Source organism: Coffea arabica, chromosome 3e, assembly GCF_036785885.1.
Source record: "Coffea arabica cultivar ET-39 chromosome 3e, Coffea Arabica ET-39 HiFi, whole genome shotgun sequence".
Taxonomy (NCBI): Eukaryota; Viridiplantae; Streptophyta; class Magnoliopsida; order Gentianales; family Rubiaceae; genus Coffea; species Coffea arabica.
In genome coordinates, this window is record NC_092315.1 from 7,602,005 (window position 1) to 7,725,265 (window position 123,261).

General features: G+C 37.2%; 9 protein-coding genes and 1 long non-coding RNA gene across 17 annotated transcripts; 6 read left to right on the top strand and 4 right to left on the bottom strand.

The window, feature by feature from the left end:
* Positions 1-18,226: 18,226 nt before the first annotated feature.
* On the top strand, positions 18,227-38,746 carry LOC113736325 (protein NO VEIN). Of its 5 annotated transcripts, none has more exons than XM_072084634.1 (14): positions 18,227-18,876; positions 20,165-20,502; positions 22,271-22,985; positions 24,172-24,273; positions 25,067-25,244; positions 27,153-28,921; positions 30,103-30,315; positions 30,570-32,771; positions 33,644-33,753; positions 34,755-35,154; positions 35,243-35,560; positions 36,161-36,418; positions 36,801-37,458; positions 37,582-38,746. In XM_072084634.1, exons 1-14 carry the CDS (start codon positions 18,310-18,312, stop codon positions 38,046-38,048), a joined length of 8,295 nt encoding a protein of 2,764 aa, XP_071940735.1. In that variant the 5' UTR covers positions 18,227-18,309; the 3' UTR covers positions 38,049-38,746. The 5 variants fall into 5 exon arrangements, with proteins under 5 accessions (XP_071940735.1, XP_027119040.2, XP_071940734.1 ...); XM_072084635.1 differs by having other exon boundaries at positions 18,533-18,672; positions 18,761-18,876; positions 36,801-38,746; XM_027263239.2 differs by having other exon boundaries at positions 36,801-38,746.
* An 827-nt stretch (positions 38,747-39,573) lies between these two features.
* LOC113736892 (uncharacterized) lies at positions 39,574-43,538 on the top strand. Its single transcript, XM_027264089.2, has 2 exons — positions 39,574-40,098; positions 43,033-43,538. The coding sequence occupies exons 1-2, from the start codon at positions 39,679-39,681 to the stop codon at positions 43,201-43,203; spliced, it is 591 nt and encodes a 196-aa protein (XP_027119890.1). The 5' UTR covers positions 39,574-39,678; the 3' UTR covers positions 43,204-43,538.
* An 863-nt stretch (positions 43,539-44,401) lies between these two features.
* LOC113736326 (deoxypodophyllotoxin synthase) lies at positions 44,402-48,827 on the bottom strand. Of its 2 annotated transcripts, XM_027263242.2 has the most exons (4): positions 48,486-48,827; positions 48,323-48,404; positions 46,249-46,570; positions 44,402-44,862 (listed from the first exon to the last, which is right to left on the bottom strand). In XM_027263242.2, exons 1-4 carry the CDS (start codon positions 48,700-48,702, stop codon positions 44,620-44,622), a joined length of 864 nt encoding a protein of 287 aa, XP_027119043.1. In that variant the 5' UTR covers positions 48,703-48,827; the 3' UTR covers positions 44,402-44,619. The 2 variants fall into 2 exon arrangements, with proteins under 2 accessions (XP_027119043.1, XP_027119042.1); XM_027263241.2 differs by having other exon boundaries at positions 48,323-48,826.
* Positions 48,828-53,055: 4,228 nt separating this feature from the next.
* On the bottom strand, positions 53,056-56,158 carry LOC113736800 (probable 2-oxoglutarate-dependent dioxygenase AOP1). The gene is made up of 3 exons (XM_027263958.2): positions 55,753-56,158; positions 54,058-54,379; positions 53,056-53,458 (listed from the first exon to the last, which is right to left on the bottom strand). The coding sequence occupies exons 1-3, from the start codon at positions 56,124-56,126 to the stop codon at positions 53,195-53,197; spliced, it is 960 nt and encodes a 319-aa protein (XP_027119759.1). The 5' UTR covers positions 56,127-56,158; the 3' UTR covers positions 53,056-53,194.
* A 3,214-nt stretch (positions 56,159-59,372) lies between these two features.
* On the bottom strand, positions 59,373-63,535 carry LOC113736466 (uncharacterized). 2 transcript variants are annotated; one of them, XR_011842455.1, is made up of 4 exons: positions 62,926-63,535; positions 62,289-62,334; positions 60,879-62,191; positions 59,373-59,836 (listed from the first exon to the last, which is right to left on the bottom strand). It is a non-coding gene; the product is annotated as an uncharacterized lncRNA (long non-coding RNA). The 2 variants fall into 2 exon arrangements; XR_011842454.1 differs by having other exon boundaries at positions 60,879-62,334.
* An 18,472-nt stretch (positions 63,536-82,007) lies between these two features.
* Positions 82,008-83,786, top strand: LOC113737259 (F-box/FBD/LRR-repeat protein At5g56420-like). The gene has a single exon (XM_027264511.1). The coding sequence runs from the start codon at positions 82,008-82,010 to the stop codon at positions 83,784-83,786; it is 1,779 nt and encodes a 592-aa protein (XP_027120312.1).
* Positions 83,787-85,557: 1,771 nt separating this feature from the next.
* Positions 85,558-91,149, bottom strand: LOC113736329 (alkaline ceramidase-like). Of its 2 annotated transcripts, none has more exons than XM_072084639.1 (4): positions 90,923-91,149; positions 90,555-90,633; positions 88,353-88,676; positions 85,558-86,466 (listed from the first exon to the last, which is right to left on the bottom strand). In XM_072084639.1, the coding sequence occupies exons 3-4, from the start codon at positions 88,604-88,606 to the stop codon at positions 85,956-85,958; spliced, it is 765 nt and encodes a 254-aa protein (XP_071940740.1). In that variant the 5' UTR covers positions 88,607-88,676; positions 90,555-90,633; positions 90,923-91,149; the 3' UTR covers positions 85,558-85,955. The 2 variants fall into 2 exon arrangements, with proteins under 2 accessions (XP_071940740.1, XP_071940739.1); XM_072084638.1 differs by having other exon boundaries at positions 90,866-91,149.
* A 1,096-nt stretch (positions 91,150-92,245) lies between these two features.
* Positions 92,246-99,336, top strand: LOC113737260 (uncharacterized). Its single transcript, XM_027264512.2, has 9 exons — positions 92,246-92,414; positions 92,976-93,053; positions 93,172-93,372; positions 93,623-94,039; positions 94,188-94,568; positions 94,686-94,787; positions 94,903-95,814; positions 95,909-98,534; positions 98,625-99,336. The coding sequence occupies exons 1-9, from the start codon at positions 92,246-92,248 to the stop codon at positions 99,334-99,336; spliced, it is 5,598 nt and encodes a 1,865-aa protein (XP_027120313.2).
* Positions 99,337-99,470: 134 nt separating this feature from the next.
* On the top strand, positions 99,471-101,987 carry LOC113737261 (replication protein A 70 kDa DNA-binding subunit B-like). The gene is made up of 9 exons (XM_027264513.1): positions 99,471-99,614; positions 99,710-99,980; positions 100,238-100,384; positions 100,482-100,560; positions 100,647-100,776; positions 100,870-101,021; positions 101,120-101,240; positions 101,376-101,616; positions 101,845-101,987. The coding sequence occupies exons 1-9, from the start codon at positions 99,471-99,473 to the stop codon at positions 101,985-101,987; spliced, it is 1,428 nt and encodes a 475-aa protein (XP_027120314.1).
* A 5,867-nt stretch (positions 101,988-107,854) lies between these two features.
* LOC113736330 (probable methionine--tRNA ligase) lies at positions 107,855-115,568 on the top strand. The gene is made up of 17 exons (XM_027263244.2): positions 107,855-108,234; positions 108,803-108,947; positions 109,606-109,759; positions 109,901-110,050; positions 110,359-110,589; positions 110,734-110,877; positions 111,478-111,568; positions 111,728-111,834; positions 111,991-112,105; positions 112,228-112,346; positions 112,438-112,503; positions 112,687-112,815; positions 112,901-113,041; positions 113,158-113,284; positions 114,266-114,504; positions 114,614-114,715; positions 115,182-115,568. Exons 1-17 carry the CDS (start codon positions 108,096-108,098, stop codon positions 115,410-115,412), a joined length of 2,430 nt encoding a protein of 809 aa, XP_027119045.2. The 5' UTR covers positions 107,855-108,095; the 3' UTR covers positions 115,413-115,568.
* The last annotated feature ends 7,693 nt before the right edge of the window (positions 115,569-123,261 follow it).

Sequence of the window (123,261 nt, forward strand, 5' to 3'; positions counted from 1 at the left end):
TCGTTGTGTATGGTGATGTGACTGCATTTTGCATCATCTTATTCGTATATAACAATCTCTATTAGACATATCAAAATGTTTCTTCAGTTTCTTCTTCATTAAAATTCTTATCAAATATTGGCTTCACTTTTTGGATAATTGTTAACAAAGAAGCAAACAAGGACAAGGTAACGTGAAGAATTGATTGAGCACAATCATTATATCACTGCCAACTATCGGTTGCTAACTATGGGTAGCTATCTCTTAAAAGGGTGGTTTAGGATGCTCAGATGATGGCTTGTGTGGATGTCACTCTTTTTACAATTTTTTGTTGCCCAACTGTGTAATGTATGAGTGCTAATTATAGTACTGAAAATCTCAGAGGCACTAATCGAAATTGTTAGAAAACCTTGGGAGAGGTATTCAGAATTTTCTGTTAAACAAGTGAAAGCAAAGTCTGTTGATTCTCTACTCTCTGCTGTCTTCAACATTTTAGGAAGATTGACCTCAAGATGTCAACTAAGACGGTAGAGGCAAAATGACTCAAATTTAGACTTTCATAGCTGGATTTGGCTAACGAGTGCTTAGTAGGCGCTCGTTAAAAGAGATCTCAAATGTTAGCTTTTTTAGAAAAATATAATTAATTGGAAGGTCCAATAAATGTAATTGTGTGTATTCACATTACAAGTATGGTCTAATATAAGTGTGCTACCATTGTTCAGTTTAAAAAAAAAATTCCTTCATAGTTTTTTTTCTTTACTTTTAGTTATTACTCAACAGCTAAAACCTTCCTCTTCTTTTTTCTCTGTTTCTTAAATCTCATCCTCTCACTCCTCCCCTTGCTAGAAAAAAATTTTCAAAAAACAAATGACTTCGAAAAAAGACAAAAATAGAAAGTAAATTCTTTTGACTTCTCAAAAGTGAATGATATGGAATAGAAGGAAGAAATACAAGCTTATACCAAGAAAAATATGTTACTGGTTGCATATTTCCAATATATATTGATTACAGAAATATATACATTTCCATTATATTCACAGCACAACAATTTGCCCAAAAAACTCATTAGTCTTCAAACTCCAAATCAAAATGAATATCCTGACACAGATTAAACAAAACATGATAAAATCCCCAGGCTAAAATATCTGTATTTACAAAAAAAAAATTACAGTTCCCAATGATTTCCCCGCCTTTTGTAGCAACTGCAAAACCAAATAGAATAAAAAAGGAAAGAGTCTTAAACAAATCTCATACTAACGATGACAGGGCAACTAGAAATTAGCAAAAGAGTAAAAGATGAATGCTATAAATTTTTGTGTTGAAAACAAAATAAGAACTCCATCAAGTTAATTTTATAACATAATACATTGGTCTGTTATTTTATTTCATAAAAGAGGGAAAAATGATTAATGGTCTTGTGAAATAGTTTTAAATGTAATAGTTTTAAGGGCCACTCATATTGTAATAGTTTTAAATGTGGGTAGTTTAGTGCATCGTAATAAGTGTTTTATAGGTCTGTCTAACTTTTGCATTGTTGCCCCCAATAAAACAAACTTATTTTAATTTTTGTAATTTCTATTCCATCAAGCAACAAGTTGCAAAATGTACAAGAACATTGCTTGGTTTGCACTATATGTAGACGTTGTTTAAATTTTTGTATCATAGTTGTTGAATAAAGATATAATAGAATTAAAATTCTCATCGTCTTTTATAAGTTTTTGAAATATAAACCGTTTATTGTTATTCAATTGTAAGTACTAATCTTTAAGCTAAAGGATAGTCTTGTGCCAGTATGCAGTATTTCTTGGTGATTCTTTTAGATAATTTAGAATGCATACATTTCGTTCCATCTTGAAACTCTAAAAGTAACTATTGAAAACCTAAGACCCTCTCAATCTCGTCGAGGGCCTCTCTAGTTAAGTTATGTCTAGTTTTATCACCCAATATGGGTAAATTTATAAAGTTGTGTTACACTATTATACCAAATTTGCATGAATTTATGCTAGACAATGCAAAAATTACGTCAACAGAACAAAATTCACCTGTAGAGGCTTTAGATCTATCAATGCACGACTTTCTCCACAGATAATGCACCGAAAACTACCTCAAGGCACCCACGTTAATGAATCATATTCAAATTCTATCATCTTTCGTATAGGACATTATCTATTAACATGTTTATCTTCTTACATGATTTTGTCTATCTACATCCAACTCACATTTTTACATACTACTGTCTATTGAAATGTTTTACCACTAAATCTACAAAGGAACGGAAAATATTTTGAACAGATATTCTTTTTTTTATAACAACTTTCACCAAATATAAGATTAGCTATGGTAACAGAAGGGGTTGCCCGCTAGTGCCTGTCTCAGGGGGGGCAGGTGGGTGGAATTTTTCTCCCCCCTCATCAAATGTAGGGAGAAAAATTCCCCCCATCCCCGCCCCGTTAATACATATGTATGTTTTTATATGTATAGTATGAAATAAATGCTATATTATTGTTATTATATAAATATATTATATGAAATAAATAATATGTTATATTGTTATGATACAATGATGTATTATTGTTATTATATAAATATATTATATGAAATAAATAATATGTTATATTGTTATGATACAATGATGTAATTTTTTGCTAAAATTTCAAAAGAATGATTAATAAAACTTTTATTAGATCTATATAAATTAAAAAGTTAAATCAAATAACAAATAATAATGATAGTGGGATAGGGTGGATACACCTAGGGATGGCAATAGGGGTGGGTGTCCGCGGGGATAAAAATGGGGCGGGGCGGGGGCAAAATATTTTCCCCCGCCTTAAAACGGGGTGGAGGGGTGGGGCAACATACACCCGTCCCATCCCCTGCACAATTTAAAAAATATATATATATATATATATATATATATATATATATATATAACTCTAAATTTTCCAATCTGGCATCCTCATTTACAAAGGCCAAAGCTGGTCTCACCGTCTCTGTGCCAGCAGGCAACACCGCAACAGCCGCACCACACCACCGCAAGCAACAAGCAAACAACTGAAAGAATTGGATCAGTTCCCTGCCTCCACAGTCCACACTTCAACTTTCTCTTCAGTTTTTGTTTTTCCCTTTTGGTTTCCCCTCTACTTTTTATAGTCAGTTGGAAATGCATACTTCTTCTCATACGCATGTTTGTATATGTTTCTCGTATGTTAAGATTTCTTTTGGACAAATGTCTTTCATTTCATTGATTCTTTTCCTTGTTGGATTTTGTCCTTATATTTCTGCCATATGGACCTTCTTTATTTATGTTTTTCCCAACGACGGCAGGCTTGCATAGCTCAGTCTTCATGGAAAAGGAAAGACAACTACAGTCTAGTTCCATCAACGAGTCCAATTGATAAGCATTTCCAGAAGCTGCGAGTATTCATGATTTAAGTTGTTTAATTGAACATTTATGATAAGTCAATTTTTTTCCCACGGGGTAAACGGAGCGGGGGTGGGGGGTAGGGGGCAAGGGGCGGGGGTGGGCCACCCCTAGATACACCCATGGTTATAGTGAGGTGAAGCGGTATGGGGTTAAGAGAGCGGGGGACGGGAGACGGAAGAGTTTAGTAGAATGGGACTCTTCCCTACTCCAAAAACGCCTCGTTGCTATCTCCATATTAGATAGATGAAGAAGATGATTTTGGTGAAAAAATCAATCCACTTTTTTGTATTTAGTTGGCTTGATACTTATGGTCTCTACTACTTTCTTCCGATTCACTGATTTTTTTTTGAGCCAACTCGAGCAATATCAATCGAATTTGGACAAGTTTCTAACGTGATGAATGAATTACATCATTCAGTTTGGTTTCATATTGATAGGACCTGATCCGATTGTAAATTATTTGAGTTAACTCAGACTCGGACAATTTGACAAACTATGAATGGAGTGGGATAGGCAGCAGAAAAAAGAGTGTGGTTCGAGAAGGAAAGATAAAATAAAATTGGAAATTTTGGGTATCTCTTTATTAATTTAAAATTCATACATAAATTTTTCTTTACATGCACTTTTTGGTGTACATGTGTTAAATGAAAAGTCATCTAGATGCTTGCACGATATTAACATTGAGTTTATTCTAAGTGCAAATAAAATGTCATAATTGTTATTTAGATACTCCAATTTAATGTTAGAGCATAATTTCAACATTCAAATTTTAAAACTTAAAAAAAACAAACCTACTGAATAAAATCCAACATAAAAATTATAAAAAGCAAATGTATTAAAGTGCCTAAGCTTGCTGAATACAAAACAAAGGATAAGTTTAAGATTGCTAGAAAATTGATTTAGTAATTGTAACATAAATTATTAAAAAATAAGAGTAATCGAGTATATCAATAGAAGATTTTGACAAAAGATTATTGTACCGAGAAGGAAAGTGATAGAGAAATAATTGGGTGAACAACTAAAAAATAGGACTAATCACACTATCTCGAGAATTTGGCTAGATAAATTAATCCCCTTTAATGAAGGAATAAAATGGGCTAAAGTGATAAAGATATAATAGGGTGAATAATTTTAAAATGAGACTAATCAATTATCCTTGAGAATTTTGGCTTGACAAATGTATTTTATTTAATTAAGGAGTAAAAAGGACTTAAAGTATGAATAACAAACTATAAACGGTTTATGAAGGAGATAATGGGAAAGTTTTAAATTTTAAATTTGACTAGTGATAGGATTAGTTATAATCCATTATTTTAAAGTTTTTAATTAGATTTTATGTATTAAAATAAATATAAAAATTTAGAAAAAAAAATGGGAAGTTTGAAAGCCATTGAGAGGATCTTTGGTACCTACCTCAAGGGGATGGGGTGGGGGAATTTTTCTCCCTCTCATCAAACATAACAGGGGAAAGGAGAAAAATTCCCCCCACCCCCGTTAATATATATATATATATATATATATATATATATATATATATATGTATGTTTTTATATGTGATAGTGGGGCGAAGCAGGGATGGGAGGTTAAGTGAGCGGGGGATAGGGGGCGAGGGAGTTTTTGTAGAACGAGACCTTTCCCAGCTCCAAAATCGTCTTGTTGCTATCTCTATATCAGATAGATGAAGAAGATGATTTTGGTGAAAATATCAATCTACTTTTTTTGTATTTAGTTGGTTTAGTACTTATGGTCTCTACTACTTTATTCCAATTGATTTCTTAGTCGATTTAGTAAGACTCGAGCAAGGTTCACTAATTTTTTTTTTTTTACATTTTTTTGAGTCAACTCAAGCAATATCAATCGAATTTGGACGAGTTTCCGATTTGATGAATGAATTAGATCATTCGGTTTGGTTTCATATTGATATGACCCGATCTGGTTGTAAATAGTTTGAGTTAAATCGAACGATTTGAGAAACTATGAATGGAGCGGGATAGACACTAGAGAAAGGAGTGGGGTTCAAGAAGGAAAGATGACACAATTGAGAAATTTGGGTATCTTTTTATTCTAATTAGTGTAAAGTTATCGAATAAATCTAATTGGAACAATCTGGCACAAGTGCCTACAGTGAGGTAATAGATTGCAATAATCATTAATATTAGGCAAGTCGTAATTAAGCATAGTTTAGGGCACATTTTGCAATTAACCCAAATAATTATGTCAAATTAGCATGCCCTGCCCACCAATAAAGATAAACTACAATTTATTTACCCAGAATAAAAGAATGCAAACTATACCCTTGCAATTAGAAGTGACAGTTTATTGGTTAATCTATTAATTTGTTAAATGAAATTAGTCGAAATGGATGAGTGTAGGCTTCTACCGAAACTGAACTCTACATAGAGCTGTTAAACGAACCGAGCTGTTCGGTAGCTCGGTTCGTTTCGACTCGTTCGTGTTCGTGAAAGGCTCGATCGAAATCTTAAACGAACCGAATTCGAACGAATTTTTTTGTTCGATTAATAATCGAGCGAACACGAACATGTTCGCGAGTTTTAACGAACGTTTGCGAACATACTAAACGAACGTTCGCGAACACGAGTACGTTCGTGAGTTTTAACGAACGTTCGCGAACATGGACATAATTATCATTTGATAAATTTTAGGGTTAATTTTATGGCTGGACTTTTATATTTGGAGGACAAATTGCTTTGTTTTATTTGTTATTTTTATGTTAATGTTAGTTATATAGTTAATGAATAATAGAATTTAGTCACTTAGTGCTTTAATTGTTTTTGAGAATGGTTAATAATTTGCATGGCATATTTAAGGCTTAAAATAATTTGGATTCGAGCATTTCGAGCATGTTCGCGAACGGCTCATTTATGTTAAACGAGTCGAACACGAACTCGAACTCGAACACGAATTTTGCTTAACGAGCCGAACACGAACACAGGTTTGGAGTTCGAAAATTAACGAACGAACACGAACGTTGTTCGAACTGCTTAACGAACAGAGCTCAAACATGAGATACTCGGTTCGATTCGGTTCGTTTACAGCTCTAACTCTACATAAACCTCACCAACTTGAAATTAAGACTGTCAATAGGGTCGGACCAACCCGAGCCCTATCTGTTCAACCTGTTCGACCTAATAAAAAACCCAATGAGCCTACAATATCAATGAGTCAGGCTGAGGTTGGGCCTCAAAACTAGGTTCACATTAAATATAAGCCGAACTTGGGCTTAACTAGACTCAATTTCGATACAGGCCCCGCCCTATATATATAATAAATTAATATAATATAATATAGGTAATATTTATAATATTTATATTTTGGTTTTATAATTATATATATAGGTATTATATATAATATTTTTGTTTTGGTATTATGTTATATACAATTAATCAATTCTATATCCAATTCTATATCCAATTATATAATATTTTTGTTGAGAAATTTTTTTTATTCGTTGAGTAAATTTTTACGTTGACATAATATTGATTGATTTCTTTTTGTGTTGGCATGTTTGGATTCAAGTCACAAGGCTATGAAGAAGTTCCAATATTTGAAAATATATTGGTTTATGATCACATATTTTATTACTATTTTCTATGTACTTTAAACAAATTAGATATAAATATTGATGAAAAAAATCTTGGTTTATATACTTTTTAAGAGCTATTACTCGTTCATATTTAGTTTCAATATTGTAGTCATGTGAATATTAAATTAGTTTTACAACTTAATAGTTATAGCAATTATATTATGAAAATTGAATAATAAGTGAGTTTGGTCTAAACTCAAATAAAGCTCACAACCCGAATATTATGTGAGTTGGGTATGAATTTCACATTTATTAATCTGAAAGTTATAACCCGAAATCCGAAGGTGTTACAAATTAAATGAGTTGAGCTCGAGCTTATAAAAGCCGGACTCATTAGACCCGATTGACAGGCCTACTTGAAATAGAATTAAACTAAAATTGGTTTTGTTAATTGATTTCATCCATTTTCATATTTGGTATAGAAAGAAAGAAATCGATTTGATGTTAATCAAATGCTGAAATCTGTTTGGGGGAAGTAGATCTTGTCCATTGTCATGAATCAAGTTATATGTAAAATTATATCATGTAATTTATTAAGTTACTTTATACAAACATAAAGTCATTATTCGTAATGTCTAAAGTAGTACAATTATATGACCATTGTAACATATATTTATATGAGTTGTATGCGGTATATACTGAGCATGCTAACATACAATGTAACAAGAAATTAAGTATTAGGCATTACTACTACATTAATTATGTTACATTGAACTATATATATATATATTTTTATTTATGAGAAGGTAGTCACTTATCAATACAATGTATATTTGTCAATATATATCCATAATAAATTGTAACATAGATATAAGAATAAGCATGAGAATTTTTTTCAACCAAAAAAAAAAGCAATTGGTTGTCAGGTATCATCAAAATAGAAAATATGAAACTGTCACCGAATCGAATTACTAATTAGAATTTGATTTTTTAACCAAAATTTTTGCTCACCCTTACTTGCAAAATTATATCGCCAGTGTAATTAAGAGATAAAGATTTAGAACTTGATTAGCTACCTTATTATTCTGAATTCGGGTAGATTTTTATTTGAATATCTACCATATTAGTATGGAATATATACCTTAATAATTACTTTCCTTTGAAGAAGCATTTATACCTTAATAATTACTTTAATAATTACTTTCCTTCGAAGAAGCATTTATACCTCAATAATTACTTTCCTTTGATGCTGTATATATGGAACAATATCCTATAATAATATTTCAAGTGACTCCGTTTGGTAATTACTATATAAACGCAGCATCAAGAACTTAAAACGCATCACTAAACAAACAAGATGACTATCAGTTTCATAAAAAACTTTTTCTTGTTAGCTATCCTATTATTTTGCCTTCTGCAGGCCACACAAGTGCATGCTCAAAGACAAAAATACAAGATTGTCATAGCTAATGGTCTTCCTAGTGACTCCCCTCCATTGACAGCTCATTGTCGATCGAAGGATGACGATATTGGAAATCATACCCTTAAGGTGAATGAATTTTTCAGTTGGAGGTTTGCCATGAATTTCTGGGGAACCACTAGATTTTATTGTCGTTTTATATGGGGACGAAAAACTACATTTTTTGATGTTTTCAAAAAACATTTGGCCTTTGAGCATTGTGGTGCTAGTACTTCGTATGTAAACATATGTTACTGGCTGGTGAAGGAAGATGGTTTCTATCTTGCGAATACAGACTATCCAAAACCAAGTAAATTGATGTTTATGCATACATGGGACGGGAGGAGTTAAGGCAAAAGCTTTCGAAAATTGTTGTGTGGGCGAAAAGTGTGATTTAAAAAGGAGATTTTCAGCCCTCTCGTTCCATCCTTGTATATGGTGATGTGACTGCGTTTTGCATCATCTTATTCGTCTATAACAATCTCTATTATACATATCAAAATGTTTCTTCAGTTTCTTCTTCATCTAAATTCTTATCAAATATTGGCTTCACTTTTTGGATAATTGTTAACAAAGAAGCAAACAAGGACAAGATAAAGTGAAGAATTGATTGAGCACAATCATTATATCATTGCCAACTATTGGTTGCTAACTATGGGTAGCTATCTCTTAAAAGGGTGGTTTAGGATACTCAGATGAGGGCTTGTGTGGATGTCACTCTTTTTACAATTTTTTGTTGCCCAACTGTTTAATGTATGAGTGCTAATTATAGTACTGAAAATCTCAGAGGCACTAAGGGAAATTGTTAGAAAACCTTGGGGGAGGTATTCAGAATTTTTCGTTAAACAAGTGAAAGCAAAGTCTGTTGATTCTCTACTCTTTGCTGTCTTCAACATTTTAGGAAGATTGACCTTAAGATGTCAATTAAGACTGCAGAGGCAAAATAACTCAAATTTTGACTTTCATAGTTGGATTTGGATAACAAGTGCTCAGTAGAAACTCGTTAAAAGAGATTTCAAATGTTAGCTTTTTTAGAAAAATATAATTAATTTGAAAAAGTGTCTAAACATAGAAGATGCAATAATTGTACCTGTGTGTATTCATATTATAAGTAAAGTATAATTTAAATGTGCCACCACTGTTGAGTTAAAAAAAAAAAATCCTTCATACTTTCTTTCTTTCTTTACTTTTGGTCATTACCCAATGGCTGAAGCCTTCATGGGCCAAAGAAATCTTAGTCTAATGGCTGAAGTTAATGACAGATTCTAGGTTTTTATTTTTTTACTTCCTTTCTGCTTTTTAAATCTCATCCCTCGACTCCTATCCTTGCTAGAAAAAAATTTCAAAAAAATAAATGAATTTAAAAAAAGACAAATAGTAGAAAGTAAATTCTTATGACTTTTCGAAAGTGAATGATATCGAAGAGGAGGAAGAAACACAAGCTTATACCAAGAAAAATATGCTACCAAAGGTCTAAAACCCATATTTAGCATATGTTACAGGTTGCATATTTTCAACGTATATTGATTACAAAAATATATATATATTTCCATTATATTCACAGCACAACAATTTGCCCAAAAAACTAATTAGTCTTCAAAATCCAAATCAAAATGAATATCCTGACACAGATTAAACAAAACATGATAAAATCCCCAGGCTAAAATATCTGTATTTACAAAAAAAAAAAAAAAAAAATTACAGTTCCCAATGATTTCCCCGCCTTTTGTAGCCTCTACTGGTAAAACCTACCTGAGAAACTGCAAAACCAAATAGAATAAAAAAAAGGAAAGAGTCTTAAACAAATCTCATACTAACGATGACAAGGCGACTAGAAATTAACAAAAGAGTAAAAGATGAATGCTATAAATTTGTGTGTTGTAAACAAAATAAGAACTCCATTAAGTTAATTTTATACGATAATACATTGGTCTGTTATTTTATTTCATGAAAGAGGGAAAAATGATTAATGGTCTTGTGAAATGGTTAAATTTAAAAAATTCAACTTTTGGAGGCAGAGAAAAAAATTTGGTTCATCTTAGGCTGCTTTTTGGATTGGGTTGACTCATTTTCTTGGGCCATATGTTACAAGCCACATTTCTACAGAGCGCCAGAACAAATCTGGAATTATCTTTTTTCCTAAATTTTAAGAAAGGGGTAAATGACACCAGCAGTATTTCAATTTTTACCGATGATCTTGATCTCTTAACTTTTAGAAAGTGTCTTTGAGGTCTCTCATATCGTAATAGTTTTAAATGTGGGTAGTTTAGTGTATTGTAATAAGTGTTTTATAGGTCTATCTAACTCTTTCATAGATCAATATAAGAAAATGTAATTTACATGAAAAAAAGTATATAAATGCAAGATAGAAAAATAATTGTTAGGCTAAGAGCACTTATGATGAGAGAAAATTTTCATCGAAACATTTTCTTTAACTCAAATGCATTGCATAAGATCACTTCACTAATTACATAAAATCCCTACATACACGTCTGTGACTGTAGAAATTCACCAAATAAGAAAGCTAAATGCGAAAATCTTGACATTTTTACAGAAAGGCAGAGAAACTGCGTCGTTGTTTTGTTGCTTTTTTTTTTTTTTTTTTTTTTTTGCATTTTTAATAGTTGGTGATTGAGGTGAGGAGGAAGAGGAGGAGCTATTGGTAGTTGAAGACCAGATTAGATGCCTAAGGGAGAAAGTGAAAAAAATTACAACTAATTTATGTGAACTAAAATGAAATGACTGTTTCAAATGGCAGCAAAATTCAAGCTACAACTATTATAGCAAAATTCATGCAATAAGTTACTGTTAATTCCTTGTATAACGCTTCTATATATAGTAGATATGAGCATCAAGGAGTCGAAAAACACATCACATGAACAGGCAAGAAGATGACGAGCAGTTTCAAGAAAAACCTTTTCTGTGTAATTGTCCCTTTACTTTGCCTTGTTCAACCTATACAAGTGCATGCTAAACAAGAATATACGACTATCATAGCTAATGGTCTTCCCAGTGGTTCTGCTTTGTTGACAACTCATTGTCAATCTAAAGATGACAACATTGGATACCATACCCTAAATCCAAATCAATCTTTCAGTTGGAAGTTTGGCATGAACTTTTTTGCAACCACTAGATTTGATAGGGTGTTAATTGTTAGCAATTTTATTGTTAATTTTCCTTTTTATCCTTGCCAAATATTATTTTAATTATTAATATTTACTTATATTTGGTATTGGACCCAATTTCAGGGATTGAAGCAGAAAACTACAAAAAAGGAGGGACTTTTGGAGATAATTGAGACTTCAAATAAGCCACAGACTTGGCCCACATGGTGATATACGCGGACTGCATTTCTTCTGCTAATTGGGAGTGTCTTGAGTACTTAAGAGTCCTAAGAGCAATAAAAGACGAAAAAAGAGGAGGAGACATCAAGAGGCCTTGCCTTTTGTACTTTGATTTGGAATCTGCGGCGGGGACCACAGAAAAGCATTAGTCATTGGACTTTGGAAGGAAAGAAACGTAGGAAGCTTTGAGAGTTGTTTTTGTTTCTTATTTGTGGGGACCACTGGATGGATAGCTTGGGTCATCTTCCTTTTGGCTATAAAAAGACAATTGTAAGAAAGGCTACGGAGACAGTTTTTAGCATAGTTTTAGTTTTCTTTTCTTAGCTCTTTGGCATGGTTGTTCTCCATTAATGGAGGACTAACCTCTTAATTCTAGTCAAGGGGACAACTGAAGACTTGGTTCAACAATTACTGTGAGATCTAATTTATTTTAATTGCTTCCTTAATTTATTGGTATTTATATGTTTCCTGCTTTTAATTGCTATAGCTCGTGTGAGTGATTGAATAGATGCGCAATATTTAATTATTCACATAGGCTATTTTGCTAAATAGGGATAATTGAATCCGTAATTGTTCGTTATCTTTATCTCAGTAGCAACTGGCGTAATTGGGTTTATGTCAGGGGAACATACGATCTAACTTAAACAAACCCTCGTAGCGTGTTTGTTAGTTAGGATTGGGTCTTTCTAATTATTAATGCAATCTAGAAATTAAACCCTACGGTCGTACCTAGGGTTGTTTTTGGGTTAGAGAAATAGTTAACGGTCGTACCTTAACTATCGAGAAAGTAAGGAAAGGTTGGTTGTTTATCGCGTGCAGGGCAACTATAACTAATCTATTAATAAATTTGGAATTATCTGTGAATCAATGATCAGTGCCTGAACCATTTCTGAAGTGTACCCTTGGCTAGAGTTTTCCCTTAATTATTTCTTTTACTTAATTATTTTCTGCAGTTAATTTATTTAGTTAGCATTTAATCCAAAACCCCCCATATCTTGAACTCTAGAAGAAACGAATTATCCCCAGTCCCTGTGGATTCGACCCTACTTACCGCTATATACAAAATCTGTATTTTTCTTGAGTAGGTTTTTATTATTGTACAGGTTCGGCACCTGTCAAGATTCTATTGTAGCTTTACATGGGGACAAAAAGTTAGATCCTTTGATGTCTTCAATGCAAATTTGGCAAATAGGTATTGCGGTTCAAGCATTGAGGTTGAAAACATATGCTACTGGTTGGTGAAAGAAGATGGTTTCTACCTTTCTGCTAGAGATAATCCACAACCAAGTGATTTGCATCTGATCAATAAGTGGTGAAATGATTGTATTTTATATCATCTCATTATACAATAATAACCAAGATTATTCATATTAAAATTTTTGTGTAGTTTATTCTTCATTCAAATTCATTTTCAAATTTATTTTTAGTTTTTTTATGATGATCACTAAAGAAAAGAAAATAGGACAAGATAATGTAAAAATATGAAATATAAGTTACGATCATCACACTATTGTCAACTGTTCGCCGCTAAATTTAGGTAATAATAATTTTAAAAGGTTACTTTAAGATATCCATATAAAGCTTTGTATTGATGTCACCTCTGATTACAAGTTTTGTTGCCCCAGATATTGGTAACACCAAATATCGATATTAACATATACCAAACTTTGCCTTTTTTAGTTCTTGATAAACAAATCAAATTATTTTTTAGTGAAATTATTTTTCCTCCAACTGAATTTTTCGGATAAAGTCATTTGATCTTATGTGGCACAACTAAAAGAACAATATAACCCGCATTTTAATGATCATTCACATTGCACTTGATGCGTTTTTCTCATTTCATTTTAATTTTTGTAATTTCTTTTTCATCAAGAAACAAGTTGCAAACTGTCCAAGAACATTGTTGGTTTGCACTATATGTAGACGTTGTTTAAATTTTTGTATCATAGTTGTTGCATAAACATATAATAGAATTAAAATTCTCATCTTCTTTTAGAAGTTTTTGAAATATAAACCGTTTATTATTATTCAATTGTAAATACTAATCTTCAGGCTAAAGGATAGTCTTGTGCCAGAATGCGGTATTTCTTGGTGATTCTTTTAGATGATTTAGAATGCATATATCATGTACATAATTTTGATTTACATTTCGTTTCATTTTGAAACTCTAAAAGTAACTATTGAAAACCTAAGGCCCTTCTAATCTCGTCAAGGGCCACCCTAGTTAAGTTATGTCTAGTTTTATCACCCAATATGGGTGAACTTATACAGTTTTGTTACACTATTATACCAAATTTGTGTGAATTTATACTAGATAATGCAAAAATTATGTCAACAGGACAAAATTCACCTGTAGAGGCTTCAGGTCTATCAATGCACGACTTTCTCCACAGATAATGCACCAAAAACTACCTCAAGGCACCCACGTTAATGAATCATATTCAATTTCTATCATCTTTCGTATAGGACTTTATCTATTAACATGTTTATCTTCTTACATGACTTTGTCTATATCTACATCCAACTCACATTTTTACATACTATATTGTCTATTGAAATGTTCCACCACTAAATCTACAAAGGAACGGAAAATATTTTGAACAGATATTCTTTTTTTTATAACAACTTTTACCAAATATAAGATTAGGGATGATAACAGGAGTGGTTGCCCGCTGGTGCCCATCTCAGGGGGGTGGAATTTTTCTCCCCCCTTATCAAATGTAGCGAGGGGAGGGAGAAAAATTACCCCCTCCCCACTACCACCCCCGTTAATATATATGTATGTTTTTATATGTATAATATGAAATAAATGCTATGTTATTGTTATTATAGAAATATATTCTATGAAATAAAAATATGTTATGTTGTTATGATAAAATGATGTAATTTTTTGCTAAAATTTCAAAAGAATGATTAATAAAACTTTTATTAGATCTATATAAATTAAAAAGTTAAATCAAATAACAAATAATAATGATAGTGGGGTAGGATGGATGCACCCATGGTGATAGTGTAGGGCAGGGCGGGTATAGGGGTTAAGGGAGCAGGGGACGGGGACAGAAGAGTTTTAGTAGAATGGGACTCTCCCCTACTCCAAGACTGCCTCGTTGCTATCTCTATATTAGATAGATGAAGAAGATGATTTCGGTGAAAAAATCAATCCACTTTTTTGTATTTAGTTGGTTTGATACTTATGGTCTCTACTACTTTCTTCTGATTGATTTATGAGTCGATTTAGTATGACTCAAGCGAGTTTCACTAATTTTTTAAGTTTTTTGAACCAACTCGAGCAATATCAATCAAATTTGGACAAGTTTCTAATGTGATGAATGAATTACATCATTCGGTTTGGCTTCATATTGATAGGACCTGATCCGATTGTAAATTGTTTGAGTTAACTCAGACTCGGACGATTTGACAAACTATGAATGGAGTGGGATAGGCAGTAGAGAAAGGAGTGTGGTTTGAGGAGGAAAGATGATAGAATTGGAAAATTTGTGTATCCCTTTATTCCAATTAGGGTAAAGTTATCAAATAAATCTATTTGGAACAATCTAGCACAAGTGCATACGGTAAGGGGATGGATTGCAATAATCTTTAATGTTAGGCAAGTCGCAATTAAGCATAGTTTAGGGTGCATTTTGCAACTAACCCAAATAATTATATCAAAATGGAATTAAAATCGATTCATTTAACCAAATTGTTTGCTTGTCCTTACTTGCAAAATTATATTGCCAGTGTGATTAAGAGATAAAGATATGCAACTTGAACAGCTACCTGAATTTGAGTAGATTTTTATTTGAATATCTACTATATTAGTATGGAATAGATAGATTTTTGAAGAAGAATTTATACCTTAACAATTACTTTCCTTTGATGCTGTATATATGGAGCAATATCCTGTAATATACCAAATTTGTATGAATTTATACTAGATAATGCAAAAATTACGTCAATCGGATAAAATTCACCTATAGAGGCTTCAGATCCATCAATGCACGGCTTTCTCCACAGATACTGCACCAAAAACTACCTCAAGGCACCCACGTTAATGAATCATATTCAAATTCTATTATCTTTCGTAGAAGACTTTATCTACTAACATATTTATCTTCTTACATGACTTTGTCTATCTACATCCCACTCACATTTTTACTTACTACTATCTATTGAATTGTTCCACCGCTAAATCTACAAAGGAACGAGAAATATTTCAATTAGATATTATTTTTTCTATTAGTTATAAATGCTTGTATGTGCCTAAATCACTAGTCTAAATAACAAACACCCATAAAGCAATTTGAAGATGGGTGCTTGGACATTGGAGAGGATTCAGTGATAGGACGATCAAGGACAGTAGGCTAGGGCTGATATAGAAAATAAGACGAGACAAATGAAGTTGTGATTAGGGGTGGTATCTTAACAAATGAGTGCTCAATCGAGGGTGGCAAGAAAAGGGAATTCTAGAAAGTGCATGGGATGGATTTCAAGCTGCTCAATTCGATAGGGAAAGAATTATTGGGTGCCGTGGACTAGGTCGGGCGTTCAAGCTCCACCTAGTGGATTATAAAGAAGCATTGTGCTTTTTTTGTAAAAAAAAAAAATTCAGAGAGTGCAATAATGCACTTGCTGATTTGGCAATTCACCTTTCAACCATCATAGAAGTTTAGTTGAGTTCCCCCTCTTCATAGGATAGTAGTAATATAGATTATTGTTGTTAAACAAAAAAAAATGTTTTTGATGGGGTGAGGGACAATGTATTTGGTATTGGAAATAGTTGTGCAAAGAAAGTAAAATGGGCAAAAGGCAATACACATTGGTAATGCAGTTTTGTAAAGGGGTGGAAAAGAAGTCAAAAGTTGGGATGGTGCGGGCAAAGAAAGAAAGAAACTGGGGAGAGGAAAGAAAGGAGATACAGAAAATTTTGGTATCTCTTGACATCAATTAGAGAAAAGTTATCCAATACATCCAACTGGGCAATGTATAAAAAATTCGCATTCTTAATTATTGGGCCACAAATTCATATTCTTAGGTGGTAGTTGATTGCAACCATTTCATACCATGGAGCAAGGCACGCGTGACTTAGTAGTACATTTTGCGATCAAAGTAAGTTTGTCTATCATCAAAAATCAACTTCAATTTGTTTAACGAAAACAAAAGGACACAATGATATAAGTTTAAAGTAATTATTGATTGTTTCCTCTTTTTCAGTTGGTCCTTTGATTTCTCTATCTTGGTATTAATATCTTGCTAATTCTAGCCATGCAAACATACAATTTTTTGTTAGTACGTTAAAGAGATATAATATCAAATATCCGACTAGTTTTGTAATATGATAGTTATTAATAGGTTCCGTGATCGACCCCTCGTGTGCTACATTGTTGTGTATCCTTAGAATAAAATTCTATACGGCTTTAAGGGATTAGTCTAGCCGAAAGCTAGGATACTCCTAAATAAAAAAAAAAATCTCGAATATCTATCATATTGATTTGGAAGTGACTAGGCTTTCACTTAACTAGTATGTCTACTTGGGATAAGGTAGATGTACCATTCATGTACTTAGGTGTTCTTACCTTTGACTTGACTTTCTGAATTTTCTCTGAAACTTCATATCGGTTACATGGTTTGCTGTCATCAATATCGTACTTAAAGAACTAATATAATGAAAGTAATTACTAATCTCTAACATTTTCTAAAATTTGAGAAGGGACCATGTTTTACAATTAGTATAGTACATAAAATTTAGAGAATCATTTGTGATTCAGTAATCACTTTCGAATTAATGCCTATTGTTTCTCTACATGACTACTATATAAACATAAAGCATCAAAACTTAAAAAAAAAAAAAAAAACACGTTCCAATAACAAGCAAGATGGCTAACAGTTAAAAAGCAAACTTTTTTCTCATTATTTGTCATGTCATTTTGCCTTCTTCAAACCATGCAAGCGCATGCAACTTTTGAAAAACAGTGAATCGTTATAGCTGATGGTCATCTAGTGGTTCAATCTCCGGTGACAATCCATTGTCAGTCCAAAGATAATGACTCTGGCTGCTTTGATTTTTAGGAGAGGAAGAGAGAGAAAAGAGGAGGAAAAAAAAGGATGGAAATGTTAAGTCGATGAAAGTGCCTATCGACGACGACAATGGCGGCCAGTTGTGATCGGAGCTGGAGCGGTGAAAGAGCTCAAAGGAAGGGAAAAAAGAAAAAGAAAAGGAAAAGAAAAATAGAAAATTTTGTCAATTTCTCGAGAAAAGTTTTTCTACGAATTCATAGTTAGTTATAGTATAATTTTATCTAAATATTCACAAAACTGGCGACGTAAAATTAGTTAAGCGACTAAAGTTTGGTAAAAATAAAGATGGAGGACCAAAACAGTTGTAGTGAAAGAGTTGGAGGATCTCACTGGTAATTTATCTTCACTTTTTCGTTATTTAACAAAAAAAAAAAAAAAAAAGACCCAGTCACTCGTATAAATGTCGCAAACGCTCAAACCCTGCTTCAAGATCAAGCCCTGACGTTGCTTCAGAATAAGCAAGCAGAGAACACGCAGAAAAAATATGTACGGACGGCCACCGCACTTCCGCCACGGTGGCGGTGGTGCGCCGCCACCTCTGCCGCATCCACAGCAACCACCGTTCCAGCAGCCGCCACCAGGACAACAATTTCCTTTCCATAACTACCTCCAAAATCCTAACAATCTCCTTTACCAAAGTCCCAACCTACTGTTTTTTAATAATCTCCTCAACAACATCAATAACGTTCCAATTCAGCCACAAGACCCTAACTTTCACTTCCAAAATGTTAACTTCCAATCGCAAAATCCCAACGCTCAACTCCCTCGGTTTCCGCAGCCTCATCCACAGCGGCCTAAGGAGTCAAAGCCGCAGCCACAAGCGCAAGCTAAGGCTATGCCCATGAAGGTGAACATTAACGAAGTTCTGGAGAGGTTAGATAGAGCGGTAATAAAAGCTCGCCATGATATTTTAGCTTCTGGCGGTTATGTTTCAGCTTGGAAGGTGTCGCAGGACGCTTTGTTAGCGTTGAAAGCGGAATCGTGGGAGTCTTTAGGATTTCAGATGCAGCAAGTCCCCTCCCTCCATCGCCTTATGAGCATTGAAGCGAAGGTATGATTTGATATATTTGATTTAATACATCACCTGAATTTTTTTTGGAAATTTATTCCTCGTGTATATTTCATTTGTATCAGTTTTTGATCATGTGGATAGTAGTATGATGGAATATGATGGCAAAGTTTAGCAATTCATTGGTAAAGTATCGATTTAATAATAATGGGGGAGAATTAATAAGTGAGATGAATATCTTGTGATGGAACAGTGCTCAAAATCTATGATACTCTAACATGACAAATTAATTACTCAATAAAATAGTGAAATGGAGCCCAGAGACAACTGAAATTTCATGGAGTAATCAAAATCTGTTACAATCGCCAATACAGAAATCAGAAGGGATGAATTAAGATGAGAAAATTTTTAAGATGAAGAAACTTGGGGATGGGGAAAACTCAGCTATTTGAGACGAAACCTCTGCAAAATTACATGACCTCTGGGAAATGAACTACTACTTTTATAGCTACTCCTAACACAATTCTGTATGCGCTATCTACTGCTGCCATGTGTCCCATCCACTTTCTTCTTTTCTTCTGACTAGAGCTCCTTCACGTGTATGGAACTGCACCCTGCCACTGCCACTGCTTCCTTTCCATGCCTTTTTCTGACTGCACACCAAAACCCCAAATTAATTCATCATAACCAGCTGCTTCATGACATATTTTTGGTTTTTGTTGCTTGCACATAGTGCATTAGTTTGCAAAATTAAGTAGGAAACTTCACGAGATAAATAAATCGGAGTTTGGTTTGTGAAATATGAATTTTCAACTTGGAAATTTGACTGTGCAAATAAATAGTACGAGATAAATAATCTGAGTTTGATTTGTGAAATATGAATTTTCCACTTGCAAATTAATTGTAGACATTGTAGGTCTAGAAAGTATATTTAACTGGACAATTTTTACAGAGAGAATCAGGGCCACACCTGGATTCGTCAGTTGTGAATATAAGGCTTATTTGATATGCATTGTTTATTTGAAGAACCCTTTGCTCAGGCTTTTCTATGTTTACTAGTATCTAATGCAACAAAAATTTTTTGATGCCTGCACCATATCATGGTAGATAATTTATGATTCTGTGGCATAACTATTAGTATGCTCGTGTATATTGATTGACACTGGTTGAAGAATAGTAGGTAGATATTCTCTGAGAAATAGTAAGTGTCAAATGGGCTATTTTCAAGAATGCATATTAGGTTCTTGTGACTTGTAAGAGATATGCTATGTTAAATTTCCTTTTTTCTTTCTTGCTTTTAATGTTGCTGATCCATCTCTCACATACACAGATAAACTCATTCATTCATTGCTATGTTGGGGTTAGAAAAGTTACTACTTTGTATGATTTGGAATTGGCAATTTGCAAGAACGAAGGGGTTGGCCTGTTTGAGGAGCTGGAATTGGGTCCTTTGGTAAGACACCCACTTGTCGTTCATTATTTTTCTGTCATTCCTGATGTCAAGGAAGTTTTCAGAATAACGAGTGAAGATATAATATCTTACCTTCATGAGTATTTGAAAACTCATCAAGGTAAAGAAGTAAAAGTTGAAGCGTTATTGGATTTCATTGCTGAGAAGCAATCTAAGACGAGCAGGGAAAAGCTTAATGTGCGTATTCAGAGCTTGGGGTATGTAGATGAATGCTGCTTTCAAATAATCTCAATTCAGATATATCCATAGTACAACTAGTAATTTGTTTAAATATATGCATGAAAGCTCATAGAGGTGAGTTGTGCCCAGATTGATAATATTTTTTATTGCTTAACGTGATTTATAAGCTATAGTTTTTAGTTGTGAAAGTAGACCATTTTCTTTTCGTTGCATGTGGTTTAGCAGTTAAGAATGTATTTTCTGTTTCATCGTTTTCATCCATTTTGCTGCTATGCAATAGGAGCATGTAATCAGTTGCAGAATGTCAACATGCTGGTGCACTTGTAATGAAAGAGGAAATGTGGTATTTTTATGGATGTGTTAGATAGAAACCTTTCAACTGCCCCTTTTAATCTAAGATAAGTTTTGGGACATGTTGCTCAGCTTTATTTATTTATTAGCTTTGTGGGATAGCTTAAAATAACTTCTTTGAGGGAAAAATCCTAATTTGACAGCCAATGCAGTGTCAATGTATTTATAAACCATATTTTTTTGGTAGAAATTTATAAACCATATGATATAGGTTGAATATTAAATTTCAATGTCCTCTTGTAAGAGAAGCTGGTAGAAATTTATAAACCAATGCAGTATCAATGTCTTTGACAGCCAATGCAGGATCAATGTATTTATAAACCATATTTTTTTGGGTAGAAATTTATAAACCATATGATATAGGTTGAATATTAAATTTCAATATGTTCTCTTGTAAGAGAAGCTGGTAGAATCATTTTGTACCCCTAGAATTCATCTTAATGTTGTTAGAATAATGCAAAGAATCTGATAATTTAAGGAGTTTGTTACCCTTAAGATAGCCAGAACTTTGCACTCAGTGGCTTCCCCTTTCTTTCTTTTTTGTTTTAAATTTTTTTTGGGGGTAGTTGGTAGGGGCAATGGATGAAGGAAGGGGAAGAAAGGGAGGCAGGGATGAGAAAAAAAAATGTCGTTCCTGGCCTATCAGGTAAATAAGATCTTTAGCCTACAGGGAAAAGGTTAGGGATGAATATTCTGTTTTCTTTATATTTCTTGCTCATGATGCTGCTTGTTGGATTGCCTGTTCGGTATCTCAACAAAACCTTGTGTGGTGAATTGCAGCCAGTTGATCTTTTATGACTTCAGAATACAAAAAGTGGTTGAATAATGTATCAAGTGTCATTTTTGGCCTGAGGAACTATAACCATATGTGTGGATATCTGAAAAACATGCGTCTTAGGTTTCATTAGTTGAATTATGCATATTTGAGAAGCGGCTGAAAAATACTATTTATGAGATCTCTGAGTTAGAAAACCATCAATTACCTTCTTAGTTGAGCAATTGGAAGGTTGCACTATACCTGGTTCCTTTATGAAAATTTAAATTTCTTCATTGGGATAAAATTTTACATGCTCACTGCCATAATAAAGGCAAAGCTTAGGTTTTGTCAGTTTGTGGAAGTATTAATCTTTATATTTTTTGACAAATGAATGAATCCTTGTTTTTTCTTTTTTGAGAAATGAATGAAAAGGAAGAATGGATTTATCATATGTTTCTATACCTTTTTGTAAATCATACATTTGATTTTGTAGGTTTACTCTTTGAAATGTTATCAGGTGCAATTTATTCATTTCTGTATTAGTATGGGGCATATAGCTCAAAACTGGTGTTTGAACATTATTAATTTATAATGGCACTGAAATTCATCCTTTTATCTTTTCTCCTTCAAGCTGCCCAGATGCGGCTCCAACTAAAACAATTGAATTTTTCTAACAGGTGGCACATAACTCTTATCCGGAAAGCAGTACAATCAGAAAATGCCACACTGAAGGAACATGTTGATGAGTTGAGAAATAAATATGGTATAAGGATCAGGAAGCGTCCACTTTTGTCTTCAAAAAAAGGGGTGCTTGATGACCGTTTCAATGAAATTTCACAGCGCATGAAGTCAATTTCCTCAATGGAGAAAATTTTTTGTGGAAAACATGTAAGGTTTTCATCTTCAAGTTCAGATAATGACAGTACAGATGATGACGAGGAGGACAACGAGGACAAAAATGACAATTATACTGAATTTGAAGACAACCTGCACTTGAAGAATGTGAAGAGTGATGCCAACTTCACATCTCCAACGCTCGAAAATTCAGAACGAGTTAGTAGGTGTCCTTATCCTTCAGCATCTGAAGAAATGGCACGGCTTGGGTTAAAACCTGATTTGGAATGTTCTATTGGGGATGACACTGAGGATGAAACAAATAGCATGAAGAATGTGCCGCTAACTAGAAAGAGAAAATTCAGCAAAGGTAGCAGCAGTACTTTGTTACCTAGGAAATTAACTAAAAGAGAGAAGGACAAGTCCAATTTTCATACAGGAGATGAGAGAAAGAAATCCGGCAGCAAGGACACAAGTGATTCTTCTCTTGTCAATGACTCTACAAGAATGTTCATTACAACATGGAAGGAGACATGCCAGAATAACAGTCCAGATGAGGTATTTTTTTCCCCTGATGCTGTACTGTTAGTCCTGTCAATCAGATGAATCTTTTGAGGCATGTCCTTTTGCTCTTCAATCATAGTTTCCTGTGTTGGAATTCCAAGTCTAGTGATGATTTCTTTGTACTGTATTTTTCCTGATTTTGTAATACTGCACAGAAGTTGGAGAATTCCTGTAAAAACACTTCCCTGAGCTGTTTAAATAGGTGATAGCCATTAGAGTGATGAGACTGACTTTTTGTATCCAATGACTGAGGGCCCATTTCAGGTTCCGGTGCTTTTGGTTAAAAAGCACTTTTGGGTGTTAAAAAGTACTTTTGAGGCGTTTGGTGAACATCATCCCATAAAATTAGGAGTGGACCTTTTGATGTTAAAAGCACTTTTAGCAAAAGCTCAAATTTTGGTGCTTTTAGAATAGCATTTGTGTTTTAAAAAATAAAACATTAAATTTAATCATTTATCCTATATTATGAACTAAATAAAGAGATAAATGCATTTAAAATTTTTCAAATTACACGTTATCCAATACAATAAGTAATTATTGAACTATGTATTCAAACAATATACTTAAAAGCACTTAAGCACTTACTAAGCACTTTTATTAAAAGCTCTATTAGGTGAAGTACTTTTTGATAAGTTACTGCAACCCCAAATGGGCCTCGAGTCTGAAATGGTGGATGTTGGAAGGTATTGCTTCACGATGATAAGACATGCTTACGTGTTTAGAATCTGATTGTTAATCCTTGAGTCCTGTGAGCTTGTGCATTTACAGACCTCAATACATGAATTTGCAGTGATGTCCTGGTTTTAGAATTGAATACCGGTGGGGCTTTTGAATATTACCCCATTTGGCACTTCTTTGCTCTTTGATTTTCAGAGTTGAAACAATTTTGTCATTGAAACCTTCTAATGCTGAGTTTTACATGTATATGTTGCATGGCCCCTAATTTCTTCTGTGTGAGAAGATTTATTCTATTGTAGAAAGATTAAAACTTTGCTTCGTGTGTTACAGCTCTGATTTTGATGAGTGGGTAGGAAAGCAACATGAGAACAGGGATATATCTGTCTATATGCTTGTTGTTATGTGTGTATCTTGACAATTGTGACACTTTATTTGAAGTCTATTTGTTTGATTTCTACTTTTTTAATTGCTGAATTCTGCTCATTCCTTTTTGCACTTGTAGGTTCTAGATAGGATGCTGCACATGTACAGCTCAAGGAAGAAGAAGAAGATGCTGACAGCATTGTTTTCTTCATATCCATTTGCTGGATTACTTGATGTTGCTGTACGTTATTCACTTGAACTTTTCTTGATCATAATTTTCTACTTGCTTTATTTACGTAGGAGGAAACTGATATGTTGTTTGCATGTGTTCTAATTCCTCTAATTTAGCTCTAGGTCAACAGGCTATTTATTGATATTCAGAGGACTAGTGTAAGGGAATAGCTTTGATTCCGTTGGGATTTGTCTTTCCTTCTTAATCAACTTTCATTTTCCGCCTACAAGATGTTCTATCTTTGAGCCATGACTAAGTTTTCTTGATATTCCACTTTGCAAAAAACAAATGTACTGGCGATGCTATTTCTTATATAATTAGCTCTCTGTGACATCTTTGAAAAGACATATCGTGTTTTTCCTTTATTTCAATGAGTTGATCTTGAGTAACTTAGCTTTATCTTGAATTATATGCATCGAAGGGGATTTTAACTTCTTTCTAAAGCTTGTAGGATTGAACTTTTGAACTCAAATCACTTATTTCATACTACATATGTTGGCTGGAGCTGTTTTTTTGTGTCATTTGTCATCCTTTTCTGCTCTATTGATTAACTTCTACCAATGATGTTTCATCTGGTTTATTATTTGTTTTCTTCCAAAAGGTGAAGAATATTCTTTTACAGCTATCCAACTGATGGGCATCCTTTTTTTTTTTTGTCTTTCCCCTGATGTATATAACTCCAAATGCACAAGAGTGAAAGAGGTGGATTGGTTTTTGGGATTGGGGTTTGGTAGGAGTTGCTGACTTATGGATTGGTTTATTGATGCATTTTTCTTGCATGCTTTTTATGGGATTTTCACAGGTCAAATCTATCAAATGTGGTATGTGGGATAGTATATATGATACTTTCCAAACTCTTGGTCATCAAGGAGCATTGAACAGTGTTTCTGAGAAACAAGTTGATTGTATAAGCATAGAAGTTGAATCAGATGAAGAGGATGCCCCAATTTCTGCTGGAAAATCTTCCAAGCATGAATGTGGTGAGTTGTGTCTGCTGTGAGATATAAGCTGGCTTTCTGTTTCTTTTTCTTTGCTGCCCTTTGTATGTACCTGATTTGTCCTTTATTCGGCTGCTGGCTGGCAACTGGAATATTGTAAAATTTTAAAGGGAGATTAGATGAATTTTGTGAAAGATGTCTATATAAAATCTTTGTATTCTCTAAACCAACCAATACATTGTCAGGACGTAAATTTGAAGAACCTCACTTGGAAAATGTTTTCGATGGCAAAAGCCATTTTCCTATTATTTCCTTCTAAAATTTTACAGTCTGATGATTTATATTGCTAACACATTATGCACTGACTCTTATTTACTATGGTTTCATGGTATTAGGCAAGAAACTTACTTAATTGTGGAATCCAGATATCCTAGAATTATGGGCTGAATGATTTGGGGGTGGGGGGGGGGGGCGAGAGAGAGGAACCAATTTCTGTGGTTGTCTGGAAAATGCTTAAGCTCTTGAAGTAATTTGTATAAGAAAACAAAATTCTAGGGAATTTTCTAGTGTTTGGTTACAAGAATTTGCCGATATCTTCCTTACATCTGATAAATGAATCTTATTGGAGATTGGTTGCTTAATGCTTTTATTCTTTTGCCTATCCTTCCCTTCTCTCCTTTCTACTTCTCTCTAAATATGTCAAAAAACCCTTGATGGAGTTCAGCAAATAGCTTTAGATGGAGTGGAACTGATTAGTCCTACGTAATTAGGAAATAAGATGACAGAAAAATACAGCATATATAAGTCAGAAAACATAACTCTATCTGTTAAGTTTAGCAATACATTATTACAACTGTATGTAGCAAACAATCTTGGATGCCAAAACTGCTTGGAAGTTAAATCTAGGGGTGGCAATTTTCGACACGACCTGAAAACACGACACAAACCTAACACGAAATTAATGGGTTTGGGTTGAGGTTTCGAGAATTCGGGTCAGAATCGGGTGGACCCGATGAACCCGAAAAGAAAACAGGTCGATTTCGGGTCAACCCGTGGTGACCTGATATGACCCGTTTACGAATTACAAATAATTTAATAAACATAAAAATAATTTTATCTAACTAAACTAAGTTATTCTTTTTTTCAAAGGCATTAATTACTTAATTCTAAATGAATTTATTTAATTTGTGTGAAGTTGAAATTATTATATTTGGACAAATAATATATTATATTATATTTTACTTTTATACTGTTTTAATTTATTTTATATTTTGTTTGGGATAAAACACTTTTACGGTGTTTGATTTATTTTAGATTTGGTTTGGAATTATTTATTAAAATTTTTATTACTTGATTGTGTAATTAGTTTTGTGAAAAGTTGATTTTATTAGAAATTACAGTGATAAATTAATAAATTAAAATTAAGTTTCGGGTCATTTCGGGTCGACCCGCCAACCCGTCAACCTGAAATTTTCGGGTTCGGGGCAGCATACCTGACCCGTCACGGGTTGGCGGGTCGGGTTCGGGTCAACAGATTTTCTGACGGGTTGACCCGAACCCGACCCGCCAACCTGATTTGGACCCGAATTGCCACCCCTAGTTAAATCAACTTCAGCCTTTGGGAACTAAGAATCCTAGCTCAACTGAAAGAAAAAGTTGGAATACAGCTAGAAAGTAGAGCTCAGGAAGACTATTGCTTCCTGAAATGGCTCAATGGAGCCTCACATCTATCAGTATGTGATTTGTTTCGCTATTTTTCCTTGTTTTTGCAGCACCTTCGATATAATATGAGAATCTGGGTAAGAAAAATGAAATTGTTTATGAAAGATTCTGAGGACAAATTAGTTTTGTTTTGAGGTTTAATTACCAAGTTGGTAACTTAGTTATGCTTTTCATAAACATCTGTTGCTACCCTCTATCTCATCTCTATGCGTGCTTTACACTTTACAGGTGTAACAGTTGATGATATCATAAAGAAAATTTCTTCATATTTTGATTTTGATGGTGATGTCTCTGGCTATGCAAATCCTACTAAGCAAATGAGACTTTCCATTTTGAGGAAGCTTTACAAGTGTGAGTCTTGGCTAGTTGAACAGTTGTCTGTTGAAGAATTTGAATGTTTTGGTTTTGGAGATTTTATAATGTTCTTGGAGAGATATTTGCACCTATTACCTGATGCAATGCAGAATTTTTTGATTGGGCACAAGTACGAGAATCTTCCTTTCGAGCCTTGCATGCTTCAGCTTCAGTTGGATGTACTAATGTCACAAGCTTCAAACAGCATTTGGAAAAATGAAAAGGTAAGCAAGATAATGGTATCGGGGCTGTTGAGTGCGCAATTCCCTTCAGTCTGCTTCAAATCAGTGGAAAATGATTCTTTACTAGATCTTGGGGATATATTACGGGAAAATGAAGGTAATGTTACTGCTAAATGTGTCCTATTTTCTGCGACTTTGTTAAAAAGGCATAGTGTTGGAGGTTCCAGTGCTCTAAATGAGAATTTGCTGGATTCTGGTGGATCTCAGCTTGATATTGGGCATAATGCTGGAAGTCTTGGCTTGGTCACTACTAAGGATGCCATTGAATTCTTACTTAGGGCTCCTATGCTGACAGATCTACATATCTGGACGCATTGGGATACCAACTATGCTCCTTCACTTGGTTCTCTTGTGACGTGGTTGTTGAAGGAGGTTAATGCTAGGGAATTATTGTGTTTAGTAAGCAAGGGTGGCAAAGTCATGCGACTTGATCATACAGCTACTATTGAGTCCTTTTTAGATGTTTTACTTGAAGGATCCTGCTTTGGAACAGCAGTGACACTGCTGTCTCTACTAGCTTTATATGGTGGTGAAGGAAATGTTCCTTTATCTCTCCTAAAGTGTCATGCACAAAAAGCTTTTGAAGTAATAATCAACAATTCGATGGGAAAGGAATTCCATGGGGATCAGGGTTGCCTTGTGCAGGGAGAGTCCATGCCTGGACATGATGTTTTTGAACAAAGAACGTCAAGGAATTTAGGTGACGAGTTATACAGAGATAGGAATAGAGTTAATGAAGTGGTTCAGGTTATTTCAGGGCTTATTCTGGATTGTCTGGGTTACCTACCTGCTGAATTCTGGAGTTTTGCTGCTACCGTGTTGTTTGCTGGATTGCACAATTTGGTCAAAGATGCTCCTTCAGCCATCCTCACTGCATGCAAGAATGTAGAGCAACGTGTCATGCTTCATGAAGTTGGATTATCACTTGGGATATTGGAATGGATTGATGATTATCATCAGTTTTCATCCTCTGCATTGACTAACTCAATGTGCACCTTGGATTCTTCCTGCTCAAAAGATGCAAGTTATGAATGTAACAGGGGTACATTATTTCTGCGGAGCAGACTTAAGGATTGTCTTCCTTCTTTAGGTGGTATGGAAGTCCCTATCAAATCAGACCAGAATAATGATCATCAAGAAGTTAACTCCATAGAGCAAGTTGCTGATGTTTCTGTCCAGCTTTCACCTGATGATACTGCACCTAGATTATGCAAACTAGATTGCATTCACGATCCACTTGGAGTTATTGACTCCATTAGGAGAGATGAATTTGGTCTAGATCCGAGTCTTTCGACTACAGAAAGTAGAATGTTAATGAAGCAACATGCTCGCTTAGGGAGGGCACTCCATTGTCTTTCTCATGAATTGTATTCCCAGGATTCACATTTTCTTCTGGAGCTGGTAATTGAACCTTATATTGTTCCATCCTTGTGCTTATTATGTGTTCACGCCTACTGTTTATCATGGCCTGTTTTCTCTGACTTCGCTGTTTTGTTCGATGTTTTAGAATTGAGAACACTAAGTGATCTTTATTGCAAACTTCTTCCTTCTTTTCTAGTTCATATCCCTATAACTGTAATTTAAAGGTAAGATAGAAAATTTGTAAATTGATATTGCTTGCACGATTGAGCCCTATGTTACTTCCAACGCTTCATTTGACCCCAAAGTACCTGTGTTGACACAACATGACACTGGGGCTGGTATAGATATGTTTCTGACATGTTAGAAATATTTTGGACATTGACTTCTGTGAGGTGTGATGTAGATGGAAGAGGAGGAGACATGGGTGAGAAAAATTCATGGATGTTGAAGACTTGTTGCACTGGAATCCTTATTGAGCTATGGCTTGTTTGTTACTTTAGAATTCTCCAATCCTTGTTGAGCTATGACTTGTATGTTGGCTGTGTTATATAATTTATACATTTACTAGAAATTTTTCTGTACCCATGTCCGAGTCTTTAGAAGTGTCACCGCATCCTAATTTTAGATAGTTGATGAATTAGACACTTCGATACATACCCAAATCCAACACCCATACCGAGTCCAATTAAAATAGATTCAGCCAAGTATTCAGAGTGCTACATTCTTCTTATGGAAGATAGCTGACAGCTGCTAATTTATGGGTCCTGTGAAAGAACCTTTTTTTTTTTTTTTTTTTTTGGAAAAAAGGGGTTTGGGGGGGATGGGGTGGGAATCCTGGGAAAGCCTAACCAGGCAGTTTGTGTTTACTTCTCTATTTGTGTTTTGTACAAATTACTTGAATGGTTTGTGGTATACTTGTCTTCTACTTGGAGATTCTTATTATACATGGAAAGAATCACTGAGATGAAAATCTGATATGCTGTTTGGGGTTGTCCATAGGTTAGAGTTTTTCATCCTTTCCCCATTGGAAAGTATTTGTTGCCCAAGGGATCTTTGAATAACCGAGCCATATGTATAGGCTTCTGGATACTGAGCTTTGTAATCTAGTGGATAATTATGTATGTTGAACTAATGTCAATTTATAATTTCTTTTGGATTGATAAATTTGTCATATTTGTAATGATGATTTTATGTACATTTCCTCTGAAAAATTCCTTCAGGTCCAGAATGCTGATGATAATATCTACCCAGAAAACGTGGAACCCTCTCTTACATTCATTGTTCAGGAAAAAGGCATTGTAGTCCTTAATAACGAGATGGGGTTCTCTGCCGAAAACGTCCGAGCTCTTTGTGATGTTGGAAATTCAACAAAAAGGGGATGCAGTACTGGTTATATTGGAAAGAAAGGCATTGGCTTCAAATCAGTGTTTCGGGTATTGTGGAAAAACATTTGCACTATATATTTTATGATCTTCTATTACATTCTTTCAGACTGCAGAAATAAGAACGAAATTGGTAGCATTCAACTTATCATTGGTTAGATTGATAAATAGTAAAGAATACTTTCAACCAAATTTTGGGAGACAGAATTTGACTTGTTAATTTGTGGCACTGTGGTCGTCAAGCTGTTTGATTAGTAATTTTATGTCATTGATTCTATTAACTAAGTTGGGCAACTTTTATGCAGGTCACTGATGCTCCTGAAATACATTCCAATGGTTTTCATATAAAGTTTGACATAACTGAGGGCCAGATTGGTTTTGTTTTGCCAACTGTAGTTCCTCCTTGTGATATTGAATCATATAGCAGACTGTTATCGACGAATACTGATGATATGGATTGTAACTCTTGGAGAACTTGCATTGTGCTTCCCTTCAAAGCAACTCTTTCTCAAGGTCTCGCAATGAACATCATATCAATGTTTTCAGATCTTCATCCATCTTTGTTGCTCTTTCTTCATCGTCTTCAATGCATCAAATTAAGGAACATGCTTGATAATTCTTTAACTGTTATGAGAAAAGAAGTGACTGGAGATGGTATTGTTAAGGTGTCCATGGGGAAAGAGAAAATGGTCTGGCTTGTAGCATCTCAGAAATTGCAAGCTGACAACATTCGTCATGATGTCAATGAAACAGAGATCTCCATAGCATTTTCATTGGAAGAAGCAAATGATGGGGAATACATTCCACAACTGCACCAACAGCCTGTTTTTTCATTTCTTCCTCTGAGAACTTATGGCTTAAAATTTATTGTTCAAGGTGATTTTGTCTTGCCTTCATCTAGGGAAGAAGTTGATGGAGATAGCCCTTGGAACCAGTGGTTACTGTCTGAGATTCCTGAGTTGTTTGTTACGGCACAGAAATCCTTTTGTGATCTTTCATGTTTCAGGGAGAATGCTGCAAAAGCTGTTACAGCTTTTATGAGCTTTGTTCCCTTTGTTGGAGAAGTGCAAGGATTTTTTTCCAGTCTTCCTCGGTTGATAATTTCCAAATTACGCATGTCAAACTGCCTACTTCTGGAAGCTGATAAGATTGAGTGGGTTCCTCCGTGCAAAGTTTTGAGAAACTGGAATGAACAAGCTCGTGTGCTTCTGCCTAATTGGTTGCTTCACAAGCACCTTGGCCTTGGGTTCCTCAAGAAGGATATAATTTTGTCAGATTCACTGGCAAGGGCATTGGGTATAGAGGAGTATGGGCCAAAAACTGTGTTTCACGTTATGTCATCTTTGTCTCGATCTAAGAATGGTCTAAAGGATATGGGCTTGGGATGGTTATCTTCCTGGATAAATGAAGTTTATCTGATGTCCCTCAATTCTGGGACTGAATCTGATCTGATTTTAAGTCTTCGAAAAGTTCCATTTATACCTCTTTCAGATGGCAAATATTGCTTTGTTGACAGAGGTACAATTTGGTTGCATTGCGACACCATTGGGGTTGGTAATGAGTATGATTTCAAAGCGTTTCCAAAACTCTATTCTAAACTTCGAATTGTGAATCCAGCACTCTTTTCTGCAGCAGTAGCTGCTGACAAATCATGCTTGGATGCATCTATTGTAGAGAACGTCACTAGGCTGCTTATCAAAGTTGGTGTCCAGCGATTATCTGCACATGAAATTGTGAAAATGCACATCCTACCATCTATCTCTGATGATAGAAATATTTCCAGGGATAAGGATTTGCTGACAGATTACCTTGCGTTTATACTGCTCCATATGCAATCAAGTTGCCCAAGCTGTTGCCTTGAAAGGGATTGGATTATGTCGCATCTGCGGACTGAAGCTCTAGTTTTAACAAATTATGGCTATAAACGACTTAATGAAGTGCCAATACATTTTAGCAGACAATTCAGAAATCCAATTGACATGAATAAGTTAATTAATGGTATCGATATGATATGGCACGAGCTTGACAGCATCTACCTGGAACATCCAATCACGAAATCAGTTCCTGATGGAATATTGAAGTGGAGAAATTTTTTCCAGGAATTAGGCATCACGGACTTTGTTCAAATAGTACAAGTTGAAAAACCTATTGCAAATGTAACCTTGACTTCCATGGGGCCAACTGTAAAAGACTGGGAATCTTGGGAGTTGGGTCATCTGTTATCACGATTTTCTTCCAGAGGTGACCGTGAGAAGTGCAAGTACCTGCTGGAGATTATTGATACACTATGGGATGATTATTTTAGTGACAAAGTCACTAGTTGCTGCATGGTTACTTCTTGTGAAGCAGGCAAGCCTTTTGAGTCATCAATTATTAGCATGCTTCAAAATGCTAAGTGGATGGTCTCAATTATGGATGATGACCTTCACTATCCTAGAGATTTATTCCTTGATTGTGAAGCGGTGCGATCTATTATTGGTGCCACTGCTCCATATGCTGTTCCAAAGGTTGTCTGATTTCGATAATCACTTTTATCTTCTTCCTCATCCATCTCCCTCACCCCCTTGGAAAGAAAATTTCCAAGCAGTATTGATAAGTTGTTTTGCATATGCCACTTGTATGTGAGTGGATTAAATTTGAATCTGACAGTGATGCTAAGAATTCAGGTCTTAACAAACAAGATTATCAACGTTTAGTAAAATAGTTGTAAAGTGATAATGTGATAGTTGTCTACTCAGTGGGTACCAAAAGTTATATCTTCTTGTTTCAATTTGACACATTTGCGGATGTTGCGAAAAAAGCAAAGGAAGGAGACACTGCTATGGATATGTACTTTGGTTGTCCCAAATTTAATGGTTGATTACTCTGCTTGGTGTATTCTTTTGCCTTTTCTATTTAGATCTTGTCATGTAAATACAAATCTACCTTTTGCTGGATGATTTTTCTTGGTTGCTGCATGATTTGCCTTCACGTGCAAGTTAGGGACCTTTCCTTGCATTTTAATGTTATAAATGTCTTTACTGCCGCAGATTGTCCTTTTTGACTTGTTTGGGATGCTGGACCTTTTTCTCAAGGAGTAGCATTTTTATTTTAGAAAATGGTTAACAACCTGAAACCTAACCTAAGTACGATTTCATGGTATTTTTCTTTCTTTCTTTTTTTTTTTTTTGGAAAGCCTTGTGAAATAAGCACAATTTTGCTCAAGGAATCATTTTTACCAAAAAGAAATTAAGGGGTCATTCATTTTGAACAGGGTGCTTTAGTCTGCATATATTTTGATTGGTAATGCAGCATTTTAGAATTAGGATAGTTCTGCGGGAAGTGGCACATAATATCGATAAATAACCTCATTTATTTATTTATTTATTTTTTGGTGCAGGTGAGAAGTCAAAAGCTGCTAGATACCCTCCGTTTAAAATCTCAAGTTAGAATTGACGACATAATGTCACTTCTTAAAGTCTGGAGGACAGCAGCACCCTTCAAAACAAGGTAAATCCAGCCCTTATATACTTCTTTCTTCCTGAAATAGTAAGAGCGTTATGATTTGTGGGGGTCGAATTACTGTTCCGTTGCCAGCCTAATCGTTACGTGAAGGTAATATTCAGATATAGCTTGAGATTTTAATTTCTCCTTTTGTAATAAAGTTCTGAAGTTCTGTATCCTCTTGTGGTTATTGTAATGGAGTTTAAGGTGATTCTGCAAATCAAGAAGAGCGTTATATCTCTTAATGTCGAGGAATATAGGAAAGGATAAAAGGCAGAAAGATAACTCAAAAAAAGTGGTTGATTGGAATTTTTCCTTGGATAACAAAAGGTTATTTTCGCTTTCTTCTAGTTGCACATATAAATTCTTAACAAATCTCTGGGATTATCCTATTAGGTTATTACAGGAGTTCTTTGTCATTTTTATATTGTAGTGTATCTTAGAGAATGCCAACCATATGATACAGTGAGGGAGTGAATAGGGCTTCAATCTTCTTTGCCCTGAAATTCCTTTTTCTTTCTTCTTTTCTTTTTCTGAAGGCGATTTATGCATCCAAGAATTGGTCTATGTACTACTAAGGTTTGTGGATATTTGAGATGCATCTATATTCATATGCAATAATGCGCAAACAAGTCAGTGATTGGTATTTACTAAGTGTCAGTTTGTCAGTATCTTCTCTTAAGACACCTTTCTCCTGTTTCAGTTGTGGAAAGGTAGCTAGGGAAGAAAATTCTGCAGAAAGCTACACATTGGTTGTCTACTACTACTTGTGCATAACTTATGGTTCCTGGGAAATGCTTGAAACCTGTTTCCTCATTTTTTGTGATAATTAATCTGAAAAAAGTAAATGTCATTTTCTATGAGAGTTTTCCATTCTTTGATCATATTATTCAATACATAATTTGTTAAATATTGATAGAAATGTTGCATTAGCATATTATATTCCCTTTCAAACCTATTTTTGAACAATTTGCAATGACATGTTTATCTGGATGATTTAATTCCAGCAAAGCACAGATGTCAAGATTGTACACATTCATTTGGGGCGAAATGGCTAAATCAAAGCCAAAAATTGTGGAGGAATTATCTTCTGGGCCTTTCATATTTTTCCCCCACGTATCTGGTTTCTCGCTTGAAGATGTTGTCACTGGTGTATTTTTGTCTCCTAAAGAAGTATGTTGGCATGATACAACTGGTTCCATGGATCAAATGAAGTTGGTGCATCCAAAATTTGCCCTAGACGTGATTAGTCTTCCCTGCATCAAAATGTTAAGCAGAGTTTATCCGGCCCTTCACGACTTCTTCGTAAATGAATGCGGAGTAGAAGAACTCCCTCCTATTAATGGTTATCTTCAAATTTTGATAGAGTTGTCAACTGTTGCTTTGCCTTCACAGGTTGCTAGGACTGTGAGTATTGGAAAACACCTTATCCTCAGATACTAGTATATCATTAACTTTCCTGAAATTTATGTTAAAGAATTTCTTTGCGTATCAGGTTTTCAATGTTTTTTCGGAGTGGGCTGATAGATTGAGTTGTGGATTGTTGAGTAATGAAGATGTGGAATACTTAAGAGGGAGATTTCTGGAAAAAGAATGTGCAGTGTTTCCCACAGCACAAGATAAATGGGTTTCACTACACCCATCATTTGGTCTCATATGCTGGTCAGATGATGATGAGTTAAGAAAGGAATTTAAATATCTTGATGGTATTGACGTGCTTAGCTTTGGGAATCTCATGGATGAAGAGACAGAATTGCTTCAGACTAAGGTTGCAAACCTCATGAGAATGCTGGGGATACCTGCCCTTTCAGCTGTAATCTCTCTCCCTTGCATAGTAGCTAATAATGTGATTGACAAAATGCTGCTGCTGTTGTTTTTTTTTTTTTTTTTTGTTTTCCTTTTGTGGCCTTGATATCCATTAAATGTTGACCTAACTTGAAATGCCAGGCAGAATACATTTGTATTGAACAAATCTTTTCCTGCGGTTAGTTTCATAGAAGGCTCCGATGCATTCTCTTAGATAAAACTGTTACCGTGTCTTTCAGAAGGCTCTAAGTTATCCTTATAGTTCTGTATGTGGCAAGCGTGGGCTTCAAATTTATCAAAATTTTTTAAGAGGCCAATTATTTTAATCCTTGTACTTTCTATTAGTGCATCTTAAACTGTATAAAAAATTCACGGTGATAAAATACCATGCTAAAGTGTTCTATGGGCCTGACCTTTATAGCATTAGCATCTTTAGAAATGCGAAAAAATAAAAATCTTCTTGGTGCTCTGCTCATATCTGCTTTTGCATTTTGCATCCTTCGCACATGAAGTACAGAACTCTTCGTCGATGTTATCTTTTAAACTAGTTTGAGGACAAAATAATGCCTGGAGTAATTGTCTTCTTAACATTTTCCCTTGCTTGCAGGTTGTGAGTCGTGAAGCCATCTATTATGGTCCTACAGACTCTAGCTTGAAAGCATCTCTTATTAATTGGGTTCTTCCTTATGCTCAGCGATACATTTACTATGTGCATCCTGATAAGTATCTTCAGCTCAAGAATTGTGGATTTGAGAATCTGAGATGCCTGCAGATTGTTGTAGTGGAAAAGCTGTTCTATAGAAATGTTGTTAAGAGACATGAAGTTGTTTCTAAGAAACGCTTTGAGTGCACTTGTCTTCTACAGGTACCTACGTGCTTAAGCATGTTTTTCATCTTATAATGGCAAATGGTCTCTTAGCTAATATTACATGTTGGCAGAACTACTATAGTTGTATTCTCACCAAAAGCCTTATGGATCATACGAGTATATAGCGTATTATTCTGTTACCTAGGATACAACATTTCTGTTTGCTTCATTTTGCATTGATATTTTTTAATTCCTGGAGCAATAATGCGTCCTGGGCATTTTTTTTATTATATACATCGGTCATTTTCATCTTAGTGGAAGTTACAACTTTAACAGAATTGCCTGTTTTGAATTACTTTTGGATTGAACACTTCCATTTAGCTGTTTGCAACATATGCATACCTCAAAATCTAATATGACATTGTCATCCATTCCACAGGACAATATCTTGTATGCCACTCCAGAATCAGATTCTCACTCAATTTTCATGGAACTTTCACGTGTATTATTTGAGGATGTTCCGCAACTGCATTTGGCAAACTTCCTTCACATGATCACAACCATGGCAGAAGCAGGTTCCTCTGAGGAGCAGACAGAATTTTTCATTTTAAACAGCCAGAAGGTTCCAAAACTACCTGAAGGAGAAACTATCTGGTCTCTGTCTTCTCTATCGGGAATAGTGAACGATGAATTGCATACCAGTAGTACTGTTTCCGCATTAGTTGACAAGTCGAACACACACACAAATAAGAGGAAGCTTGACATCAATTCAAATTGGCCACCAGTTGGTTGGAAAACTGCCCCCAGTTTTAATTTTGCTTGTACAAATGCTTTGAAGACACAAGCAGGTGATAGCCTTCCAATCAGGGAGGTTGAGGATGCAGAAGAAATTACCATACAGACAGGTCAGATGGCTCTAGCTAATTTGAATTCTGATTTGGCTTTTCAAGGTGGCCAATCTTCTATTTTACCAGCAGTAAACTTGCAATTTCAAGATGGCCCCTCATCTACTACACCCGAAGTATGTTTACAATTTCAAGATGGCCCATCATCTACAGCACCAGAAGCATGCATACAAAATCAAGATGCCCCATCAGGTACTACACCAGGAGCATGTTTACAAAATACTGTAATTCCAGAAGACCAATCTGATCATGCAAGCATTATGGCTGCTTGTAGTTCAGCTAAGATATTTGATTCTGTTGATGCTGCGAATGCAGCTGATGGCTCTCATTTTGCTTTTTCTGATACTGGTCTGAGAAATCAACTATCCTGGGGCAATGCTGGTGCACAGGCAGCATTAACAGGAAAACTGGGAGAGTTTGTAGCTTTCAAATATTTTGCAACAAGAGTTGGTGAGCGATCTGTTAAATGGGTAAATGAAGCCAGTGAGACTGGGCTACCCTATGACCTCCTCGTTGGAAATGAGGAAAATGGCTGGGAATACGTTGAAGTTAAAGCAACCAAATCCAGATCTGCAACAAGGGACCTGGCTTTCATATCTGTGAGAGAGTGGCAATTTGCATTTGAGAAAGGTGAATCTTTTAGTATTGCACACGTCATTCTCCTGGATGACAACACAGCTAGGGTCACAACATATAAAAATCCAGTAAAACTGTGTCAGCTTGGTAAGCTGCGGTTAGCCGTTTTCATGCCAAGACAGCCGGAGTTGTCCAATCTCTACTAAAGCTGCTACCCTTTTATTTGAACTTACGGGGTTATTTTTCTACGTGCTGGTTGCTAGTCTTCGCAACAGCACAGTGTCTGATTTAAACGGCGGAAGGTGCCAGAACTTCCTGATGGAGAGAATCCATCTGGTCTCTCTCTTTCAGTAACTGAGAAGGACAAATTGCACACTAAGAATTCTTTCACTGTGACGGATGAGTCGAATGCTTTTAAATCTGAGAGGAGGCATGGCATCAACTCAAGCTGGCAACCCCTAGATGACAAAACTGCTTCTGGTTTTAATTTGCCTGTGCAAATCAACTGCAGACAAAATCAAGTAGCTGCCATCAGATCAGGGGCACTGAGGATGTAAAAGAGTTAAATACATGGACGGGGCCCACGGGGGGCATATCATTGAATCCAAGTTGGAATGTAACTCAAACTAGGAAGATAGCTGAGCATCTATGTCACAGACAGTCCGTTGACATGGTACTGAAATTTCTAAAGATCAGTATAACCAACCGAGCAAGAAGGCTCAATCAATAGGAGATTATTTGGATGATTTATTTAGATAATTATTGTAGTATTTTTTGTGATGTGATGTATATGAGATAAAAAAATGATTGAAAAGATAAAAAGGTGATTGAAATTTGTAAAACAAATTATTTTATTTCAAATACACTAACTGAATCTATGAAAATATCCCCACTCAAGCCTCAAGAGTCTTCTATAATGATTCAAGTAGGCTCCACAACATAATTTTCAAAAGATTCAATTAAAATATAATAATAAAAGAGAAATGTTATTTGCCTCTCGATTTTTGTTAATCACACTTTCATTATCATTCTAATCATATAAATTTAATTTATTAGACTATATAAATAAAACAAATAATGAAAGTGCAAATAACAAAATATGGAGTGCAAATAATATTCAAAAATTTTTCTCTCTTTTTTTTTTCGAGCACTCAAAATGTTTCAAAGCATTACGATTTCTACAATAATAATGGATTATCTTTCAATAAAGTTTGAAAAAATTCACCACATCTACAATAATAAAGTAGCATCTTTTCAATGAAACATTAAAAAATTTATGTGAAAATTTATACGAAAACTCTAAACAAGAGGAGACATTATCGAATTTTTTCTCTTAAGAATTTAAAATCTTTCTAGTGTTGTATTAGAAAAAAACTTCGTATCTCCAACTTCGTTTGTATTTTCAAGAAGAAAAGTTGTGTTTAAGTAAAAGACTATATATATATTTTTTAAAAACACCTCAAAAAATAGCTAATCCAAAATTCACCACATCTACAATAATAAAGTAGCATCTTTTCAATGAAACATCAAAAAATTTATGTGAAAATTTATACGAAAACTCTAAACAAGAGGAGACATTATCGAATTTTTTCTCTTGAGAATTTAAAATCTTTCTAGTGTTGTATTAGAAAAAAAACTTTGTATCTCCAACTTCGTTTGTATTTTCAAGAAGAAAAGTTGTGTTTAACTAAAAGACTATATATATATATAAGTCAAATTGTTGGTTGGACCCCCAAACAGTACTTTACACGCGAAGCCGGAATGATAAACCCCAGCTAGAAGTAGAACCCTCCCCTTCTCAAATTTGAAGGCTAAACAGAAAAAATAAAAGATAAAATGTCCTTATCTCGCCACCTCCTCCGCCGCGAACCACCCCCTGCAGCGTCATTAAACCCTCTCTTCCACCTTCGCAACGCCTTCTCCACTACCACCACTCACCACGTCGATCACCAGCGTAATCACGAGTTTCTCCCGCCAGACAAGTACCTCAGCTCATGGAAAGCCCCAAAGGACCCCAAAGAAGCTCAGGCGAAGCTCGCGATGTTGCGGCGGGAGTATGGGAAGAAGGTCAAAGCCGTCCGCAAAGAGTACATTCGCGAAATGGAATTTCAGAAGCTCGAAAAGCTTAAGAAGGACGAAGCGAAGAAAGAGGCATTGAGGATCGCAAGTGAACAGAGGAAAACGGCGAAAGAGGCCGAGAAGAAGGCCAAGGCGAAAGAAAGAGAAGTTGCCGAGGAGGAGTTCCGACAAACCCTAGTATGTTGTCAATTTACTGTTTTGTCCTCCTTTGGTTCAGTTCATTCTCTCTTTTCCGTTTACTTGGTTTAAAGTTTATGGTAAAATGTTGATACTGATGCGTTTGTAGTTTTCCTATAAAATCACACAATAGCTGTTTGAGTGTTAGGACATGAGTTTTGAAGGACGAATCTTTTTCTGAATAAGTGATAATCTTGAACAATTTGATGATATATTTGATTAGTAAATAACAAGCAAGGCTCTGATTGTTCTGAATCATGAATCCTATGGGTGCATGGCCTAATTGGAATATGTGTGCTTGTAATTTTGAAATATTGTTAGTCAAGAAATGTATTTACGTTGAAGAATCACTGAGTAAAGGACATAGGAAAGATGATCTTGGGAATTCTGTGAAAATAGTTGCCTTCTTGTCCAAAAGTTTCTGTTAAAGTTGAGGCCTAACTACCAAGAAAATACCACTCATTATGTTTCGTTATTGAAATTTACAATAAAGAAGATGTTTATTGATGTGAAATAGTTCTCAAGGTTCCAGCCAAAAATTTTTTTTCTTGTGTTGTGGATTTGAAGTTGAACCTATGATTAACTACTGTGAACAAGCTGATTTATGGAGCTAGAATGGGCTTTAAAGTGCTGTACACATTTACTTGTTTTGGTAGAAAACTAAAATGGATGTAGAAGAAGAGGAACAGGTCTGTGAAGAGCTTTTGATTGAGTGATTATCTGAGATGAAATGGAGTTCTTGCCGATGCTTCTTTGTTACCACTTACATGAAAGTATGACTTGGAGGCCAAACCCAGTTGAACCAAACCATGCATCGCTCTACAGCAATAGCCTTCCGTAGTATGTGAGTTTTGGTGTTTTTCTCTTATGATCAAAAGGATCCTACAGAAGTTTTAGAGTAAAGTTGACCTTTCAAGATTGAACTTCACTTTACTTTCAGTCATGTTACTGTCAGGGATCCTGAAAAGTTGCTTCTTTTTTTCCCCATAAGAAAGAGAACTAGTATTTTCTTGAAATTCAGGTTAGTTTGCTATTGTGCAGACATACAGGTTACATGGTAATGGAGTTGATATCAATAGGTTGTAATAATTTTGTATTATCTTTTATGTTGCAGTCACGTGGTAAATGTATGGCGTCAAATTTCTGCCAATGTATATGGTTAAAGTAACAGAACGTAATCAAAACCTGGAATTAAGCGGTGAAGAGTGATAAAGACACTATTGTTTACAGGTGGGTTTAAGGGAGACTTCACGCCTTACAAAGGGTAAGGGTAAAGGAGGGGGTTGAGGGTCGAACTAGGGGAATCAGGGTCACCTAGCTAGTGTCGGTACCAAATGAACTGGGTTTGGAGACACAGGCAGTAGTGATTGCTAGGAGTAATTTGATGATGTAGCAGTTCATCTATGAATATGAAGAAGACAACTCTCTGGAGACCCAAGATCAGGAATATATTGCTTAAGTAAAGCTTTTGGTCCAAAGAGAGGTTTCCACGGTACTGAATGGCATGCCTTTTGGTTAATTGTCCTTTCTTAACTGTGTGATTTTGGCTTTATTTATTGAGCTTTGAAGGTTGAGGGTATCCTTTTAATCTGAGTGGTTGCTGTGTTTCAACTTTCCTTCTTACGGTCAAATTTGGGTTCCCACATTGGTTGCCATTAAAAGTCTTGGTTGCCAATAAGTATGCTTTTTTTTTTTTTACAAATTCCATGGACCATTCTCATCAGACATTACCTCAAGGAACATAAGAGTGTGAATGGTTTTTGATACTATTCCCTTCCATTTAATTCGTGATGTTCATTCCTAGCTCCATGTTTTGTCTGATTTCTTTTTCTGTTTTAATTTTTGTTCCAGAAGGGGAGGTGGAAGGGGGAATTGAGGTTGAAGTTCGTGTCCCAGAATGCGTAGAGAAGGTCCTTGACCTGTAAACAGTTTGGAATGATAAAATCTGTCTAAATTTGCATCTGAACAAACTTGGAGCTAGTGCATCATTTATGGCAAAAAAAATTTTCTAGGATTGAATAAAGTTATTTGCCTTTTAGCAAGGAAATAAGATGAAACCAAAAATAGACCAAGTAAGAAGTGGAGAAGTGGGGAGGCCAGGATAGGACTAGAGACTGATAATAAAGAGTTTTTTGAGATTATCACACAACTAGAAGGTACAAAGAACATGTACTGATACTGCTGCAGTGTGCTGTGCAGAAGTGATTCTCTTGCATTAGGAAAACTATTTTGAAGATAAAATGTGTACATATGTTGAGCTTCTGTAATAAGTTAATGGAATCAGTGTCTGGTTTTCCACTGAGACATCATCTGTTGCTTTTCTTTTTTCTTGGAAAATTTGTTTGTTGCTTGTTTTTCATAAGACTGCACAGCGCAGTTAATTGATACAGGACCTCGTAATACTAGTTTAGGGAAATGGATTTCATGTAAAGATAAAGCCAGAATTTGTTTAGTGAGAGTTATTTCCATGTAGAGTTCATGTACACTGATAGCAGCAGTAAAAATCTGACATGCATGTTACATATTTGTATGCTAATGGTAGTAATGTTAAGAAAAGCATTAATGATTTATTGATGCTTAAATTGCTTTATTGTAGAGGCATCTCCACTTGACTATGATTCCATTATGCATATGTATGTTAATGGTATTAATGTTAAGAAAAGCATTAATGATTTATTGATGCTTAGATTGCTTTATTGTGGAGGCATTAATGATTACACTTTGTTCTTTATTTATTTATTTATTTTGTTCTCCTTATGCGAAGTTGCAGAGCATTTGACAACCTCGTTCGTTATGGTCTAGCTTAATGTAAAAGCCCCCCTAGTAATACCAGTTTGTATGAAATTGAACGTTGTGGTTTGCTTTATACGAATTGGTTCATGTAGGATATATATCTTTATATTGTCCCTGACGTTCCGTATATCATTGCTGCAGTTGAAAGAAAGAGCTCAGAAGCTTGAGTACTGGAGAATGAGAACAAAACGAGTTGAGGAAAAGGAGGAGGAGAAGAATGAGCTTCTTCGTCGACAAAGTTCAGTATGGATTAATGAAGCTGATTTGGAGAAGAAGATCCTCGAGGCTATTGTTGATGGTACTCCCCTATAGGGTATCAAAGTCGACTCGCAATGCTTCTTGAGGAGATCTCTCTCTCTCTCTCTCTCTCTCTCTCTCTACATTATAACTTTTGGACAGCACAAGGATAAGGATGATGAGTTCTTGATGCTATGTCTGCAATTTTCATATTATCTTTTAATTGTATCTGTGACTCCCTTTATTGGATTAAATGGTATACTGGCAGTGAAACTCCCTTTGTAGGAAGTTCTGTCAAGAAGAGCTTCAAATGAGTCAAGTCTTTGTAATAGAAAACTTGGATATAGCTCATAAGGTCAAATGAATTTAGATAAAACTGAGTTCAGTATGAGAAACTTTTTCCTTTTTTTTTTTTTGGCCCCTAAGGACATGGAATCTTTTTACCTTTTTCTTTTTTGGTCCAGAACATGGAATCTATTTACTTACAAAGTTGACCAAAAAAGATTACATGACTGGCATAACCATTTCTGACTTGGTGGTGCGTCAATAATATAGAACAAGGAAAATCTCAACTCATGTTCTCGGCTGGGATTGCTCAATTTCACGTTCAACTGTAAGGTGAAAGTTTTCCAGCGTACAAGTTCACTGAGGTTTATAAATATACAGGGTAGTTACAAGAGTTTTTTCAAAGCGGAAGAGTTCCTTTCTTTTAGCAGCTCTTTTATCTTTTAATTTCAAATTTTCTTGATTCTCATTCATATTCCGATAAGAATTCTCATAATCATAAAATGACATATTGTTATAGCCTGTATCTGTGAAATGAAAGTGGAATTCATCCTTTGTTTTTTTCCTTTCCATTCACTCGGATTTCTTCCGTTTCATCGATTTTGTTCGTATCCTCTTTTTAGTCTGAAAGAAGGGGAGGAGGAGGATCTTCTTCGGTGGATCTCTCTTGTTTCTATTTAGTCCCCTTCATTTCGGAAGTTGCTTCTATTGCCACACCCTTTCTTCCTCACTTTCCACCCCTCCTCCCGTTTTCGAGGTTTCTTACCAGTGCCCAATTCCTGTAATCTCCAAAGACTCGTTATGTTCTGTTCGTCGGATAGCCATTTGCTGTTTAAATGTGGTTCAAGAACCTTTAGGACTCACCGTTGCTGCATTTCGCAGTGTTGGATTAATTGGTTCCCATTCTATAAAACCACACAACTCTAGCAGATAAACTAACTTGATCCAACAATTAGTACTGAAACATCTTCCTAATGGAACTCTTGACTTCAAAAAACAAGCCCTGCTTGCCCAACTAGTTATGTATATCAAGATAACAGAGACTCAAAGCACTGTAAAACATAATTACGAACTGAAATCACATAAAGTTTACAAACTTGACAGCCATAGCAGAATGAGACTATCCTTATTTGAGGACACCAACTTAAGTCTTGTAAATTAGGTAATGCATCCACCTGCAACACTTGGGATGTGCAAATATTTTACTTAAACGCCATAAAGAACTTTGAGCCTGTCTTCAATTAGGTATAACTTTTTTGTGTGGGTTAAAGAAACCAATTCAAAATGATTGAATGGCTTGAACAGTAAAGGATGTTGCTCATCAACTAGCTCTTTTGGCGCTTCCACTATCCCATGCGTGTAGCAAAATAATCCAATCGAGTATCTTGGCTCTTCTGCTGGCATAATGACTCGATGAACCTTAGGGCGTATCCTACCATTGCTCCATGCCTGTGGAAAGAAAAAATATCTCACACACTCTAATATATAAATATATATATATTTTTTTTATGCTTTCAAAAGTCAGGCCAGACGGAGTTAGTTATCATCAGAAAATAGTTGCAAAAATAATTGCACAAGTAACTGAGGAACTGACAATCAAAAGATAAAACATCATGAAATGAGAGATGGTATTTTAATTTTAATTTTAATTTTATCAATCAGCAATATCCACTCTGCTTCTATTCCTACTCCTATTCTAATCTATTTTAAGGAGGATCAATTGGACCACGGAAAATCAACGAAAGCTGAACCATCTTCGGATTAGGTGGGCGCACTAGGCACCCATATGAATTTGGAAAAGTCATATGTTAATGGCAAAGTAACAAAAAGTAAGATTTACATTCTTGACTTTCCACCCCATGGAGACATAAATTCTTTATGGTGGCCAACCACCCGAGGCGTTGGTTAGGGAGATGGTATTTTACCATAACTATCAATCTACCACTTATACTAGCTCCATCTGTTGTTCCATTAAAAGTGTCTCAAATCTATTGCCATTTACCTAAAATGAAAAAGTATTTCTCACCAAATTCCAATCTTTTCCCTTCTCTACCTGACAAAAGTTATCTTATCTTACTAGTTAAAAAACTATGAGCCCTCAAACCTTTAATTCACTAGTCAGTGAAACATTAAAAGCAGTCAATGGTTAGTGTGTGAGATACACCACTCAATCTGGAGGATACGTTATCTACATGCATGGCTGAGTGACTGGAGTCATATCATACGTACATTCTTGAAACAAACCAAACAAACTGACCCACACATGCTCACTTCCAAGACATTTCTCTGCTAGTGAGTGCGCTTTGTGAGGGCATAGTATAGGAAAAGTAGTCCAAAATTTGACCAAATTGTCTTCATTGTTGATAAAAAAGCACTTATCCTGAAAAGTGACAACCAAACCACCAGGCTTTGGCTTTGAGCTGGTGGCCACCATCAAACCTTTAAGGCTTGATGGGGTGGGAGGTTACCTCCCACCAAATGCCACAGTAGTGGCTTTCCAAATCCAAACGGGTGTCTAGTACACCTATTTGATCCGAGGTGATTCAATTCCCGTCAGTTTCTCTATAGGTCCAGTTTGATCCCTCATAGAATAAGTTAGAGTAAGAATAAGAGTAGATCTAGAATAGACTGTTACCGACTATCGAAAAAAAAGAAAGAAAAGTGACAATCTTTTCGGGAAGGTGGGTGGGAGTAGCATTTAATACTAAGAAACTGAGCCATTAACCAATTCCACTACGTAAACAAATTAAGAATCCTAATCCTACGAAAATGTGAGAAGAGATCAATCATAAATGCATTCATCAAATTAATAAATACTTGGAAAATGCAGCCTACCAATAATCCATCACCAGCAACCAGGGCGAAGGATGAGGGAGGAAAATCAACCGGAACCCAACTTCCATCCTTGGACTTGACCTCCAAACCATTGACTTCATTTTGATCAAGTATGGTCATGAAACTCGAGTCTGTATGAGGAACCACAGCTACATCTCTTTCATTCGGCTCTGTTGCTCTATATTTGTTTACTCGACATATATAAGCCAATGATTCTTTGAGAGATTCGTAGTATTTCTCAACACCATAGCCTTCAAGTACCATTTTGAGTATCAGCTCATGCAATTCTGCCACTTGCTTTGTGTAGGAAAGGATGATTTCCCTGATCGTTAATTTGAAAGCACACAAAATAAAAAAATAAAAAAAAAAGAGAAAACTTATGTTACTACAATGACATTTTAATGAGATTTATCATAAATGTGGGGACTCTTTTCTTTTGCCTTTTCAAAGGGATAATTTCATAATCCTCTCCTGAGAATTTTGATAATGTCAGTTGGAACCCCTGGAGTTTTCAATGCAGCATTGGCCACTCCTATGTTGAGTTTTATCGGTTTAATTTTAATGTAACCAATACAACCCATCATCTATAATAGAAAAAAAAATCATGTAAAATGCTAGAAGCCATTATTGACTTTTCTAAATTATCACTTAAATTACTAATTACAAACTAATATAACAAATTTAAAGTTTTTTTTTAAAAAAAAAAAAAAAAAAGCAAGAACTTGAAACGCATGGGAAAAAGAAAAAGAGATGATCTTGAGAGTTTATTAGGGCACGTTGTAAAATTCTTTGATGAAGTAGGAGAATTAAAATTCTAAATGTTGATGCTCGGAAGTACTACTTACCAAAACCTTCTTGGGCATGCAAGGACATTCATTTGATGCAAAGAAACGGGATCATTTGACCAACGTTTCATTATTGCTTATGAGGATAAAGTTTTCTAAATTTAATTTTTTGCTATCGCTTTTTAAAAGTCAAATTTATTGTTCTTGTTTCTTTGGGCCTACGTGTTTCCAAGCATCAAGACTTGCACATTTAATTCTCTTCACAACTTTCTCATAGCTTCATAACTCTTTCCATCCTTTCAAATTCAACTTTTTTCCCTACTTTTTTAAGTCACACCCTTTTGCATTTGAATTGTTTTATCAATTTTTCATAGCCATTCGAGGATAATTTGGCAGTAAAAAATAGTTTTTAGCATTTTGTATGAACTCAAAACAGGAGAGACAAGTTAAATTGGAGAGACAACATTTAGCATTTTAGCATGTAATAATGTAAACCACATGCTTAACAAGTTAAATTGTCAAAAACCTCAACGGAGGATCTGGCAGTTATCCCTTATAAAAATTACATTTACCTTCTTCTAATTTCATATACGTCGCTTATGTTTATAACCTTTCCGATTACATTGATTTTTTTTTTCTAAGTCCACAAGTACAACAACTTTTTCCATTACTATATATATTTTAGTATGTGTGGATGTGTGTGTTTAGCTAAATTATTTTACTCAAGCATGATGAAGTACCAAAAAAAAAAAAGATAAAATACACTTTACTCCCATGTGATTTAGCATTTTTTCGCATAATCCTCTTGTGGTTTAAAAAACTATATATAACCGCCTCATAGTTTGAATTAAAGTATCAAAATTACGGCATTTGCATTCCATAACAAATTCAACTATAATATCAAAAGTACTCCTCTGTAAAGTTGAAAATTATCAATCAACTACAGGGATTTATGTATATATTTTAAAAACCACAAAAGGGATTATGTGATAAAAAATAAACTTTAAGAAGATTATCTAGTAAAATACAAAATCATAAGACGTTAAAGTATTGTATATATTACGATTATGCATGTTGATCATTTTAGTCATTTTAAATTTTAAACAAGGATATTCTTGACATTTTCTTGAATTTCGTTACGGAGGATTTTTTTTATAAATTTGACACTTTAATTCAAACTATGAAAATGGTTATATATAACTTTTGAAATTATAGAAATTACATGAAAAATCTCTAAATCACAGGGAAGTAAAATGTATTTCATCCCAAAAAAAAGTTTTAAGTTGTACCTTAAATGGTCCTTCTTCCCAGAGGAGCGAAAGAGATTTGTGAAACCTTCAACAGCTTGTATACTAGTTGGATCTCCGATGGCTGCAAGTTCAAGAATAGGAGGCTTACCATCACGAGCTTGCCCAAAATAACCCAAATAAGGCTTATCTGAAGTGAACCGACTTTTTTGCTCCTCGGGAAGATCGTGGAACTCCTTCATTGCTAAGATAAATGCATTCTTGACTTCTGAAGAAATTTTGTCGTAAGTTACCAGAAAAAACCCATGATTCTCAAGTGCATCCTTGACCTGCTTGCTTGTGGATAGCCAAGAACTTGTGCCAGGTTCTGAGTTTTCACTGCTAAAATCTATGCGAGGAAGGCTTGGAGTTTGGGTGGCCATAACTTCGGCCTTGAGCAGTGTATCTTAGTTGTTGCAGATTAAAAATGGCAAAGAGGAAAGTAGTTTAACAGCTGAATTATTGCTGACAAAGACTTGTTGAATAAGTTCCTTAGCCGGTTGAATACGTTTCTTTGAACTGCTCCTTTCAAAGGAAAAATACGAAAGTCTTGTTATACAACTGGCAAGTAGACCGGAAAATTGGACGAGTTGAGCGATTTTTTGGCTGGTTCGTGTTGAGTTGTCAACCATTTATACCTACACCACTCATATTTCTACGCTATGAAAGAAGGATAGATCCAATTAGACCATTGGGAACTAGAAGGGATGCTGGATTTCAAAAAGCTACGTATCAATCGATAAGACTAAAGGGCCGAATTCTTGATTTTTCATCCCACAAAAATCTAAAGAATCTTTATGGGTTGATGCTAGGGTATGCATCGAATTTGAAATCGGTAAATCGAAAGTTTGAATTCGGAATTTTTTGAAATTTTGGTATCTGATAATTTGACCGAATTCGATTTCGAATTCACCAATTCCTAATTCGAATTCGTACCGAATTCAATTTGGAATTCGGTGAATTCCGATTTCACCTCGGAAAAATTTATATATTATTATATAATATAAAATTTATTATATAATATAAAATTTATATTATTATATTTATATTATTATATTTATATAATATAATGTTATATAAATTTTATATTATATTATATTATATAAATTTTATATTACATATATAAAAAATATATTTATATATTAAAAACGAATTTGAAATTGAAATCGAAATTCGAAATCGAAAATTTCGATTTGAAAAACTTCATTACCGAATTCGAACCAAATTCGAAATATATGAATTCAGAAAATCCGAATTCAATTCCGATTTCTGATTTATCGATTTCAAAAATTTCGAATTCGGTCGGTAAATCAAAATTTTTTGATTTTGCACACTCCTAGTTGATGCTCATATTTGGGTCACACTACATTAACAAAAATTCATGATTCAAATATGATCTAACTTATTCTTTTATTTAGGATAAAATATAGTAAATCCCCTTGTAATTTACATAATGATTAAGAAACCTTCTTAATATTCGAAAACACCCATTAATATATCCTATGCTTTGGACTAAATTGAAATTTGGACGAAAAATACGAAAAGTGAACCACACTCGCCTAATACGTAAATATGATTGTCCGTTGCAATGTTTTGCCTAAAAGTTGAAACTTTTCATCCGAAAATACCCTCTTTTGTTTTCTTTCCTTTTTTTTTTATTATTTCTTTTGCTTTCCTTCTCTCTTGCTTTGAATTGAAACCGGGAGTCAGAAACGTGCATTTTCTTTCCCCTTTATTTTACTTTCCTTTTCTTTTCTTTTCTTTCTCTTCCTTCTCTCTTTTTCTTTTGTCTTTTTTTTTTCTTTCCCTTTCTCCTACTTACGGACCAGAACATTATCTTTCCTTTTTCTTCTTTTATCTTTTTAGTTTTAATTTTCATTTTTGCTCCCAATCTAATCCATGTAACAATCCAAGATGCAATAATGGAGATGCTGCCGCCATGAGCCACCAACTGTCACCACCGTCAACCTCCTGGCGCCACCGCTTCCATCACTGTTAGATCAAAACTTCACAAATTCCTCAATTCAAATTCTATTTTTGACGTAGATCTGAATTATGGCAACCAACTTGGCTGAAAATGGCCAGAAAGTAGTTCAAAAAGCCTACAATCAAAATAGGTCTAGTCCTCTATTTCCACTAGATTACCACTAAATTTAGTAAAATTGATACTAAAATCATCCTTAGGAGCCATAGATTGAATTTATAGCATCAATTTAACACAAAAAACACATGATGATGGTAAAAATGACGAAGATGACCTAGGGAGGCGGTGGTGGAGATGGCTGATGAAGATGGTGACGATTCAATGATGAAGATGGGATGACCATGATGGAAGCAGCGACCTTCGTGGTGTCCGCTAGATCGAATGAATCCGTTTTTGGATTAGCTTATTTTTCAAAAATATAATTTTAATTAAGCCCTACATTTTACTTTATTCTTAATGGATTCAAGAAAGTTGTTAAAATTTTAATTGACTCCTTAACCAACTTTTGGTATAGTTTGAAAACAAGGTTAGTATAAGAATTTTACATGCTTCCGTAATTTAGATGGTTTCTGTCCTTCTCCCAAATTAGTCCAAATCATCAAGCGGTCTTTTGGCTGTTTTCAAATAATAAGAATGAGATTTCTTGACCTTTATGTAAACCACAAGAGGGTTGATTGTAATATTTTACCCTTTTATTTATTTTGATACATAATACTCCGTCATACATATTTACACCCACAAAATGATTTTTTTGACACACATAAGCTCATTTTCACGTATATAAATATAATTTCACATACTAAAAACACTTCCATGCATGTGAACACACACGTACTTCTTAAGTTCCTCAAAACTCTTTTAACAGGCGCACAGTTGTCTAATCCTAAGATATATGGACCATTTTTTCCGGCATGCCAAACATATTAAAGCTCCATCATTTTATCCTTAAAACAAAAAAAAAAGAGAGAAAAACAACAGTAATTTGAGATCCTCCCTATCCCACATCGAAAGATCGTGGGGTCTTTACTCTGGATTTAAGGTCCATAGGGACCATTAACTCCTGCATTTATCTAAATTAGTTGGGTGTGTGTGTTGTTACCGTTTACTGAAAAAAGCAGTAATTTGAGATCAAATGTCCTAGAATCTTGCATGGGTAACAGTTCTACGACCAATGAGAAATTTCAGGATATCCTCAAAGGAAAAAGGCTGCTGAGCTCTTCCTTTTTTTCTCTACTGATTAGGAGCTGACACAAATGAAGAAACTTTCATGCATGCATGAGCAAGCTGGAGCAACTCCCGCAACATGAGTTTGTAGAAGATTCAGCTGTCTAAACTCTGATCAATTTTGTTGAGTGTCAAGGTGTGGATCTCTCAGATGGCAGGAAGCATGTACATTTAAAACGGGAAGAACTACCAAAATGCTATAGCATTTGGTAATCCCGTAAATCTCCAGCCAGCAGCTTGCATTGCAATTCTAAGTGCTAATTAAGATAGAGAATACGGCTATATGCCCAATGGCTCGGTAACAGCAAGCATTCATCCAAAGCCAGTGATTAGACGTTTATGTGTTCTTTCATTAGGTTTTAAGACCCAATTTCAACATTTCATCGATTTCCAAAAATTGAAAAATTGATATTTTAGTTGACTCTAAATAACAAGAAAATATTTAGGATATAAAAGACAATAGTTCATTGTGCCGGATTCTTTTCATTTTTATTGTATTTGGTTAATTTGGGCCTGTGAGAGCCCAACTAAAAAGCCAACCCACCCAAAAAAATATTTGAGTTTTTGCTACCCAATATAAAGGTAACCCATCACGTAACTGATCCAACCCACCCTTCAAAATAAGCAGGCGACAAAATAATTTTTACTTATCACAACCGTCTATGTCAACCATCCCTCACAACCATCTTTACTTATCACATATCTGGGACTAATCTATGTCGACGACATATTAAGGTTGGACCTAAAATTGCATGTTCCCTAAAAGAAATTAATGGAAATGAGTCAATTGATTGCCATTCAACAAAACTAAACAAGAATACTAACAGATAAGCTAAGTTGATCCAACCATTAGAACTGAAATATCATTTGTTACCATTACAATTCTGATTCTCAAGTGCAAACCATACTTGCCCAATTAATTATGCATGCCGAAATAACCAGACTAAAAGCATGCAAATTGAAGCACAATTAAGAGCTGAATTTACCTCTCATTCCCCAACCATCCAGTCACCAAGGCAATCTTCATTTTGGTCTTTACCTCCCGCTCCTCATTTCAAAATCAACTTTGATGCTTCTATATCAACAATTCACCAAGTTATTGGTATCGGTGTGGTTATCCATAGCTATGATGGTCAGTTCATTGCTGGCTTATCCAAGAAAGCGCACCTCCTAACTAGTGCAGAATTGGCAGAGGTTCTTGCTGCAAGGGAAGCGGTTTTGCTTGCTAAGATATTGATGATCCCCAGCTTCATTCTCGAAGGAGATGCGTCCTCAGTTATAAATCAGATTAGCAGCTCAGATGAGATCCTCTCCGACTTAGGAACTGTAATTGAGGATATCCACATTTCCTTGTTAGACCAACACATTGTGAATGTAGCACGGATTCCTAGAGATGCAAATAAGGTTGTGTATAGTTTAGCAAATTTTGCTAAATCATCCAACCTACTTGAATCTCCTTGGAAATCCTCTCCCCCCCCCCTCCCCCGAGTTTTGTCGAACAGTTGGTGTTAGACGATTTCCAGTAATCTAATCGATTAATACATCCTTTTGTTTTTTTTTTTATATAAAAAAAGAGTTGAATTCACAAACATGTATCCCATACATATGTAGTTTATGGGCTCGAATTGTATATCATGTAAATTGGGTAATGCATCCGCAAGCAACACTTAAGATGGACAAATGGATTCCTTGAGCGCCAAAAGGACTTTGAGCTTATCTTCAACTACGACCACCCTTTCTGTGTAGGCCAATGAAACCAATTCAAGATTATCAAATGGCTTAAACAGTAAAGGATGGTGCTCATCGACTAGCTGTTCTGGTGCTTCCAACATCCCTTTCTTGTAACAACACAATCCAATTGAGTATCTTGGCATTTCTGATGAAATTGTGACTCGATGAAGGACAGAACGTATCCTGCCATTGCTCCATGCCTGTGGAAAGAAATTGTTTATCATAATATTATATAGATACGAATTTGGGCTCTCAGGAGACTTTGGCGGTGTTAATATCTATGTATATACCATAAGAAATTAGCAGAATTGCATGTGACAAGTAGATGAGAATCAAAGGACAAACGTCATAGAGTCAAACATAGATCTTCTAATGAGAATTTAATCCTCATTTAACACAAGTAGAACAAATCCAGATTCGTAACGCCTTCAGAAACAAGAATTTTAAGTTTACATATAGATTGTGAATCATGCTTCTAAATACCCTTGTGTAAAAAATATCTTCATTATCAAGATAAGGAAAACATTCATCAAGCAAGACTGCACAAGGAGTTTTGGGAATTTGGCATCTATATTAGTATTCAAGTAATAATACTGAAGTGTATGTGGATAATTCTTTTTAGCAGGTCGATTTGCAAATTCAACTCAACATCACAAGATGATTCTTTTAAATACTTCCAATATGTCTAACCTGAATTCTTTCATATTAAACTGAGAACTCGAATTGTTATTAAAATGATTATAAACGAGGGCACAGTCGATTACATGGATTAAAGTAACACATGAAAGAAATGGCCAACCATCAATGCATCACCGGCAAAAACGGTGAAGGCCGAGGGAGGAATATCAACTGGGATCCAACTTCCGTCGTTCAACCTGACCTCCAAACCATTGACTTGATTTTGGTGAACTATGGTCATGAAACTCAAGTCTGTATGAGGAGCCAAACCTACATTTTTCTCATCCAACTTGGCTGCTCTATACTTGTTGACTCTACATATATAAGCTAGCGATTCTCTGAGCGATTCGTAGCATTCCACAACCCCATAGCTTTCACAGACCATTCTGATTATCACCTCATGCAGTTCTCCCACTTGGTTTGAGTAGGATTGCATGATTGCACTGATCATTAAAGTTCAATAAACAGAATTACAGAGAAGAATAAAGGAACAAATTACAATGATGTTTACGAGATTTATCAAAACTGCAGGGTTGTATCTATAACCTTTCTGATCGATTTCATTATATTTCCTAGCTTATCATAAATTGAACTTTTCTTGTTGAATAAAAAGATCTGTCTAACAAGCGCTCAACAGGGATTGGTCCAGAAGGGTCTAAGTTGTTTGTGTTTGGAAAAGTGAAATTCAATCTGCAGAATGTCTTAAATGCAAAAGGGACGAGAAATCTCACTGTGTGCATTTAAATGGTAAAATTCAGCGTAATGCAATTACTTTTCTGGTCTGAAAGCGGGTTTTCTCCCTCCATCCTGCAAATGGCCTAGTTTGGCGTCCTCTACTCCCAGTAATATAGGAGTATATCAATATTGTTGCAGTTTGTAGAAACAAAATATGAACTGATCCATGCCACTGGGCACCGGTTATATACACAGAAACACATATAATTAAGCTATTTTAATTTGGGACGCAAGAATTCCCAGATGAAATCAAAGAAGCACAATGTAAAGTTACGATGTCTTTGACCGAGAGTTGGACAACATCAGGTTTCTCATTTAGGTAGTATGGTACAATTGGAATTGTAATATAAAGTTCAATATGGGCATAATTTAACATGCCACTGCATAGAAAATGAAACTTCATTCCATCAATAACAGTCCCATTGAGCAATCCAAAGTGAAGAACAAATGGTTGCACTTATGTAAAGCAAAAAGTCTCAAGCTATTTCAAAAGGTCAGTTTTCTCCACATCTCTCTGTGTTTGAGTTGTAGCGTAAAGAGTTTGTCGTATGGTACGGTACAAAGGAAGCAGATCATTATAATTGAAAGCAAATTAAAGCACTATTAACGAGTAGTTAAATTTGTATAGAGTAAAGTTAGGCATGACCAATGTTAGCTGAATCCTATGGGAAAGCACCATTACATGACTTAACAAAAACAGAGATTTTTATCCACTACTGGCTTATTTCAAATTAACTAACTTCTAAGTTCTTGATCTACATTAAACATTAATACGACAAAAAAAACTTCATCATTAGTAAGAATGAAGCTAATTCATTAAAAGAAACAACAAACTTAAACTAACAAACAAACACTAAGATGCATTTGAAGGAAGAAACCAGCTGATATATGGGCATATTGTGTTCCATACTTTTATTGACAATTTACCCATCCAACCAACAAGTAAAATTACTCATACGCCCACTGGTGAAGGTGTGTATAAGGGACGAAGATGCACTGTTCCTAAGGGTACTCTCTGTCCCTTTAAAGATGTTAGGATAGAATTATATATGACTTGATGATTCCAGTACAAAATACTGACCTGACATAATCCTTCTTTGCGGAGGAGAAAAAGAGATTTGTGAAGCCTTCAATAGCTTCCATACTGGTTGGATCTCCAATAGCAGTAAGTTCACAGGTAGCAAGATGATCAGCTAAATAACCCAAATAAGGTTTATCTGGAGTGAACTGACCTTTTTGCTCCTTGGGGAGATCATAGTACTCCTCCAGTGCAAGGTGAAAAGAATTCTTGATTTCTGAAGAGATCTTGTCATAAGTTGCCAGAAAAATTCCATGATTCTCAAGTGCATTCTTCACTTGTTTGCTTGTGGATATCCAAATATTGGTGCCAGGTCTCAAGTTCTGATTGCTAAAATCTATGAGAGGAAGATTTGATGGAGCTAATTGGGAATCCATAACTATTTTGTTGACCTCTGTATCTCAGTCGTAGCAGGCTTAAAGGGCTGAAGCATACTTTTAAAATGGGCAAATTACTCTTTACCCCCTGTAATTTAGTATTTTTTTACATAACCCTCTATGGTTTCAAAAACTGTACATATCCCTCTCATTGTTTGAATTAAAATATCAAAATGACGGAAATGATCATTCGTAATACAGTAACCTAAAATGTCAAAAATACCCTTATGTAAAGTTGAAAATTATTTATTAACTAAGGGAGGTTATGTATATATTTTAAAAACCATAAAGGGGTTATATGGTAAAGTATTAAACCATAAGGAAGTTATATGATAAAACATAAAATCATACGAGATTAGTGTGTCATGTATTTATAAGGGTAATTTTGACATTTTTAAAGGTTCCATTACGAATGATCATTTTCGTCATTTTGATACTTTAATTCAAATTATGATAGGGGTTATGTATCTTTTGAAACCATATGGGAGTTATGTAAAAAAATACTAAACCACAAGTGGGTAAAGTGTAATTTGCCCTTTTTAAAATATGGCTTTAACTTTTAGGGATAATTTCATAAACCTATCCTGAAGTTTCCAATAATTTCACTTGGCTCTCCTGAGGTTTACATAATTATAAGGACCTCCCTTGGTGTAATAAAAGACAACAATGTCCTTCATTAATTGTCAACTTATTGAAAAACTTAATAAAAAAATTAAAGCTCTTTCATCTATTATCAGTCAATAATTCAAACTATAATCTTTCCCATTTATTTTTTTATCCTCTTCCTCCTACGTCTATTTCCTTCCAAACACATTTATTTATTATTATTGATCAAATGTGTATTAATGCTAGTAACAAGGCCATCATACATTCCAGCCACTAGTGCTTACCTATTTTGATGTTTATTCCCAACTCTCTCTTTTTTATTACTATTAAATAGCTTCTTTGCACACATTTTTGTTTCCAATTTTTGATGGATATTAGCAAATTGAAATTGTCAAATGATAGTTGAGTGATGATTTCATTATATAACTAGATGGAGATGAAGATAATGGCAGTATAAAAAATAAGGAATTAAGGATAAAAAGTGAAATATGGACTAAATAAAGATTATACTATTATGGTTGTTATGAAGAAAAAGTGTTTCTCGTATATTTACACCTTCATTGTATTTCTGTTTTTGATTTGCAATTATTAATGATGTTGTTCTTATAGAAAGAATTTGATTGATTTTGAACTCTATGCAGATGGAGTATATTGAATATTGATATTAGTAATGATGGTTTAGACTATTTTATATTAGATATGTGGCAGCTGTAGAATTGAAATTTAGATATATTGATGAATATTGCTTTGTATTAAGCAAAATTTGATATTGATATGAGATTGTAAGTAAGCTTTTAGGTATTTGATGCGGTATTTTGTAGTTGATAGGATTGTTTGCATTGGACATTTTTAGGTAAAATAAGGACATTAGAACAAAGGTAAGTGTTTACTTAGTCATGATTTGGATATTGATAGGGAGACAATGGTGATAGCAAGTAACGATGAATAAAATAGAGACGGTGAACCCTTTTTTCCTTTTTTTTTATTGTGAATTATAACTCAAGGGCATTATAGGATTTTTAAGAAAAAGTCTAGCCTTTTGGACTTAAAATGTTACTTAAACAATGAAAATAGAGGAGGTGTGTGTAATTTTCAAAACTTGAGGGGTGTTTTCTATAATTATTAAAAACCTCAGGGGAGGTATGTGAAATTATCCCTAACTTTTAAGAACTAATTTTTGGAGAGTAAAGATAATTGGAATAGTTTTAGAAACTTCCCCTGAAGTATATGCTAATATTACTTGGCCCTCTTGAAGTTTCAAAAACATCATTTACCTCTCTATGTCAGGAGATGAGACCACTAATCACTATTACAACATACAACTTGAAAAAAAATTGTCTTCGCCATTATTACACTTCTTCAAGCAAACAAATAGAGAAGAGAAAAATAAAAAATGCTAAAATAAAATGGCCATTTTAACAAATTTTTTTGCACTTAAACCATCCCATTTATTTAATCTTTCTACACCAACCGTATATCAAATTATTCGTGCTATTCTAATAATTATTTAAGCAAATAAAATCTAGAAGAAAATTTTCGACTTGAACACAATTTTCTACTTGTATGACGTAAATAAGCTAAGTTTGAACTAGCTTGAGTTCAAAAAACTCAAATATGTTTGAATATATTATACAACTCTGAAATTTAAAAAAAAAAATGATCAATTTAATTTGCCTATTGAATGAAAAAATCTTCACCAAATATAAGAAGATTCCCAATATTTAAACAAAATGAAATCCTAAACAATAGAGATGTGATGAATTTACATAATTAATAAGAAAAATTAGTAATACTAGCTTGAATAAATGTAGATGAATTTAAACGAACTAATTGCCAGTCAAGCCAAGCTCAACTCGTTTAGGAAATGGGCCTAAATTGTTGTATCAAATTGTTATGAGCCATATACCATAAATGACTATTTAAAATCAACTTTTCCCTTTTTTTTCTACATTTTTATGTCATGCCCTCCTACGCCTAAATTGTTGTATCAAATTGTTATGAGCCCTTCATGCATAATTTGGGAGTAAAATAGTTTAGCATTTGATATGGATCTTTTTAGAGTTTGGCCGACTTTGTCAAAATTATAACTCAAAATAGGGGAGGCAAGATAATAGCTTAAACTTCAGGCTGCAAAATGAAATTGTTAGAAACCCCAAGAGAGGTTTTTTTTTTTTTTGGGTTAAATTATCCATTTCGAAAATTACATTTAACTTCTTGAAATTTTATATTATGTGACTTCTGTCTATAACCTTTCCATTACAACATATGTATGTCTGTCTATTCTATGCACATACGAGCAAACTGTACACCCATATTTACACATACAGAAACGTGTAAGTAGATTATTTTCTCAGTTCCAGCAGGATTTAAGGCTACAAGGAACCTTAAGGTTCTTGAATATGCTCTTTGAGGTTATTGAAGTATTACTAAAGAAATTACTTGTTATACAACATCTGGCAAGTTTACATATCATGTTTAATTTTCCCGATGAAAAATGTTGATTTAGTTGTGATAAAATGCTGTTGGATTGACATCTTGAACTATGCGTGTCATTTCTCCCATCACATTAAAACTACTCCTACAATTTTCCAAAAAGAAAAGGTAAAACTAGAGAAGATTAGGTACTAATAGATAAACTAATTTGATCCAAACTGAACATTCTTTTATTACTATTCCAATTTTGATTTTCAATTACAAACCATAAGTGCCCAATTCATTAAGCACTCTGAAGCATAATTAAGAATTGGAAATCAGAAACGTGTATCCTTTAAAATATATATGTAGTTCTTGAACACCAATGTGTATCATGTAAATTAGGTGATGCAGCCACCACCAGCACTTCAAGAGGGACAAATGGTGTCCTTAAGTGCCAAAAGGACTTTGAGCTTATCTTCAGTTACGATCACCCTTTCTGTGTAGGCCAAAGAAACCAAATCAAGATTGTCAAATGGCTTAAACAGTAAAGGGTGTTGCTCATCGACTAGCTCTTCTGGTGGTTCCACTATCCCTTTCTTGTAGGCGAACAACAAAATCGAGTATCTTGGCTCTTCTGATGCCATCATGACTCGATGATGAATGGAATGTATCCTGCCATTGCTCCATGCCTGTGGAAAGAAATATTTGATCATAATCTTTCTTATCTTGGAAAGGATTATTAATTAAAGATTAACTTTTTGTGCACCGACGATGTAGTTAATTTTTAAACATACATCTACACACGTCACTTGTTACATAATTACGAGTTGTGGGCTCTCAAGAGACTTTATTTCTACGCATACCATTACAAAATATTTGCAGCACAATTGCGTGTAACAAGTAGATGAGAACCAAAGGATAAATGTCATAAAGTTAAACTTAGATCATCCATTGAAAACTTTACAGTAATTCAACTTGGCAATTCAAGGTAAGGATAGAATATATGATGGAATTCCGTAATCTCAACTGTTAATTCTACGGTTTCCATGGAGTACTTTTCTTCATTTGATAGTAGGTGGTGTTGCATAAACACTATGTAATTAGACTCTTGTAATCTTTAATTGGCTAATATTCCTCCCATTATTTGGTTTTGCATTGTGTGAAAGTCAGGGAAGTAGCAAGAAACCATTTCACTGCTTTTGGATCTTCAAAATTCAAGACTCAATATTTTACACTTGTCATATTTGATTTTTTTAACCACTGAATTCCCTCCAAATTTCAGATCTCGAGATTATATTTACTGTCTATTTTTAGTCACTCAGACATTTTCAAAAGAGTAACATTTTTCATATAGACAGTGTAAGGAATGTCATTCAGCATATAAGGATCCTGTTAGCGAGCGAAATTGGGCAGTTGCGCCACATTTATAGAGAGGCCAATGCGGTTGCTGATGCTCTGGCGGGCCTCTCGGGTAGGGGTCAAGGAATGTTCGACTCCTTGACCAAATTGCCTCAACATATTCAAGTATTGGTTAACTTGGACAATACCATCTATGCAGGAATTCGACGTGTGCATGTAAGGGAGTAGTACTCTCAATTTTCAACTTTCCTCAGTTAAAAAAAAAAAAAGTCAAACGAATTATCTACTTAGATACACTCTCTCATGTAAGGAAAATACTCATCAAGTAATTTTGCATTAGGAAAATACTCATCGATGAAAGAAATGGCCTACCATCAATGCATCACCAGCAACAACAGCGAAGGACGAGGGAGGAAAATCAACTGGAATCCAACTTCCATCATTGGACCTGACCTCCAAACCATTGACTTGATTTTGATGAAGTATGGTCATGAAACTCAAGTCTGTATGCATGGGCAACCAAACCTACATATTTCTCAGTGAACTTGGTTGCTGCTCTGTACTTGTTGACTCGACACACATAAGCTATTGATTCTCTGAAAGATTCATAGTATTTCTCAACCCCATAGCTTTCAAATACCATTCTGATTATCACCTCATGCAGTTCTGCCACTTGCTTTGAGTAGGATTGCATGATTTCACTGATCATTAAGCTCAATAAACAAAATAGAAAAGAGGAAAAAAGGAACAATTACAATCATATTTACTTATACATGAGAAGGATCAAAACTGCAGGGTTATATCTATAACATTTCTGATAACCAATTTTTCTTAGTGTAATAAAAGAATTAGTTTCTGACAAGCTTTTGTTACTGTAGAAAAAGATTTGTGTAAGGATTGCTCAATAGGCATTGGCCAAGAAGGGCCTAAGGTGTCTGTGTTTCCAAAAGTGAAATTCAATCCACCAAATTCATATATGCAAAGGGACGAGAAATGTAAATATGTGCATCTAAATGGTGAATTGAGCCGTAATTTAAGTCACCTATTTGGTTTGGAGGTTGGTTCTCTCCCTCCAACCCCCAAATGAAAAGTTATGAATGATTCTACTTTCATAAATTGTTTTATCTCGAAAAGTTAATGAATTAGTTGTGTAGTAAAAGCTAAACATGCTAAAATCAGCATATAGGAATATTTTTGTGGTATATTGGTAAATAGTGTAAAATGTGGATCTTATAGTCAAAATTGAATACCCAATTAGCAAGAAAAGTCCGTCTTCTGTGGTGAACAGCGGTCCCTATAGTTTTGACTTTTGCAGAAGCTTAGCCAAAAAAACAACTTTATCCCATTTAGATTGCTATTTTTAGGAGTTTTGTTAAAAAAACATACTGTAACAATTTGATATATATAAAATAAAAAAATAACTGAAAAATGTGTTTAAAAAACGTAAAATTTTTCTACAAAAAATCACGATCCAAACAAGGTTCTTAGAATAACGATTTTTCTTCAAAGTTGATTAAAAAAAAACTCAGCTATGAACAGGAAAGGCTTAAGAAAAGGCCTCAAATGTGTTATACAAAAGCAAATAAAAAAGCTGGGATTTCCCCATATCACCTGCTTTTTTAAGCTGGGATTTCCCCATATCACCTGCTTTTTTTGGAGCAGCAAGTTCCGTTCTGGTCATGAATCTTTTGAGTCAATTTTAAGGAATTGGTTAGGAGTGGCAATAGGATCAAAAACGGATTGACAGGTCGAGGCAAAACTCAGATATAACAGGAGACCTACTGATTCGAACACAACTTGCCAACCTGCGTGGGTCAACATGTCTGACCTGAACACAAAATTTTCAGATTGGCAAGTCCGCCGAATGATCCGAAATATAATTCCAATTTACTAATCTACTGCTATAATTTCTAACAAAACTAATTCCACACAAGACTACTTACATAATCAAATAATAAAGACCATAATAAAACAATCCCAAGTTAGATCTAAAGTAAATTAAGACACCTTAAGAGTAGAAAATAATGTAACACTTCATCTATCCAAAAATAACAACTCCAACTTCACACAAGTCAAACAAATTCAATTAGAACAATCCAAACAAAAGGTAGCTAGCCAAATACAAGTTTAAAGTCAATTCTTACAATCCACATGAAACAGATAAAAAAACCTATTTAGATAATTTTTTTATATGTTTATTAACTTATTTTTATTTCCTAAACGAGATAATGGGTCAACCCATTTCTGACCTGAATTTGACTTGTTTTCTTTTTAGGTTCATCGGACCACCTCTAGAGTCGGCTGATATATATATATATATATATATATATATATATATATATATATATATATATATATATATATATAAATAGTACATATAAGTAAAATAACTAGATCATGATCAAGGACAAATGCTAACCTGACATAATCCTTCCTTCCGGAGGAGCAAAAGAGATTAATGAAGCCATCAAAGGCTTCCTCACTAGTTGGATCTTCAATAGAAGTAGTTTCAAACGAGGGAAATTCATCAGCAGCTTTCCCCAAATAACCCGAATAAGGTTTATCTGAAGTGAACTGACATTTTTTCTCCGTGGGGAGACCATAGAACTCCTTTTACTGCTTGGTAAAAACCATTCTTGACTTCTGAAGAAATTTTGTCATGAGTTACAAGAAAAATCCCATGATTCTCAAGTGAACACTTCACTTGCTTGCTTGTGGAGATCCAAATACTGGTCCCAGGTTTCAAGTTTTCACTGCTAAAATTATGAGAGGCGGATTTGATGGAGCTAATTGGGAGTCCATGACTATGTTGTTGAGCTCTGGAATAAAAAAAACTCGGTTGTAACAGATTTAAAGCTACAAAGAAGCTCAAGATTGGTGGATAGGTTCTTCAACGTACAAGAATGGGAAGGAAGATGCCGGCCTTAAAATGATCAGGAGCAGGTCAACATTTAGCCAGTTCGCTTTTGCTGCCAAACAGAACAAGCCAAGAGAAAAATAAGTAAATTGTTCGAGTGTAGCTAAAAAATTCTTGCAGAGTATACAAGTGACAAGTCACACTATCATATGGAGTATTAACTAGTACTAAATAATTTCATTTATTAAAAGGTTAAAATAGATATTCTTGTCTAACGAGTCATTTGTATTTACAGTAATATTCAAATTTATGAAGTTGGTTAAGCATCAACATCATAATTGTTAGGGTAAATTATCAATAATATCATGAGATTTTGCATATTAATACATGACGTCTCTAACGTTTCAAAATATTTACACAATTCCTCTCTTATTTAAAGCAAAATGAACCAGTGATGAAAAGTACTTCCGGTTATGGCAATTATCCAAATGCACTCCAAAAATATATTTGGATTCGCTGACTTCTTCAAATTAAAACTCATTTGACGCTTAGTTTTATTCATTTTTGCTTTTGCATTTTCAAACCCTTTTTTGAAGTCAAATGTGTTATTCTAGTTTCTTTGAGCCTAAATGTTTCCAAGCATCAAGACTAACATATTTATTTCTCTTCACCCCTGCCAAAAATAATTTTTGACGTTAAAATTTTCCCTTTTTTCTACTATTTCAAGTCATACCCTTTTCAATTTAAATTGTTATATCACTTTTTTTCATGAGCTATTCAAGGATAATTTAGCAATAAAAATTGCTTTCAGCATTTTATATAGATACTTCAATTTACTAACTTTTTAAAATTTAAACTCGAAATTGGGGAGACAGTATAATATTATAAACTTCAGGGCTAGCAAAACCTCAAATGTTGAAATGATCCCTTTTTAAAATTACATTTGCCTTCTTCAAATTTCACATCATGTGACTTAGTCTATAACCTTTCCAACAACATTGATTTCTCTTAAACTTTCAAGTTGGACCATTACTCTTTGTGTGTGTTTGTGTGTGTGTGTGTTAGTAAATTATTGTACATAAGCATGGACGTATAAAATTGTACCTTAAACAGTCTTCTTCCCAGAGGACAAAAGAGATTTGTGAAACCTTCTGCAGCTTGTATACTAGTTGGATCTCCAATGGCTGTAAGTTCAAGAATAGGAAGTTGATCATCACGACTGGCTTTTCTTCTCTTTGGGGAGCTCATAAAACTCCTTTATTGCTAGGCAAAAATCATCCTTGACTGCTGAAGAAATTTTGTCATAAATTGCCAGAAAAAACCCATGATTGTCAAGTGCATTCTTCACTTGCTAGCTTGTAGATAGCCAAATACTTGTGCCAAAAAAAAAAAAAAAACTTTGTGCCAGGATTTAAGTTTTCACTGCTAAGACCTACGTGAGGAAAAGATTTGATGGAGTTTGGGAGTCCATCACTTTGACCTTGAGCCTTGCATCTCAGTTGTAGCATGAAGGCTACAATGAACCTCAAAGTTATTGAAGTATTGATAAAGTATATACTTGTTAAATAGATTAATTTTTCCAATGAAAAAAGTTGAATTAGTTATGTTGTCACCAACTGAATAAAATGCTGCAGGACATTTTGAACTATGTTCGTATGCTCCCATCAAATTAAAACTGCATTTTCCCCAAAAAGAAAAGGAAGAGATTGAAATGATCCCCATTCCACACAACTAGACAACAGTACGTACTAACAGAAATACTAATTTGATTCAAACCATTAGAACTGAACAATCTTTTACTACTATTACAATTTCGATCCTCAATTAAAAAACACTTTAAGATCGACAAATGGTTTCCTTAATTGCCACACAGGACTATGAGTTTATCTTCAATTACGTTCCGTTCAACCTTTTTGTGAAGACCACAGAAGCCAACTCAAAATGATCAAATGGCTTAAACAATAAAGGATGTTGCTCATCAACTAGCTGTTTTGGTGCTTCCACTATCCCTTTCTTGTAGGAAAACTGTTGGATCCTTAATTTGACGTTGGATTTATATGTGAATAATTATGTTGCAGACAGTCAAATAAGTTTAAATTCAATTAAAGTGATCAATTATAGTTTAGCTTTATTGTATCCAATAGGATGTGGGACTTTAATGTATAGAAACTTAAGGATAATTTCTATTTTTATGATGAGATGAAATAAGAATCCAAAAGATAATATGAAAGTTGTCTATAAATAGAGTTATGATCACCGAATCATACGTATTTTTATTTTTGTATTTTTTTTTAGTATCACAAAATACTTCTTCTCATCGTCAGAAATATACCAGATCGTCATCCCAAGAGCTCTCTCAAGGGATTAGCGGATAAGTGTTGACTTGGAAGGCCATCCCAAAATCTCGAAGAATTCAAGTACCAGTTAGTCAACATGAATCCAGGTTGAATCCATGTATGCTTCTGCAATTTTACTGTTAATTTATTTCTTAATAATCACTATAAAGATTTTAGATTCAATAGGTGATGGTTTTCACCAAAAGTCAATATAAACAACCACTAACAAAAACAATCCAATCCACTGCCTTGTCTCTTCTGATGACATTATTGTTAGTTTGTTACTCGATGAACACTACAACTTATCCGGCCATTGCTCCGCGCCTGTGGAAAGAATTATGACATTATCTTTCTTATCTTAGAAAGAGTATAACATTCATCCACACCCATAAACTCCGGTCTCTGGCTAGTACCTTCAAACGGAGAAAGAGCACCGACAGTCCCAAATCAAGTTTGATGTCGTCTACGGCTCAATCTTCTCATAAAAGGTTATTAGGCAGCAAGGTGAAACGTCCTGAAAATTTTTCCCTCTCTGATGATGTTGATATGGAGGATGTTTCTCTTTCCAAGAAATCTAAGACAGCTGTTCAACCGCATCACACGGTATATCAATTGCAGAGGCTGGTCACCAGCCCCGCCAAGAATCAAGAGTCTTTTAAGTTGGAACTGTCGGGGGTTGAAAAACCTCCGCACAGTTCATGAACTCCGGAGTTTTATTCGGAGGGAAAGACTTTCAATTATTTTTTTGATAGAAACTAAGTGTTCTAGTAGATTTGTGGAGAAATTGAAGCAGCAAATTGGATGGTTTGGTATTGGTGTGGATGCGCAGGGCACTTCTGGTGGGTTAGCTCTCCTGTGGAAAAAAGATCTTGACATATCATTGAACCGCTTTGCAAGTAATTTTATTGATGCCAATGTTCATATGCCAAATTACACATGGCGTTTCACTGGCTTCTATGGACATCCTGATGCTTCAAAGCGAAAATATTCCTAGGATTCTCTCCGACAACTAAGCACACAATCTCGGCTCCCCTGGCTTTGTATTGGTGATTATAATGAAGTCCTTAGCCAAAACGAATTTCAAGGTTCTGGTCCACGAAATAACTGGCAAATCATGAATTTTCGTCAGGCCTTAATGGATAGTAATCTGCATGATGTGGGCTATCAAGGTTTCACTTATACATGGTGCCATAGTCGGACATATCGAAATACGATTAGAGCGAGACTTGATCGCGCTTGTGCAACTCAAGATTTTGTGGACTTATTCCCTGATTCAAAACTCAAGCATGTGCACTCTATATTCTCTGATCATTTGCCTCTAGTTTTTAGCTTTGAGAATTTCATTAAATCTTCTAAGACTACAAATGAGGTGAAGAAATTTAAACATTTTATGGTCGAAGCCATGTGGATAAAGGCGGATGATTGTGAAAACGTAATTCGACAATCTTGGGAAAGTACATCTGCGGATAATGCTTGTGTTAATTTGTTAAAGAAAACTGATGAATGTCGAATGGGTCTTTTACAATGGAGCAAATCAAAATTTGGTAATGTTTGTTCTGTAGCAGACGACCTAAGGAAAAAGATTGCTAAGCTGCAGCAAGGGACTCTCTCTGATGCTGTTAAGTCTGAAATTGGGACTTTAACAAATCAATTAGAGGATATTTTGGATCGGGAAAATACTATGTGGAAGCAAAGGAGCAAAACTCATTGGTATCGAGAGGGGGATCGGAATACAACTTTCTTCCATGCACAGGCATCCAAACGACGGAAACAAAATCAGATAAATGGCCTTTTCAATGATGCGAGGCAGTGGTGCAACTCCCATGATGATCTGGAGAACATTATCTTAGACCATTTTGGATCCATTTTTTCCAGTTCAAAGCCATCTCCTGAGATAATTGATGCGGTTTTGCAAAGGGTGCAACCTAAGGTATCTAAACGAATGAATGATCCACTGATGCGAACTTACTCAGCTTTTGAGGTAACACAAGCTTTAAACCAAATGCATCATTTTAAATCTCCCGGTCCTGATGGCATGTCCCCAATATTTTATCAGAAATTTTGGCATGTTGTTAGTCAGGATGTAGTGAAATGTGTTCTTGAATTCCTGAACAATGGGCATTTTGATGATCAATTGAATTTCACTTACATTGTGCTTATCCCAAAATGCCAATGTCCATCCAATATAACTCAATTTCATCCAATTAGTTTATGTAATGTAGTTTATAGATTAGCTTCTAAGGTTATAGCTAATAGATTAAAGAAAGTTCTTTCAATAAATCTCTCGCCCTTTCAGTTTGCTTTTATTCCTGGTCGTCTCATTACATATAATATCCTGATCATTTACGAAGTTAACCACTCTCTTAAATCAAAGTCTGCAGGCAAAGAGGGATCCATGTCCATTAAATTGGACATGAGCAAAGCGTTTGATAGGGTTGAGTGGCCTTTTCTTAAAGGAATGATATTGGCTTTAGGTTTTCATCCATCTTTTGTTGATCTTATTTCCAGTTGTTTCTCTACTGTTTTGTATTCTTTTCAGCTAAATGGTGTTCAATTTGGTTATCTACGACCACAGCAGGGCATTAGACAAGGTGATCCAATTTCTCCGTATTTATTTCTCACATGTGCAGAGGCTTTTTCCTGTCTATTACAAAAAGCAGAGGCTTGTGGTAAATTGTCAGGAGTTTGAATAGGTCAGAGTGGCCCCAAGCTTTCTCATTTATTATTTGCAGACGATACTTTGTTATTTGGCAAAACGACCTTACAAGAAGCTCAACATATTCAGGATATCTTGCAACTATATAAGGAAGCTTCTGGGCAAGAGATCAATCTTGAGAAATCAGCTGTGGTTTTCAGTAGTAACACAGATTTCTCAACCCGACAAGATATCACTCGGTTCCTGAATATTAAAGAAGTGGTTGCACATGAAAAATATCTTGGTCTTCCCACCATTATTGGACGCTCCAAATGTGAGGTATTCTCTTCTATCAAGGATAGAATTTGGCAACGAATTCAAGGATGGAATGAACAACGGTTATCAAAAGGGGGAAAGGAAATTTTGCTGAAAGCAGTGGTTCAGGCAATTCCCACATATTCGATGTCTTGTTTCAAATTTCCAGATTCTTTGCTAATGGATATCCAATCAATGATGAGCAATTTTTGGTGGGGTGATGGAAATAAGGCTAGACCAATTCATTGGGTTAGTTGGGATAAACTTTGCAGCCGAAAAGAAGATGGAGGAATGGGTTTTAGGCAGCTTAAGACTTTTAATCTTGCATTGTTATCTAAGCAAGCATGCGTATTGCTACACAACCATCTAGCCTTCTTCATCGGGTATATAAAGCTAAATATTTTCCCAATACTGATTTCTTCCAAGCTCAAGAAGGATCACGGCCTTCCTGGTCTTGGCGCAGACTATGTGAGGTCAGGAAGTATATAGAAGTAGGAAGTAGATGGCGAGTTGGTTCTGGCCAGTCTATCAAAATCTGGAAAGATAGGTGGCTTCCACGGCCATTTACTTTTAAAATCGTGTCGCAGTCTACTGCATTGCCGGAGAATTCCACAGTTGATTGCCTAATAGACTACGAGCGAAAGACTTGGCGAGTTGACTTATTGCAGGAAATTTTTTGGCCTGAGGAGATTGAATTAATTCAAAGCATTCCAATTGGAGACACTCATAATAGGGATAAGCTAATCTGGCACTTTTCAAAGAATGGATATTTTACTGTGAAGAGTGCGTATCACTTGATCAAGCAACGAGCTTCTAATTGGCAAAATTTGCCATCAAGTAGTAGTACTCTAAAGCAAAATGTTTTGTCTCGGCTTTGGCACTTGAATCTTCCTGAGAAAATTAAAATTTTCTTATGGAGGGCATGTAAAGATATACTGCCAACCAGCATAAAACTCAATACTAAAGGGCTCCATTTAGATACCTCTTGCCCTTTATGTCTTGCTCCAGTTGATGATATTGATCATACCTTCTTAACTTGTCCTGTAACTGTGCAATCGTGGGCGCTTAGTTCCTTAACCCAGAAAGTTCAACTGCAATCGGCTGATCATATAACATCCTGGCTTCCCAACCAGCTTTTGCGACTATCAAGCAAAGAGATGGAATTGGTGGGTGTTATTCTTTGGAATTTATGGAATAATCGGAATGGAGCAATCTTTGATGGGCCCTACAGAGATCCTCTTAGCTTGGTCTCTGAGGATGCTCACCTCGGCCATCCTGCGTGTCCGAGGTGAACTCACCTCGGCCATCCTGCGTGTCCGAGGTGAACTCACCTCGTCCCTTATCAGAGCTCATCCGTATCTTGGGCATAACCCCTGAGCTCGGCCACTTCCCTAGCCTACCGTGTAGGTGACCTCGGCGCCACCCACTTCGGCCGCACGCTGATGAGGTCACGGCCCTGACATCACCCAGGTCCAGTGCTTTATCTGAAAAGCACTGGAGATTCTTAATGGAACCTGCTCAATACTCTCCGTCATCACACTCAGGCGGCTACAGTGTCAGAGTCAGGCCTCCTGACACGGGACAGAGCCGTAATGACCAGAGAATGGGTCCCACCAGCATGAGCTCTCCGCTCTGTCCTCTACCCTCCTATAAATACCCCACATACACTCCTAGCAAGTAAGCATACACTGTTCATTTGCTCATACTCTAGCATTTTCTCGTTCTCATACTAACTTAATCGTCGGAGTGATACCAGGGGAGAAGCCCCGCCATTCACTTCGGACAAGAAGGTCGACTTCGGACACGAGGATACCCCTCACTTCATCTCAGAGAGGTCTGATTTAGGTCGGTCCATCTATCCACCAAAAATCACCTCTTCAATTGGCGCCGTCTGTGGGAACAAGATTACTGCTAAAATGAGATCCACGCGCTCCAGAAGCGGAAGAGTTCCCTCAACTGGGGCTGGGCAGACATCCGGAGCCCAGCAAGATCGTATCTCTGAGGAACATGGGTCCCAAAGGACCCAGCCCAACAATAAAGAGGCCATCGCCAAGATGGCCGAGTTTGTCACGGACAACCCCAACATCTTTGAGGAACTAGGAAGGTACCTCAAGAGGCAGGGAAAAGAAAAAGCCGAGTCTTCCAAGAGGAGACCGACGAAGTCCCCTGATGTGCCCTCAGGCGAGGACTCCGAAGATGGGCGTCTATCTCGGAGCACCTCCAGGCGAGCCTCATCCAAGGCAACCTCCAAGATTGCCTCCATCTCCCGAGCGTTTTCTCGGGGACTACTGGGAAAACGAGCCGAGGACCCACCTCGGCGTCCCGGAGGCCTAGCTTCTGATTACATGAGGGCTCCGCCCTTCACTGATGACATCAATGGGGAAATGGTGCCCCCAAACTTTAAGCTTCCAAACTTGCACACCTATGACGGCCGAGGTGACCCCGAGGATCACCTCCGCGCCTTCATCTCCGCATTCCGACTCTACTGCGTCCCCGACGCCGTGATCTGTCGGGCTTTCCCCATCTTCCTACACGGGACCGCCCGGAAGTGGTTCTGGAGTTTAGAACCAGGGAGCATTTCCTCCCTGGATGAGCTGATAGACCGGTTCATCCACCGCTTCGTGTCGTCTCGACCAATAACAAAGACTTCAGCTTACCTCTTGAACCTGCAACAGGGTCAGGGCGAGTCACTTCGCTCATACGCCCAAAGGTTCAATGAGGAGAATGTACAGATTCCTGACCAGAACGAGCAGGTAACTATCGCTGCCTTCACCAACGGGTTAGTGGCAGGGATCTTCAACACAGAAATCCATCGGCAATACCCCCGTACACTACGGGAGCTCTGGGAAAGAGTGGACCAGGGAATCCGAAGTGAAGATGTAAATCGCATGAAGCGAGAAGCCCAAGCATCTCGTACGGGGCAAGATCCCCGGAGGAGGAAAGACGCTGGCCGAGGTGAGCCAGGCCCAAGTGGCACTTCAAACCAACCCCGAGACCGCCGAAGTGTCTTCGACCGGATCGTGAAAGGCAGATCGTCCACCTCGGACGCCGAGCTGACGCCCCTCAATTCGAGCCGGACCCACGTCCTGGCTGTGATGAGGCAAAATCAGATCGGCCGCAACCCTCCCGAAATTCCGGGGAGGAGAGATAAGAGGAACTCGAACCTCTACTGTGCCTACCACCGTGATGTAGGGCACGAGACTGAAGACTGTAATGACCTGAAGCGGGAAATCGAAAATTTGATCCGGCAGGGATACCTGAAGCAATTCGTCCGCAAGGATGGAGGCTTCAACCGAAGCGTCTCCCACCGGGAGAACCGAGGCCCCCGCCGAGACGACCGACGGGACACGAACATGCATTGCCGAGGTCCCGAAGACCGTAGGGAGGACAAGCAGCCCCCACGCGATGGCTCACCGGGCTACGGCCCAAACATAGCCGGGGTGATCAACACCATCGCGGGAGGACCAACGGGAGGAGACAGCCAGAACTCCCGGAAGCGGACCTACCGCCAGGCTGAGATGGAGGTGGCCGAGCCGAGCTCTCGGCTGTCCGAGGTCATCACCTACGGTCCCGCTGACCCCGTTCCTGCGGCCTCCAGCAATCATGAAGCTCTTGTGATTGAAGTCCTCACCAACAACTACGTAGTCAAAAAGGTCTACGTAGACCCCGGAAGCTCGGTAGACGTCTTGTACTACCGGACTTTCGAAAGTTTGAAACTGACCAGGGAGCAACTCACTCCTGTCAGGACTCCGCTCGTGGGATTCGGGGGACACGTCGTCCACCCGGAAGGCATGTTGACCCTGGTGGTAACAATCGGGCGTCATCCACGCTGCCGAACTGTGCCTGTCAGTTTTGCGGTGGTCAAAGCAGACTCCCCCTACAATATGCTGATAGGCCGGCCCACGCTCAATGCCTTGAGAGCCGTATACTCCACCTACCACCTGAGCTTTAAATTCCCAACATCTGCGGGGGTGGCCGAGGTAAGCAGCGATGTGGGCGCCGCCCGGGAGTGCTACCTCGCCACCATTCAAGCAGCAGTCACCCCCCGGCCCTCACCGAGGTCAGAAGAAAAGAGGCCAGCGGTCCTCTCCATAGACTGCATCGACCCTCAGAAGGCAGAAGAGCCCAACAGGCTGGAGCCCGGGGATGAGGTGGAACTGGTGGTAGTGGATGAAGCGAAACCTGACCAAGTGGTCCAAGTAGGGGCTGGACTACCCTCACCCCTGAAAGAAGAAATGATCTCCCTGATCAAAGACCACCGAGACGTCTTCGCGTGGTCCGCGGATGAAGTGGTCGGAGTGCCACCCGAGCTCATGACTCACCAACTCAACGTTGACCCACAGGCCCGACCTGTGCGACAGAAACGAAGGCACTTCGGCCCCGAACGTAGTCAGGCCATATCGGATGAGGTCGACAAGCTCTTGCCGGCCAAGATGATCCACGAAGTCCAATATCCCGCCTGGCTGTCCAATCCAGTCATGATCAAAAAGGACACCGGTGGATGGAGAATGTGTGTCGACTTCACCGACCTCAACAAGGCCTGCCCCAAAGATTGCTATCATCTGCCGAGAATAGACGCCCTCGTCGACGCGGCGATGGGGTATGAAATCCTCTGCTTCCTAGATGCCTTCAAAGGGTACCACAAAATAGGAATGAGTGAGGAGGACCAAGAAAAAACGGCGTTCTACACCGACCGAGGTACTTATTGTTACACTACCATGCCCTTCGGGCTAAAGAACGCCGGGGCGACCTACCAAAGGCTGATCAACCGACTCTTCCAGAATCAGATCGGCCGCAATGTGGAGGCCTATGTGGATGACATCCTCGTTAAAAGCCTCGCCACTTCATCCTTTCTGTCAGACGTGAGGGAAGTCTTTGGTGTCCTGCGAGACTCGAGGATGAAGCTGAATCCCAAGAAGTGCGTCTTCGGCGTCACCTCGGGAAAATTCTTGGGGTATCTGGTTTCCTACCGGGGAATCGAGGCCAACCCCGACAAGGTGAAGGCCATTCAGGACATGTCCCCACCTCGGAACATCCGAGAAGTCCAACGGCTGAATGGACGCCTGGCCGCGCTGAATCGCTTCCTGTCCCAATCAGCCGAGAAAGCTCTGCCTTTCTTTAAGGTGCTGAAAAATGCTGACCAGTTCGCCTGGACTGAGGAGTGTCAGGCTGCTTTCGACCAGCTGAAGCAGTACTTGCATCACCTACCAACTCTCGCTTCACCTCGGCCCGAGGAGAAGCTCTACCTCTACCTCTCCGAAGCCGACGAGGCTGTCAGCGCTGTGCTCATCCGAGATGAGGGCACCCAAGTGCCGGTCTACTACGTCAGCCGAGCCCTCCGCGGGCCGGAAACCCGATACACGCAAGTGGAAAAACTTGTGCTGGGGCTCGTCCATGCAGCTCGGCGGTTGAAACCCTACTTCTTAGCCCATCCCATCTCGGTCAGGACCGACCAGCCCATTCGGCAAATATTGGTGCGACCCAAAGCTTCTGGTCGCCTCACCAAGTGGGCTGTCGAATTGGGAGAATATGACTTGTCCTACGAGCCACGCACCGCCATAAAAGCTCAAGCTTTAGCTGACTTCCTTGCTGAGCTCACCTTCACGGAAGGTCCGGAGTCCACTTCAGCCTTACCCGAGGTGTCCACCTCATCCCTGTGGACATTGTATGTCGATGGATCCTCTAATGGAGACGGCTGCGGAGCTGGACTGCTCCTGGAAGGACCTCAGGGGGAGGTTTGCTCTTACGCCCTCCGCTTTGACTTCCCGGCCACCAACAATGAAGCCGAGTACGAGGCTCTAATCGCTGGACTCCAGCTAGCCCGCAACCTCGGCGCCCAGCAAATCCACGTCCGCAGTGACTCCCAGCTCGTGGTACGCCAAGTTATTGGTGAGTACGAGGCCAAGGATGAGACCATGCAACGGTACCTCTCCAAAGTTCACCAACTCACCGCGTACTTCAAGTCATTCGACATCCAAAGGATCCCTCGGTCCCAGAATAAGCGAGCCGACGCCTTATCCCGGCTGGCTTCCACTTCATTCTCTGACCTCAACAAAACCGTCTTGGTGGAGGTCCTGAGTGAACCAGGGTACGTGGAAGAGGTGGCCTGCCCCGTGCACTCTGAAGAAACTTGGATGACCCCGTTCATCCTTTTCTTGGGTCAAGGAGTCCTTCCCGAAGACCGAGCTGAAGCAAGGAAGATACAACGCAAAGCCGCTCGGTATGCACTCCGCGATGGAGAACTATATAAGCGCTCCTACCTCGGCTCATGGTTGAGGTGTCACCCCCGAGGCAGGACGCGAGGTCCTCCACGAGATCTACGAGGGCCTATGTGGGGCTCACATCGGCCACAGGATGCTAGCTAAGAAAGCTATGCTCCTGGGATATTTCTGGCCATCACTTCGGCAAGACTCCCAGGACCTCGTTCTCGGCTGCCCTTCCTGCCAAGTCCACGCACCCGAGCGCCACCAGCCTTCAAACTTCATGGTCCCCATCACATCACCCTGGCCGTTTGAGCAATGGGGGACAGACATCATAGGTCCCTTCCCCAAAGCCGTCGGGGGTTACACATTCTTAGTAACCGCTGTGGATTATTTCACCAAGTGGGTCGAGGCCGAGCCACTTCGGACCATCTCAGGGCTGGCCATTCAAAAATTCTTTTGGAAGTGCATTATCTGCCGCTTCGGCATACCGCGGGTCATCATCTCGGACAATGGGAGACAGTTTGCCGAGAACCCGTTCAAGACTTGGTGCGAGAACCTCGGCATCAAACAACACTTCACTTCGGTATGCCACCCCCAGGCCAATGGTCAAGCAGAAAACTTCAACCGGACTCTTCTACATGGTCTCAGGACCCGACTACACCGCGCTGGGTCATCTTGGGTGGAGGAACTCCCCAGTGTCCTGTGGTCGTATCGGACCACGCCGAGGTCAGCGACGCAAGAGACCCCATTCTCCCTGACCTACGGCGCCGAGGCGGTCATCCCGGCTGAGATCCTTACCCCCAGCCCTCGGCTGGCAGCCTATGCCGCCGAGGTGAACGACGAAGAGAGGCAGCTGGACCTCGACCTCGTCGAAGAACGAAGGAATCTCGCCTCAGCCCGGATAGCTTCTTACAAGAACACACTGGCACACTACTACAATGCCCGCGTGAGACATCGTAGATTCCAACCTGGAGACTTGGTTCTTAGAAAAAACTCAGTCAGCGGAGCTGAACCGCAAGGGAAATTATGCCCGAAATGGGAAGGCCCTTACCGAGTTGTGGAATCTGACGCTAAGGGGTATTGTAAACTGAGTTACCGAGATGGCTCATTAGTGCCGAGGTCTTGGCACGCCGAGAACCTCAGATTGTATTACGCCTGAATTTTTAATCAAGTAATGACTTCAGCTATCATGTTATTCTTCAATATCGTTGTTACGCTATTAAAAAATAAGGGGGACAAGCAAGGGATGAAGTCAAAGTAAGAAATTAAAGCACTGAGACGAGAAGAAATATGCTTTCATTCAATAAGAAAGAGCGTTACAAAAGTACAAGGCCGAGGTCCGAATGCTACTAAGCACTCTCCACCTCGGCCACCCCCTTAAAACCGCGAGCCTAGACCCCCGTCTCGGCTCCATCCCCGGTCTTGGCTCCCTCCTGGGCATCCTTCTCTTCGGCCTCTTTTCCGCCGGGGTGAACTTCATCTCCATGCTCTTTGCCGACGTCCCCTTCGGCTTCGTCAAAGCAAGAAATTAAAGCACTGAGACGAGAAGAAATATGCTTTCATTCAATAAGAAGGAGCGTTACAAAAGTACAAGGCCGAGGTCCGAATGCTACTAAGCACTCTCCACCTCGGCCACCCCCTTAAAACCGCGAGCCTAGACCCCCGTCTCGGCTCCATCCCCGGTCTTGGCTCCCTCCTGGGCATCCTTCTCTTCGGCCTCTTTTCCGCCGGGGTGAACTTCATCTCCATGCTCTTTGCCGACGTCCCCTTCGGCTTCGTCTCCCTCAGCGTCCTCTCCTCCAGCTTCTTCCACTTCCACGTCCTCGAACATTTCGTCGAGTTCGGACAGCCACTTGTTGAACTCGACCTGGACTTCGGCCAAATTCCTTCCTGCCTGAATGCCTTCGGCCATCCGATCGCATAACTCCTTGGAGTCCTCATTGTAGCTGGTATGGTTTTTTAAGGACTCCAAGGCCTCGGTGGAGAGGTGAGCTGCGGCCTCGTCAACGGCCGATGTGAAGCCAAACATGAAGTTAGGCGTAAGTAGTTGGCCGAGGTCCTTGATGAAGGCCTCGGACTTCCGAAAAGCGTCTACGGCCGAGGCTCCGGCACCCTCGAGAGCTTGCTCGTGGGACGCCTTCACCTCGTCCCCCCTCTTCTGCTCCTCTTCGAGGGCCGATCGGAGACTGTTGATAGTAGCCGCGGCCTCCTCATCCTTCACCTCGGCCTCCTTAAGCCGCCTTTCAAGCTCGGCCTTCTCAGACTCGGACACCAACAGTTTTTTCTCCAACTTGGAGATTTGATTCTGCAACTTGCCGGTGTCCTGTTCCTCGACCAGAGCACAGTAGCGGTGTGCCATCTCGGCCACAAAAGCCGAGGTGGAAGCTGTGGACACCATGAGACTTTGAACCATCTCGGCCGGGCTCAGCTTCTTCATGAACTCCAAGTCCCTCGGCAAGGGGGAGTGCATCACTAGTTCTTGGGCAACCCGAGGATGCTGGCACCTGTCGTTGACCGAAATTTTCCAGTCCGGACACCAATGCCCGCCGGGGTGCGCCTTATCGTCTCCGGGAAACACTGGGGGGCTATGGAAACGATTCCATAGCGAGGTCCCCGACACCGGATTAACTGGAGGCTTCAGCTGCTTGCCTCGGCCAGAAGGAGGTGTGACTGTTGTAACAACTCCAAGGGGAACTCCCTCTGGCACAGACGAGGTGGACCCAGTAGCCGCCGTGGCCGAGCTGCTCTGGCCAACCTTGGTGGGAGTGCCTTTAGACGCCGAAGTCTTAGCGGCTGGTCCTTGTGACTTCTTCTTCTTTGGCGGAGGTGCCGATGTCTCGTCAGTGCTCTTCCTCTTCTGCCTCTTGGCCACTTCGGACGAGCCAGAGACGACGAGGTCGGACAGTTTAGTCACTGCACAAAAATAAATATTATCATATGCCTTAACCGAAGTGAAAGCAAAGCTACGAAAGAAAAATTACAAGGTATCTCAAGTTCAGTGGAAAGGAAGGGGGGCTTGGTAGTATTGATCACGGCTCGACTTATCCCCCCATCCACGAGCACGGCTTCGGGGTAGTCATGGCTGAACAGCCGAAGTCCCGACTTCATCAACTTCTGGAAGGATTCCTCTTCGGCATCCCCCGCAGAGGGGTCGGCCTTCGCCTTAATTGGCCTCCACCAAAAACCCCTCGGGAAGTCCACTCCGGACACGAAGAAGTAGTCGCGCTTCCAGTTCTTGATCGAACTGGGAGCACCGATCACCAACTTCGGGATAGCATTGTTTCGATTGCCAACATAAAACCATCCTTTATCCGTCCCGTGTGCCTTGAGAGTATAGTATCGGCGGAAGAGGTCGACGGAGGGAGTCACCTCCTGATGTCGGCACAGCATCTCGAACCCCACAATGATGCGGACCGCATTCGGGGCAAGCTGGGTGATCCTCACGTGGAAGTGACGAAGTAAGTCCCGGAGGAATCTCGACGTCGGCATCCTCAGCCCGGCCTCCAGCTGTTGAACGTAGACAGCCACCATGCCAAAGGGGGGGTTCGCGGCTGTGTCATTCGCCTCGGGCGGCAGAATTTCGTACCCCGACCGGAAAGGGTACCTGTTTATCACCTTCGTGGCCCTATCCCTTCCTATACGACTTCTAAACTTCGGCATCTGACCGAAGTCGATGTTGTCCACGTCCTTTGGAGCGACTGGCTCCAGGACACCCTCGTCATGAGGTATCTCGGTCCCGAGCTCGGTATCGTATTCGACCTCGGAACCACCCTCGCTGATCTCGGACGACTCCAACTCCAAGCCCGTCACGTCGGCTCTCACCTCGGCTGATCCTTCCTCAGAACCCTGCGTCGACCCCTCAGAGCTGGACGTCGTCGCTTCTTCCTCAGGATCCGGCCTCACCTCGGTCTGGTAGCTCGGGGTCACAGTTTCTTTATGGGTCTTAGCGGTTTTGGCCATGAGTGAAAGACGATATGAAGAGAAAGAAAGATACTTACTATTGACTACGATCTCGGACGAAAACGATGACTTCGGCTGTGATCTCGGCTAATGGATTGACTTCGGCTACACTCGCGAATTTTGTAAGTTACAAGCGAAGAAAGAGAGTGATGGGCCACACGATGAAAGGGACCCCCTATTTATAGGGGAGAGCCAGAACCCGAAGAGGCAGCCCGAATACGAAAAGGCGGCAACGATTCGAATTCAGGATACCGTGTACCTGCCCCTCTGTCCATCTCTCCTCATTAATGCCCGTCCTTTCGGCTGACACCCTCTGCACGAAACGTCCCACCACTTCACGACGCGACGGTTACCTCTGACCACGTCCTGTCAACTGACTCGACCACGTGTCAAGTCCCCGCATCTTCCGGAGCAGTCTCAGGACCCCGACTCTTCATGACTTCGGCACAAGGAAGCCTCGGCACCTCTCAGTCCCGGAGCACCCGAGGCTTGGGGGGCTTATTGAGGATGCTCACCTCGGCCATCCTGCGTGTCCGAGGTGAACTCACCTCGTCCCTTATCAGAGCTCATCCGTATCTTGGGCATAACCCCTGAGCTCGGCCACTTCCCTAGCCTACCGTGTAGGTGACCTCGGCGCCACCCACTTCGGCCGCACGCTGATGAGGTCACGGCCCCTGACATCACCCAGGTCCAGTGCTTTATCTGAAAAGCACTGGAGACTCTTAATGGAACCTGCTCAATACTCTCCGTCATCACACTCAGGCGGCTACAGTGTCAGAGTCAGGCCTCCTGACACGGGACAGAGCCGTAATGACCAGAGAATGGGTCCCACCAGCATGAGCTCTCCGCTCTGTCCTCTACCCTCCTATAAATACCCCACATACACTCCTAGCAAGTAAGCATACACTGTTCATTTGCTCATACTCTAGCATTTTCTCGTTCTCATACTAACTTAATCGTCGGAGTGATACCAGGGGAGAAGCCCCGCCATTCACTTCGGACAAGAAGGTCGACTTCGGACACGAGGATACCCCTCACTTCATCTCAGAGAGGTCTGATTTAGGTCGGTCCATCTATCCACCAAAAATCACCTCTTCAGTCTCCCTGTCCATAGCATTCCTGAATCAATTCCATAAAGCAAATTCCAAAGATAAGTGCAATATGCCTACCTCTCTTCAATCAAGGTTATCAATAGGTCATTGGATACGATCCAATGCAGGTTTTGTTAAGGCAAACTTTGATAGAGCTGTGTTTAGGGATGATAAATCATCAGGGGTTGGTGTTATTATCCGAGATGATAAAGGAAGTTTTATTGCTGGCCACTCCAAGAAAATTCCTGGGATATTGGAACCAGAAGTGGTTGAATCATTTGCGGCCAAACATGCTACTCAATTACTACAATCTTTGGGTTTCAATAAGATTGTTTTGGAAGAAGATTCACAAAAAGTCATCAAAATGCTGGACCGTTTGGAATCTGACGATTCATCATGTGGCTTGTTGATTGATGATACCATTGTCTTATGTCAAGATTTCATGTGTTGGGAAGTTTCATGGATTTCTAGGTCGTTTAATGTTCTTGCTCATAACCTTGCTAAGTATGCTGTTAATCTTTCAGACTCTTGTATATGGAGAAACTCTCCTCCATCTTTTATTTGTTCTGCACTTGTTGCAGATTCGATCTCATGATTAATAAAATTATTCTATTTTATTATAAAAAAATATATAATTCAGTTTTGGGCTCTCAAAGAAATTAAAGTATATATTTATGGATACTAAAAAGAGGATAGGTCCCGTATATATTTTGGAAACCAATACTTTAATGTTATAAATTTGAAAGTTAATTGGTAGATAAAATCATGCCATGTTCATGTTATATTGAAGAGCCCATGGAAAATAGTTGTCGTGCATTTTCATTTAATTAAGCAGATAGCAATCAAAGGAAAAAACATCATAGAGTCAAACATTGAATTCAGAAAGCTCCTAACTAATTCGACTCATATAACATGAAAAATAATAATGTCTAACATACTAAGAATTAGATTTTTATGTGAAATAAAAATTGTAGAAAACTCGAGTATAGAGAAAAAGGAAATATTGTTCATGTGCTTTGTTCCTAAATAATCAATAAATTATGAGTCTACAATTAAATTTTGTTTGTCTTTGCCAAAAAGAAACAAGAAAAACAAAAACAAAAAGATCATTAGTCATAAGTATCGATATTGTAAGTACTATTCAGAAGTGTTTAATAATTTATCCAAATCTTAGTTTTTCGGTTGTTAAAATACAATCTTGTAATTTAGTACTGGTAATCACAACACTTTTGGTAAAATATGATAGTGTTAATAATCGTTATCAAAGTTCAATCCAAAATTGATAAAAAAAATGCTCAAAAAAGTTTAAAAAAGCTTTAGGTCAAAAAGTTTAAATTTGAATAATCTTTATAGCCGTAATGGATTAAAGAAACTGAAAAACATACAAAACTTGTATTATGAGATATTTAATCAAAATTTCACAATGAATTTTAGTATATAAAAGATGTTATTACATTCAGTGCAAAGTACGTGAACTATTTACTAGTACTGGAAGTTTGCTGTGTTAAACCATTCAGGGCATAAAATTTGGCCTCTTGCTACAGTTAGTTGGGGGAAGAAAATGTCATTTTTGTCATAGTGCAGTTTGTTAATTGAGCTGTTGACTTCAATTGACAACTTTTTAGACCATAAACTAAGCACTACGGGAACAGTTTGAGAGATGCCGACTGCTGAGGCTCTCTATTGTTTTATCCTGTAACATACATCAGAATTTTGATTAATTAAGTCTATTTATATGTTACGTATTACTCTAATGAAAATTGGCCTGAATAACTATATTTGATTTGATGCGAGTGATTGTAAGTAAGAGATTTTAAATTTTAAATTTTTCATTTATAAAAATAAAAAAATAAATGTAGGTATATTTTTTTTTAAAATGCCTCCTTCCTTGATAAGGACTAAAAAGAGGGCGACGAACTTGATGGAATTTCGGTGAGCTGATATTTAAGCCCATTATACAGATTTGATTCTGTAAAAGCCCATCTTAGGCAACGTATATATATAAGACTAGCCGCCTATTCAAAATCAGTAGTAGTATTCCGCTGCGGCGACCATTTTTCCTTGCAGAAAATTTCAGCCTTTACATCGAGGATCAAGCTTGGAGATGGCATCAATGGATGACATGCCAGAAGACATTATAAATCATATTAGCTCTTTCCTCTCATACAAGCAAGCAACTAAAACAAGTGTTTTGTCCAAATCATGGCTGAATGCATGGCGGGCACGCCCCACGGTCAGTTTGACGTTGGATTATGAAAACTTCTCCGAGGAATTGAGGGAAGAAGGAGGTTACAGATTTTGGGATACGAGAACAAAAGATAAGAGAAATAGAAAGTTCAGCAAACACGTCAGAAGAACCCTGAAGAACTGCACCAAAGAAAAGATGGGCATAGACGAGTTCATGCTTGTTGTAAGGGGTATTTTTATGTGGGATTCTCTTATTAAGAGATGCTTGCAGGTGGCTGTTAAAAGCGGTGTGAAGAAATTCTATCTTGATCTCTGCGGAAGTTATTTGCCTGAAATCTTCTTCGAAGCTAAATCAGTAGTTGATGTAAGCCTAAGGGAGGTCGAGTTGGTTGAGCAATCGATGGAGAACATTAGAGGGTTTGATCATCTCAAGCGACTCTCTCTATACATGGTTCAATTAGATAATGTCACGTTTGAGCACATGATTTCATGCTGCCAATCAATTGAGATCTTGGAAATTACTTATTGTGGTGGTGACTTATTTTCTCAGTACTTTGATGTGCCTGATTTAGACAATCTTTGGGAGTTTACTGTGAAATTAAAGCGTGATCAAAGTTTGATCCTGCATGAGGCTCCAAACCTTGAATCACTATTTTGTTCGAGTCATGAAGACTTTATCCGCTATATTGATGATTGGACACCTTGTTGGCTTGATTTGCGTTCGTCTCAGTACAAAAATCTGAAGACTTTGGTTCTGTATGCTGTTGGCCACTGTTACAAGATTTTGATCCAAATGGAACATAGATTTCCTCACCTTGAAAATTTGACAATCCAATATTGCCAAGACTTGAAAAGAATCAGAATTAAGAGCGACTCCCTGAAAGAAATACGGTTGGCAGATAATTGGGGATTGAACAAGGCACAATTTGACACCCCAAGCATTGTTCGATTTGTATTTGCTGACAACGAATGCAAGATCATACCAGTTTTGTCTTTTATAGCTGCATCAGGTCATTGGACTTCTGATATAAGTATATCCTGGGTTGGGAATCTAGACACTTCATGGTTTTTCAAATTGCAGAGATTGTTGGCAAGTCTAGTTCAGTCGAAAATTTCAGTTAGTCTTGAGGTTGGAGGCACCATGTCATTTGATTTCAATGAAATTAGAGATAATTTGACATATCATGGACCTCAAGAGGTGCACGAATTGACTCTAAACATCCACAGGGAGTCTTTGTTATCATCTCCAGTCCCCGTGTTGGACGTCCTTTTTCAGATTTGTCGTCCAAAAACTATAAGGCAACATTGGAGTGACATCTTGGGGAAGAACATTGAGACTTTGAAGCTCCTCTATGACGGGTTAATGCTAAGAAAAAATCAAGAACAATCCCACAATTTGCAACAATTGAAGTTCTGGCAGAACAATTTGAAGGGACTGAAAGTCGAGATCTTTAAGAGTCGTCTAGTTTGGGAGGGGGACTCAAGAAAATACTATGCAGGGAAACAAAGTGAGCAGCAATTGGAAGCTTTGGATTGGGAGAATTTTTTGAAGGTAGTCAACACTCATTCAAATGCGTTGATTCACTTTGGGTTGGAATGGAAAGCATCCGTCGAGCCTGAGGGGACGAAGAGGAAAGCAACTGACAAGCCTAGGGAAGAAAAATCATCAAAAAGATCAAATTCGAAGGTGGTCTAATTATAAGTATTTGCATTTTTCAAATTATGAGTGCATTCTTGATCAAAATTTTGATCAATCATAGTTGTAGTATGTGCTTTTGCTTGGATTTCTATGAAGAAATCAGTATGGTAACTAATTAAGAAATTCAAATCAAAGAATTTATCGTTGTATGGAATTGCAATCATATTTAGTTATTATATACAATTAGAGTTATTTGAAAATTCCCTTCATCTCCTAAAATTGGAGTTACATAATAACATCTCTTTGAACATATTGATGGGCTTATTTGTAGGATTCTTGAGGTTCTAGATTGCATAACGATGGCTTCAGTACTGAATTTTGATCAGTAGAGAATTTTTGGAGTTATCTGCACCAAGTAGTCATGTAATAGGGTGATTACTCCGTCCAGAAGTAGTTGAAACATTGTAGTATAATCCTGGTGCCTGAACATAGAAATTGAGAATTTTTTGGTTAATTTTTGTTGAAATTTGTTAGCATAGTTTCAATGAAAGACAATGAGCTATATGTAATTGAATTGATTTAGAGGGTTGATGTATTTCAAGATAATGTCTGTTTATTGAGTTTTCAACAGGTAATGATCAAATCAGAAAGCCCAGGAAGAGCTGAAAAATGATGAGGGACTCAAATATGGTAGACAAAACTGCAGAAGATGCTGGCTGGTTTCTCCCAGGAATTGGAACAAGCAAGTTAAACGCTGAATACCATTCCTGCATGCTGTAAATTGACTGATAGGGCAAGCCGGGGTGTAATGGTTCGTGACTCAGAAGGAAGATTAGTAACTACCTGGACAGCACCTCAAAATACTTGCTCTGAGCCATTATTGGAAGAACTATTAGCCATCAGAAGCTCTGTTATTCTGACACCTCTCCTTTCCAACCATAATTTGTATCTGACATGACAAGTCTGATATTGCCTTGTTTCCTAAATATGTTACTTACAACTGAGGATACAGGATTCCCTTGTCCAAGTCTTTAAAGATGTCGCTGTATGTTAGTTTTAGAAAGCAACGAATCTAACACCTAGACAGTAGACATATTTGTATTGAACAACCATACTTGAGTCCGAGCAACAATGATCAGAAGTTCTTTACACAGAGCTAAAGAAGCTGGAGACGCATTCAGGTGCAGCCTCATTTTCAAATTGCACTAATGAATATCCAGAAGGAAATCCTTTATGAAGGACTATATGACAGGGTTTTAGAAGACATGGAAGATAGTGAAATGTTTCAAGAATGCTGTTTTTCTTTTGTTATAAGAACTTGCAATAGTGCTAGTCACATTTTGGCAAAAATTGCCAGAACTTTGTGTGATGGATGAGTTTGGAAGGAGACCTTTTCCCTGCCTGGCTGATGTATGCTACTCAGGATGATCTAAAAGAGCAGTTTTCTCTAGTTGTAGATATTCATTTTATTAGTGAAATGTCATCTTATTGGGGAAAAGAGGGGGGGGGGGGGGGGGGGAGTAGGATATGGAAGAAAGGGCCTGCAATCGAAGGATGAGGGAGGCAATTAGCCTTGAGCTCTGTACCTCAGCTGTAGCAGATTTAAGGCAATTAGGAACCTCAAGTCGTTGAAGCACTGCTACAAAAATACTTCAACATCTGCAAGTTTCAACAAGGCATGCAGTCACCAACGATACATTATAGTATTAGATATACATAAAAGTTCTATTGAGCAAAACATAATCAGCCAAGTGATTAGCCTCCTTTATCAGTTAGTAAAACATATGACGTGTATTGATACTTCAGGTCGAAGAATTAAACATACAAATGAAGGAACAAAGAGTGAAAATCATGTCAAAATTTCAGAGAAAAAGCTTTCTAGAGACCACATGAAAAGGGAGAAGCAGAAAACACTAAGAAGCTAACCGGTCTGGTGTTGTATCAAGCTAACCGGTCTGCTGTTGTATCCAGCGAAAAGTACATAAATATAGTACACTGGGGAACTACTAATTTTACAGTCAAAATTGAGCCACCGTCCGGACAAACAAAACAATTTCGAGCAGTCATTTACATCGCGTTCTTGAAAATGTCTTGGCTGGAAGGAAAAAAAAAAAAGAAAACAAAGAAAAAAGAATCACAACCACTTTTCTTTGCGCGCTTCTGCAAAGTCATTGCCCGTCTATTGTCTTTGTAAGAGGGGTTGTTGTTTCCTATCCAGCTGAACATCTACTGTTCCTTCGGCTTTTGAATCTTCACAAATGGGAGGATTCCCCAATACTTGACCTTTGGATCCCACCCTCTTTGCTGAGCACGGCAGTACATCAGAAATTCATTTGCAAAGTAGGAATTGAAACCCATGAAGACGTGCCACAAAGCATGACCCTGTGGATTGAAGTACCAGCGTGAAATGCCCTTGCACAATAGTCGATCAAAGAGCCAGCAGACACTCCCAACTATTAGGGTGATTAAATATAGCTTTGCTAGCCGCTTTGCCAGTTTGTCTTCTGTGTAAATGTAATACTTGTACATCCGAGGGATGCACAGAAGGCATAGTAGTGCATAATGCAACCAAAACCCAACGCCAAAACGGACATACGCATGTGCAAAGGCAAACACTATGGCATAGAGGAACAAGAAAATGGGCATTGTACTACGATAATGCCAATCCGGAGAGTAAAGGATGTAAAGGTATAGAAGCATTTCCCATACCATAGGCGTTTCATCACCTTGTTGTTGCCTAAAAATAAGTTGCAGATTAAGACCACCGAAGCAATTAGGACATACAAAAGTCAAAAAAGATAGAAGAACCATAATATGACAGCTCAACGAGTATACAAACACATCATACAGCAGACAGATTTATTAAAAGTTGCATGAGATAAAAATTTAAATGAGATTATTTGGTTCTTCAACGCGACATAGTAAGATGAGACCAATAAAAGAGAAAAGAATACCGGGATTCGGTTACCGCAAAAAACCCCAATAAATCAAGCAATTCTTAGAAGGTAGGTGACCCTAGATTTATATCCTTGACACACAAGCCTTCATCACGTCAAAAAAATGTTTTTAAATACATCAAATCTTTATGCTGGCAATTTCATTTCATCCCAATGGCATTTAACATAACAATACCCTAAGTTAAATCATCAAACAACCCAACACAAAAGAAACAACTCATGTAAATAATATCAATAGAGAGTCAACCATTTTTTACCTCACAACATTGAGCACCGTCTCAGACAGAATCTGTTGAGCAATTTCCTACCATAGACTTGCCCTCAAAGCTAAGGTGTTAATAATGCAGTTTAAAAACACAAGCCACTATTAAGTGCAGCAAATTAGTTGTTTAGGTATGCTTTTACAAGAGGAGTGTTAATATTTGAAATCATTATCACTTTGCCACACAAAGATGATACAGAGATTGCAATTTGAAATATATATTCATCTCCGCCATAATTGCGAGTTTTTTCAACTTCCTTTCCCTGAGACAACTAATGTAACAGCCTTCTAAAATCATACCCCCCCCCCCCAAAAAAAAAAAAAAGAACTGGTTGAACATATCTCTATATGAAAAATACAGAGCCTACCATATCTATTTTCAGGTGTTGAAAAGCTATGCTATGGCCTCACAATGGGTTATAACAGAGTCTCCAGACCATATTTTTGAAAAACTGCAAATATTTGCTTGAAGACCATATTTTTTGATGAGGGCCTTGAATATCTGAGTCTCCAGAAAAATACGCATGTCTTGGAAGGATTAAACTTTAGCAATTGGAAAGAAATCACACGCTACTGAAAGAAACAGTGACAGAAAATTAGGCTAAATGAAAAGGACTGTGGATGTATTTCCGCTGATCAAGATTTTCTAAATTACTCAGCATTACACCACAAAATCCATTCGGAACAACTACAACTGGCCATGACATAATAAGCCACAGGGGCAAATAGACAAAGAACCAGCTCTACAAATGACTGGAACGGAGGAGTTGGTGTAATGTGATGAAAGGATGCTGAATGGCATGAAATGAGCCCTTTAATGACCAGATTATAGTCAACAGAAGCTAGGTTGGCAAAACAAATTTGGTGGTTGTAACTCTTAATGAGGCTGAGGAAACATATCCAACACTCAGGATGAGGATAATAGGAAATTTTCCTCAAAGTTTGAGAAAACAAGGTCCACGTACATAAGGCCTTGCGACAAGAATGTCATGCATATATCGTGCACTTCTTATCACTAAGAGTTTTATAAAACTTACAACTGACAAGCTTGAAATCATGTTTCAAACAATAGCACTTGGAAGATATCAGACACTTGCAGGTGTAGGCTGGAACTTCAAGAAAGACCTAAATCTATATGCTCTTGGAGGTTGAGGAGCGCTACATGTTGCAATCTTCAAAATGCATCACGTACTAGCCGAAACAGAGGTTCTAGTCTGACTATTCATCGTTACATCAGATGTCTTCCAGTTGGTTGATAAAGCATGAGGTTATTATGCAGGCTTTTGTAGTTATGAACTAACTAAAATATTTCAGCCAATTTGGAAATTTAGCAATTTTTGCAACTAGAAACAGCAAAATCAGTTATCCATGCAATCAAGAAAAACAACAGCACGAGATACTTACATGCGCTGCAATGTTGCATGATAGAGTGCGCTCCCAATGGCAAGTATCATATTTGATATGTGAAGAACACCAAACCTTTTCTCAAACCGCTGGCTCAAGGCAATCACAAGACCAACCAATGCCAAAAGAATGGCTGGTAAATTAGAGAGAGTGTTGAAAAATTCTGCAATATAGGAGGAGTAGAGATAATTTGGCTCACACCACTCGTGAGTAGATGTGACAGGACCCCAGAAGCTTGATATTCCATCTGCCATCCCTTAATTACTATATCAGTATCTGACCAAAATTGTATTTTGCTGTAAGAAGCTAATAATTTCAGGGGACCTGCAAGAAACAAGCCAATGACACTTATATGAAGAAAATCGCATATAATTGATAAGATTAAATCCAACCACCCACTATCATTTCTATCATTATCATAACACCGTTTCCGGACAATAAAATGGTAAGAGCTATGTAGACCATAAAATCCAGAAAACATGGACTTGATGCAAACAAAATCTTCATAAGTTAAACAAGTATCCCAAATCTACAGCTTAAAGAAAGACAAAAGATATTAAAAACATATTGTGCGTTTGGATAGCTTCCCATTTGCTAAAAATTATTTGATTGCATCATAACATTTTTCAATAACCTTTTTATCTTCCCAACTACCTTTTTATCTCACATACGTCACATCAAAAAAGTGCTACAATGTTTTTTCAAAAAATAATGCCAAATAATCCCCAATCCAACCACACTTATTGCTACAATGAATATGAAGACATGGAAACATAAGAAATACGAAACTTGTACAAAAAGAATATGAAAGTCATTCTACTGGGGACTTGTAAAAATTGTCTAGAGCATGTTCAGGGTGCGCTATCCATGACCCCCCTAAGAGTTTCTCATCACATGGTCAAGTATAACTGTCTCAACACATCACATTCCTTTTCATTAGATTCCATTTTTGGAGGTACTATGTATGGCTCCACCCTAGCTAAGATATAAACTATTGACACTGTCCTAAACCATAACTATACAAGAAAAGGGAAAACCCATTGCTTCTCTCCTAAAAGTTTAGAGTCACTCTAAGCAAACCATTTTAAGGTCTCTCCTGAATGTCAAAATGCTGTAGAAGCAACACAAAGAGAAGCCATTGAACCAAAGGAAAAGTCAAAACAAGATAGAATCTCCGTGAATCCCATAACGCTATGCACATAAGTCTGTCCAGAAAAAAGCACATTGCGCCAACCATAGCCAATCAACAAAAATTACTGAGACAACCTATTCAAGACAAACAGGATTCTAATGTGTGCACTTGCATACATATTATCCACACCTTTCTTTCCATAATCCAGAATAGTAACCAAATTTCCAGCAAATCTCCTCTTAAGTACTAAGAAGGCCGTTAAACATAAAGGAGACAATCGCACCACAGTAAGATCTTCACTACACTAAGTTACTGCTAACACGCCCCACAGCGAATAATATGGAAACGTGTGACGAGATGACTAACGCGACTAACATAAATACTCCACATTCATCCAATGCAAGCGACTTTCCCTAAACTCCAAAATAGTTTCATTTGCCTAAATTCGAACACTTGTCCAACAACGCTAGCTGACTGGACTAGTACCACCAAAATTTTCCACCTTGTCATTCACCATGTCCCATCATTTAAATTCCTTTGCCCCAAAATACAGCTTCGACCCCTAAAGGTAATTTTTCTTACCACAATTTGACTTTGAAGCTATTCACTAAAATCAAACAAACACATATTAAACTTATTCAACTGATTCAACAGCTTTAAAAATTTCAACTTTTGATAAAAACCCCAGACTAAAGGAACAAAAACACATAAAAACCAAATCTTGCAATTAATAAAAAAAAAAAACAAGAAAAGTTACAATAACTGGATAAATCCTCTCGTGTTTTACCATATAAACAAAACCCTCATTCTACACACACACAACACACACTTATCAAACAACATAATAAAACATATATACAATGCATTCACCAACATCAAGCTCCATACTCTTCCAATTTATTTATCAAAGTTAAGTACAAAAATCACCAGGAAAACAAAAAATTCAACCCTTCACTTTTCTCAATAGCAATCCAGCCAAAACATGGTACCTTTACTACAAAAACACACACTACACACACAGAGAACCACACATACTCGAGAGGAAAAAATGCAAAAAAAAAACGACTAACCTTTCTCGAAAATCAGATCTATTTCGCCACCATTCTCCTCCTTCAACAGAATCAACACTATCTCTCCCCTATTTATACCCTACAATTATGTCAATTACAAGATATATCAACGATATTATATCTCAAAAAATTGAATATCAGTCGGAAGTTTTATTATTCCAAAAAAAAAACAAAAATCTTCCTTTCGTTTTTTTGATTTTTTGGGTGGGTTTTGGGGAAAAGGATATTGGATTCAATTCAACTTTTAAAAAAGAAGAACCCAAAACGCCAGTCTTTAGATTCGTCACTCTACACGCGGTTTAGACGTTAACTTTCCCAGGCGCGTGTGCGAGTGGATAGCGCGGTGAGGCGTGTGAGTCGACAGACACCTGTGGGCGTTGTGGGCCGTTGGATTGGATGTGGTTTTTAGCGTCGGAGTGGGGAATCGACGGTGGTGAATTGAAGTGTTGATGTGGCGATGGTAGAGCTTAGTCACTCTTCAGGTGACTTGGTTTCCTTCTCAAAAAGTGAGAGTTTAGTTCCCCCTTTTTTGGGGTTATCCTAATTTGGCCCGTGCGTTTATTGTTTTTGACACATTGATTCTAGTACCAATTCTTTTTCTTGTTCAATAGACAATGACCTAATTTTGCCGCCACCTCTATTTTTCTCGTCCTCCTTTGCCACCTCTCTCTTTCCTTCTCTTCTACTAGTGTAGGACTTCAGGCAAAAAGAAGCAACCGTCAACTCTTACATGTAATATAAATGAATTAAAATTTGTTGTCATTTCAATTTATTGTATATATCTTAAGTTTAAATGGTTCTCTTTATACTTTGTATCTAAATAAAATAGATCAAAGAAATTTAATTTTGTTAAATTTGAGGGAGATGGAGGGGCAGTTACCAATCATCACACCACTGTGGCTCCGCTCCTACCCCTTTTCCTTATTCTTTATCGCTTCTTTCCACCACCTCGTATTCCCTCCGCCCTTTCTCTTCAGCCCTATTCCAAGCTACCTTTCTTCATTTTGCCCCTCACTTTATAATTTGTTGAGTCATGTGAGTAGGTCGTGCCACCAAATAAAAGGGAAAGAAATGAAAGGGAAAAAAAAAATAAGGGAGAAGGGGTTGCGGAAGGGAGCAAGGAGGGATTAGAGGTGTGGGCTAAGGTCGACAAGTTTGTTTGGATAAGAATTTATTTGGATGATTTATTTGAGATAATTACTGTAGCACTTTTTTTAATGTGTTGTATGTGAAATAAAAAGGTGATTGGAATTTATGAAGTAAATTATTTTATCTAAAATCATGTCAATCCAAACAAACTGACACTCTTGTACGCTTGGATAGCTATTATTTGCACAAAAATTATTTACTTGGATCATCACATATATATTCTCTAATACATAATTTAATCTTTTAATAATTTTTTTATTTCACATATATCATATCATAAAAAATGTTATAATAATTATTCTAACTAATATTTTAAATAAACTCCTATTCAAACATTGTTGATCAGTTTGTCCGAATGTATTTTTTGAATAATTTTTAGATGCTTTTTAAATGTATTTTTAGATATTTTTGAGCAGTGTTACTATATGATTTTAAGAATTAGAAAATCCACTAAGAAAGTCAAAGTCAACATCTTTTATCAACCATATATATATAGACTAAGTGCTTAGGAAGTTGTCCGATGGTGCGTTTTGTTTGCTGACATGGCATTTGATGATTTGCTGGAAAGTGGTCGTTCTCCATGGGCCTTTCACGTGAACTGCTGCTTGCAATTGTTGGCCTCTGGATTGCGTTTGTCAGCCACCGAACCCTGGCTGGAAAAAATCAACTCCTTCAATGGAACCCGAGACCGGACTCATAGTGGTCATACTGGTCATCAACAATAATAATAATAATAGTGTTAGGCTTGTGGTGCTGATAATAATGCTACTCTGCTTCCCATTTTACCTAATGTCAGGTTTTTGGTGAGGTTAGAGTGTGTATTTGGGTCAAAGTGACAACTCCTATTTTACCTCTTTACCCTTGTCTTACATGTTTATTTACTTTTTTTTTGGCTTGGCTTAGTTTAGCTATTGTTGGGTTATAGATGTCAAAATAATGCTTTGTCACTTTGTAGCTTGTCAGCCATGCGTACCTTCTTTGCCTCTTATACTTTCAAAACGTTGTCTTCCGTACGCCTTGGGAAGCTATTCCATACTTTCTGTCCTGGATTTTGCAGATGCTATCATGCTTTGTGGTTGGTTTATGCATTCGGTGATCATTTTTCCTCTTTCGTTCCGTTGTTTCAGCTATAAGGTTGGTTTGCTCTTTTTCCCTCTGCTTGGTTCTCTGTTCTTTTGGAGCTTTCATTTCTATTGTCCAGCTTCGAGGTAATTATCTCCGCCAGTTTTTTCCTTTTCGGTTTATCTGCTGTTTACTGCTTCTGCTTATCAGTTGTGCCAGCATTTGCTATTTTATTCGCTGACTTTGTTCCATTTTCCCCTGTTTGCGTGCTTGTGAATGCTGATCCATGCATGCCGTTGCTATTGTGGTGAGCTCATTTTAAAACCAAAAAAAAAAAACCTTTCCCGCCTCTTTGTTTTCTTTCCAATATCTCATCTTTCTGTGCTTGCCATTTCCTCTTTTACAGCTTTATTTGATGTCGTTGTGCTTGGGATTTTCTGCCATTCTCGTTCTTCCGAGGGCGCTGCTATGGAGCTGATCTTCTGTTATGTGTTATGGCAGGAACTTGGTTGCAGGTCAAATGCTTGTTTCTTTGTTTTGCTTGCCTTTTCCCTCCTTCTGCCTGCATTAGTTGCTGACTATTTCTTGCCTCCTTCCTGGTCATTCCGTACTTTACGTATTTTCCCCAGCATGCATGGCTTCTTGAGAATCTTCATGCTTTCTTTAGTGTTTTTGCTTGGTGCATTGTTTAATCTTTCTTTATCCTTTTCGCTCCCTGCATTTTTTTACTGTACATCGTGCGCATGCATGTCTTCGTCCTTTGATTGTTTAATTTCTTACACCAATTCGCATGTGCTCCTGTTCTTTCCCTTGGTTTCTGCTATGTTCTTTTATGCTTATTGTCGGTTCTTACAAAGTCATCGTATCTGGAATGTTCTTCCTTAGTTATCTTAGTGAAATGGATAAAAATGCTCTGCGCCGAAAGCGCTATGCCGAAATGTCTCCAGATGCCAAGGCTGCACTTTTGTCACGGAGACGTGAAGCCAGGCTTGTTAAGAAAAAAGAAAAAGACAAATCCTCTCGATCTTATGTTCGTAGTGTACCGTTCGGACATGTTGAAACTGGTGTTTGTTTCTCTGGATCTGCTCCTGCTCCTGCTCATAACGACCAGCTACCAGGCTGCCATCATGAAGTTGCTGATGGTTGTCCTGCTGTGCTTCAGCAATCGTTGGACTATATGTCTACCACTATCCCTGCTCCACTCTGCCTATCTAGTGGAACTTCTTCCTCTGCTGTTGTCCCACATTTAGTTCAATGTAGTTTAGTTTCTGAAGGTATATACCATCGCAAAATTCTAGCTCTCTTCCCCCAGGACCTTTATAGTTATTTAGTTGTCTTCCCCATGTTGACATCTTTTATTGTCTTCGCTTCCCTCCGTACTATTCTCATACAAGTGAGTCCATATATTTGTACGGTTTGCAGCACCTCTGATGAGTCGTTCGGTTCACCGTAGAGAAGCTGCGGTAGATAGTGGTACTGCAACGCTAAAAGAGCAGGCCTGTCTCTCCCCCCATGTTTCGGCTACTGTTCAGCCTTCTCGTCCTTCTAGAAAACGTTCCACAGCCAATTGTTCTCGGAAAAAGAAAAAGAACAAGCTCCTGCCTTTGCATAGTCAAAATGAAAATGAACAAACCTGTCATTTGCATACTGAAAGTACATATGCCGTCTTAGGATCTATTGATGAGTCAAATCTTGGATCCCTTCGTTCTTCTGCTCCTTCATGCTTAGACGACTTAGGTGAGCATGGAGTGTCTTCCTCAATCACAGTCACTCCTGTGTCTTTTAGCCCTTCTCAGCCTACAGGTATTATTCATTCATTTTGCTAATCCTTTTTGTTTCTTTCCACGTCCAGCTTGTCAAACCCCTTTTTCTTTTGCAACAAACGGTTGTTCGGTTTAAAATAATACAATGATTTGCCAGGCAACACAAATGAGGCCAGCACATCCTTTGCTCCTCCTGTTGGTTTTACAGCCAATGCAACAAATTGTTCAACCGTTATATTGCCAGCAAAGAGGCAAACAGGTTGCTCTTTCATTGTTTGTCATATTCGTGACTTTTCCATCCATATTCCTTTCATATTAGATTTCTTTTGGACTTCCTTTTGAGTATCATTCCCGTTACATAACCTAAACTGCAGGGACGCTTCCTAGACAACGTCGCTCAAAAAACTCTAGGATTGATGAAATTCCTAAAGAATCTTTATTATTGCCTGATGCTCCTGATTGTCAATATTGTGGAGCTAAAAGATTCCATTTGGAGCCCCCTAGCTTCTGCTGCTCTCAAGGAGAAATTTCTATTGTTGCTCCTCCTATGCCTTACGCTCTAAAGCGTCTATTTATAGGAAATGATGAAGAATCTGACCATTTCAGAAAATTAGCTCGTACTTACAACAACAACTTGTCTTTCACTTCATTTGCTGCAAAGTATGATCCAGAATTGACAAGAAATACAAGAGGGGTATATACCTTTCGTGTCCAGGGACAAGTTTATCATTTTCTAAACAGCTTATCACAGCCTGATAATAGAACTTGTGGAATCCATCTCTACTTTTTTGATACTGATGAGCAATTAATCAACCGAGTTGCTGCTTCTGACAAGCTTCGTGAGAGCACTTTAAAGCTTTTGATGGACATACTTTCTAATAATCCTTATGCTAGATTCTTTAAGGATCTAAGGGATATTCCTGATCTTGAAAAGCATAATATTGTGCTTAATTGCTTTCCTGGCCTTGACCAGCGTATTTATAATCTTCCTTCTACTTCTCAAGTTGCTGCTATATGGACTGAAAATGATGATGAATCAGTAAATAGGCAAGCACATATTCTCGTATATAGCCACTCAAATACTGCTCACAAGGTCCAGCATTATTATGCTTGTTATGATCCTTTGCAGTATCCTCTCTTGTTTCCCCGTGGTGAATCTGGTTGGCACCACGGAATTAAGCGAGCCTATAAAAGAAAGCGAACTGAACATTCCTGTGATGAAGAGGTTATCATTGATCCCTCTTCTGTGCAGGAACCATCTTACCTTATCGATTTAGAAAAGAGAGGCAAGTATATCTCCTATGTTTTATAATTCTCCGACGTAACCGTTATCAAATAAACTTTTATTTACATGTTGACTTCTTTTTTCATTCCCTATAGCTGCTGACCATGCAAAAAAGGATGAGCATACTGTATCAGCTAGAGAATATTACTGCTATAGGTTCCAAATCAGGAAGAATGATGAATCCATGCTATTGCATAGCCTTAGATTGTTGCAGCAGTTTTCGGTTGATTCCTATGTCAAAATTGAAACATCGCGCCTGGATTTCCAGCGTAAGAGGCAAAATGAAATTCGGACAGAAATCCTTGAAGGAGTGCTAGATAGTGTTTCCATTGGTCAGACCGAAGGTTCAAAAGTTGGTCGAAAGGTTATATTGCCAGCATCTTTTATCGGTGGTCCAAGAGATATGAGGCGCAGATATCTTGATGCAATGGCATTGGTACAAAAATATGGAAAGCCAGATATTTTCTTGACCATGACATGTAATCCAATGTGGAAAGAAATTCAAGATTGTCTGCAATTTAAAGAGAGAGCTCAGGGTAGGCCAGACCTGTTGTCTAGAGTATTTAGAGCAAAATTTGAAATGCTCAAGGCAGAACTTTTGGACAGAAAAATTTTTGGAGAAGTTGCTGCATGCGTTTATGTTATTGAATTCCAAAAACGGGGCTTTCCTCATGCACACTTATTATTAATCTTGAAACCACAATTCAAATTGCTTAATCCTGAGTCATATGATAGAATAGTTTCCGCTGAGCTCCCTGATCCTAAGCAGTTTCCTCATTTGTATTCTCTTGTTCTTAAGCACATGGTTCATGGACCTTGCGGAGACATGGCCAAGAATAGCCCTTGTATGAAAGGCGGTAGCTGTAAAAATCATTATCCGAAAAATTTCTGTGAACATACAACTCATGCTGAAGACAGCTATCCATACTATAGGAGAAGAGATGATGGTAGCAAAATAACTGTCCGCAGGTTTGAACTTGACAATAGATGGATCATTCCTTATAATCCATATCTTTTAGCCTTGCTTGATTGTCACATGAATGTGGAAATCTGTTCCACTTTGAAGTTGGTCAAATACTTATACAAGTATATCTTCAAAGGACATGATCTTATCAGCTTCAAAATTATATCTGATGATTCCCGTGCTGATGTCGATGAGATTAGAGAATTCCAGCAAGGAAGATGGATTTCACCCCCTGAAGCATTTTGGCGCATCTTTGAGTTTAGGCTAAACGAGATGACTCCAGCTGTCTATACTCTACAAGTTCACTTACCTGACCAGCAACTGATTACTTTCAACAAGAACTCAGACCTTTTACAGCTGATGAGGAAAATTGACTTTTCAAAAACCATGTTGACTGAGTTCTTCAAAATGAACAAAGCAAATGGAACGGCTAAAACCTTGAAGTGCTTTTATAGAGAATTTCCAGAGTATTTTGTTTGGTCTTTTAAATTTAAAACTTGGACTGAGAGAAAGCGTAAGAGAGCCATTGGAAGGCTGGTCACCGTCAGCCCTCATGAAGGAGAGAGATATTACCTTAGACTCCTGCTAACTCATGTTCGAGCTCCTACGTCATTTGATGACCTCTTGAATGTTGATGGCAAAAAAATGAATTGCTTTAGAGATGCTGCTTTGGGCCTTGGTCTTTTACAGTCTGACACATATATACAAGAAACTCTTGAAGAAGCAGTTCTTTTTCAAATGCCATCCTCTTTGAGGCTGCTATTTGCTACTATTCTTGTTCATTGTTCTCCAGCAGATCCTGCATTTCTTTGGAACAAATTCCAGCTTGATCTTTCTGCGGATTACCACCGATCTCAACATCTCTGTTTTAATACACCTGAAGAAATAAGCAATAAGGTCCTGCAAGAAATTAAAAAAATTGTCGAACAAATGGGTAAGAGTTTTGCTGACTACCATCTAGCTGCAGACACTTCAGTAGATGTTCACTATGAACAGCTAACAAAGGAAATTGAATGTGAAAAAAATATTGAAGTTCCAGCAGAAGATCTAATGATGCCTTTCAAATTAAATGCTGAACAGCGGCATGCCTATGATTTAATTCTGCAGTCAGTTTTCTGTCCTGTTGGCCAGAGTTTTTTTATTGATGGCCCTGGGGGAACCGGTAAGACCTTCTTATATAGGTCTCTTCTAGCTACTTTAAGATCCCAAGGCTACATTGCTATTGCAGTTGCAACGTCGGGTGTCGCAGCCTCTATTCTTCCAGGAGGAAGAACAGCTCATTCTAGATTCAAAATACCATTAGATTTTTCTAGAAATAAAACCTGCCAGATTAGTAAACAGGGCAGTGTTGCAAAATTACTTTTTGAATCAAAGTTAGTCTTGTGGGATGAGGCTTCAATGGCCAAGCGAGAAACTATTGAAGCCTTTGATGGTTTGCTTAGGGATATAATGGACTGTGACCGTCCATTTGGAGGAAAAGTAGTTGTTTTCGGTGGCGATTTTCGCCAAACTTTGCCAGTTATCAAACAAGCTACAAAGCAAGTTCTCATACAATCTAGTCTCCCTAACTCTCCTCTATGGTCTCAGCTGGAAAAGCTGCAGTTGGTGCACAATATGCGAGCCATTTTAGATCCAGCATTCTCAGACTTCTTATTAAGAATAGGAGAAGGAAGAGAAACTGTTGATAGACATGGCGAAATAACTTTACCTTCTGCCATGGTCATTCCTTATATTGAAAAAGAACAATCTTTGAACAGGTTAAAGAATTTTCCCTCCAACGTATTGCTTTTATTCATTTTTTTCTAGTTGAATGTTCATGCATTCTCACTTATATTTCTTACAAACAGGTTGGTCGAATCTGTTTTTCCAGATTTAATGACCTATTCAAAAAATCCTTATAGTATGATCAATAGATGTGTCCTTGCTCCAAAAAATAGCTCCGTTGATGAAATAAATGACATGATGATCAAAAGATTTCCTGGAAACCTTCATGTGTACGTCAGTTCTGATAGAACCGTTGATCCCCGGCATCAAGGAGACTATCAAGATTTCTTGAATTCTCAAAATCCAAAAGGCCTTCCTCCTCACAAGTTGCTACTCAAAGAAAATTGTCCAATCATGCTTATAAGAAATTTGAACCCTACAGAAGGATTATGCAATGGAACGCGACTCATTTGCAGGGAGCTAAAGCAGAATACTATCTGCGCAGAGATAGCTTTTGGCCAACATCGAGGCAAAAGAATTTTTCTGCCTAAAATTCCTTTACAAGTTTCTGATAATGACAAGAATGGCTTGCCATTTATAAGGACACAATTTCCTGTCCGTGTCTGTTTTGCTCTGACAATTAACAAATCCCAAGGCCAAACACTGGATTACGTTGGAATCTACCTTCGCGAGCCAGTTTTTTCTCACGGCCAATTATATGTTGCTTTATCCAGAGTAAAAACTTCTGCAGCACTTAAAGTCCTTATCCTGCCTGGAACTTTTGATGGCATAAAAACTGATTGCAGGACTAGAAATGTTGTCTTTGAAGAAATACTCCGACTAACTAAACACTAGGACTGCATGTTAGACTTATTTATATTTAAGGTTAGTTAGCCATAATTATTATTTTGTTCTTATAATGTCTGCAATGGCATTCCTTATTCATACTGACATTTGATAGATATTCTCTTTATTGGTTTCCATTTAGCATGGAGAAGCTCTTATCCATAAAAGAAATTGTGCCTGATATGCAAGACTGGTCATGCAAAGTTATTGTTCAGGAAAAACAGCAGATTACCCAATCACTGTCAACGCCGACGAAGAAGCAAAAGCTTATTTTTGTTGATACAGAGGTAGATAAATACAACTTCTATATTTAAAGTTTCTCTTTATATTATATTCATAATCACACCTGATTCATTCTTGAACATTTTCACTTACGAAATAGGGATCAAAGGTTGAGGGCATTATTTTCAACCATGATATTTCTAGGGTCGGACCAATCCTGCAGGTCTACAAAAAGTACAAAATAACCAATGCTGTGGTTAGACCAATCGACTCAAAATATCAAACGGCTGAACTAACAATGCAGTGGATCCTCACTAGTAAAACTGTCATTGAAGAGGATGCCGATGATGAAGATATAATGCCTGTCAAATTTAACTATACTCAATTCACAGACTTGGCACAGTATGTGGATCGTAAAGATAAATCTGTAGGTATGTATGTTCTGTGTTAGACATATATCATGCATTTCAAATCAGGACAGCTTTTACAACAACTTTTTCCTTTCACAGATGTCCTTGGAATAGTTATTGAAGCACAGGACAGAAGGGTCATTAATAAACATTTCAAAGAATCAGTTGTTCAGAAATTCGTCCTTGTCAATGAACAGTAACCGGCCCTTTCTGCCGCTTGCCACACTCTTAGTTAATTCTGTTATAATTCAACGTCTATCTGTTACATGTCTTAACAGCTGCCTATTGCCTTCATGTTAGATCACAAGCTGTCATGCTTTCTATGTGGGATGATTTCATCAAAAATGAAGGGCAACAGATAATAGCTGAAATAGGCAACTACCCTGTCATCATATGTCGCAGGCTCAAAGTTAACAACTATAATGGTAATTCTCCCTCTATACATCTTTATTTTAATTTTCATTTTTGTAAAAAATCTGATACAGAAAATTTCCCAATGTATCTTCATTCTTAATCGTATAGGAGTTGCGCTGTCGACATGGTTTGATTCTGCAATCCTTGTTGATCCTCCTGTACAGGAAGCAAGAGAATTAAAGAACTGGTATTGATTAATGCTTTATATCATGTTAGCAATCAATCATATATAATCACTTGTTTTGATTATTTTTTTTGTTTCCTCTATCCCAGGGCGATCAGAAATACCAAACTACTTGCAGCAATCATTGATGAAAAAAGCTATATTAAGTATAACCCTCAGATATCTGCAAAGCCAGATCAAAAAACCATTTTGATTTCAAATGTCAGACCATCACAAAAGGTTTCAGCATTTCTTCATCTAATCTGTCATTTAACTATCCATTTACATATTAACATATAAGTTAACACTGTGGCTTCCATTGCTGTCTTTTAGAATATATGGGTTAAAGCAAGGTTCTCCTTTCAGCACATATTCCAGAAATACTGGTATATGAGCTGTAAAAAATGTTGTCGGGGCACTGCTGCTGCAGATGGAGTTATTTTTATGTGTAATACGTGCAAAGAAAAACATCCTGCTCAGCCTAGGTACTTACTTTGAAATTCATTAATGTATATATTCTACTTATTTATTGCTAACTCTTCTTTAACACATATGCCTCACTCAAATTTACATACATCTATAGGTGTCGCTTTGATATGGATTTATGTGATGATACTGGTGCCATCACAGCTTCTGTTTTTGGAGAACAAGCTGAAAAGCTGCTAAAGTTCACTGCTCTTGAAATAATGGACCATTTTAAGCAGGCCTGTTTTCCTTGCAAAAAATAACTGTCAAATTATTATCCCTTCCATTTAATTGTTATTGTAGCAGACTTCTGCATTGTGAATATAATGCTTATCCACTCACCTATTTTTCCCGTCCATATTTTCCTTTTATAGAACATTGAGCTCCCTCTGGAGGCTGTCCATAAGGAGTTGGAGTCCAAGTGGTTTCTCATACATATAAAACCAGTGCAGGCTCAAATGTCTGATGCAAAACAACGCTATACAGTTATCTACTATTCTGAACTTCTCAATAGTGATGCTGTTGATTCCCCTGCTGAATCTAAAAATGCTGAATCCAAAAATCCTACTTTGTTAATCGAGCTGCAATCTGACACCACTGACATCGTCACTTCAGGTATTAACTGTTTAGCAGTAACATTTAATTGTATCTATGACATTAATAAAACCTCCATTTCCTTCTCAGGTCAAATAATAATGCCTCATAAACATCTGTTCAAAAACTCCTTTGTTCTTCTAATTCTATTATACAATTGACTATATATTCATCTATCATTATTAGATGTAGCGTATATAGACATATATTACTATTTCGCCTTTGTTAACAAATTTGATTTTCTTACAGGAGCCACAGCTATTCAAGAAACCAAACCAACTTCCAAGGCTAGACAATGTTTAACTCAAAAATTGGAACTCTTAGCTGATCAAGCCAATAATACTTCCTGTTCTGTCAGTGAAGGCTCTAAGAAGAAGTCCAGGCTCATGTAGACTGGTGTTATTTCCTTTTGTGTTAATAACTCCGAATAGGTAGCTGTACTGTATATTGCTATCAATTGCTTTTTGTTCACCGCCTTATTCTGCCTCAGAAACCACGCTACCCATGCCTGATCCCCTTCCTTTGAACTTTATTTTGTTTGATGGTTTATTCTCCTAGGGGAACTATGCTGCCAGTGCTTGATTCCCTTTGTTGGAACTTGCAGCTAAAATGAAAATAACTTTTATGTCTTGTTCCATTGCTGTTCTAACAGGACATTTTACTGTCATTTACTTTTTTCCAGCTATTCCACCTTTACATTTCAATCCGATGCTCATTACCCTTCAGTTACACCAGAACACTTTAGTCACAATTTTACTGAAGAGTTATCTCCTTCTGCATTAATTATTCAGTGGATATAACAAATATAGTATCAATTATAATATGTACTTCTCTGAACATCAGCATTGTCATCTACTAAACTACTGGCCCAACACGCAACCAATTATATTTGTTCTGCTGCTATAAACAGGAATCACTTGATAGTATATATATATAAGTCTGTTTCCTCTTCCATTCCTTCTTACTATGTGCATGCCTTTGCTTACAATTTACTACAAATCTCTTTCTTTATGCTTTCATAGCTCACACTTATCCAACTACACTGACCAACTGCTCTCATCCATTCGTCTTAACACCTTCATGGCACAAACATCTACCGTTTCTATGAATTCCTCTCACAGCACGAACAATGCTCCACAAACATATTGCTTTTTTATTAGATGCAAAAACAAAGGACAGGTAATAATATTTGTCTCCAATGTTATAGATTTCTTATGATTTATTCTTCAACTTGCGTTCAAACATGACCTTCCTTTTTATGCAACATACAGCCTTTGCCTGTTGAATTTCAAATATTGCTGAGCCAACACGATGACACTACAATCACCTTCAGACATGGATTGCAACGATGGACTATCTCAGTTAGAAATAGCAGCTTTGAAGAAGGATGGATAGAATATTGTCACCACAACATGACCAAAGAGCATGATATGCTATTGCTTCGCCATGCTGGAGATCTAATTTTTGATATCATTCATTTCTGTGAACTGAAAAAACAAGTCTATCTCCGTTGGACAGTTTCCCTACCGAATCTTTTGCATCAGCAAAGCAGTATAGGTTCACAAGTTATATTTCCCTTTCTAATTTAGCAGTCTGTATATACCACTTACTATATTTTACAATATTATTCTTTCGTCTTGTCAGATCCTACCTTTTTATCACTTCATCAGCAAATTGTTTCCTCATCACTAAGCCTGGATTTCTCTCAAGATCTATCCAATTCAATCTGCTTTTATCAGACATTTGACTCAGCATATCCAAATTCCTTGGTAATCTTCTTTTCTATCCACCGTTTCTAAACACCTTTCCTCCGGCAGAATAATTTACCCTTCTTCATTAACTAACTTACATTCTCTTATTTGTAGAAACTCCCTCGGTTTGTCGATCACTTTTTAAATGGTAACAGAACTCCAACTATAGTTCTAAAAACTGGCAACAACATCACTCAAGTTGGAATAAAGCGCAACCGACTCAAACAAAATTGGAGAAAGTTTGTTCTGGACCATCATCTGCAGCATAATGATACGCTTGTCTTCATTCCAGAATCACAGACAAGCTTTGCTGTTTTAATCTTTAGTAGTGATGGAATTGAGAAGATTTTCCCTTGGTACAATATCTTTCTGCTGTACTTTTATGGTGGACGGATATCCACTTACATATGTAATCCTTCATTAAATATATAATCAGTTTATTATTAACCTGCTTCTCGACAAAAAAGACTGGTCTGTCTCATTTTTACTGCAATACATATCCAACAATTTACTCTGCCCAGGAATATATTCCCTTGCTGCAAAATTTTATCAGATTTCTGACAATGCAGTGACCTACATGAACTGAACATCACGCATGACCCAACACTCAGCAACCAAGCTATTCTTTTCTCCCTACAATATTCCTTCACTGTGCATTTTATTTGCAATATTTACTTTTAAAAATTTTATCAAATCAAAAAAACATTCCAATATAGTTCACATATCCCTTAGAATTCAATTTGAAATCATAAACCAAATACTTTTTCATTTATAACTTAAACTTTAACATATCAAATATTGACAATATTATGTTTAGCCAAAATTATAGTATATTCATCACTCTATTACATATAAACATGAAGGTAATTTCCAAAAAACAAAAAACAAAATCAAAACTACTTGCACTTGCACTGCCTAATACCAACATTCATACGTTTTATATAATAATAATGATTGGTATGTATAATAATAGAAGATTGAGTCCAAGGATAGGTAAATAATTTTTAATAAAATTTTTTTAATTATAATTGCCAATAACATTAAAATATAATCAATTGAAGTGTTTTATTTCCTTTAATAGGTGGCACATTAAAATCATATAAGTATAATTTAAAAATAACAAAAACTAAGATAAAAAAATCTTTACAGTTGCACTCCTTAATATTAACATTCATACTTTTTATATACTAATAATTTAAATTACAGTATTTACCAATCCACTATAACAAATATTACAAATTCTCCACTTTAGATATAGAGTTGTGCGCCCATACTTATTGTTCCTTTTCGTATAATTTTCCAGTACCAGCCACAGCCATCTTACTTTACACCAAATTATTCGTTCACCTTATAAGCATTAAAAAAGGAATTCTTGATTTAAATCAAAAAGTCTAGAGCTACTAGCAGACAAAATGCCGCAGGCCTAACAAAGATTCCTTTACTGCATGCATTATATTGCTAGATTTGCAACTTCATGCCTGCCAATCTCTTTACTTGTTCTCTTTTCAACCCATCACTCAACTTATTACTCATATTTACATTTCCTACCACTCTACAAATCATTTACCATTTCTCTTCTACATATTCATCACCTACTACCAATAAATCACATTTAGTTTCCTCTGCAAATACCCAGCACGCTCAATCTTCTCTTCAAAGTACATCCTGCTAAACAATACCCGTAAGATGAACCCTTCTACCATGCCTTTGTCTGCTATTCATCCGTCCTTGAAACACTGGGGAGTTACTGTCCAGGCAATTGAAGCAACACATGTGAAGTCTAGCTCAATTCTTCAGCAACAATTTCAAACATTTGTGCTTGCTGACGCAGAGGTAATATATATCCAAGTCTTCCTTTTACCTTCAAATCATCAAACTAACTTCAATACAATTTAATACTTGCTAATCACAGGGTACGACAGTCGAAATGCATGTTCCTCAAAGTATTCTCGATCAAACAACTGAACTGCTTATACCGTTTAAAACATACCACATCTCTGGAGCTTTCGTTTCTCCGCCAATTACTGATACTGCCATCAGTCAATATCCATTTCATTTCATTGCTACTGAAGATACTTTAATTGAAGAAATTCAAGAGGCTGGTCAGCCTTCTCTTCCTCTTCATTTTCAGCTACATTCTTTCTCTACATTAGCCGTAATTGCTGACACTGATCAGCTTATAAGTAAGTTAGTCCTCACACCATGCGATATCTTGTCCACCTGCCAACAAATTACTAGCATCCTGATTTTTTTTTTAAAACTTCCTTAGATGTCATGGGAATTATACTACATGCTTTACCTGTGAAAACTATCACTTCTGACAGAGAAACATCCATTGCTCGAGACTATGTCATTGCCGATCGAGAGTAATAACCTTACCTGCTAATTCATTTAGTTATTCCATACATCATATATCCGAACAAACTATTCACATAAATATTTATTCTTCCTGTTTTTGCTAGCATGAGGCCATTCATTTTAACTTTGAAGAATGACTTCCAACAAGCCAATGGTCCTACAATTGCAGCTGCTCAAAACGATTTTCCAGTCATCATTGGCATAAGAATGAAAGTCACAACACAGAACTGTAACCAAATACCTCCTATTTATTATTTAAAAAACACCATCACACTTATAAGCAAAAAAATCTTTTTCGTTCATCTTGCTGTTCATATTTTCTTCCTTTTTTTCCCTTATATCCCAGATCTTAGTCTTTCAACTCAAGATTCGACCACTATTTTGATATCTCCAATAGTACAACAAGCAACGGATCTGCATCACTGGTCAGAATTTTTTAGGCGCTCTATGTTCCATCATTCCAATTACTCTGTTCCACCTTAACTTTTCCTTTCTTATTTTAGGTATCATCACAACGCGCCTCAGCTAGCACAGATGGTCCATGAACACAGTTATACTAATCCGCACATCCTTCTTCCTCCCCCTCACTACAATCAAATCCATGACATAGCCGCTCTGCTTCACTTCGTAAAATTCTTATACTACTGACCAATTTCACATCTTAACTTCTTTTTCATATTTCCTTGTTAATATTTCCCTATTGCTCCTCCTATTGCTTTTATTATTCTATGTAGAAACCAAGGACTGCATGGATTAGAGGTGTCGTCGAGCTTGATTGTAAACCTCAAGATTTTACCTACATAGCTTGTCCCAATTGTTATCACCCAAACAGCTGTGTAGATGAACGGAAAATAACTTGCAAATACTGCCAAGTTAAAGTTGATCTCCAACCCAGGTACTTATAAATAATATACCCTGTTTATCTTACTCAATCTATACCTCCAATCGCATGTACTTCACCTCATTAATTCCAGGGCTTGCATTTCCATTTGGATCACGGATTCAACTGGCACTCTATGTCTTACTGCTATGGGCTCTGAAGCCGAAAAGCTAGTTCAATTTTCAACTGCTGAACTATTCTATTTGCAAATGGAGGTAAGTACCTATTTTCTTTTATGCATCACTTGTTTCGGTCTCTTTTTCCCAACAACTTATTATATTCCTTTCACACTTTATTCTCACCAGAATATAAATATAACTCAGCATCTCCAAACAATTCTCCACGGAAAAATACTTACATGCTACATCAAACCCTCCACATCAAAGTTCAGAATGATCAAACGCTCAGCTTATCAAATGATCACTTACTATGCTATGGATGAAGTTCACAACGTTGACAACCTCAACATCAATGATCTCAACATTAACCACTGAAGACCTACTTATTCTGTTTTCTAAATCTACGTTCATTGGTATTAATGTTTTTTTACTTATCTGTTAAATATGCTGTTCATTACAATTTCCAAATTTCTTACTTTCTACTTTCCAATTTCTTATTACTTTACTCAACAACACTGGGCATGCCGATCTTTCAAATCCACACCGCGCTTATGCGCGGTGCACACCTCCTAGTGCTACTACTAAAGAACCAACACTTTATTCCATTTGCAACATGCGAACATCATCTTAGCAAACTATCAAAGAATCAAGCATCAAATTTTACTTTTTGTTCCTAAATAACGAAAATAAAACAAAATTTTCATTGTAAATGAAACCTTCTCACATGCAAAAATTAGTTCAATATAATCCATCTTTTTTTTTAAGCATTCAATAAAATCCATCTTAAAATACTAGTTTTAGTAAAAGTTATTCTAGCATAAAAAAAAAAAATAATTGAGTGTCACTCTTGAACAAATGTTTTAACATGATTTTGATTTGGAAAAATAGTTTAAAACGTGTATTACTTTTCGTTAAATAAATTTTTCATCATTCATGATTTTGGTTTGAAAAAATTATTTCAAACATCTATCACTTTTCATTAAATAAATTTTTTTACATTTACTTTTAAAATATTAATTTTACGTCCTTCTCATCCTAAGTTTTTAACTGTTTTTAGTCTGAAATTACTGTGCTATATCCATTTTCCTTGCATATGATCGCGTAGTTTAACGGCAATAACGGAATCCAGAAAAAGAAACGAATATTTATTACCCCAAATTTATGTATTCTGATTCTGTTGTTAAACCCTAAATTCCTTCACTAAGCCAAAAAGTCCTCATTTTTCCCATTTTCACCATAGCTTCCTTTCTCCTCTCTTGCCACCGCCTCCACCAGCTCTTCCGCCTCCGCCGCGGTCCGTTTCACCTCCTTAGACTACACACGCTCACACACTGTTGTCCGCCTTCAAAATTGTTAAGTTTTCGTTGCTTTTCTTCGACAATTACGAGAAAAATGGGCGACTTGGAAAACTCGGGGAAGAATAATCCTCCCCAAAATCTTAAGCTACCGATCCCCGGGAAGCGGAATATTTTGATAACAAGTGCTTTACCATATGTGAACAATGTTCCTCATCTCGGCAATATCATTGGCTGTAAGTTTCATTGATTTATGATGAATATGTTGAATTTTTGAACAATTTAGTTTGTTTTGTGTGCATGTAGTCGTTGTTTTTTTTTTTAATTGACTCTCAAGTTTTAGTTTTGGATTTTTACTTATTTTTTGATTAATTTTTTTGATAATATGTGGTCTTCTTGACCAATTTAGTCAGTTTTGCGTTTATGGATGAGATAGTTAAATTGTTTGTTTGATTTTCAATTTTCAGTTTTGGGGTTTTAATGATTTTTTGTTAAATTGTTTTGCGTTTGTTCATGACATGGTTAAATTGTTTGTTTGATTTTCAATTTTCAGCTTTGGGGTTTTAGTGATTTTTTGTTACAAGTGTTGATAAATATGTTTATCTCTTGAACGACTCTTTTGGTTTTTGTGTGTAATGTTTGTGATGGTTGAATTTTCCTTTTTGTATTCTCAAGTTTAAATTTTTTAAAATTCTTTTTACTGATTTTTTTGGATGAATTTTTTTTATGTAATTAAATTGATGTATCCATCCATGTGCTGTAATTGGTGTTGTGATTCTGTGTTTAAATTTTTTTCTGGTGTAGGTGTGTTAAGTGCGGATGTGTTTGCGAGGTACTGTAGGTTACGAGGGTACAATGTGTTATACATATGTGGTACGGATGAGTACGGAACAGCTACAGAGAATAAGGCTCTTGAAGAGGGAGTTACTCCTCAGGAAATTTGTGATAAGTAATTTTTTTTTTTTTTGGTTTTGTGGGCTTACAATTTTGGTTCATTAGTTTTAATTTTTTGAGTGTTAATTGTGATGTATGTATTGATTCTACATAGATGCTTAGTTCGTATTTTATTATTTATCCTTTTCTTTTTGCATTTACTTTATGCCTGTTATGTTGAGAATTATTCAGTATCTGTTAGAGAAAGTACAGTTCCTGTTATTGATTGGAAATTTAGGTCGCACTAAGAAAATGGAAAAGTTTATACAGATTAGGTATGTAATAACTTAGTTCCATGCTTCATTGAAAACTCGGAAATTAAAGAGTTTAAGTCCATCTAGTTGAGCTATTATTATTCTTTTTTCATGTAAGATATGAACTGCAAAGGGATTGATCTCGTTTTTGAGATTATGAAAGTTCTTGTTAGCACTTCATCATTTTCTACTGACAAGATGGGTTTTGGTGGCAGTTTGATTCTAGAGTTCTGAGTGTTCTCATGCTTCTCTGGTAATAGGTACTCTTTCGATAGAAAATGACATGCTGTTGCTGCTGTATCATTTGTGTGTACAGTTCTTCATTACTTGAATTATATGATACAACACTCATCAATATGATCACTTTGACTTTTACTACGAGCATGTTTTTGTACTGAGGTATTTTATTTCTTCTTGTAGATACCATGCAATCCATAAAAGCATCTATGAGTGGTTTGATATTAGTTTTGATAAGTTTGGACGTACTTCAAGTCCTGAACAGACAAAGGTTTGCCAAGCAATTTTCAAGAAATTATTGGAAAACAATTGGTTGTCCGAGAACACAATGCAGCAGGTAAAAGGTTATGGCATGCCTGAATATTTTCTGAGAACAGGATAATGCTGCTGATCTTAATTCCTCTTATCAGCCTCATTTGGCAATTTTTCAAGTTTGCAATATGGGAGCGTGCTAACCAGAACTACATTGTGAATGCAGCTTTACTGCGATACATGCCAAAGATTCTTAGCTGATCGATTTGTGGAGGGTAGTTGTCCACATTGTAATTATGATTCTGCTCGAGGAGATCAATGTGAAAACTGTGGAAAGCTTTTAAATCCTACAGAATTACTGGATCCAAAATGCAAGGTGGTTCTTGTCCTGTTGTAACAGCCATTCTTCTGTTGACGGTGACCTACTTCATAGATGCCGAAAGAAGATACACTAATTTCTTTTATTTTCTTTCAAAAAAAGGAAGCTGTTTAATTGAATCTATTGCAAGAATTCTATCATGCAATTAGCTAATACCAAAATTCTCAAGGCTCAAGTGTTGACTTTTACAAATCTAATTTGGTGGAAACTTGAAGGAAAAAGAATGCTTATTGTTTTTCTTCCTTTTGCTCGAGCTACATACAACGTAATCGAGTGATGACAATTTATTTCTATTTTCTGAGCAGGTTTGTAAATCGGCTCCACACATTCGAGACACGGATCACTTGTTTTTGGAGCTTCCTTTGCTGAAGGACAAATTAGAGGCATATATAAACGAAATGTCAGTGGCTGGAGGATGGAGTCAAAATGCCATCCAAGCAACAAATGCATGGCTTAGAGAAGGACTGAAACCAAGATGCATTACTAGAGATTTGAAGTGGGGAGTTCCTGTTCCACATGAGAAATATAAGGACAAGGTTAGTTGAGGAAAAATTTGAAGGGTTGGTTAATGCCTTGCTTAGTATCATTTGGTTATCCTTTATAAATGGTGAGAATACTATTGACTCTAGTGTTTGTTTGATATTTAAACTGTTAAACTTACTCTTATTTTTTATGGTTAGGTTTTTTATGTGTGGTTTGATGCGCCTATTGGATATGTATCAATCACTGCATGCTACACAACAGAGTGGGAAAAGTGGTGGAAAAACCCTGAAGAAGTGGAGTTGTTTCAGTTTATGGGCAAGGATAATGTTCCTTTTCACACTGTATGTAACTTGCTCTTGAAGTTTGAGATGCTTGAGCAATATTAACATTTTCCATGGATGGTGGGGTGGTGATTACCGGTTTACTCATGCATTTGCATTAAATGGTTGTGATTTTAACCTAAGTGATGGGTTAAATTAATTGACAATTCTTGCTGTATGCGTGTATATTTTTATGTCCTTTCTGCACAGTATTTTGTGTCATCTTTTTGGAATCCATTCAAGAAGGAAATAACTATCTGGGTTTTTTTACAGTGAACGAAATTCTTTTCCTAGAACAGGTGTGATTTTGCTGTTCTTGTTTGAGTGGGTACTAAAATGCACCTGGTAGGATTATTGGCTAGTTCTTAGTTCCAAAGTTCAATCTCCCCCCCCCCCCCCAAAAAACCAAAAAAAACAAAAAAAAGGTTCATTTCCCCTTTAAACAAATAATTTTATTTCTGTGACACTGCAATTAAGATTTGATTTGTTAGATTTGTAAAAAGAAATCAACTTAATGCCTGAGGAATTGTTATTAAAACTTCTATTATTGTGTCTCATTTCTTTTATGTTGCTCATGATCATGTAAAGTTCTTCTCTAACCCCCCCCCCCTCCTTTTTCAGGTGATGTTCCCTTCTACCCTTCTTGGGACTGGTGAAAATTGGACTTTGATGAAGACGATCAGCGTAACGGAATACCTGAACTATGAATCAGGTTAACAAAGAAACTACTAGATTTGTAAATTGAATATGCTGTGTCCTGAAGATAATTTTTTAGGCCAAAATGTGACAAATAATTTCTGCATTTCATTTTGCTTATTCTTCATTCTATAATAGCTTGCCATGTCTGATTTTTCTGGTTGGTTTTATGCAGGAAAGTTTTCAAAAAGTAAGGGTATTGGAGTTTTTGGAAATGATGCAAAAGATACAAATATTCCTATAGAAGTATGGAGATATTACTTACTGACAAATAGGCCAGAGGTGCTTTCTTTTTACTGCTATCTTCAATATTGTTTTTTTCACTTGACAGACATTGGCAACCAATCTTTTTTCTGCTCCCACTCTCCCACTCCCTGCATACACAAATATAGATGCACATATTTTCCGTCAGCAGTTCTTATGACCTGGCACGTATAGGTATCAGACACCTTATTTACTTGGGATGATTTACGAGCAAAATTAAATAATGAGTTGCTGAAAAATCTTGGCAATTTCATCAATCGGGTATTGAACTTCATTGCAAAAGCTCCAGGTAGGTTTTGTCCCTGTATGACTTATCTTATACATATTATGTATTGATAGCAATATTCCATATTTTGAACTTTTCCTTGTTGCATCTCATGTTGTATTCAATTGCAATATGTGGTGCTACAGGTTTAGGATATGGTTCCATCCTTCCAGACGCACAGGATGCAGAATCACATCCCTCAACCAAAGCTTTGGGTGATAAAGTTGGTGAGCTTGTTGAGCAATATGTAGAAGCCATGGAGAAGGTGATTGAGCCATGTGGTCCTGTAAATGAACTGTTTTGCTTGGAAAACTTTTCTCCATTTCATACTATCAATGAAACATCTTTTCTTGAAGGTAAAATTAAAGCAAGGTTTGAAGATCGCTATGGCTATTTCCACAGAGGGAAATGGTTATCTGCAAGTAAGCCTCTAACATGTTTGCATTTGTGAGAATTCAATTTGTCAATGTTGGCTTTTGAGTTCTACTGATTCAGGGTTACTTTCGAGATTTTCTTGTCTCAAAGATGAACACGGGGCTATTTGACAGTTTCTCATTGTTGATTTGCCTAAAGCATAAGAATAACTTATTCAATCTTGTTAATAGGAGAATGAATTCTGGAGACTCTACAAGGATGATCAACCTACGTGTTCCATAGTTATGAGAACTTCTGCTGGACTAGTGTATCTCATTGCCTCTCTTTTAGAACCTTTCATGCCATCTTTTTCCATCGAGGTAATTGATTGTAGCATTGTAAACTAGATTCTGTTTTAGGACTTGTTTTCTGAAATTCTGATGTCTTGCTCTATGTGATACACAGGTTCTAAAGCAGCTCAACCTGCCTTTTGAACAAATTTCACTTTGTGATGAAAAAGGTGATATTGAAAGGGCCAAAAGGCCATGGGAGATTCTTTCTGCAGGTCATAGAATTGGAAATCCTAAACCATTGTTTAAGGAGCTGGTATAGATTCTAATTTGTTGGAGGATATGTCCTGGATTGGCTGTTTTGATTGTAATTAATCTAAGATGCAACAAACATGTGATTGATTATAATGACTGAAAATCCTGTGATTGCAGAAAGAAGATGAAGCTGAAATGTACAGGGGGAAATTTTCTGGAAGTCAAGCTGATAGGGCTGACAGGAAATTGAAGGAAGAAGCCGAGGCAAAGATTAGTGAACAATTAAACAAAGCAAAACTTTCAGGTTTTGCTGCTTTATATTTATCATCTGTCCTGTGATTGGTCATAAGTTGTTCTGGAGTGCGTTCCTTCTGTGTATCTCGATATTTTGTCATTATCAAAATATGTTAGGCAACCTTTTTTGTTATATGCCACTTTGTTGGGGGTTAAATCTCGAAGCTGCTTCATCTAGCTGCTTTAGTGGTTTCTGATTTGCTAATAGCTAAGTGAAAACAGTTAAAATGATATTTTGACCATTGAAATATGAAATAGACAGTCTTGGCAGTTTATGGGGTGATATAATTTCAATTTGAATCTCTGTCCTGGTTTGCTAGAGTCATTAATAGGTGTCAACAGTATTATTCTTTTGGTTTTGTTTGATGGGCAATCATTTTTCCTATGACTGGATTTACATATCCTACAAGTTCATCCTTTTGCAAGATCACCTAAGAAATTCATGATTTAATTTTCCAAAGTTGAATTTGACTTGCTTTTCAGAACAATTCTACCCCACTTCCTGCAACTTACCAACATAAGATTCAATGGGGCTAGCTTTTGCTGTGTCTTGTTTCCTTGGCTGTTTTCTTTAATTTCCAATGGCTGGATGAGTCCAGTCCAGAGTAGTACGTCTGAGGTGAATTCTCAGGCTTCTGCAGTCCTTAGGTTTGTTAATAATTGAAATGTGGATACCAGCCTTTTTGATACTTTCATCAGCATTTCAGCATCAGTTGTCTCTTATAGAATTCAGCATCCTCAATGTGGTGTTTTGCTTTGTGACACCTTTGACTATTGTCAGTGGAAGCATTATATGTTCCAATGCTGACTGGAGTGCTCCCAATCAGCTTATCACAACTATCATGTGTCAAGTACTGTCTGTAAAATAGTTTCGTTGAATGTTTTGCATGATTGATGAAAACCTGTTTGCAAGTTGGCTACAGAATATACAATGTGACACCTGACTAGTGAAATTGTTGCTTACCTCAAGTTTTTCTGCCTCTACTTCTAGATGGGAATGCAAAGAAGGGAAAGCCAACAAAATCCGCTCAAGGTGCATCTAAGACTGCTTCCCTTGCTGAAGCAGAAATATCAGTTAGTAGACTTGATATCCGTGTTGGTCTCATTAAAAAAGCTGAAAAACATTCTTCTGCTGATTCACTGTATGTGGAGGAGATTGATGTTGGTGAACCTCAACCACGAAAAGTAGTTAGTGGCCTTGTCAAGTACATTCCTCTAGAAAAAATGCAGGTTTCTGCATCACCTTTTTCTTTTCCATACATTTGTATGTGCTTGTTTAAAGATTTCTGAGGTTTATGATTTCCTTGTTTAATATTCTTAATGATGATTGATCTGTCAGAATCGGAAGGTTTGCGTTCTTTGCAATCTCAAGCCAGCAAACATGCGGGGAGTAAAATCTGAAGCCATGGTTCTTTGTGCTTCTAATAGTGAGGACACCAAGGTGAGCAACAATATTACTGTTTTAAGTTATTAGTCTGGAACTTGTGCTTTCAAGAGTGCGACTACCCTTCAATTGCTCCTTCAGGCATTCATTGCTTTCCCCAAAGGACCGAAAAGACTGAGAGGATTACTTGTGGTCAAACAACCTTTACTGATTACTGATCCAAAAAATACATATATAGCTCATCTCTTCCTCTGTTGCTTACCTCTATTATTCATCTTCAGATTATTCGTTTGTCTGGGTTGATGTATCCTTCAGCGTACATACATTTAAACTGCAAAACATGGTGCATTGAATTAAGGGCTTGGCTTCTAGTTAATTGAAAAGCGGATGGTCGGCATTTTTTTTTTTGACAATCTGTTGAAACGGATAAGAATGCTTGTGCCGAATGCATTGGTGAACTTGGAAAGAAGTCTTATAGGTTCACAGTACTTGTTAATCATTGTGAATGCTTATCACATGGTAGGTTGAATTGGTTGAGCCACCTGAAGGTGCTGTCATTGGCGAAAGAGTGAAGTTTCCAGGATTTGAAGGCAGTCCTGATGACCAGTTGAACCCTAAGAAAAAGGTGTGGGAAACCGTTCAACCCGATCTGCGGACAGATGAGGAGTTGGTGGCCTGCTTTAAGGGCATCCCGTTCACTACCTCGGCTGGTGTTTGCAAAGTCTCATCACTCAACGAAGCGAAGATTAGGTGATTGCTGCATTGAAATTTGCTAATGAAAAACATTTGAATTACAATTTTGCTTTCTATGATATTTTACGGTTCTTCTTGGTTGTCATGTTTCAATTCTCTGATCAATTTTGGAATTATGAAATGTAATATATTAACAAGAGTACAAGATTTATTGGCAGATTGGTGCTTAATTGCAGTTACAGATTTTCCGTTTACTCTTATTTATTTTGAAGACATAGGTTAGTTCGAAGTGCCTTGGACACTTGAATTGAAGAATGGACAGTTACATTGGAGGCCGAAACTCACTCGACTTGAAATAGTTTATTATTTGTTTACAAATAGCTAGTCATTCTGTTCACTACGGAGTTCCAACTTCTACGTGCTATATATGTGTTACAATTTAAACTTTCAAGTTCTGGAGCGCGAATGGGGAGTGTTGGAAAAGGGTGAATGCGGCTTGTAGAAATCACAAGGACCTGTGGATTTGGAGCGCTGTACATTGTGGAGTACTTTCTTCGCCACTTCACAGGGATTTTGGAATTATTTAGTTACATTTGCAGGCCAAGGCAAAACTGAAGGATATTAGGACCTTAAGATATGGTAAAGAAACTTGATATGATTGTTTTGCAATGAACGATCGGGCTTTTCTTTTGTGCATTCAGCACGAGATGTGTGAAATAATGCACTCAATGATAGACTGGTAGGTAAAAAATCCAGTTACGATTTTTACTTGGCAAAAATGGCCATTTTGGTCCTTCAATTTTTTACTTGTATCAATTTAGTCCCTTAATTTTGTTTTAGCCTAATTTAGTCCTTTAACTTAAATTTTGTATCCAATTAAATCCTTTTACGGTGGCACCACCAATTAAAACATTTTCGGCACAAAAGTCACCATCCACTCAAGGGTAATATTGGGACTACAAGTCAAGGCCGCTACTGAAATGAAGAAAATAAAGATTTGGTTAGTTAGAGGAGAAAAACTGGTTTTTAATTTAATTAGGGAGGAAGATTTAATATTAAGTACCAGTCCAGAGAAGCATCCAATTATGCACCCATTCTGGCTCGACCGCACCTCTTGCACGTCCTTGCTCCAAAACCTTCAATGCAAGCCCCTATTCACTATTCAAACTTCCTATATTTCTTCCTCGGCCTCTGCTATCCCGATACCATATTTCCTGCTGCAATTGTGGTGACATTAGCTCCATTGAATTTGCATAGAATGGCACCCTTTTCTGTAACTCCTAGTACATCATGGTCTTCTCGGAGCACTAATGCTTGGACACTCCTACCACCGGTGCCAATCCCCACAATGAAGTTTCCAAACTCCAAAGAGTAACTCTACTCATATGAAGCCAAATGCAATGACAACAGGGATTATGTCATTGGAAGAGCCCAAAATTCTTCCAATCTTGATTCTAGATCATTGTTGTTTGTCACTTTCATTTCTTACCAGAATCTTTCTCCCTTATTTGAGTAGTTTTTCTTTTCCCCTATTATTTTTTCTTTATCCAATAGATTTTTATTTTAATCAAGTTACTTTAATGAAAATGTAATAGAACTTGCAAGTAACAAGGGATGGTCATAGAACTTGCAGCATCTCCAATGATTTCAATGATGGGTTGTGTAGTTCCAAATCATGCACCCACACTGGAGATGAATGGTGGTGGATGCGAGCGGCTGTGGTGGAGGAGGTGGTGGTGAACCTTTACAGCTGTAAAAGCTCAAGAACGGTGGTGGAGCTGGAAAGTATGTGAGACTTCATTAAGTTTAGAGACAGAAAGAGAATGTATAGTTGTTTTTGAGTGATGGATGATTAATTGGAGTTGATGAAGAGTGTAAATAGGTGGTGTTTCTAGCTCATCCTCAAAGTTTTTTGTGAGTTTATGAAGAAGATGACCCAATTGTTGTTGGGTTGTGTTTTTGCAAGAACTTTTTATGGACAAATGGCCAATTTAGTCCCTATACTTTTTTTTACTGTCAATTTAGTCCTTATATAATTTTTTTTGGCCAATTTAAACCCTATACTTATTTATCGGTTCCAATTGAGAAGCTCCGCGGCGGCGCCACCTTGTAATTGCGATTCAACGTCTAATTGAGCACTTATGCGGGGGCATTTCTGGTACCTCACTGTTGGGGCTCCTTTTCAGAAGTAAAAATCAAAACCAAAATTGATTTGTAATGCAACACACTGAAGATCAAGCTCAGTGGCTCTGGAGATCTGATCTGGTCGGTGGCTCTGGACGAAATCACTGCAGCGAAATGCATCCAAGTAGGAATTGGGACAAAGCATCCTCAAGCTCAAGCTCACGAAATAGTGATGGAGTACTGAAGAGCATCGGTGTCGGGTTTCATGGTGCAGACAATGAAAGCCTGATTTATGAAGGAAATGATGAATATTACAATGGAGACAAAATCGTGCAATGCCACTACCGTAAATAATGCAGAATTGTGACAGCATGGATGGAGGCAAACCCAGCAAGAAGATTTCATGGTTGCAGAAATTATGGGGTAATTTTGTGTGCTAAATGTTAGATTTTGTTGAGTTATTGCTTGAATTTTGACTATGAAATATATGTGAATGCAGAAACGTGGGGCTTATAAATTTTTTTTGTGGTATGATCCACCCATACCCCAAAAAATGAAGAATACGCTAGCTGCAATTTTGAGGGAACTGAGAAGTACCGAGAGGGAGAATATAGCACTGAAGATTGAAATCAGCAAATTGAAGGCAAAAGTGAAAGTATTGTTCTTGGCTTGTACTTGTTGCTGCATTTTAGTTGTTGCTATACTCAGGTGCACTCAAAGACAAAATGGTAGCTTCAGTGAATTGAAGATGTTGCAGTAGTTCTGGACATCGTATGAAAGTTCATTATTCTTGCTCTCTTTGGCCATGTAATGCTGCCCTCTTCGAATAAAGTAATTGCAGAGGTTTCATGTAATAGTTTTGGATATGGATTGTTATGGATTTGTAATAGTTTTGAGTTCCTAGTTGTATGTTTACAAATTTGGGGTTGAATATCAAAGAGAGCAGCTTTCTTCAGTCTTTAGTGAGTTTTTGGTGATGTACTCAGTATGCACTGTGGCCTGTGACCTGTTACTATACTCAGTATGAACTGTGACCTAACTCTGTCTTCCCTTATCCCCACATCAATCCACATGTTCATTCCTAGTTCCTCCCACTGCATCTGTCATGGAGCTAATGTCATCAGTTTCTTTCCCAAATCTACCAACATATACTCTGTCCAAATTGAGCAATCAACGAGTCAGTTGATTACTCGAACTCAATCCCAATTCCTTCAGCTAGGCAGGGGAAAATTATCTGGTCACGCAATAGAAATTCAGATGAACTAAAAACTTAGCCGCCCCCCTCTTACTTTCTTTATCAAGAGTATCAAACAGGTATCATAAGAGCTAGACTTCCACTTCAGTTAGTCTGGAACTGTAGAATTTGGTTTACAAGCTTCAATGTTTGAGATACATCTTTATCCACAACAGGAAAAAATGACATTGTATACAATTGATAAATTACATTAATGGAATAACTTCCTTCTGGAAATCAGTTGACTTTGTCACAGGCAAGTGCAAAAAGCCCCCAGCAAATCTTAAAGATCAAATAGGGCACCTGCAGCCTTCACGAGTTCGGAACAATAGTTCACTAGTCTTCAATCACCAAATAAACAAAAGACAACACCAGTAGCACATATGCAGCAGAATCAACTTTTCCAAAAATCATACTACTAATCAACATCTCAAATGTTAGAACTGACCCATTAGATTAGAATCAACATCACAGCACATAGGAAAACTTCCAGAATCCAGGAAGTCTTAGCAGCAAAAAACATTCAACAGCTCGATTCATTACAAAAGCAAGTGAATCCCATGACATAAAGGTCTTCTAGCAACTTCATCAGCAAAAAAACAATAAGCCAGCTTCATCTAGCAACTTCATCAGCCAGCTTCATCAGCCCAAAAATAGTCAATTCAAAAACAACTTTATCAGCAACGTTATCATCTAAATATTATCATTTTCACTAATCATCCAGCTCATCGAGTATCCAATGAGACTGCAAATGCATACGTAGTGAGTACCTCCAAGAGTAAATTAAAATCAATAATTTATATACGATTTTGTGGCCCCAAAAAAGTTACCCTTTCTTTTCTTCTTTTCACAGTAGCCATCCTGTTTCTCCACACTTGTGCTTGGCAGCAAGTGCAAGTTCTTTTGGTCTGGCCTGAGGCATGACAATAAAAACAACACATGGTTCTTTTGAGCTTTTGAGAGCTTTCAGTTGGAGCAATAGGTTGAACATCAATTTCTTTAGGAACTTGATCAACTTGCATTATAAAAACATGACAAATATCAGATGTGTTCATCAAACAGTAAACAAGATTTGAGCAACAATTACAGTAGTAGTTAAAAAACTTAAAATGTAGCAACATATCAGATGTGTTTCAGCTTCTTGCAATGTAGGAGAGTCTTGAAATGTCTCATTACAGTCTTGAAATGTCTCATTACCATCCACAGAAGAAGCTGCAACAACTAAAACAGATTAGCAGCTGCTAGCTAAAACAGTGCAACATGAAAGAAAATATGAGTTTAGCCATACCAGTTTCACCGTGAGTTCCGTTTTTTCCCTTGGCATCCAATGGACAAGTTCTTGCATTGTGTCCAGATTTCTTACATTTTTCACACCTATTACTATTCACAGGTGATATTCTTTCATTGCTGTCCACTCCTTCCATGCTGAGGTGACATCTTCTTTTAGTGTGGCCCTTTTGATGACAAAGAGAGCAAGTCATATGTGTAGTACCCTTTCTAGACAGTCTTGTGCATCTAGCCATATCACTTTGTGGCTCATCCGGCCCTCTCCTCCTTGATTTCTTAGGCCTACCGGGAAGTTTTAGTTTCTTAGGTGCATACATAGGGGCCCTCTTACACCTTTTCCAGTTATTAGGTCCATTAATTGGACCAATAGTTGGCTCGTAAGCCTTTAGATATGCATCCCTTGAGTAATATGGATGCACTAGACTTTCAGGCTCGGCTCCGGTCAAAGCAATGTAGCCTATAACATGAGAGCACGGTAAACCAGTGAGTTCCCATTTTCTACATGTACATGTCTTCGTCTTTAAATCAACAACAAACTTGACCACATTCATATGTGTCACCTCAAATCTGTCATCATCAGATCATCTGGCAATATTTGATCTAGCATTATCCTTTGCCTTTTCAATTTTTTTTTTGAACTTTTGAACAAATAATATCACTTCTTTTTCTCATCCATTCCTTTTTTGTCCCAAGTCTTTCCACTAGATATATCCTAATATTTTCAAGCATACCAAGGATGGACTTTTCTCTTACATCTAATATAACAGAATTAAAGCTCTCACACAGATTATTGAGAAGAATATCACATTTCACCGTGATCCTAAAATGTGATCTAGACCAATGGCATGGTGATATGTTGTCCACTAGCCCTTTGTGTGCTTTCTCATCATACTGCCTTAACATATCCATTTCAGTTTCAAATTTATTGACATACAAGGATCTTGCACAAGCCCAAAACATACCTTTGAGCATTTCTCCGGGATGGACCTTTTTGAAATTATTGTGTAAATGCCTAACACAGTGTCTATGCTCCACTCCAGGAAGAATATCTTGGATGGCGAAACCCAAATCCTGTTATATAAAACAACAAAAAAATTCACTAATTAGTCATTATAAAGTAGTTTTCCAACAAAAAAATTTCTATATTACTTAGCCATACCTTTTGCCTATCACTGATAAATGTCCATTGTCTTTGGTCCTGGATTGTGAGATCAAACTTTAAGAATTCAATGAATCATGTCCAAGAACTCTTGTTCTCGGTCTCAACCACTGCATACGCAACATGATAGATGCAATCATTAGCATCTATCCCTACAGCTGTCAAAAGCACTCCCGAATGTGGTCCTCTTAGATGGCACCCATCCACACCAAGTATAGGCCGACATCCTTTTTTAAAACCTTTTTCTAAGGCTGTAAAACAAATGTATAGTCTTCTACATCTCTCTTTTCCGCTAAATTCATCAGCCTCCGTCTCTACATGCACTGTCTAACCAAGATTTGAGCTCAACAATTCCTCACAATAATCCCAAATTCTTGTGTGTTGCTGCTTATATTTTTCTTGGATCAGAATTTTGGCTTTCCCAAAGGTCTTATAAGCCTGATCTTTTGTGATGTTCACATTCAGTTCTTCATGCACCTTGTCCTTAAATGCACCAATCGTAACCTTTTTATTCATCCGCAGGAACTCCATGTAATGCCTAGCCAAAAAACCAGCATTTGCATGTTTGTGATAGAAAGTTCTACCACATTGATGTTGTGGCCCCATCGTTCTTATCACGAATGCATCGCAATCTGGATCTTTTGTAGCATAAACAAACCAATTGCATTTCTCTTTCTCGCATTTTTACTCTGATCCTGTTCTTATCATTCTTTTGCCAACCATGCTCTTTGCCCCACTGCACAGAATAATATTCAACAGCTCTTTTAAACATCTTTTTAGTGTCAAACAGTAAACCAACATATAATTTGGGGTCCTTCATATCCACATTTGGCTTGAACCTTGCATATTTCGGTTTCTTTTTTGAGGTATTTTCATCCGAGCTACTAGAGCAGCTATTAAACTCCTCTGTGTTGATGGAATCAGATTCCTCTTGGATAGGAATCTGGTCACTATTATAAATATCACAGTCATGGTCAGCAGCAACACTTCCTTTTCCTTTTGCTTGTGCTTTGGCTTTTTGTGGCTGCTCTAATCCTTTCTTCTCTTCACCAGTGACATTTTTTCCTCCATAACTAGCATCATATACACTTCTCTAACCATCAATTTCGATATCAGCGGTAGTTGCACAATTCTTGTATATTATGTCATCTTCGTCTTCCCTAAAATCATAGTCATTATCATGAAAGCTTTCACCACCATCCGTTTCCTCTAATTTTGGTTTAGTTTCATTATCTGCACCTTCATCTTTTTCAATCACATTAGCACCTCTCCGTTTACCCTTTTTTATTTTCCCCCAATCTACTTTAGTTACATCAACTGCAAGTTCTACAAGTTCTTCATTCCCACAGAATTCATCAAATGTGATGTCCACATACAGTAGATTTTTTTTTTCATTCTCACTGTCTCTCTCGAAAACTGCCATGTTCTTGCTAGGTTCTATGGATCTAATATGAAACTCTTGGACAATGTACAGTTCAACTTTCCCAATTTGTATACCAATAGCAGCCATGTCCATGACGTCTCGTTCACTGTTTATTTGTCTAACTCTCAGCCTCCCATCTATGGTAGGGATTCTATATCTATAGCTGGCATTTTCATCACATCCAAGTAAATGACCAAAGCTTAACACAAAAGCTACGTTAATCTTGGAGGCAAAAACCCCATCAAAATGCTCCATGGTACCCTCCACATATTTTGGTTCTGGTTCTTCAATGTATGCCCCACTAGAGTAGATATACAGAGTGAATATATCCGAGTCATCACCTATTTTATTTTTCAAAAAAATTAAAAAATTACTACCATAATTTGTAATTTACAGTCATTGTCTGCCTTTTGAGGGACATGAAAGCAACATGACAAATTAAATTTACAGCCATGGACCACACGAACCCCTTTTCAGAAAAAAAATGAAACCAAGAACAGAGCCCTTTTTCCAACCACATTTCAATCGATCTTGCTATTAAAATACAATATTTGCTGTTCACAACAACACAAACCCACACCGAACATAACAAATTTATTTATAGCCATGCAACGCCTTTTCAGAAAAAAAAAAAGGAAGAACAGAAAACAGAGCCCCTTTTCCAACCACATTTCAATCGATCT

Coding starts and splice junctions, on each gene's coding strand:
- LOC113736325 (XM_027263239.2), top strand. CDS start 18,310: ATGTACGGACGGCCACCGCACTTCCGCCACGGTGGCGGTGGTGCGCCG. Junction 20,503..22,270: donor GTGCGTATTCAGAGCTTGGG/GTATGTAGATGA, acceptor TTTTTCTAACAG/GTGGCACATAACTCTTATCC. Junction 35,155..35,242: donor CTTCACAGGTTGCTAGGACT/GTGAGTATTGGA, acceptor TTTGCGTATCAG/GTTTTCAATGTTTTTTCGGA.
- LOC113736892 (XM_027264089.2), top strand. CDS start 39,679: ATGTCCTTATCTCGCCACCTCCTCCGCCGCGAACCACCCCCTGCAGCG. Junction 40,099..43,032: donor AGGAGTTCCGACAAACCCTA/GTATGTTGTCAA, acceptor TCATTGCTGCAG/TTGAAAGAAAGAGCTCAGAA.
- LOC113736326 (XM_027263241.2), bottom strand. CDS start 48,702: ATGGCCACCCAAACTCCAAGCCTTCCTCGCATAGATTTTAGCAGTGAA. Junction 46,571..48,322: donor GGGAAGAAGGACCATTTAAG/GTACAACTTAAA, acceptor ATTAACGATCAG/GGAAATCATCCTTTCCTACA. Junction 44,863..46,248: donor TTGCTGGTGATGGATTATTG/GTAGGCTGCATT, acceptor TTCTTTCCACAG/GCATGGAGCAATGGTAGGAT.
- LOC113736800 (XM_027263958.2), bottom strand. CDS start 56,126: ATGGATTCCCAATTAGCTCCATCAAATCTTCCTCTCATAGATTTTAGC. Junction 54,380..55,752: donor GCAAAGAAGGATTATGTCAG/GTCAGTATTTTG, acceptor TTTAATGATCAG/TGCAATCATGCAATCCTACT. Junction 53,459..54,057: donor TTGCCGGTGATGCATTGATG/GTTGGCCATTTC, acceptor TTCTTTCCACAG/GCATGGAGCAATGGCAGGAT.
- LOC113737259 (XM_027264511.1), top strand. CDS start 82,008: ATGGCATCAATGGATGACATGCCAGAAGACATTATAAATCATATTAGC.
- LOC113736329 (XM_072084639.1), bottom strand. CDS start 88,606: ATGGCAGATGGAATATCAAGCTTCTGGGGTCCTGTCACATCTACTCAC. Junction 86,467..88,352: donor CATGCAACATTGCAGCGCAT/GTAAGTATCTCG, acceptor ACTTATTTTTAG/GCAACAACAAGGTGATGAAA.
- LOC113737260 (XM_027264512.2), top strand. CDS start 92,246: ATGGCATTTGATGATTTGCTGGAAAGTGGTCGTTCTCCATGGGCCTTT. Junction 94,788..94,902: donor GCCAGCAAAGAGGCAAACAG/GTTGCTCTTTCA, acceptor CCTAAACTGCAG/GGACGCTTCCTAGACAACGT. Junction 95,815..95,908: donor TATCGATTTAGAAAAGAGAG/GCAAGTATATCT, acceptor CATTCCCTATAG/CTGCTGACCATGCAAAAAAG.
- LOC113737261 (XM_027264513.1), top strand. CDS start 99,471: ATGGAGAAGCTCTTATCCATAAAAGAAATTGTGCCTGATATGCAAGAC. Junction 99,981..100,237: donor TCGTAAAGATAAATCTGTAG/GTATGTATGTTC, acceptor ATGTCTTAACAG/CTGCCTATTGCCTTCATGTT. Junction 101,022..101,119: donor AAACATCCTGCTCAGCCTAG/GTACTTACTTTG, acceptor ATACATCTATAG/GTGTCGCTTTGATATGGATT.
- LOC113736330 (XM_027263244.2), top strand. CDS start 108,096: ATGGGCGACTTGGAAAACTCGGGGAAGAATAATCCTCCCCAAAATCTT. Junction 110,878..111,477: donor ATAATGTTCCTTTTCACACT/GTATGTAACTTG, acceptor CTCCTTTTTCAG/GTGATGTTCCCTTCTACCCT. Junction 112,504..112,686: donor AGGGAAATGGTTATCTGCAA/GTAAGCCTCTAA, acceptor TCTTGTTAATAG/GAGAATGAATTCTGGAGACT.